This window comes from Colias eurytheme, chromosome 10 (assembly GCF_061535395.1).
Source record: "Colias eurytheme isolate Ceu_HAF_F1 chromosome 10, ilColEury1 Martin Lab GWU primary, whole genome shotgun sequence".
Classification (NCBI taxonomy): domain Eukaryota; kingdom Metazoa; phylum Arthropoda; class Insecta; order Lepidoptera; family Pieridae; genus Colias; species Colias eurytheme.
This window is the reverse complement of record NC_142989.1, coordinates 2353467-2497645: the sequence shown is the minus strand read 5'-3', so window position 1 is coordinate 2497645 and position 144179 is coordinate 2353467. Positions and strand designations below refer to the sequence as shown.

Below are 144179 nucleotides of genomic sequence, written 5' to 3'. Positions count from 1 at the left end.
AATTATCGACATTGTTACAAAATTCGCGAATCGAAAATGTGCCGCGTTTGATCTAGTGCATGTACAGATAATATACATTCATACAAAATGATACTAAGATTTTTCGATTGGTAAGTCATTTGCTTTCATTAATCAATATGGGTGCTCCTGCCTCCTCTTATTCTTAATTTAGAACATAAACTTTAAAAGGTTAAAATTTTGCAAAAAATAAAAATGCTAATTTATCTCATACTCATGTACCTATGTTTGAGATTTTTTCGTACATGTAATCTTTCATTTCCAACAAAACCAATTTAACTGATATCAATTTTTACACATTATAATTTTAATCATATTAAGTATGTAGGTAACTTATTAATTATAGCAATATATAGGATCACTGTCGGCAATGTAGATATTTTAAGAAATAAAATTAAAAGTAGGTCATTTTGATTTTTATTTATAACAAACAATTAAATATTGTAAAGCAAAATTTATTGGCTGTTTCTACAAGGAGTCCTTTAATTGAAGATTATCACGAAATGTAAAGAACAATAGTTTGATGTGAAACAATGAATAACTTTGTTACTAATAAACTGGTGTTATAGGAAGTATATTAATTTAATCGAAAATTTCAAAAGTTTAAAAATGTTATTGTAGTTTAAAAATGTTAATTCCCAGTGCCCACTTGAGGTGTTCTGAAGGTTTGCACCAGGAGAGTCAAGAGACTCCAACTTCAGACTTTGGCACCCCCCAGAATTTGTCGCCCTGGGCCATCGCCCCCTCTCGCCCCCCTAACGCCGGCACTGGGTATTCCCGTGAATAGTTTCCAAGATTTTCGAATTCAAAATTCTTCACTAGAAGATATACCTACCACATACACAATCAGTTAAAAAACTAAATTAATTAGACAAAAAATGTCACTAAATTAACGTCACAAATCGGCCTTCCATACTATTTTCCAGTGAATTTTCAATGGGAGCCGCGACAAATTTGATTTATTGACGCGACATCCTCGTTCTGAAAATTAAATGCCCTTTCTATTGAATGTTGTGTTTATCGTCCTTTATTGGATGTACTATATTATTACCAGTTACCAAAGATAGCATAATACTATACTAATTAATACGTAGGTGCTCATACGAGAAAGAGTTCTTCCACATTCAGTTTAGAAATTGGTACACGTAAATGATATTATCTACATAAACTGCTCAATTAGTCTTAATGTCATATCCTGAATATGTAAGTATTATGTGCATTGTTTCTGTTTTATTGTCGCACCTCGAATATTTTTTTATGAATAAGGTTGCTACTGGCTGCAATAAAAATAGCACTTTATGTTAATTACAATCAAGCATATAAGACTAATAACATGAATATATATTCTATGCTAATAACTAATAAGTAACTTTAGTCTTTATCTTTACCTAAATTTCTAATTTTCTAGTTAACTAACAATCATTTTCGTGTGATTTTTTTAATAAAACACCAACTTGACACGAAAGATTTTAAAGGTTTTACAGTTACATACTCAACATCTAATATTCTAAACTCTACATTGAGTCTGTATTCATATATTCTATGTTTTTTTTTAAATCATATGTTTAGGTATTAGAAATAAGTTCTTATTATTTTATTGTTATCATCCCATTTTACATATTAACTTGTAATTCAAACTTATGTGAAATACTTAACGATCCTTAAATTTTATTAAAATACTAGCGGTCCGCCCCGGCTTCACCCGTGGTACATAATATTTACGTTTTCTCTACATAAGAACCATCCTCGTACTTCAAGGAATATAATAAAAAAAGAATTATCGAAATCGGTTCAGCCGTTTTCGAGTTATGCGCTTACCAACACATTTTGCGATTCATTTTTATATATAAGAAGAATAGAGTCTAAACTTATATTATGCTTCGCCGCGGCCGTTGGGAATCATTTCAAATTCTGTATGCTAAATAAAGTGCACTGAGTGGTAACTCCGATGTACATCGCATTTTGAATGTTATGATACTACTCTACAATTTTCGTTCAATCATAGTTCAATCGTGAAATATATTGATCAATTGATCTATTGTTTATATTTTTGATTCTGTTAATGCTGATATTTTTTTTTATAATTTTAGGCAAAAATGGTGGTTACTCCTGGGATTTTTTTCTGTATCAGCCAGCGATTACAATCAACCATTCGAACAACCCAACATACTTTTTGTAATGGTTGATGATATGGTGAGTTTATATAACATTTTGTTTTTTACTTGTTCGATAGGTAATAAAAACATAATGCTCTGATATTACCTACTATAGATTACTATCTATATATGATATGAATTAAAATATAATCGTAGGCAGGAATTCAATATAATACCTAACCAAAATACCTTACAATAAATATATTTAATTTATGTAAACCAACACACTCTACAATTTACTCTTTCATGATGTGAAAATAACGTATCCATTAATCGATTTTACAAAAAGTTGTTGAACAATCACTTGCTTCAATCGCCAGCACCAGTGTTTTAAATTTTTACAAAAAAACCCTACTTATGTTCTAAGATCTGTCTCTATCAGTTTCATGTTGGTTTCAAGTAATTACACCCAAGGCAGAAGGAGAAATAAACTAGTGATTTACCTTTAAAATTGAATACTTTTTTATCAATTTTATCCATCAGGTTGTTATTAAACCGTTTTTTTAGAATGAATTGTAATAAGTTATGATTGAAATCGGTAGAATAATTGAAGCGAATTTTGAATTATAAAAATACATTATAATATTCAAATTATATAAAGTGTTATAAAGTAGATCCGTCGAATTTAATTCCGTTACTAATTAAATATGCGTGTAACGGTTTTTTATTTATAATCTATGTAAGTATAGTAGTAGATAATAGAATTTCGCAATTAAATTTACACTCTAGTGCGAATTAAATAAGAGTAATTAATATTATAATCATTGTACTTACCTATTTTATTATGTATTTTTATTGTTTTGGAAGGTAACTGAACTTATTACAGTAAGGTGTTTCATCGTTGTTAGTCATAGTAATATTATTATAGCATATTATAACTTTTTGTTTATGCCAGACCATTTTCTTTACATATTGTGTTCTAAGCTTCTAAGCTCTTTCTGACCCCAAAAATGTTCACTAAAACGCTTGTCTAGCAATTATGCAAAGAGGTGTGTTAAAAGTTTATTCACTGAAAACAATCATTATTATAATCTTCAAATTAAATATTTTTCATGATCATGAAAATAAGAGATAGGTTTTTTTTTATATAAGATTGTATGAATAATCGTATCTTCTATTGTAAATTGTACCTAACTGTTCCGCTACGTTACACAGAGGCTAGCAGATTATTTTACAACGAAAAATTTCCATATACAGGGTGTCCCACTATTGGTATACTAAGCGCTAAGGAACTTGTAGTCTTGTATACACTGAAAACGTAAAAACTACTTAAACAACAAAATTACGCCAAAAAATTTTTGCTTAATTTTTCCGTAAAATCCATGTTTTCGTCTCTAGCTTCGCGCTGCCGGCCTATACCGCTTTGCTAATGTGAGCATTTTGTCTATGAAAACATAATTTTAAGCGATAGTTCACGTGTGGGTGGCAAAGTTGAGCGGGTTGCTTGTTAGGGGTGTACACATAGAGTTTTAAGAATTCATCTATTTGTCAAAAAAATTCGTCTGGAATTTTATAAGTATTTTTTACGTACTCAGCGTATGCAAAACTATAACCTCCTTGGGGCTTAGTATACCGTTGCTGGGACATATATTACGATATACGCAAAAAATTACCAAGTCTCTATAATTAATGTACCCAGGATAATATTGTAATAGCAATGTCATTATCTTTGTCAAGAGTACCGTTGATTACGCGTTGATTACCTGCTAGCACGTACACGCATTGCTCTGTAGGTCATTAGGTAATCTAGTTACCTACTCACTAAATCCTAAACAAATCAAAGTAATTCCATTACCTAGACTATGTACACAATACATCTTAAATGACTGAAAAAATAATTGATGCAGAAACACGCCTGGGGCCGAATAGGTTCCATAAATATTTTTAAAGTTCTACACTTGTAAGTAATTGACTGTAAGGACATTTTTTTCGTAGGTACCTATTTGTTCATGAATTTAAATAGAGCAATTAACAAATAAGAATCCTACCTATACTTACAAATAAAAAAATTAAATGAAATACGTAACTAACTAGATTGATTGTGATCAATTTAATTATTACATTTAAGTTTAGATTTAGTGAATGATTGTGTCGTTTCAAGCATTTTGAATGTGATAAATGATAATATACTCGGCATTTAAAAGCGATTAATATAAAAAAAAAATAGTATAGCCAAGCCACAGAATAAATTAATTTCGATATTATTCTTTGATAGTTTCTCAATATATATTACCTGCAAGTTTATCTTGATTACGTATTACAATATTGCATTGTTTTATTAGATATTTGCTCTGAGTTATACTTATTTTAATGCAAAATATCGCTAATAGAGCATTTAGCGAAACAAATTAGCTTTCAAAGGGCAAATTGAATGCAGAATAATTATTGCTTTTCAACAAAAAAATACAACTGAATAAAATTTCACTTTAGATAATATCATCATAAAAATGCATAAATTTTATTTAAAATGAAAATTGCTCGCTAACATTGTTGTTTAACTCCCTGAATTCCAATTTTCTTTAAAAATAATTGGTTTCGTATAGAGATAGTATGTTTTCAGACAATAATTGTGTCAAAAGAATGTTCATGAGATAATATGTAGCGGAAGCAATTTATTTTAAAATTCGTATAAAGTCGATTTCACATACTTAATTTTCAATAAGATAATAACAAAGCTGCTATTGTTAAAACCTTTTGTAAATATATATTTAGTTCATTAGATACTACTTATCTATTCAAATGAGTCACAGAGGAAATTACTATGGTCATAATATATTATGTATCTTGAATCCTCCTCATATCCTATCCTAGTACCTACCTTAACCACTCTATGAGGCAGGACCTTACCTATGAAATATTTAGTAACATAATTCTCATGCAATTAAAGCCAGGAGATAACTCTGTTCAGAAGTGTAGATATGTAATCGAGACCATTGTCATTAAAAATCCACGACCTACACAATAGATTTACATATTCTATCAACTACATGCATAATATTTACTTACTTCATATGAGAGTAATTAGTAATTACATTTATGATCGGTATAATAAATACATTTCTGATAGTAATCTGACTATATCATCTTCGTTATAGCTGTCAGTGTAATCCAAGTCCTTCTAATAAAAAAATTAACTAAATGTGTATATATTATATTTTATGTTCTACTTTTGTCGTATTTTTTCTGTGAAACCATAGTTTCAATGTTGGTCGGTAGTGTACTTGTATGTAAAAAACGGTAGGTGAAAGACCGTGAACAATGTTTGTAATATTACATTCACAGATTACAATATTGGTGCAACTATCTCGAAGCAATTTTATGTTCCCGCGTTTATAACAATGCTTTGTTGCAAGACTTAATAAAATTGTTATTTGATTAATTTCAATGTGATAAAATATTACCTTCTATTACCAATTGTACCTAGTAAAGTAGTTTTACGAAAATGTTGTGTTTATATTTTAATTATTTATTTAATTGCTAAATTAAGAAAGTTTTCCATCAAAATAATCGTTAAATTATATAAAATATATTAATTTATTATTGCAAAAATGGCAGAGCATATGATAAAGATACAGTTACATGTACATTTAAATTCAAAACACATGTGGAAGCTAATTTAAAATAAAACTGGTTTGCCATTTTCCTTATTTACAATTAAATTTTAATTATTCTTTTGTATGGATGTGTAGTTTACATACGAGTAGCATAAAAATCGTTTTCTCTGTCTCTAATCTCTATGTCGATATGATGTTTAAATCTTTAAAACCACGCAACGGAATTTGATGTATTTTTTATAGATAGAGTGATTCAAGAGGATGGTTTTGGATATAATTTATTGGGTTTTAGACGAAGCGAGCGAAGCCGCGGGCGGAAAGCTAGTAACTAATAAACGCTAAATGAAATGCTTCAGAAAGGTATCGTTCATAATAAATGTGTACATTTTAATACAGAGGATAACTTTCTAGATAACCTGATAGCATGACCGCTATAGCCTCATTGTAGTTTATAGTTTCACACAATTCGCAACCAGACACCATGGTGAAGACCACGTGTAGGTAACTCTTAGTCTTTAAAAATAATTCTTATTTCGTAGCGGGTCTGTGGAACTTTATTCTCAGACTTTATATTACTTCTAATGTTGATAATGTCTTACTAAATCACTTATGAACTCATTTACTTCTTTCTCATTGACCTACTCTATGCACATCTTTATATAAGAAAAAACTTCAGCTTTGTCAAGGTTGACACGGTATAAAAAATAGCCTATGTAACTCCAGAATAGTGTAGCTTTCTGTTGGAAAAATAATTTTCATTACCATGATGTCATTGAATAAAATATGAGAGTGCTATAGATCGTCGAGCGCCATCACATTCCTGGAAGACATCATGGTAACCCCGAGAACTTCCAAAGTTACTCCGTGCAAACATACAAAGATAGATACTATAGCCACCTATAGCTCTTTGTAGTATTAATAATTAGTAGGTATAGACTATAAAACGCAAAACCACAGATTTTTACGTAAATGTAGAGTTGGGCGTCATCTAGTTTCCAAATATTCATTAGTATACAAGATACAAGTTAAAATGCGAGACGCAAAACAAGACGAATAACTTAAATAAACAACGGTCCTTTACTTTATTGCTTTAATAACGTATAAGGTACTTCTGGTGAAAAGTAGTCTATTTACTAAGCTTTGTCTCTCGAAAAAAATACTAAGCGAATGAAAAACACTGTCCTATTTAGGATGTCATCAATTTTAGGCTAAAACCTACAGTTAAGGCATTTTCTATTTTTCATTTACAAAAGTTAAATTAGGTATATGCAAATCGTTGGTACTTAACCACTAATGATGATAAGTTTGTTTGACAGTCTAGTAAAACAAACAAGGTATGTTGATGACGATTGACGAAAGGTATTTAATTGAATATTGAATTAGAATTCATTCGAATATTATAATAAATTTATTGTTATCACCCGAAATAATATTAAAGAAGATCGGTTTTACAGAGCAATTCGGATATTGCCATCTCTCTAATTTATTTTTAGTATTTCCATATTATAATCTCTATGTAGAGATAACATAATATTATGTGCCTATATTAAATTTATAGGACATTCATTATAAGGACAATGTACAATCTTATTTTTGTACATGTAAGAAAATTTGAGAAAAATGATAATATGATTTTTCAACCTAATTTCAAGTTCAATTTCAGCCATAATACATAAGCTTGCCAAGTAAAGTGCGCGTTTGTATCTATATAGTAAGTGTGTAATCGTGTATCAAATCATTTTATTTGTCACATGTCGTCGAACTTTCTAGGAACTGCTTGATTTAGGGTGCACTCACACACATCAGTCACCGTCACGGCACGTCACCGGACAGGATTAAAAAAAAATATGTATCAATAGTTCTAGTATGACTCTGTTCCCACACGACAGTCGCCGGCACGAAATCTATCAGTGACGTCACCGGTCAGGCACGTCAAATAATCTTTCCATACATGTATCATACTTTTATCCCCACTCACCCGGTGCCGTCACGTCTCAGTTCAGTCAGCGTCGTGCTACCGTCAATAATTGCTACATGTTCTCTATGGTGACATACGTCTAATCACTGACTAACCTGATGTATGTGTTCAATGATTCAGTCAAACCGGCGACGTGACTGACGGACAACATGACGGTGACTGGTGTTTGTGGATACGTACACAAACCGTCACCGATCAGTCATCGGTGACTTGACGGTGACTGATGTGTGTGAGTGCACCCTTAGAACGATATTTTTATTTCAGTATGATAACTTGCAGATAAATTGACAAATTACAACTGTTTACGCAACCCAGGCCTTGACCGATACGTCATAATTTCTGTAATCAATATATTTATATGATTGTTATATCAAAATCTGTCTGTATTATACCAATAAAAATGTAAAAGGTCAAATTCTGCACTCATATAATTAGAAGAATTTTCTAGATTTTTCTTTTTAATAGATAGAAGACAAATCTACGACAAATTTGTGTTTCTGATAGTCTTGCTGTCTATACGTATCATGCAAATGTTGTAGTCAAACATGCTTTGGAACGAATGGCCAGCTCATACCGCGGAAGGTACCGCTACTATGCTCCCCTTCCAGTACTATCCTTTATTTCCATCATCAATCCTTTCCGTATCCCATATCTTTAAAAGTCGGTAATCCATTTGTAGTGGCGTAAGGACTTAGCAAGTAGTCTTACGCCAGAAAATTTTCATGGTATCGGGCGCCCCACCTTTTTGCCGACTGTGGCATAAAAAACATCATGACCGTATAGTACTTTTATTAAGACAACACTACCGAACGGATTTTTTGAAGTTTGGTATGCTTAGAGTCCGTTAGATAAGGGATTCCCTTGGAGAGAGATATGAGTAAAAATTTGTACATTTTTGTAACATGTATGTGTTTTATATTTTCAGGGTTGGAATGACGTATCATACCATGGCTCTGACCAGATTTCAACGCCTAATTTAGATGCTCTAGCGACTAGTGGTGTTATTTTCAAACAGTATTATAGTGAAGCCATTTGTACTCCCGCCAGAACAGCACTTCTCACTGGGAAATATCCAATGCGACTTGGTATGAGCTTTTTTACTCTTAGCACAGAATATATAATAATACTACCTTATCTTCGTTTTATTGGAAAATGCATGATTTTATGAATATTCTAGAAAGTAATGGGGTATGCCTACTTTTTTATTATAATATTATTTTAAACTGTATTTTAAGTTTAATATCCGAAATGTGTACCTACTTACGATCAGACTCAGTAAGGTTTACTATTTACCAATCGAAATTGCTAATTAGTTTTTAGTAGATATGTATATCCAAAATATGTAACAATTTTTAAGTGAAGAAACGGCTACAGTAAACTTAAATAATAACAGAATAAAAAGGTATTGTGCGGCTGAATAAGAATTTTGCTATAAAATTTTTGTGAGGCGCTATATTTTCATACCTTCTATGACATGTAGTATATAATTTATATTTTTGGTTTTATGGTATTCAAATGCTTTATAAATATAAATTTATAAAGAATAGAAAAAATTCGATCACGAGGCGGGACTCGAACCCGCATCCTTCGCGCCATTCCGGGGCGGATGCCTCACCAACTCAGCCACTCGTGACCCGCCCGAGTGATCGAATTTATTCTATTCTTTCAGTTTTATGTGTCTGAAGGGACACACCGCGCGCCATCTATTGAGATGATTAACAACCATTTCAACCAATATGAAGCACTTTTCAGTGAATACAATATTGTAACGATGGAACACGACCTTTTTTGTTGAATTTATATTTTTGGTTTTATGGCATTCAAATGCTTTATAAATATAAATTTATAAAGAATAGAAAAAATTCGATCACGAGGCGGGACTCGAACCCGCATCCTTCGCGCCATTCCGGGGCGGATGCCTCACCAACTCAGCCACTCGTGACCCGCCCGAGTGATCGAATTTATTCTATTCTTTCAGTTTTATGTGTCTGAAGGGACACACCGCGCGCCATCTATTGAGATGATTAACAACCATTTCAACCAATATGAAGCACTTTTCAGTGAATACAATATTGTAACGATGGAACACGACCTTTTTTGTTGAATTTATATTTTTGGTTTTATGGCATTCAAATGCTTTATAAATATAAATTTATAAAGAATAGAAAAAATTGAATAGAAAAGAAATAGAAAAAATGGAATGGCGCGAAGGATGCGGGTTCGAGTCCCGCCTCGTGATCGAATTTTTTCTATTCTTTATAAATTTATATTTATAAAGCATTTGAATGCCATAAAACCAAAAATATAAATTCAACAAAAAAGGTCGTGTTCCATCGTTACAATATTGTATTCACTGAAAAGTGCTTCATATTGGTTGAAATGGTTGTTAATCATCTCAATAGATGGCGCGCGGTGTGTCCCTTCAGACACATAAAACTGAAAGAATAGAATAAATTCGATCACTCGGGCGGGTCACGAGTGGCTGAGTTGGTGAGGCATCCGCCCCGGAATGGCGCGAAGGATGCGGGTTCGAGTCCCGCCTCGTGATCGAATTTTTTCTATTCTTTATAAATTTATATTTATAAAGCATTTGAATGCCATAAAACCAAAAATATAAATTCAACAAAAAAGGTCGTGTTCCATCGTTACAATATTGTATTCACTGAAAAGTGCTTCATATTGGTTGAAATGGTTGTTAATCATCTCAATAGATGGCGCGCGGTGTGTCCCTTCAGACACATAAAACTGAAAGAATAGAATAAATTCGATCACTCGGGCGGGTCACGAGTGGCTGAGTTGGTGAGGCATCCGCCCCGGAATGGCGCGAAGGATGCGGGTTCGAGTCCCGCCTCGTGATCGAATTTTTTCTATTCTTTATAAATTTATATTTATAAAGCATTTGAATGCCATAAAACCAAAAATATAAATTCAACAAAAAAGGTCGTGTTCCATCGTTACAATATTGTATTCACTGAAAAGTGCTTCATATTGGTTGAAATGGTTGTTAATCATCTCAATAGATGGCGCGCGGTGTGTCCCTTCAGACACATAAAACTGAAAGAATAGAATAAATTCGATCACTCGGGCGGGTCACGAGTGGCTGAGTTGGTGAGGCATCCGCCCCGGAATGGCGCGAAGGATGCGGGTTCGAGTCCCGCCTCGTGATCGAATTTTTTCTATTCTTTATAAATTTATATTTATAAAGCATTTGAATGCCATAAAACCAAAAATATAAATTCAACAAAAAAGGTCGTGTTCCATCGTTACAATATTGTATTCACTGAAAAGTGCTTCATATTGGTTGAAATGGTTGTTAATCATCTCAATAGATGGCGCGCGGTGTGTCCCTTCAGACACATAAAACTGAAAGAATAGAATAAATTCGATCACTCGGGCGGGTCACGAGTGGCTGAGTTGGTGAGGCATCCGCCCCGGAATGGCGCGAAGGATGCGGGTTCGAGTCCCGCCTCGTGATCGAATTTTTTCTATTCTTTATAAATTTATAAATTTATATGTAGTATATATATTAAAACTTTAATTGGGACTATTTTTTAATATTCCTTTCATAATAAAGTATATTTGTAGATTGTGGAAGTTAAAATTGTGCAAATATAATTTAAATAATTGTGCAAACGATACTAAATTAATTCCGTTTTCCTATAGAATATGTGCATAATAAAATTTAATAAAGAAATATTCACAAGCCTTTTGACCAGGGTATTAATAAAAAAACATTTGCATATGAAAATTATATTTCTCTGGAGCTCTGAACACGCATTGATATTTATAGTGCAACATATTTTCCCACATGATAAATCAGATTGTGTTTAAAATTTTCAGTTCTGTCCGTAAGCTACATATTTGATTTTAATAATTAGTCTCTGAGGAATATCAGACGAGAAATAACTTTGTAAGCATATATTTCAGGTATGCAAGGTATGCCTTTGTATAACTCCGAAGATCGCGGTATTCCGTTAACTGAAAGATTGTTGCCGGCTCGTTTGAAAGAGCGAGGTTATAAGACGCATTTAGTGGGAAAATGGCATGTTGGAATGTCTAAGAAAGAGTATTTGCCAACAAGTCGGGGTTATCACACCCACTACGGTATACGAGGTGGTTTTGTTGACTATTATACGTATAATAAAGTAGAGACGGTATGTATTTGAATTTGGTTTGAAGGTAATATTTTTGCTATAACCGTCTGTGATTTTAAAAGGATTTTTAAAGTAGTTTTATTTATTTTGTAGTGGCCTGATGGAAGATTGTTGTACGGATTGGATTTCTTTGACAACGATATACCCCAAACCACAGAGGAGCGCTATGTGGTAGATGCTCTGACAGATAGAGCAATAGAAAGTATATATAAACATTGAAGACCCTAACTCTAACATATTTTCAGTTTGATACATTAACATGCCATTCTTATTTTATATCCGTGACAAAAAGATTTGCATGTGTGTTTCAATAATGCTGTGGATGGCATGGCATTTTTTCATGATTAGGTATTTCTTTACAAATTATTTTGTTGGTGTAAAATGTTACTTTCCATTACAGTTATTCACAATCATAATACTTCATGCCCACTCTTTTTGCATTATACTTCGTGTGCTCCACACGCCGGCAACGCAGGGGGGGCGCTACAACCCCCTCTTAACTCGTATTTGGGAAACCGTCACATCGCTAATTCAGATAGACGACTTTATGCAGGTGCGTATAACATACAGAATCCTACATTGCCAGCTGCTTTTATTTAATACAAACATTTCAAGTGTACACAATTACACTTTGAAAGCTTTTAGCTTGGAACGTAGAATGTAAATATAATATATGGAACAAAATTTTCAGAAGTTGTCACGCATTTAGACTACAGTGTTGGAAGATTGGTGCGAGCATTGTCTGACAAAGGAATTCTTCATAATACTATTATTGTGTTTATATCTGATAATGGTGCTCCGACTGTGGGCCAGTTCAGTAATTGGGGAATAAATCTACCCTTCAGAGGACGAAAGCAAACTCCGTGGGAGGGAGGTGTTCGAGTACCTGCTTTTATTTGGCATGCATCTTTGAAACCCAAAGTTTATGATGGCTTAATGCATATCACTGATTGGATGCCCACATTGTTAGCCGCTTCTGGTGGAGAAATAGATGAAAAAATTGATGGTGTAAATCAATGGCCAGCAATACTGCAAGGACAGAAATCTCCAAGGAAGGAAGTTTTTATTGCTGTTGAAGATAGAAATACCGTTTACGCGGCATTCAGGGCTGGTGACTATAAAATTATTATTGGAAATGTGACTGGATTGGGGAACGGATATTATGGAGCCGAGTATTTAGCTAATAAAGCAGCACCACCTGATTACTTTTCTTCTCTCGTTACATCAGATGTAGCGAAGGTTTTAGAAACATTGGGAATTAATTACGACTATGGAGAGGTAATGTCTACAAGACGGGCGGCAATGGTTAAACAAATAGATCAAGTCAGGGACCAAGAACCTTGTTTACCGTCACCAAGTAAGTTTCGCCCTTATTTATATCATTCTTTATAATTTATGGCGCATAAATTAGTCATGAAAATAGCGTAAGAATTTCTCACAGGTCATAAAAAAATACTATTTTTTATGTTCTGTAATAACACAATGTTAAGAAAATTCAAAATTAGTGGTGAAAAATGATAAAAGAGTTGATTTGACCAAATCTTTTATTATTTTTTATTGTATTTAGATATTGTGAGATTAAAAATATTATCTGCAGAATGTTTTGTGATCCAGATTTCCTGAATCTACTATTGTCTGCCACTGTCCCAGAAGTGTTACAATTTTTGTTTTGATAAAAGAAGTGATAATAAAATGACCCATTTAGGGTGCACTCACACACATCAGTCACCGTCACGGCACGTCACCGGACAGGATTAAAAAAAAATATGTATCAATAGTTCTAGTATGACTCTGTTCCCACACGACAGTCGCCGGCACGAAATCTATCAGTGACGTCCCCGGTCAGGCACGTCAAATAATCTTTCCATACATGTATCATACTTTTATCCCCACTCACCCGGTGCCGTCACGTCTCAGTTCAGTCAGCGTCGTGCTACCGTCAATTGCTACATGTTCTCTAGCGTGACACACGTCTAATCACTCACTAACCTGATGTATGTGTTCAATGATTCAGTCAAACCGGCGACGTGACTGACGGACAACATGACGGTGACTGGTGTTTGTGGATACGTACACAAACCGTCACCGATCAGTCATCGGTGACTTGACGGTGACTGATGTGTGTGAGTGCACCCTTAACACACTTTACATTTTATAAAATAATAAAATACCAATTTTAGTTCACTTGACAGTTGACACCTTTACATTTTATAAATAAAATACCAATTTTAGTTCACTTGACAGTTGACACCTACTATCTACTTGAAATTTTCATCCAAACAATGCTCATAAACTTGTATAAAGTTATTTGATGCTAATTAAATAAAACGCCTTATGTGCATCATTACACATTTTTTTAAATAGGACCTAATTACTCACTATAGGAAAATAAAGTAAAAAGATGTAAACCAACTTTAATCCTTTCCATTTCAGCTCGCGGTTGTTTATACAACGTCCAGAAAGATCCTTCCGAGAGTCACAATCTCTGGTCTCGAGGGCAAAAAATTACAGCCTTGTTAACTATAAGGTTACGAGCTCTCTGGTCAGATTTGCTCAGGCGTGGTGCTCCTAAATTGGATGACGAAGCCGACCCTGCTAATTACAATTATATATGGTTACCATGGATAGACAGTAATACAAGTACAAATGAACTTAGTAATTATAGCGGGAGTGTAAGAAACGCAAATTTACTTACGTACAGCAGTAACGTTTACAATTATACTTTATCAAGTAATATTACTGGTTGCGAGAGTACTCATGGTTTTCGCAACTTCATATGCCTCTTAAGGAGCGTGTTCAAATGAAAGTACAATTATTATAAGACTATAAATGTTCACTAAGTTAAATTGTGAACGTTTGGCATTTAAGTATTTTTTATTTTATACTAGTACCTTAAAAATGACAACAGTTTGTGATTTTTTTTTGTGTGTGTTTTTTTAATAAAGTTGACATTTTTATATGGACTTTTATTTCAATTTCCCTTTATTCTTTTTATGGAATACATATGTAAGGACTCAACTAAAAAAATATAATCTCCCGAATACCACACGAGCTTCAAAATTATCTGGCATTTCCCTCAAGGTTCCCTGCAAACAAATAAAGTCGTCAAGTTTTTCAGGAAAAATCACTCGCGCTTCGCGCTCGTGATTTTTTAACCTTGACTAAAAACTTGACTCCTTCATTTGTTTGCAACGAACCTATCGGAAAATACCCGATAATTTTGAAGCTCTTGTGGTATTATAAGTGAAAATTCACAATAATCGAATAAAATTGATGGCTAGCTTATTTGAATCTGAGGGCCTATATAAATGGCGATCAATAATTGATAAACGAAAATGCTCAAGGAAAAATATGTATATAAATCAATCGTACCTAAATAATATATCACGTGACGAAGTCGTATCTTTTATTTAACTTTAAGAAATAGTTCTAGCGTAGGTAAATAAAAAAATCCTACTGTTACTGATGATACCAGTTGTCTGCCCGACCAATTACATTATAACATAGCTATTAGCTATGAACTTGTTTACAATTTGTATCCCAGTATGATGTATCCCAACCTAATACATGAATGTTATCAAATCATATTGAGTGATAAACGTTAACTATTATCTAATCCGAGAGGGTTGGTTACACGTTGAAATAGCAGACGAGCTCGCATAAGTAGTTTTAGTTCCTTGTTGAGTTCCATATTGTATGAACTTTGGCGGTTGATCCTGGTTGTGTTGATAAGAGGATCCAAATTTCTGTAAAATCTGTCTATCTACGAATATTTGGCCACTGTTTATTTATTATCTATACATATTTACATATATGTATATAAAAATGAAACCCGTTTTCCTTGGTCACGGCATCACGCGTGAATGGGTGGACCGATTTCGATAATTATTTTTTTATTATATTTCTTGAAGTACGAGGATGGTTCTCATGTAGAGAAAACGTAAATATGTACCACGGGCGAAGCCGGGGCGGACCGCTAGTGCTTATTAAACTGAATAATGTTTTGCCATACTAAGAGTTTAGTGAGTACAGAAGTTTAGTTTTTCTTCCTTGCATATTATAATAAAAACTAATTTTTCGAGTACGGAAACAGAGATAAGTAATCAGAAAAAAAAGATAATCAGAAATAAACATATCTCGTACCAACTTGACCGATATCAAATATATTATCTACAAGGGGATAAATAAGAAATAAATAAGATGGATACCAAAAAAATACATGTGGCCACTCTAAAAATTTCATAAGATTTCATTATTTCACTAAGAAATCTTAGTTATGTATCTCACTAAGAAATCTTAGTTCTTACTTTCTGTAGTCAATATTTTTATATCAATCAGGATATAAATATTGATTTGATAACTTGTTGACTTTCACTAATTGCTTCTGCAGTAAAATCTGCGTATTATACTTAATAATTGATAATAAATATATATAATTACGTAATTAAATTTAACTTTACGGTAGTAAAGTTGTAAAGCTGAAGGAACTTCTGGTAAAAAGCAAACAACTAAAAATCAAAGCATACCTAGGAGTAATGCAGGCAACTTCAACAAATTAAAAATTATTTATGCAACGTTAACTACAAATATAAATTAAAAATAAGTATTCATAAATCTAATTAAGTGCTCGTTCCTTGCCGATACTTAAATGGGACGACTGCCAACATCCATAAAAGAAAAATGGATAGTAAACTATACTTCGACTATCAGTATAATGTCCTAGGTATCTAGGTAATTAGAAGATACATAACTACATATTACCTTACTAAAAAAAATACAGGAAATTGAGTCGTACGTATTTTATCTTCAACTGTTTTTTTTTCTCTGAATTTCTTCAGAACAGCGTGCTATTTGACAGAAGTCCTTGCAATTGTCGACATACATTGCTGATCTATTAACTATTTATGTATATAGGTCATAACTCATACATAGTTCTTGCAGAATGTAGGTCAGTTGTACACTATGAATCAAATTAGAAGTAGGTATATCTGTTAGTTTGAACGATGCTGCAGTGAGTGTATAGACTATATTATAGATTTATTTACCTAAATACATAGTTATATAAAAAGATTATTATAAATAATAATTGGTACCTATTTGACATGAAACTTTTTCTAAAAAGATATTTACTTAGCCCATCAGATAAATGAGTAATGTTTTATTTATGAGTTATAGTACGAATAAATAAATTAAAAACTCCAATTTATTTAACTCTATATTGGTCTAACATTGATAATCTACATATAAGGTATATAAGGAAAAGGTTTGAAATAAATAAAAAATGTAGAATCAGAATTAAAGCAACACTCAAATTTATCCCAAAATATCTCAAATTTATGCAAATTATAAGGAAAACTGATCAACATACTTAAACCTATTTAATCTTAATAAGTACATTTTACGTAAATTAACACTGGGTATTTGAAGTTCATCACTCAATATTTTTCTTGTAAGTAGTAGTGATAAAACCGGGCAAGTGCGAGTCGGACTCGCGCTACGAGAACAAACATTTTTTTTTATAATGTTATTTCAAATTTATGCTTTTAGCAATTTTTCTTTTATCTGTGCTATAAGACATTGCTTTTTACCAAATTGCAAAACTCTTTGTTCACGGAAAGCATCCTGTAGATTTTGTTTCAATTGATAATATCGAAATTTGCGAAAATTTGTAGCATGAACAGCCGTTCACTATACAGCCGTATCTTTTGATTTCGTTGGTACCTATATAAGTTTGATTTTCCACAGTTTCAATTGACCCTAGATTATTCAATACCTATAAATTTCTGCTTGGTAGGTACCTCTACGAGTTCCTGAGAAAAAGTGTCTTGACAGACAGTCAGATAGACAGACGGACAACAAAGTGATCCTATAAAGGTTCCGTTTTCTTCTTTGAGGTTCGGAACCCTAAAATCTACACTTACGTAACTTCTATTTTTAATACCAAAGCGTTAATGATCTATTCTAGTTATGAGTTATATATTTAACTACCTGTGCGCCGCGGTTTTACCCGCATTTCTCCGCTCCTATAGGTCTTTAGTGTGATGATATTATATAGCCTCCCTTCATAAATTGACAGGGAAATAATTTTACAAATCGCACCTGTGGTTCCAGAATAGTTCGTTCAATCAAGCAAACAATGAAACAAACTCTTCAGCTTATAAAATTAGAATAAATTGTTATTATATACGTCGTACGCAAATATAATTTCAAAAACTGTGTACTTGAAACACTTATTGTGTCCACAATTGGCCATTTTTCGTAATGTTACATAATTCTAAGGTTCTTGCGATGGTTTTTAATCTCTTGAAGGATCATGTCGTTATAACTTCTGCAGATGTATCTTTTACGAAATAATGGGTAATAAATATATTAAGTACTAACAGAAAATTATTAAAACTGTATTTATTTATTTAATTAGGTATGTTGAATGGCTTACAAACCCTGAATATAAATCTTTTTAATCGAGGGTATGTGAGACTGTTTTTGATATATTTTGCATTTTTTACACTGTAAATGTGTTGTCACTATATTTTTACACGTAATATACGTGTTATATATTTAATAATAAGTAGAAATATAAATTAAGATAGGTAGTAGAAAAGTTTATTTTTGCTTTCTATAATTTAAGGTCAAGAATATTATTGGGACCGGAAAATATAAAGATTAAAGTTAATAATTTGGGATCCACCTCCATTTTAGTTTTGTTAGTGTGTATAAGTTATTGTATTCTAAATACTCACTTTCAATCATCGTAACAACTGATAAATTAATTATATAAAAATAATTTATCGTCATACTAATATTATAATTATTTTCTGATAATTAATAATAGTTTATAATGCACTTAATTATGTCATAAAACCCTTGATTCGATTGCACAATCAATTCGTGCAAGCAAAGATTGTCTCTTATGTTGTCGGTCAGTATGTTTTTTATCAGTGCGAAAGACGCACGTAAGATATTATGTATAAGAAAATTTGTACATAGTTTATTTTAAAATTAAACTTATTTTTTAAAATTTATTGTATAGCTTTTTCATGATTTGGTTTCGTGGTTTGGTTAATGCTACGTATCTCTATTTATAATTATTTGGAAGAGTAAATACCTGCGTATTTATTTTGATACTCAATATAAAGATCTCAATATTAAAGGAAAATGCATTTATTTACATTTTGGTTGTGTTTAATTGTGTCTCAATTGAGTTTGAGTGGAGGCAGTCGGCCAAATATCGTACTAATTGTAGCTGATGATCTGGTAAGTAGAGTTTAGTATTAGATTTTTATTCAATTAATTTTAACAATAATTAATCTATGTATTTATATTTCAATTTCAATACCTCAATGCAATTATTAATTTTTCTGTCCTTGTATTGAAAATGCACTGTTTAAAACGATGTAGGTACGCCGCGTATGTTATATTTCGAATAGAATATCGAAAGGCCACATATAATATGATTTAATAAATTTTATCAGTATCATATTATCATATCATTAGAATCTTCAATAACAAACAATATACATAGGTAAAAATAAATCTCTTTTTCCTGATTTAGTTCTGAGTTGGACCAATTTCAGACCCTCATATTTTTTTGTTGTGTTTGTTAGTGTCAAGAGATGGCTTTTATGAAAGGATAAGTAATTATAATAAAATTTGTCAAAAAAATAAGAAATCTCAACGGCTATTTTTAAAAATACATGCGCGAATAAAATATGACTAACTATTTTTTAATTGAGCGACTAAGCAGAAAATATGAAGTTAGAACCATAAACTTAAACTTTTTATGATTTTTAACTGGGTAGTTTCTTAGTTGCCCGTGGCCCACATTTTAAGTTATTTTAACCAATAATAAAATGTCACATATTATGTAATAAGAAAACAAATAACGTCGAGAGCGTTTAGAAAGTGAAGTACTACTGGAAGTACTTATGTGATCACAATTGATTGTATATTGCGCAAAAAAAGGTACGCAACGTGCCGGGATTTTTTTATTTTATTTTACGCCAATTTATTTGTGTTTTATAACGATCGACTCTACAGTGTTGCTCAAATTAACAATTTGTCTACCGACACACAGTACGTAATAACATGATATAATTTATATAATAACTCTCTACTAATATTATAAAGTCTGCCTGTGTGTCTGTTACGAACGTTTTCATTCAAAACTAACAAATATAAAGCAGAGCACAGCTTAGAATACACACAAAAAGTTGAAACCCAAATATTGTAGATAAATACTAAACCCCTAACTTCATATAGGGGATGAAAGTACCTATGTATTTGCATTTGTGCATAGTTGGGGATTTCTTTCACGGCTAAAACCGCGAGTTACAGCTAATTTGTTATATACCTTAAGTTAAGTACCTATTTATACATTTCGCTGAATTTATTATTATTATGTCTCTCTCCATAATACACGGGTACCACCAGAAGGAAGATACCCGGTCCTTTGGAAGGCTTACGTGGGGACACAGGTCCAACACGCAGAGGCCCTTTAGAGAATTTAATGTGTTGTGGGACACCAGCCGCAGCCTGCCCATGACTGCACTATAGAGATACAGCCCTGGGCAGTCCGCGGCCAATGTAGGACTATTGCAGAAAAATGGAAATGAACAAAACTGGGTTATGGAAGGGGGTGTTAGATGGACTGGTATATTGGTTCTATGGGGACTATGGACGTCTGCCTTTTCAATATTAAAAATTGAAAATAATGGCAGACGGTGACTCGCCAGTTCGGTCGATGGGCTCCCAAAAAGGTTACCGAGAATGGCAACAAGGGGGCAACATCAGCTGAACGGCTAGGGGTGTAGAGAGGTGCGGCACCGGTTTCACCATCACGGGCCTTAGGGCCCGGAGCGGGTTTCCCCGCTATTACGCCATTAGACACTTCCACCCCCGAGCATATAGCTCTGGCGGCTCCACTCTGGACGGCCAACAAAGGCAAGCCAGAGGTGGGGGATCCTGAACCTCGTCATTGTTCACTCCGAACTGCCACTGGGACAGTCCAGAGGTGAGGACAGGGGCCTCCCCCGGGAGCGCTCGGTTCCCGCGGGGTCGCTACTCCCCGACACCTCGCCACAAGGTGCCATGCGGGGTGACTGACTGCACGGTTGGGATATCTATTGTAGATATGCCAACCGGGGGCGATGGGGTCGTCACATCCCTACGCCTTTTTATTATTATTATTATTAGCTAACATTAGCGCATTCTGTTTTGCATTGAAAAATATCCTTTATTTGACCTGCAGCATTATAATAGGTATAGGTAGGTACAAATACAATATCAAGACAAAATATAAAATTAAAAATGTATTAAGATTATGTCTCAACATTTCTTCGATTTTTATTTAAATGTCGGAATGTAAAGATTTTATTTTAGTATTTCAGTGGCAATATTATATGTGGAAAATTTTCAGTAAGCTCTCGTTATTGTTTGAATTGTTTTATTTTTATTGGAGAATCTTGAAGAAGATAAAACTTAGTAAATAAATATTCTTAGCTTTGGAATCATAGTTTAATTTGTTGTTTCAGTTTTGAGTGTTATTTTGTTTTAAAAAGAAATACTCCTGAAAATGTTCAAGAGCAATTTTCCGGTTTGTAAAGTTACACATTACTGTTTCAGGGTTGGGACGACGTGAGTTTTCACGGTTCAGACCAAGTGTTGACGCCCAATATAGACCTTCTGGCGTACACAGGCGTGGCCCTGGAGCGGTATTACAGCCATTGCATATGCACACCATCACGCTCAGCGCTGCTTTCAAGCAAGTTTGCCCATGTCACAGGTAATGCACCAATACATTTAGCTTTACACTGTGATTTCACTATAAAATCGAGCGCAAAACTTTACGCGAAGTTGCAGTCTGTTGCATGTAATTTAAAAGCGTTTAGTGCTAAAAAAATAACTTTACGTACTTATACTAAGAAAAATTGCACGAAAACAACATATAAAAACTGTATCGAATGGGATTTTTCTTTTACTCAAAACTAAAAATTACAAATGTGAAGAACAGAACAAATTATACCTATTAATAATTCTGGTGGAGACAAAAGTGAAGGTCTGGAAGATAGATCACCTACTGATCAGTAAAGAAAATCAATTAGTTAAACATAATACCTATGTAATTAGGCGTTATCTTATGTAACAAGAGAATAAGATTGTAAGCACTACAGTTGCATGTACTCTTAACATCACTAAATGTGATGATCATCTCTGCTTGCGTAACAAATATCTTCTTTAAGAACCTTTTTACTTACGAAATACTATATACATAGTTGTAAATTGAGTTTAGGTATTTAGTTGCAATTGCCTACAAGTAATAGGATGGTGCAAATAATAATTATCGAGTGACCACATTGCAGATACCTGTCACTAAAGCCTGCTCTCCTACGTGAATCTAGATTAATCTCTCTGTATTGATAGGGATTTGAATACTAAACTAGCCAAAGCTACGGTTTGTCTCTAAAATGATGAGAATTTGATATTTCCATCTATTTTCATATAGACCATCGATATGTGCTGTACTTTGATACTTATTTTCATTCATTCAGCTTCTTATAAATCATGTACCTAAGCATATATCGCAAAAACTAATTTATCGAAATACGCCCCAAAACTTGAGGGATTTCCGACTGTTGAGTTATAGTTTGTACATGAGTTGTCAAAAACTTATACACCTTTTTGGTGGATGAAATTCGCAATTTGCTTTGAGAATCGTAAAGTACAATCTACCAAGATTAGATCTCGTCTCGATTAGCGTGGATTACACAAGATGAAATTTATGCAGGCGCTTTTGAAATACGTGTTAGGAAAATGTTCAAGTTTCGTTTTGTATTTTAGGCATGCAAGGTTATCCTTTGACAAATGGAGAGGATCGAGGCTTACCCTTGACATTGAAAATAATGCCACAGTATTTTAAAGATTTGGGTTACACAACTCGTCTAGTTGGAAAATGGCATGTGGGTCATTCGCGGACAGAATATTTGCCAATGTCTCGAGGATTTGATAGCCATTTCGGACACAGAGGAGGCTACATTGATTACTATGAATATCTTTTGATGGAAAATGTATGTATATTTCTTTATTAAAGATGAAGTCATGGAAATTGTATTGATGTGAACAGTTGCATTTTGTATCAATATTTTGATAAATGTTAAGTAAAAGTTAAATGAATATAAATCTTTACCTTCCCACACCGATAAAAAGATTTATGTACGTTTCTGAGAACTTTAAAGTACTTGTGAGTGATTAAAAAAAAATTATTCGGATTTATAGACAGTCGACTGTACTATAGTAAATCTAAATACATAGATAACAATAAGGTAGTTTCAAAGTTATATTCTTTAGTCTTTTTTATTTATAGTGGAGTATTGGAGAAGTATCCGGATTGGATTTATACAGAAACATGACGCCGGCTTGGGACGAAAAGGGTTACGTAACAGACCTTTATAATGAAGAAGCCAAGTCAAGTGAGTTGTTATTTTACCATTTAAAGTTCACAAGGTCAATATTTAACAATAAATTTACATTTGAATTAGTTCTTAATATATAATACGGTGGTGGTCAGTGACTCTACTTTTGACCTGTCGAGATATAGAATAGGTATTTGCTTGACATATTAATCAAATTTTATACTCAATACATTAATTGCTGTTCAACTAAACGTGCCTCCATATGTACCTAAATGAAGGCTCTTTAACCAATGACTAAAATAAAATATTAATACTTACTTAATAATCAAACATAAAAATCGGTAGTAGTAAAGCTGTTTTTCAATAATAAGTTTTTTAAACGTTTTCAGTAATAAAATCGCACGATAAAGCACAGCCTCTATTCCTGATGGTGGCTCACAACGCGCCGCACTGCGCTAACGAAGGGGCACCCTTGCAAGCGCCTCCAGAAGATGTGCGTGCTATGCGACACGTGGAGTCCCCGAAAAGGAGGATATACTCGGGTAATATAAATATATCGATTATTTAATTAAAAAAAAAATATCACGTTAAAACAAAAGCCGCCCGAGACGCACGAGGTCTCAATCTGAACCGACATCTTTCGTCTTTCGTTTTATCGTGAAATAGATTTCAGGTTAAATTTTCTCGAGTTTCCAAAATGTTATAATTTCATTTAATAAAAGACTATCAAAAGTAAAATAAATTTACGTAAATAGATTCTAGGCAAATATGATTTACAAAGTTCCTCTTTTGTTTGTAGAGTTTTGATATTTCAGTTTCGAGAATCGAATTTCGAGAAAGATACCTAAGCGAATACCAGTCGAAAATAGTTTATTACACGTGTTTGGTTCAAGTAATATTATTTATAGAGGATGGCAATTTTCATGGAAACGAATTCATTCATAACTAAATAAGGAAGTAACTGCTTAATTAAGGATTTGTAAATAATAAATAGGCCTACATCACTTAGCTTCGGTTCAGGGACATTAGTAGATTAGTTCAAATCCTCAGCCTTAATACTTGACCCGTATAGATTATGTATGATAATATTAAAAGGTTTATATGACGGAGACTTAAATAATTTAGTAGGTCATTTATTGATAAAAATATATCTATGTACCTACTAATGTTTTTAGGGTTTTATATGTTGTTGTATTATATGTAGGTACCCAAAGTTTGTACAAACGTGTGCTTATATAAATAAAAAACTACGCTTAATTCTTGCAAATTTTATAAGAAAAATTTCTTGAATTTCTGTCCTGTTTGTTCCATCCAAAATTTTTTTGAGAAAGTTTTAGTTCAAAGTTTTTATTGAGGGCACTCATTGAGCTCTACAGTTAACGTTCAAAATACAGTTTTATATCAAAAAAATAATAACGTAGTTGAATTCCATTTTCTAAATTCTTCTTTTTATTTTTTCAGCTATGGTTAAAAAGTTAGATGACAGCGTAGGTGATATTGTTAAAACGCTACATGACAAAGGTATTTTGGACAACACAATTATTGCGTTTATATCAGATAATGGTGGAATAACATCTGGATCATCTGTTAATTACGCATCCAATTATCCTTTAAGAGGCCTCAAGTTAACTCCGTTTGAAGGAGGCATTAGGGTAAATGGATTGGTATGGAGCAGGAATTTAACAGGAGCGAATCACCTATGGAAAGGATATATGCACATAGTTGATTGGATGCCTACTTTGATACGGGCCGTTGGCTCGGATCCACCAACAAACATTGACGGTATTGACCTCTGGGACAATATCATATCGAACAAACCTTCCAAGCGAAATGATATATTCGAAATCGACGACTATACCGGTTTCGCTTCTATTATACATGGTGATTTTAAATTGATAGCCGGCAATGTGTTGACAAATTATAGCAATCACCAAGGGAAAGATTTCAGAGGGATTATAGGACATCCTCCGTCATATGTAGACGCAATTAAAAGAAGTAAAATATATTCTGTGATACGAGACTTGGAGATACCGTTCACGTTAAACGATACGAATTTACGCAACGACATTAAAATAGATTGTCGAACTAAAGAAACTTATAAAGATGACGAGATTTGCTATCCAAAAAATGGTAAGTCGATTTTATCAGATTTATTTTGACTTATATGATCTTAATTTATCCTGCATACACAGAACAATAAAGTCTGTGACCTGTAGACATCAATTTAAAGTTAGACGTTTTATTATGACGACCATTAAAATCTTTATCCTGTCTACAAATTCTTCAATGTCGTTATTTTAATTGACCTATTTCTGTGTTGCAGGAAAACATTGCGTATTCAACATAAAGGAGGATCCCTGCGAAACGAAAGACATATCGGGCACTCAGCCAGATGTCGCCAAAGAATTGTACTCTCGTTTACAAGTTGAAATTATAAGAACGATTCGGAGGCGAGTGCCCCTTCATAGAGATTTGAGAGCTGCGCCGAGCTTACATAATTATACCTGGACCACGTGGGCTAACGGAATCTCATCTTGAGTAATTAAGCATAAAACGTAATACGTTGATGTACATTTGTAAATAATTATCGGTAATTTTATGTTAGACATAGTTAAGAATAATAAATGATTTTTATATAATTATTGTATTTATTGTAGTCTTATTAAACCGTTATGAAATGTTCAGTTTGTTCTATTTTTGGATCGCTTTGACACAGGTTATTAAAATGTAATCGTAATTTAAAAAATAATCGACTATTTCCAGTCTATTAGATTAATTATATTCATTTCTATTTAAAAATATTGTAGCATTGAAAATCGATAAGCAAAACATTATGCTCATTCCCACAAGGGGGCACAGGACCTACTATATTAAGTGTACATCATGTCATCACATCAACCATGAACAATTTAATACCTACAAAGTCGAGCTTCTTAATTTTGCCACTCCTTGTTAAAGCTAAGAAGTTTGCCTGGTTCGCGGCAGGCACTTAACTGTTTGAATTGCTAATGAACGATAAATTATTAGTGCACATCAAATGCAAATGCGATTCGGTATGTACCTAGCAATAGACGTTAAGGGCAATCTTGCCAATTTTCGACTACCTGATGACCGCAACTTTGCAGACCTAATTATACAGGTTACTAAATACTAAATAGTTGTAGGTATATTTCTTATAATCAAAATAAGAATCATTTTGTGTTAAGCCGACTTTAATGATGATGTGTGAAATTAACAAAAGAAAACCCATCTTCCCTTTTTATTACTAAAAATAAGTAATAAAACAATTTTATTATTATCTATTGATAATATTACAGACAAACTTTGAAGCGTAATTCACATATTTTATTTTAAATCCAAATTACATTCATGATAGTAGGTACGGAGTTAATAAAAATACTATGTGTTTTCGAGCTGGTTTTAAAAAAGATGAATTACTTAATAATAATATTTGATCGAAACAAAAGCATTTTTCACCGCCATTTCATGTAAACAAACTCTATGATAGAGATTACCATGCATTATTTATTCCAAACAATATTTATACGAAAGAACTGAAAACTGATTGCATTCATCGTTTGTAATAATAATAGCATTCACATAGATTTTTTATTTTGTAAATAAATAAAATGAAATAATACGTTACCTCAGCAAACGTGGGGAGACAAATGGGAAAAAACCGTATGGATAACGAGCAGCATTGTTGTCCTGGTGAGCATGAATAATTTCGTCTTTATATTTTTTATATTTGTATTATTCATCCACGTGAGTAGGTATATTGCTTGTTGCGTCATTTCGCTTTTAAGATTGTGTATTTTAATTAGAATGGCTATGTATTAATATTAATACATATTCATCTCCTTATATTTTAGTGTTCCCTTTACATACTTACGACTTACGAGTCCATAATATAATTCGTGTTTTAAAGTTAGGTACATGCAGATTGGTCAAGTACACTTTTTGATAAAATGGATGGAAAATTTTATTGGGTCTTGGAGGAAAAGTACTTGAAATACTATCTACAGATATAAAATTTTATTTTAAAAAGAAACAAAATATTAAAGATTTTCGAAAATTCACTTAACATGACCAGGAATAAAAAAAAAACACTATTATTATTCACATACCCTCACACTGCCGTCACACAGTCGCTACATATGAACACAATCTTGTATTGCCTTGGTCTTATCGTTAATTGACATGGTTCCCGCTGAGCCTGGCTAACAGTGTGGTCGGAAACGTCGGTTATGCGAACCTAGGCAATATAGTGGTGTACAAACATTATATAAATGTAATTAAACAAATTGTATTACTTTTAATCTTCTCGTATGGAAATGACGAGATGAATATATTCTTGGATAAAATCTCCTGCACGTAGCTTTAATTAATTGTTACTGCTTATTTGAGGATACTCATTGGAGCTTCACGTTCCGCAATATCACCTATTCACTTATTACCAATTGGTATTTAAAGGTGACATAGGAAAAAAAGGTTCACATTTAAAATTCAGGAAGCGTGTATACTGTGTAAATTTGTAATTCAATTGTAGAAAATTTCGCGCTCAGAAACAAGGGTGGAGAGAGACGAAAGGTTTGTCGTATTTCTGCCCTTTTTCCTGGAACTTCTGATTTTTCTTATAGAATATTAGATATTTGAAGTGCGTGATACAGTACTGCAAAAGGGAAATTGATTATTATTAGTTTTTTTTACTCTAGTAAAGTGTTAGTAGAAGTAGAGTACGCTCTTATCCCGCGTTACGAAAAAAGTGTTACATAGAAAATAAAGTTATCCCAACAATATTGTAGGATTATATTCGAGCCTAAGTGTATTATGTGGTAAGCGAAAATTTCCATGAAGGGTGCGCATCAGCGGCTGCTTCTGACATCTGACAGCTACACGGCTAGTGAAATTACGCAGTAATCCAATTTCTTCCACTAACCAACCATCAATGGGATAGACGCCATTTTGCGATTTTCGCATGTTTTATGATGCTTGCTTGTCAAATTTAAACAATGATTATTAACATGACTCAGTTAACTGCAAGTAAGTGGATTAGGAACTGATAAGGATTTTTTGGTTATCCACTACACAGCCGAATAGGAAAACATAAATCAGTGATTCTTGTAGTTACCTGATAATAAATTTAGTTGTGAGTGCATATCACTCACACACTAGTAAATTTATTAGGTACTTAATAGAAAAATGCTATGGTTTATATTTATAATATAAACTTATCCAGTGGACCTTTGATTTAATTAAACCTAGACTATTACTATACGTAAGTATTCAAATATTTAAAGGAAATCTTACATACATGGTAATGATTAATTACTAGTAGAATCTTATGCCTACAATATACCGTGAGTTTATGATACAAAATAATGTGTTGATAGATACAACAATTTCTCTTTCTTGTCTCTTATTCTTTTTGGTTTATTATAACGCACCGTTTATACTTCCACATGCATTTATCCAATATTACAAACAGACACTCCTACTACCTATAGATTGGAGTTTTTTATTTACTCAATTATTAACTTTATCCATAACATTTACAACAGAAATCCCAACTACCATAACTTTGTGAGAATTCAATTAAAAGAAAAACCTTTTGTATGCCCACTTTATATTCAATTGTAAAGACCAACGAGAAAGTTTTACAAATTATGTGAATAACGTCTTATAAATGGAATTTCCAACCGATTAAGTATTTAGAAACATAATTACTAGAATTATTTTATGAACCAACATTTAAATGACTGAATTTTTCTTCTGGCTTTTTCATAAAAAAGTAGCTTTTTATTGAATTCTCAAAATGATCCTCACACAATATTAAAATCTAGATATCCAGATAATGATATTTTTCAATAATCATTACTTTTCTCTGTCTCAACTAACAAATCCTAGTAGGTTTAATATTACTCATTCGGACATTATAAGCACCAATCATAATAAATTTTAACATAAAAATTCATGATACCACTATCATACCCGGGAAATGGGAATGCACTAAAATAACCAGTATAATTACTACATTAATTACATAAAAAACATAATGAGGGTTAACTTCTAAGCAAATATCACCACTGTGACGCAGACCTAAATCCAATTTAAACATAACATGCAAGTAGCTAAACGAATTAGCAGGTAAGTTAATTTGACTGAAACAAGGACGATGTATTTTGTTATATTATTATTTTTAATTATGTCGTTGGTGAGTTGCTATTACAGTTTTTACAGGATTTGTTAAAATAGTCCATTTAATTCAAATAACAAACTGGAGTCATGAAAAAGCATTGATAATGCACCTTACGGTGTATTTAGACCAAATTAACATAAAGCTAGAGCTAGGGCAAGAGCATTCTTACGTAATCTTTTAGTGTAAACGAAAACTCGTATTCAGTATTGTTCAGTGGTAGAACATTGCATAGAATTTTTTCGATGGCAGTAAGAACAACGAAATGCTCACATAGACCAACACATAGAACAACGAAATCATTATGCTCACATAGACCTCACACACCATAGTAGCTCACAGACCATAGTATCTGAATAGAGATAAAATTAAGGCCCAAAAAAAGATTAAATGTGATTAAAAGCAATAGCACTAGGCTAGCAGATAGGTACCTAAGTGATTTTTTGTCAGTCCGGATACTTATCCTTGTCTAATTTGATAGTTTTGAGGTTTGTTTCTTTAAAAATAGACCTAATTCGAGCTGTCGAAGAAGATCAATTACCCTTTCTTTAAAAATAGACCTAATTCGAGCTGATAACTTGAATTGCTACGTGGCGCAAACAACGCAAAAACACCTTAAAAATTATTTTCAATATTCCTCTTCTTTATTGGATCATATTTACTAGAGCTCTTCGGTCCTTGATCCTGAAAGGGTTAAATTTCAAAACAGAATACGAAAATAGGTAGTCAGTCAATTGGAAGTCATATTTCAATGCTACTTTTCTGTTTGAGAAACTTTAAATCTCCCTCAATGGGTGAAGCTATTTCATACATTCTACTTATATAGCTAAACACTTTATTTAGAAGATTAACTTCGTATTAATCATTTTAAAATGGATGAATCAAAGGTTTTATTTTATAAAACACCGCGGTAGAGGTGATGTCGTTTAAAGATTGATATATTGATATAATACAATATCAATAGAAACATTAATTTCAATACATAGTTTTGTTATTTAGCCAATTATTTACCGTTACATCGATCATGTTTCTTTTAGGTACCTTTTACTAATGATTCTTCATTTATTAAAAAACACATACTTAATCACATAAGAAAGCAGTCATTTACAATTGATATACTCTACGTGATAATAATACAAGGAAATAGGGAAGGTTGTGAAGTATATTTCCTAAACCAGTAGACTTTTTATTATAATACCAATGTTATTAAATATGTATTAAGAATAATTTAATAATAGTTACAAATCTAACAAACACTAGTGATAGTTCTTTGCGATTACAAATTGATGTTGAAAGATTTCGTACAAATCGAGTCGAGTCGAGTGATAACAAGAGTCGAGTAACATATACTTACCTAAAAAAAAGGTTATACAATCTACACATCATTCAAAATATTATTACAGTAAAGGCAAAAGAGTTGCTTTGTATATTGCAGAATAAAAAATATTTTCATTATCAGTTGCACGCGGCGCTGTAAATTATGTTACGTAATTTACGAAATAATTATTTCACAACATGTTTACGACAATGGAAAGCCATTATAAAGAAGTTCCTTTTAATTTTCTGCATACATAATTCAGGGACAGAAAATAAGTATGTTAACGGAACAAAATAATTCATTGCAAGCAAAATGGACGATCTTGGTGGACATATGGAAATCAGTTTTGATAAAATGTTTAAAATCATGGTATTTTCGATGTGGCTCAACAAATCACATCCAAAAGTACCTCGTAATCTTAAATGGATCGGTCAATTCGCATTAATGCATGGCATATTTTTCTTCACATATTGTTTGCTAATTTATAGCACAATATTTCACGATTTAAAAAATAAAGATATTTCGCAAGCGTGTGCAAATGGCATTCTCAGTGTGATATTCAATGTTGTGTCACTTCAATATGCAGTCATGGTGTGGCATCAAACCAAATTTCATGATATGATTGAGAAAATGAAGTTAGATTACAAACAGGCAGAAAAATTGCCCAAAGAGGAGTACGATATTGTGCTCCGTTACGCGAAGAAGGGTCGAACAATCGTTTATCTTTGGTTGAAAATAGTTATATGCGTGGCTAGCTTGTTTCCTATCAAATCGTTTACACTTATGTTGTATTATCATGTTATTGGAGAATTCAGATACGTACCCTTATATGATATTACGTACCCAGAGCCGGTGGAACTCAATAAAAATAATTTAGCCGTTTTTCTGGCGCTCTACGTGTTGTTTTTATTTTACGATTTTTATGCTTTGTTTATGTATTTAGCATTTTCGCCTTTGGGTCCTATTTTAATTCTGCATGTGTGTGGACAGTTGGAATTGTTAGAGAATAGGATTTTGAAAACATTTTCTAAGTGCAACAACACAGCAGAATCGATAAAAAATCTAAAAAGAGTTGCGATACATTTTGTTGAAATATACGGGTAGATATTTAAAATAAATATGATCATAAGTTGATGTTATGTAGATAGATGAAAATGAATGTATATTTTTAGCTTTGCGGCACGAATAAATAGTAGTCTACGAGTTTTTCATGAGCTTTTGTTTAAAGCTGGAGCTATCATTCTACCAATTACTTTTTATCAAATTATTGAGGTAAGCTTTTCTACGTAGGACATATTTTAAAATTATCACACAACATTTTGATTGTTATGTTTAATGAAGCGCTCTCCTTTCAATATTAGAATAGTCTGAGGACATTATAGGCGACGATAACTTAGCTGAGAACCGCCTTCAGAGTCTTACTCATCCGAAGAGTTGCCAGCCTTTCGGTATCCTATCGCTTACACTTCGGCGAATGCGCCACTGAACTGCACAGCATCATCCCTGCTTCCCCTTTTTTTCAACGGACATCCAGGCGCACTGCAGGCTACCATCCTTACTTGGTGGAAATGCCGACTGCTCGCACTTCTCGCTTTGCGTCGTCATTCTTAATGCGAACCGCCAAGGAGTGGAACTCCCTGCCAGCGTCTGTCTTTCCAGAAAAGTACAATATGGGTTCCTTCAAGAGGCGAATAAATAGGCATTTTCTAGGTAGACATGATTTACCACCATAGACCGCGTCACCGCTTTCCATCAGGTGGGACTGTGGTCAAATGTCTACCTATCCTAATGTAAAAAAAAAAAAAAAAAAACATATTTGAAATCCATACTAATATTATAAATGCGAAAGTAACTCTGTCTGTCTGTCTGTTACTCAATCACGCCTAAACTACTGAACCAATTTGCATGAAATTAGGTATGGAGATATTTTGATGCCCGAGAAAGGACATATGCTACTTTTTATTGCGAAATATGTACCACGGGCGAAGCCGGGGCGGACCGCTAGTATAAGAATATGTTGGTAGGTAAAATAAAACATTATATCAAGAGTGTATATGTATTAATAATAATCTTTCAGGCAATGGTAATGGTAATATGGAAACATTTAGAGAACGCTATGTTCAGAAATGCATCCATTGGGAACTCCGCAACTGTTACATATTAAAAGTTGATTTCTATTTGCATTTCAGACGGCTAAAAGGGGTCAAGTGAGCGTTGAATTCATATCAATTATATTTGGAGCAGTGGCTATCTGCAGTGTTCCTTGCTACTATAGTGATGTGCTTATGGAGAAGGTTTTATTCATTATTTTATTTATAAGACTGTTTAAAATAGTCCGCTCTAATCATGTTTTTCTTCCTTATAAGGTTCAAAGTGATTAAGGTAAAATAACGTAGAGCGGCATTTTAATTTCTTTCACGATTCTATACTTTGTTGATATTTAACCTCACCGCAACTATAACGTATAAGAAAATAGATGAAATCAGATTATATAGTTTCAAGGAGAGGCTAACCGTGCAGAATCGACATTTACAAGAACACGAACTTAATATAATACGATCTTGTGTACGATAACAGGACGCTGAAAGCCCAAATCCCAAGTCTTTATAATCTCGAATTTTCCAAAGTGTTTCTAATAACAGATAAACGCCAATCAGCCGCAATACAGCTTATCTGCACTTGGCGGCTTTGGTTCAGTAGGAAGTGTTATCAGCGCCAACAACTGAGGGCTTGTGGGTCAAATTGGGATTATGGGATTGTCTCTATATTAATTTAATTACTTTTGATGCTTACCTGAAAATGTAGAGAAAGAAACTTATATTAAAATAATAATTAATAAACATTTAGATAGTTTCTTATATTAGGTGCTTATGTATTTTTCCGATTAGCTAATAATTGCATTAAAATCTTGCTTTCTACCCGCCGTTTAACTAATGATGATGTGCCAAAAAATTTCACATCAAAATTCACATCGTTATGACATCCTCTAAAAATATTTTGTCTTTCTGAGAGCTCCAATCTGTCTATGGCAATCAATTCGATTAAATACCTCAAAACCTTCATTTTTGTGAAAATGTGTATATTGTATAATGTTTATATACCTTACCCTGTAGAGAGAGGTTATTTGAATCTGAGATTTGAATGATATTTTTAAGCCTGAAAAATTAAAAAATATTTTAGAGTGAAGACGTAAGAAGAGCCCTTTACTCATGTGGTTGGGAATCAAACTGGGATCCCGTGACGAGGTCGCTTCTCTTTCTCTTGCTGACCCGAGCGTCACGACCCGTGGCGATGCGGACTTTGTACCGAAATATCTGTCTCAACGTTTTGACTGATGTGAGCTTTATTAGACTTATATATTAAGCTCATTTTAGATTACTTTTTGGTTTTTGAAAATTACATTTGGCTGCCATGTTGCGTGCCTGTTTTCACTGTATGCTATTCATCCTAAAATTGATAAACGCTTATTGTATTCTAATTTATTAATTGCATTTATTTATATTTCAGATCTACCACCAGGCATACGCAATATTTAATCTTTTAAATGCTGTATGGCATTAAACTTTAAAAAGTATAAAGAAAATATTTCGCAATGTAGTCTGATGCTTATAAATTTTTGTCGGCATAGCAAATATCTTGACGGTGTTGTTTCTTGATATTAAATTAGTTACTAGCTTAAGTACACTTTTGAATAAATTGTTTGTAATAAAAATACCTACGTGTTTGTTTTTAATGACAAATAGAAAGAATATTTGTGATGAAAGGACCAAGGGCGTCGCCAGCCGATGGCGCAGGGGGGGGCAAGTTGACTTTACCTACTACAATTCATACTTTTCTCATTCTCTAATGAATGAGAAAAGTAGGTATGAATTGTAGGTTTTTTATTTAAAAAATTTTTTTTTCCTACGAAATTTGATGAAAACACCTTATTATGTCCCAAATACATATACTGTAATTTATTTGATTTAAAATATTTATTTTTTCGCCTTATACCAAAAAACAACCTAATTTTCAAACGAAAATTCTGACGTCAAAATATGAGTTTTTTGCAAAAAATTGGGGAGCCTTTTGTTCATTGAAATCTCTTCTTTCTGATGCTGATGAATATAATATACATTACCATAGAAGATTTACTCAGAAAATGCATACAAACAGTGTAATAATGAGCTTTTACTAAATCAGGCACACTTCTCGAACTTTATATTTTCTCTTGTATCGGCCTTTCGGTAACATTTCCAAAGAAAAAATTTCATCTGATCAAAGTGTAACGATACCATAGCTAACATTTTAGGTCGTTTGAGAAATTTGCCTGATTTATAAAAGCTCATTATCACACTGTTTGTATGCATTTTCTGAGTAAATTTCCTATGAAAATTAGGTTGTTTTTTTGGTATTAAGTTGAAATAAGGCGAAAAAATTTATATTTTAAATCGACCAGACTCAACCAAACCAACCAGAATCAATGCAACAAGACTTTGGTTGCATTATATTTGGCAACTTTTTTAGAATCTCTAGGGGGGGGCAGCTGCCCCTCCCTGCCCCCCCTTGGCGACGCCCTTGGAAAGGACAAAGAAGACTTCCTCTCATAACGAGTAAGTACACACTTTCTAAAGTCCAATCTTATAACATATAACATTATCTGTATTGAAAACCTAGGGACTAATCCAATATAGAACATCAGCACACCAATATCAGTTAAATAAAGCCCGCCATGACATCATTTTGTGAAATAGAGCATATAATGGAGGAAAATCGTATAGACTGGCACGTACATGAATAACATGGACGATATCATGTTAACGCACGACACAGCGAAATATCCTATCGGCTTTATATGAACAGAAAATCGTTAAAACAAGAACACACTTCGTATTCTCTAAGGTGCAGGTTTAAATCTAGTACGCTCCTATTTCAAAGCGAGCAAAACTAGCCATAGTCTATAAGAAACGTCAGGTTTTTCTGGGAAACTTCGCTTGGAAAACAATGCGTCCTAGGAATTAGAATTATCAGCCCCAGTATTACGTAGGTACTACTTATAGACGATATACACTTTTGTAATCTACACTAATATTATAAAGAGGAAAACTTTGTTTGTTTGTTTGTTTGATTGATTGTAATGAATAGGCTCATAAACTACTGGACCGATTTTAAAAATTCTTTCACCATTCGAAAGCTACATTATCCACGAGTAACATAGGCTAGGTTTTATCCCGGAAATCCCACGGGAACGGGACTATGCGGGTTTTTCTTTGAAAACGCGGGCGAAGCCGCAGGCGGAAAGCTAGTATATTATGTACCTATGATTAATAGATTGGTTTTAGAGCTATAGGTATATGTAATATCAATATCAAACTTGTATTAAAGCGAAATTGAAAACGGTTCACGTATAGTTAACGCCCGAAAAAAATGTTTTTCAGTTTTTCATTTCAAATTAATCTGTTCTCATTATAATCTTTTAGGAATTAGAAGCTTAGGTTACGTAACCTTTGACTTTTTTATTAAATAATAGTCTCGTCTAAAGGATTTGTCATTATTTACTTATCCCGATGTTTCAAACATTTTACAGCGACTGCGGTTACGGGCAGGCAATCTTCCCTTGACCCGTATATGAATAATTTATAATATGTTAAATGTTTAAATTTATCGTCAAGTTTCACAATTTCTGTTTTTGTTCTTATTACTAAAAGAAAGAAAATTGATTATTAAAAAAAGAAAATTGCATTAACTTTATCTTAAAACTACACGGTGTAGTTTAGCTACACCTACAGATTTTTTAATTCTCGGAGCTGTTACATAATTGCTAAAGCTAGCGGACTGGAGATTCGCATATACCTACATTAATACAAAATATAAATATCTTATCCTTTTTACTCATTTGTGGGTGAATGCATTTTACATATAATGACAAAGTTTTTCCGTCAAACAGGATCCGCCTGAACAGCCTTCTTGCCCTGTTAAGCTGAGCTCTATTCTGTGGCTCTATGCGCTTTTTGAGATGCAATTTTTATTTGAGCTAGTACTTATTCTTCTCTTCTTACCCTTCAAAGGGACACGTTTCTTAAAAAGTTTATTACTGGTTTCAGAAAAATACTGACAATGCAATTTTAAACGCTTTTTAGTACTACAGGCACACCCTACTGTGTTATATTTTCACCATGACTCATGCCTGACATAACATTAGGCGTAGACGACTTGACCCATTTGGCTTGGATTTGGGCCTTTATATGCTATTTTATGAACTGGCGTAGACGTAAATAAAATTTAGTGTTTTAGGATCATTTGGTAGCTATTGCCTTACATACTTTTATAATAAGAGCATTTTTGTTATAGGTTTATTCACTCGTATTTGGAATAGTATTATCAAGCGTCTATCCAGGGTAAAATTTTCAGATATATTGCTTACAATCTTTTCTAACAGTTTTTATTATTGTTTTCCTATATTAGATAAGTTATAGAGTGATAGTTTGGTCTTTATTGTCTAGGCTCGAAGAAACAGAAGTCTGATATTGGTTACTATTAGTACCTATCATATTTTTCCAAGAAAGTTGATTCTGATCAAAGCAAAAATAAATGTACCATAGTAATATCAATTTGGAAAATGTACTGTAATCGAAGTAATTGGCGAATGGCGACGAGAAAAACATTTTACACTCGTGTCGTTCCTCAAGGGAATGTTTCATTAAAAATTCGATAGACAGTAATTAAGTGGAATACAATATTGATGCCATGATTTCGCAACAATTTAAATTTCGTAAATTGGTCCGATTTTCGTTAAAGTATCCGATCCTTTATTTCACAATTAAACATGGCGTGAAAGTATTAAAATTCCTCTGTATAATTAATTCTTATATTTGTCAATTTTTCTTATTGTTATACAACACTGTACATAATGCTACATTACAAGCTACCCTTCCCGGCTCTGCTCAGTGCTCACGTTGAATCTATATAAAATAAATTAAAATAAAGCCTTTGTTACTGAGGAAAAATTAGTCCAGTAGTTTGGAATTTGGAGTTAAATTATAATAAATTATCATCTTTCCTATTTATAATATTAGTATCGATATGATGACTGGTTCTTCGTAATGATGGAGAATTTTATTAATTTATATTTAAATCGTTATTTATTCTTAATATAACACCTATATATTTGATAGGATCAAGGAATCAGTAGGTCTATATCGTTATATCAGATAAGGTTACTGAAAATGGGTGATGTTATGAGGATTTATCGCCTACGACGCGAGCACCTTTTTCCATATATTTGTCTCTACATTGATTTTATTTCACACTAGCAGTCCTCCCCGGCTTCGCCCGTGGTACATATGTACGTTTTCTCTACGTAAGAACCATCCTTTTACTTCAAGGAATATAATAAAAAAAGAATTAACGAAATCGGTTCAGCCGTTCTCAAGTTATGCGCTTACCAACACATTTTGGGATTCATTTTTATATTATAGAAGATTTTGGGACGCCTTTATACTATAATGCGTATTATATGAGTGTCATGCTTTATTTCAGTGTCAGCCACCACGGCCACCACACTTTACTATTAAAATTCAATAATGTTCTCAAAAATATGTTATTATAAAAAGAAAAATCTACCTCCACCAATTACTATGTTATTCATGCGAGCAAGTCATATTAGACGTCTACATTTTTATATATGGTTTTCTTAGTATAGAATATTAAATTAGTTTCTGCACCGTTTTCATTTTCCTTATTCTCAGTGCATAACACGGATTACCAATTAATAATGAAACCTTTTGATAAATTCTTTGCGAAAAATAATAAGCTTTTATTTATATTTCTCTTTAAGGAGGAATAAATTCAGGAATGTTATTGTTCAACAATATTGCACGGAATGAAAAGAAAACGGAATTTGTTTGATTTAATTGTTATAACAAGATTTGAAATGCTTAAGATTTTTTGAAATATATAGAAAATAAATGAAATATATAACTTTATATGAAAATTCTATCTATATAGTTAAAACGAATCGCTAAATGTGTTACTAAGCGTAAAACTCTACTAATTGAGCTAGAGTTAACGTTTTTGTTAAGGAATGCATAAGGAAGGTTCTTAAGCAGAGAAAAACAAGAAAAAGGGCTAATACTGCAGAAGAACGTGTGCTAAGGCAGTTAGTTATATAATAAATTGAATCAATAAACTTGGGCGGTGTTGTGGTCAGACGCTGATGATCTAATTTCAGTCTCTATATCGTGATAGACAGTAAACTGATTAAATTCGATTCACAATTAATTCCATTTTCATTTCGATATCCATCAAAGTAAATCGAGGATGAACGTAAGTGGTTAATTATCCTCTCGGCTCGACGGCCCTCTGCTCTCGGCAGTGTGAGTTATATTGAGAATTACCGGTTTTCAGTAAACGCTGCTGTTAAACATTGAAAATAAATACCCTAAAAACTTTGGGCCAAATTTGTTACAACGTAGCTACCCTCTTTTGCCCCCGTTTGGGTCTGATAGTCATGCCTTTGTTATATACCATTTGGCATTAAGAATGGGGTTTTTAGTGAGAGTATGGTGAGCCAAATTCTATAATTAGGTAATATATTCATCATAGGATTCATCTACAAAGTACAATGCCGCCATGATTCTAAAATAAACTACTAGAGGTCGCTTCATTATATGCCATTAATTGGATGTCTATAGGCGCTATAATCGTCGCCTGTCCTCATGAGATGCCAAACTCTTAATTGCCTGAAATGAATCGGCGAAGAAAATGTAGAGACATAAAACAAGGAAAATATTTTGTAATAACTGTAGCCATCTACTGGTATGCTAAATTTTTGGTTTGGCAGATTCATCCAGATTCTATCAAGTAGACTCACAAAAGAAAACCTTTCCATACATTACATTAATTTATGCACTTATACCTATATTACGATATCTCGAAAGAGGGAATCAAAGCTCATTCATGTAATTGGTCATATCTATTGAAAACAAAGAATATTATAGTCTATAATTACGCTATCAGTCTCTACAAGTCGATTACCAAATTTAGATCAATGGCACTTCATAAAATAATAATTGGAGTATCATCAAGTTATCATTAATTAATTCCATACAAGTTCGGTCAAGCACCCAAGGTAACTTGAAATGTTTCAATATTAATAAGCAACTCGTCCAGCTCCTGAGGACCTGTAATAACACAAGGACATGGCAGAAGCGTTTGCTAAGCATTTCAAATCAGTGTTTTTAACTAATTCACCAAAACTGGACTTTGACTCTGCTAATTCTCAGGCTAGATCCAGTTCACGTTTCTTCGATATAAAGGTTTTAAATAAAGATATAATCAGTCGATGTATAAAAAAATTAAAATCTAACGCTTCTCCTGGACCTGACATAATACCTGCTTACTCTCTGTCTTGTGGAATACCTAATTGAACCTATAATGCACATATTCAATCTTATTCTGATGAAAGGTGTTTACCCTACACTATGGAAGAAGTCGCGAGTTATACCGATTCCTAAATCTGGCAGTAGAACCAAAGTTGAAAATTATAGACCAGTGGCGATTTTATGTTCACTAGCCAAGGTATTTGAGATGTGTTTGCATTCTCAAATGCTACATGAATGCAAGCCATACATCTCTCCTCTTCAGCATGCCTTTTTACCACGCAGGTCGGTCGCTACAAATCTCATTTCACTTGTTGAGACATTATCACGTGAAATGGATAAGCAGAATCAAGTCGATGTTATTTATCTCGATTTCCGCAAAGCTTTTGACCGTGTTGATAATGATGTACTGTTGTTGAAGTTAGCAGATCATGGATGTGGCCCGACTTTGCTCAAGCTGTTTTCTAATTATCTTAGGGATCGGAAACAATTTGTAAAATATGGCCCGTATATTTCAGATTCTTATTCTACTCGATCTGGTATAAGTCAAGGATCAAATCTTGGTCCTTTGCTGTTTTTATTACTGATAAACGATTTACCGGATGTAATTGAAAAGTCGGATATCTTACTCTTTGCCGATGATGTTAAAATATTTAAGGTCATTAAATCGGATGAAGATTACTGCTGCTTGCAAACAGACGTAGATGCAGTTTATATGTGGAGTGTGGAGAACAAACTACACTTTAATATTGACAAGTGTGAATTTATGACATTTAGTCGTTCAGCCTATATACGGAACTATGTTTATAGTTTGGGACAGGATCGAATATCACGTGTGAATAAAGTACGCGACTTAGGTATCACATTCGTGCCTCATCTTTCGTTTCATGAGCATATTCACAATGTTTCTAACGCTGCATACAAACGTTTAGGATTCTTACTGCGCAACTCTGTCGGACTTTCAGATAGCGCTATTAGAGTTCTCTACTCGGCACTTGTTAGGAGTATTCTAGAGACTAATTCCATTGTCTGGAGTCCCTACGAGAAAAAATATGTCCTTATGTTGGAGCAGGTCCAAAAGAAGTTCTTAAGGTACTTGTATGCGAGAAATTTTAATTATTACCCATATCTGTATCCCAAAAAATTCTTGCTGGGTAGTTTGGGTTATAACTCGCTGGAACTTCGTAGAAGTCTATCAACTGTTAAATTTGCTCTTAACGTTTTATACAATAAAATAGATTCTAATGATTTAGTAGAAATGCTCTTACGGCTTAATGTGCCTGACAATTATACACGGGCTCGTAGCCACCGACTGTTAGCTGCTTGGCGCACACGCACGGTTCAACGCCAGCAGTCTCCGGTGCCTCGCATGCTTTCACTGCTGAACTCAATCCTCAATTCTGCACCAGTATATGATTTGTTTGTGTCAGGGATGGGAATGATAGGTGAAGAATGTAAGAGGTACCTAGAACTAAGAACATAGTGATAAGTTTAGAATTAAGTTTAATATATGTATGGTTTGGCGTATGCCGTAAATAAATAAATAAATAAATAAATAAATAAATAAATAAATAAATAAATAAATAAATAAATAAATAACATTGTTAAGTGCAAATTTCATAATACTTATCAGAGTAACATATTATCTACTAATTACATAGGTACAACTAAAAGTACCTCTCTTTCTATGAAATCATTATACAGTAAGTATTTATTTTTTGGAATTATTTCGATTAAATGAAATATATCTTTTTTTTTAATCTACATTTTTTTTTTCTTGCTTGTTTTTTTTTACTGTTTTTTTATATGTGTTTTTATTTGTCATAATTTTGTTGTTGTCTTTTATTTTATTATGTGATGTCCTTTTTTTATTTCTATTGTGTACATAATCTACCTTAATTTTCTTTTTTTTTCCAATACATTGGCTGCTCGGGTTGCTTGGAAGAAATTGCTTGAAGCAATAAAGCCGCCCTTTGCATCTAATGTCCTGTCTGTGTGTGTGAAATTTGTATTTGTGTTGTATGCAATAAAGATTATAAATAAATAAATAAATAAATATATCCAAAACTGTATTTTATATGATTAGTCGCATATGATCGATATTATTATGTATTCGGAATATATACTTATATCGAAACTACATACTTAATTTCTGAATATATGTGATCATCATCGATCAATTAATTTTAATTATACTTAGTAATTTAGGGTACGTTTTAAATTCTTATTATAACCCGTAACATCAATATCAATCCATATTTAATGAGCATATAAGATAGAATACAAGTAATTGTATATAAAAACTACTCAAAATAATGATTAAACTGAATGCAAAATTAGCGCAACGCAACTAAGGCCGGATATTAAACTCAAGTTATAACAACTTTGTGTAATGGTTTTTGAAACTTTGTTATTATATTTTATGAAACGTGACGTGTGTTTAATTTCTTATTTAATACATGTATTAAGTCAATAACAATTGTATCATAGATATAAGTAGATTAAATCAATAAAACTAAGCTGTGAAGTTTTCAAATAAATAAATAAACAATAAAAAAATAAGAATATTTTCAATTACAAAGAATAATATTTACATTTTATTTTTCTATTACAATATTTTCTATTACTAGCTGTGCCATGTGGATTTACCCGCGATGAACCCAATATTTATTATGATAGTTTATATGATCTCTTACCTACATCAAAGTCCATTCCGTCAAACGTCCCTAAATAAAAACAAATTTTTCGCGTTTATCTTATTAGAAGGAATAGTGGTGCAAAGCTATTGCCCATATGCTCATACTGTCTATGCTTTTATCTAAAAAACGATCAGTGTAGGTAAATGTTTCAATTATGAAAGCTGAAACTAATTAGCGAGCACAGAGCAGGCCGCGGCCCTCGCTGCACGCCGAAAGTGCCAACAAGAGGTGTTGAACTTTTAATTAGTTCACCAACTCCCAAAGAACCATTAAGATTTCCTGTTTTGGCATAGCACACGTTACTTGTTTTTTAATTTAACACATTAGTACCGAAGTTACAGAATACACGCTCAAAACAAACTTTCTTAACGTCTTTTTAAACTGCTGGTGTTGTTGAAATAATTCGTATTTTTAAAAAGATTCCTTAAAAATATTCAGTTAGCAGCTGTTGCATGTTGGCTCGTTGAATTTAAATTCGGTAGAAGGTGTGAGCCGCAGATCTGAAAATAAAATGTTAACATAAAATTACAACGCTTTCAGTTTATAAATATTTTGAATTAAAAGCAGATACAAAATTCGTTATTTTATTATTATTTTATATGTTATAAAATTTAACGTTAAAATTATTTGTCAACGAAATTAAATGGGCAGCTTTTGTTTAATTTATTATTTCGCGACGTAGTTTCTGTACTTTATTTTCACGTCCCCGGAGGAACAACGGGGTAACTTTTAAATTTTCGGGATAAAAAAAGGATTCGCATAATCTAGGGCACGGCCTGTGTGCCAAATGTCTTTACATCTCTCCAACGTTTCGGTCGCTGGACACAACTGAGTCAAAAACCTTTCTACTCATGTGTCAAAAACACCGAAACTTTTAATATATACCTACCTAAGTAATATAAGTAGTATAAGGTATATAGTATAAAATATAATGGTATTTGGTGAGAAACATAGTATCTACAAATGCAACTCACATAGTTTTTGATGAAAGGCATACAATGTTTGTGGTTTAATTTGAGTTTGCAAAAGGTATGTCAAATGCAAATTGAGTGCTAACCACCGTTGAATAACAAATGATTAGGCGTTCATCCCGCTCCAATGTAATATTAAACGCAATAACATATGTGAATCAAAATGTACTATGTACATATTAAATTGAAACTTCATTGACAATTATCATATGATAATAAGGCAAAGGGTTTTCCGACCAATTGGATTACATATAAAATTAGTTTTTAAACATTACCTATATAAAACTCAAGATTCATTATAACAACGCTTTTTATAACAATACCTACCGAATACGATGTTAATATCCATACTTTACTGTACTTTTAATTTTTAAAGAAGAAGTTCGATGCTAAAGTATTAATGTCTTTTCATTACTATTCTTGATAAAAAAAAATTCCCTCTAGCTTAATAAAAACGTAATTCTCTCTACAAATACTCAGTTTATTAAAATTATTCTGTAACGATAAGCAATGTCTGATTAATTGTGTGGTCCAACTTTCTCAGTCCGGGGAATGAAACCAGATGTTCTTCATACTTTATGCAAATTGTTATTTTATAGCAAAACCTCTGTACAATAATACTTTTTGTTTTCAATTTTCTACTTCTTCAAGCGCACGCTTTTTACTGCAACTTTTATTCAAAGTAACATGAAGATAACTTTGGATATAATTTTAAACACATTGTTGTACTTTTTAATGCTGCTTTTCATAATTTTACTTGTTATTTTAAAAAACGTATTAACTTTAAACTGTTTAATGTAACTTAACGTTTAGGAATTCTAGTTTGGTCAGCTTTTTGGAGGTATGGTGGATATTAAAACCATAAAAATATATTTTTAAAAAGAGCTGTATAACTATATATTAACTATTTTTGGACGAGATTTGCATTACCATCACATTTTTGCATATGGCTAAGTAGGCACGAAATAATATTGAATTGACTTAAAAAAATGACAAACAAAATGATTTTAACTGACATTTTAATTTCATGTTATTAAAAAAACTTGAGTACCTGTCTTAACGTTCAATTTATTCAGATTTCAGGCACTCCATTATATTAAGTTAGAAGTTCCTAACGCCGCGGCCGTTCAACAAAATTTCACTTCTCTCCGACAAGACGGACATTACAATCTTTTTGTAATTTGGTAGACAGCTTGTAGTCCAGACGTTATTGGATAACGATGGAATATTTCTCCTGTTCATTTCACTTAAATAGTTGTATAAAAAGTAGATAGTATGTACCTACTAACCACGTAGAAAGTTACGCCTATATTGCCTACATGTGCTAAAGCTATTTTATTCACGCAATATATGTGTTTATTCTAAGTAAATTACCCTTTATGCAACTCTGTAAGTCTATTGACTCTAGAATCCCGAGCGCCTGTCGCAATTATCTAGCAATATGCATGTTCACAAATATTGCTTAGTCAAACTGTTAGGATGTTACTATTAAGGCCACGTTACAAATTAATATGTGTGAATCCTGACTAAACATCTGATTAAGGCTTATTATAAAGTAAAATATGTATGTAATTTTTATCATGCTAGTTATAAAATATACGCTCCTAAAGAAATTCCAAATTTATTATAAGACTAAAGTCTTATAGTTAATATTTCTTATCATATTCAACAAACTACAGGAGTATTAAATTTCAGCGTATCTGAACCTCGTTAGCAAATAATACACGTTTTAAATCAAATGTATAGAACTACATATTATTTATTCTGTTCTGAAACATATTATGATATTACGTTGTACAAACTACAAAGATATACATCAGATGATTTAACAATAAACCTTAATTATCCCGGGCTAAGATTTAATTAACCTAAATTCGACGGGTGGAGATAATAAGCGTTATTATAATTTAAATATTCGGTACGTGTTTCGTATGAATACAAGTTGTATTTGCTCAAGTATCAGATAATTATAATATTTTCCTAACGTGAAAAATAGAACAGTCACCTACTTAATACATCGTATTTTTTTATTTGTTGTATTTTTTCATATTTATTGTTATTTTTGTATAGAATCTATCTAGTTAAATATTATAGGGAGTTCTATCTTATATAATGTTATTTATTTGATGGAATTTTTGTTGCTGCGAGCCTACGAAATGGCATAAAAGTATAAGATTATATTTAACACGCAAATGGGTAAACTACTTTATTTATTTAAACGATTAGTGTGAAACTGTGAAAGGTGTAAAATAAAGTATTCCGAAGGTAAAATAAGAGTAGAAAAACATAGAAAAAAGTAAAATGTTATACTAATCTATATATTATGAAGTTTTAACGTGGTTTCTTTAATAGATTCGTTATTTTTTTTGAAAATTAAATATGATAACATTTTTAAAGATTCATGTCATTGTATGAAAGTTAAGGAAAATGTTTTTAACAGGCGTAGCACAATAAAGCTTATGAACCAGCGATGAATTATTCGCCTCAACAGCCTGCCTTTGATCATAGTGTGCGTTAAAAAGGAAAATTTGTTAGAATTTCGGGGTCAACACTACATAAAATATGATATAGTACCTATATTTAAAGCGTTTGACACAAAGTCAGGCTTCGTTATTTTATATAAGTAAACAACGGTTGGACCAATTTTCATATGTAAAACCCCATAAAGCTGACGCTTTTATCTTCGTAGTTTGACTCTGTCATTATTACCTATAGTTTACTCTGTCATTATATACTATATTATTTACGTAAAAGATAAATAAAAATATCACATTGTTGTTGCAAGGCACTAAAGCAAGTATGAACGAATTGGGCCAAACTCACTTCAAAGAACGTATCCGAAGCCTTTGCAAAAGCCAAAAACAGTGTGTCATCATGAGGGAGGGTGCGAACGTGAACTATACTTAACTTTGTTTTTGTGACCTACAATACAATTTAAAATATCAGAAGTTTGTAGTTCATATAGATACGCATTGCTTATTATATAATTAGGTAGTGATTGTGTTTCCTTTTATTATGTATGTACTTACGTTTCGCTTATAATAAAATGTAACCATAATTCGGTGTGTTAACTATTGATTAATTTTGATTATTTGGAAGGTATTAGAAATTAAATTTTAGCACATTTTTAATAGTGCTTTAATATTTTTTTCGTTCTTTTCCTCGATCTCGACTAAAATTTTTTAAATAAAATAAAATATACTTACCCATCTTAAAAAAAAGAAATATAAAAATGTCGTGTGGTTTTATGAAACCACGGTAAAAGTGAAACTGTTCGAACGGTTCCGAACACTGCTTTGTGTAGCGCATGTCGCGTGACGGTCGGCTGCCGAGTAGGTATACCTACTCGGCAGCCGCGATACACGCGACATGCGCTACACAGACCAAAAAGTTTGAGACGATGTAATAAAAGTTTCACTTTAATAGTTAAATAACAATATAGTGTAATGTTAAAGTCGGAAATCGAAGTGACAATTAATGGTCTAATCACTAATGGTGAGTGATCACCACCGTCCATGAACATTTGCAGAGGTAGAGCAGAGGTAGAGCCTCTAATATATCTCTCTATAGTCCGTTTGCTTTACAATAATATGAGCTGTTCCATGCAGCATAAACAAGAGATCCCCAATTTTCCTACCGTAATCGTAAAACCACAAAACAATTAGTATGCCGCAGTATTCAATTCCACTTTGTCGTAGTAAAATTTTGGTCAATATTCCCAAAGAATAAAATCCTGATTATGCGGTCGGGCGTGAAAATACAATTTGGACATCTTTCATGCAATACACTGAGTGAAAGAATTGGAATATTCAATATTTTTACAGAAAATCATATAAATATGTTCAAAATACCTCGAATTCCATTATTAAAAGAAATTCTTAATTTACTTCTTGTATGGGCCCATACCGTATGGGGCTTCATAAATCTATAAGGTACGATCTTTCAATAGCTCAACAATAAGTAATAAGTAGTTAAGTAATATACATTGTAAAAAATATTTTGTTTATAACAATATATTACACATAATAGGATTAAATAATTGTGATTTCATTAAATTATGTTATTAAGTTGAATCAGTTTACACATTTAATCAGCTGCATTGTTATAATTTGGTATTCGTTGAATATTCATATGATTCCTGTCAAAACTTCATAATTACATAATTATTATGCTACCATAATAAGATTAATTGGGTATTGATAATTATTGATAGATATCGCCAAATAGCACTAAATTTATAAAACACAGCATGATATCTATAATTTCGCGTACATATTCTATCCTTGTAAAATAAATGTTTAACGTTGTATTAGGCCCTTTATATATTACATCAAATAATTTAAAGGGAAAGTGACAGGTCATTTGATAAAGTGAATCATTGTTGAATAAATTTTATTTAACAAAACTGAACCGAAGCTTAAATTGCCCACAGTTAAATCTGGAACATTGTCGCCATATAACTTGTATGTACTCAAATAAATTCTTGTAAACAATACGTAATAGTATTCTATCGGTGCGCCCACTTATTCCGTATGGAGTTAGTATTGCCTTCATAAATCTTTTGAGCCATAGAGCCGTCTAATCTAACGCTTGAGCTGAACACAATACGAGCCTTTAGGAGACTTGTCGTGCATTCTTATGAATCCAGATTTGGGGATTTGTAACTAAAACGTTTATGTGATAATGCATCTTTGGTTGAAATGATGACACGTTTATTTTTTTTATAAATTCCCGCAGCTATTAACACAGCTACTTACTTTAAAAACTGTTAGCTAATAGATATTCGAATAAAATACTCGGTAAATTACGTGATAAATGTTATAGAAATATAATAGATAATAGAGTTAAATTGATAAGGAACCAGAATTGATTAGATGACGGAAAATTAAGTTAAAAGTCAGATATAATTGAAAAGAAAGGTGAAATTTTGCTGACTTCCCCTGCAAGGAGGAAAATTCTCAATTAATAACTTTTTTATTCTTATATTTTCAAATAAAGAAAGAGTGACTTATTTCTTTAAAATCTTGAAATATAAAATTATTGGTATAAGTTCAACTTGTGCTATAATTTTGTTTTGTCTGCAATAAAAGCATATAATTTTACTTACAAGGAAGGCGTGCTCGTAATATTCTTACAAGATATTTCCAGCATAAGATACAGCTACAGCGTACGATATTATGTAATGTGTTTTTGTTCTTGTTTCAAACAACAAACCTCGTATCTGACGGTAATATTGTATTGTAGTGAAGAACGAATTCTTATAATTTGACTGACCGGTTGGCTTGATTGGTAGTGGCCCTACCTTCCAGAGGTCGTGGGTTCGATTCCCACCCGGGCAAATATTTGTGTGATGAATATAGATGTTTGCTCTGTGTCTGGGTGTTAATTATCTATATAAGTATTTATTTAAAATTATATATATATGTATGTTTATCAGCCGTCTGGTTTCCATAACACAAGCGAAAGCTTAGTATGGGATTAGATCGTGCCGTGTGTGAAAAATTGTCCTTTGTATTTTTAAAATTATTGTATGATTTTATTTTCCAGCTATTCTTAGATCTTAAGCATGAAAATGTATTTTTATTATTCGAAGAATTTGATACCTTTTAATAATTTTTATCTGAAGATGGATAAGGATGAATGGAAAAGAGCATTGGATTTTACTTACAATAAAAACTGTAATTAAAAGTAGGAAATAATAATACTTGGGTACATAAACTTTCATCTGGGTACATGAATGTCCTCAGTTTCCACGAACAGCTGTCCCTGAATTCTTTAAACGCGGTCTCTGCCAATCATAAATTCTGAACACGCGTAAAATTACGCATTTTAATATTTAAGTCTCGAACACAGTTAAAACTTCTAGGAGCTGTTAATTGGCTGCGCGTGACGACGGAGCCATCATCTAATGAAAATGTAAAGCCGAAACTTGGCAAGTGAACTGTTGCTTATTTAGGATAACACGACGCCCGGTAATGCATAATAAAATTGTTAGTGAGGAGTAGCCGCTGTTCCTGGCTCCACTCCAAAATGCGTACATCCAAGATAACAGTTTAGCGATAAACTTCTCTCGAACAAAATAAAATCGCGTCTCGACTAAATAAAAGCGCATCTCGACGCCTCTCCAACTTAGCGCGTTGAAAAATGTTTATCGACTTATGATATTCGCAACACTGATTTTTACAAGTTTTCTTTTATAGAAACTATTGGAAAAGCTAAATCGAAAATTGTAGCTACGCGATTTAAGGGGATGTTCACAATGTAAAATTTCAGAAAATCAATGACATTTTTCGCATCATTGCACATTAGCTAAAAGGAAGTAATTTAAAACATTCAGTCCTATTTTACATACCTTACCGAGTCACTAATCACTATATATTCTTGATATTCACATTATATCTAGTAATATGTAACTGTATTACAATCTGATACATACGTTTCATTCAACATAAAGATGACCGTACTTAAGGTTTACATTTGCTTAATCAAGAGAACTAATAAACTAAGGAAGACAAAACATAATACCGTTGCACAGTATTTTTTTTACCCTTCTTTTGCGACAGCCTAATTTTATTGAATGATCGTATGGATATATACATGACAAACTCAAAAGTAAAACTCCCATGAAGCTCACTATCATAGTTTTCGAAAAAATGCAATCTGAATAAAAAGTACCGGTTTTTTATATAATTCAATTTTTATTTTTTATTAATTTTTCTATCATTATAACACATTTTTTTGCATTGCGAGCGTCAAGGCTAGCCATAGGGCCAATTTTCGAACCATTCGGGGAAGAGCTGTGACTTCGCAATTTCGAGATAATCGCATAAATAACAAAATTTCATTTCTTTTTTTGTGACTGAACTCTTAAGAGTAAGCGGATTATTTTTACTTTATACAAAAAAATCGTTAAGGAATCGGTATTTCTTCAGAAATTAATATCTCCGGAGTCCCGCTCTTTTCGCGATCGGTATATTTTGTGGAAGTAGTCCATACATATAACTATGTTTTAAAGTAAAAATAATCCGCTTACTCTTAAGAGTTCAGTCACAAAAAAAGAAATGAAATTTTGTTATTTATGCGATTATCTCGAAATTGCGAAGTTACAGCTCTTCCCCGAATGGTTCGAAAATTGGCCCTATGGCTAGCCTTGACGCTCGCAATGCAAAAAAATGTGTTATAATGATAGAAAAATTAATAAAAAATAAAAATTGAATTATATAAAAAACCGGTACTTTTTATTCAGATTGCATTTTTTCGAAAACTATGATAGTGAGCTTCATGGGAGTTTTACTCTTGAGTTTGTCATGTATATATCCATACGATCATTCAATAAAATTAGGCTGTCGCAAAAGAAGGGTAAAAAAAATACTGTGCGTTGTAGAGTACTTTTTACTAACATTAGCTATAAATTGGCTGTAAGACAAATCATCGCATGTTATCCGTACGAACACACAAGGGAAATTAATCTTTAAGTGGCGACATCGCAAAATGATCGATGGTTTGTTAAATTTAAATTGTGACTAACAAATGCCCGTATGTAACAATTGAGTGATAAATAATATTATGCAAGTATGACACCCACACACATAAGGAGAATAAAATTTATCCATTCTTAGATGGTATTTATAATAGTAAAATTGTCTCTAGGAGAAAAAATAGTAGGTACTCATATTTATGTAATGTAGCAACTAGAAATGTAAAAAAATATCATAATTTTTCGACAATTTTCAAGAGCATTATTTTTATGTTGATTGTTCATTGTTCAATCATGAAAAAATAGTGAATGTAATAAAATGATAGGTTATAACCAAAAAAATTTTTTCAAATAGGGACTGTCAATCGTATATCGAGGTTGGGTCTGTATTTCCCAAAAAATTGAATTCAATTCTGACTGTTAATAAATAAAAATAACAATATAAATAAAAACTACAAATTAAAAATAATATAAACAGAAAATGTATTTTATCTTGTATATAGTTAACCTATATAACAATTTTTAATATGTAAACCACATTTTATTTTTTATTTATAAAAATAGCCTGAAAATCAACGTCTCTACATTATGTTCACTCACTAATTAATCATTGAACCGAGAAAAATAAAATTTGGCAAGTAATTTTAGTTAATTAAATTGTCCCATCTATTTATTATCTCTATTAACACGAACGATCAAAAGCTCAATCTATATACATATTATAAAGAGGAAAGGTTTGATTTTTTGTTTGTTTGTTTGTATGAATTGAATAGGCTCCGAAACTACTTGGCGGATTTGAAAAATTCTTTCACTGTTGGAAAGCTACATCATTTCTGAGTGACATAGGCTAGGTTTTATCCCGGAAATCCCACGGGAACGGGAACTATGCGGGTTTTTTTTTGAAAACGCGGGCGAAGCCGCAGGCGGAATGCTAGTATATAATATTTATAGCATCTTAATTTTGAATTGGAACGTTATTCGGCATAAAGCATTATTAATTTGTAAATAATGTAGCCACACTGAAACAAACTAAAAATGATCTGAACTGTACTTTCTTATATGTAGTTGATATTTCATTCAATGTAGAGCTAGAAAATAAAAATTCTGAAACTGAAACATAATACAATGAATAAGTAGATTTAGGTCCTTGAGGGATTTAAATACTAGTATAAGTTCTACCATGTTCTATCATTCGTATCAGATTTCAATACATAACTGGTTTTCTTAACACGTTCACTGCGGCATGTCCAGTATCGGGCCATCAGCGACTACACCACAGTGCGGCGCCCAAAATCGCAGTTTTCACCGTGGTGCGGCGAGGTTTTTTATATGTTAATCAATGACTAGAAAAGAGACAAATATATTTTTGTGATCACAGTTTGAAGTAGGACTCAATTTCGTTTAAAAATCGTATGGCAAAATATTGGACACACGCATAGAAAAGAAACCGTTTCTTTTGTGTGCGGCATGTCAAATATTTTGCCATGGACAAGCACCTCATGCCGCACTGTACTGCGAGCGCGCCGCGTGTCAATCTCGCATAGTGATGTACCAGGACCGCACGCGTCGTTATCAAATTTTTAAATGACAATGATACCTTAGAGGCTTTAGTTTTTTTACTTTCTTTTATTTCGTAGCATAAATGCAAAAATGTGATGACAGTTGTGAAAATAATATAAAACATTAAATCAAAAGTTACTGAACAAATTAAAACAAAAGTTACTGAACAATTTCCTGATAGTACTCTATCAAGTACCTTGTTTTATATGTGTTTTTTTTTGTTTCGACGATCTCGTTATCTGTTAACAAACAGACTGAAATATACAAAATTGATTTATATCGATATCGATGTTTTATTTTACAGTGTTTCCCATCGCTATTACTGTAAACATGCCGTATCAACGCAGTGCGGGATGGCAAATAATTTTTCACAAAATCAGGGGTTTACATTTTCCCTCATATCTTTTAAACTATTGAGTCAAACTAAAAGCTATTTATGCGGTATATACAAGACTATATATACTATTATCCGAAAAAAAAATTTTGAAATATCTTGAAATTTCATGAAATTATTAACCTTCAAAGTCAGTAGGTGCGATGTGATAAAAATGGCTCATGACGCACAGTGGTGAACTTGCCGATGTGAAGTATTGAAGACATGCCGCAACAACGGTAAGTTTGGCATTTTAGGTGCCGCAGTGAACGTGTTAAACGTATTGTCACAATCCTCCTAAATTTTAAAACCTCACGAAGAGTTACATTGTACATAGAATGTACAATTATAAACCAACGTTAATGTCACAGTAATGATTTTGTAGAGCTAGTGTCGATTTCACAAATATGTAACTCAACTCAACATATTCTGTTACGAATTGTTACAAGCACAATAGCTGTTCCGTAAAATAAATTTCAATAAAGCTCAGGCGAAATGAAATCGAAATAGCTTTGAGACAAAAGTTACGAGTGATAGCCTATTATCTGATGAATTTTAACAAGTTACGAAACTATTTTGTTGGAAGAAGGTTCGTAGAAAGTTTAAAGTAAAATTGCTGTTACATTTAACAAGTAATGCGCTCGGTTGGGATGATGAGCTGTCCGGACCGGTGTAAGATAAAACGTACCCGAACTTAATTACCTCCGCTAAGTAAACAACCGTCAGGTACGCGGGCATTCATTTTAATATTAAAATGTTAATCATTTAATTAGGTTTTAACCGGAATACCTCTTTATTTAAGTACTTATTAATTAATTATATACAATGCTACTATACTCTCAGCTGATCAAATAAAACTAATTTATTAAAAGTTATCTTACTCGAAAAGTGTTCTTATATAAAAACACTATACAACCGTTGATAGTAAACTTAATAATATATTTAAGTTTTGATTAATACTCTTGTAGGACTTGAAAAGAAGTGTTTACAATCGAAAGGTGTAGAGTGAATACAATAGGGAAGATTTTAAGATAACGAACAATACAATAATAGGCCATAGGTGTTCCCGTCATGTACTCGACCCGCTTTGAAAAGGGCAGGTATAAACTATGAAGTTATTTATTCCCTAACAGTATGTAAAAAATATCGACAGTCAGTGATAAATATAGAGCTTAACTGTACAAATAAAATTAAATCAAAAAGTATGTCTGTTATGTTTTCATAACAGCTTTTTTTAATTAAATCTGTTTTATAAAAGTATTCAGCAAAAAGTAGACAGGTATGAATAAGAATATGGCGAATACTTTGGCCATTTTCGGGGACGATCCCAAAAGATTTTATCGAATTAAGTTGTCCACAAAAAATCTCATATAATGCAAACAAAGTCGTCAGCTAGTGCATAATATATTTCACTTTAGTGGATAAAAGAGGTCATAGGTTACGAACATAAAGTATGGTGTCCTAGCCTAGATAAAAGTCGTATCAGTTAAGTGGTTTGCTTGTAAACCATAAACAAAATTGATTGGATTGCTCCCATTCTGTGTATTATTAATCTGAAATGCATTGATGCACTTGTTATGTGTAGTTTGTGATTGATAGAGCGAATTATCAATGAAAGAGAAAAGTATGATAGAGTTAATACAATAATAAGGAATTATTGTAATTATAATTGAAGAATTATGTTACAGAAATAAAAGGAATAGGTAACTAGGTATAATATTTAAACATATTATCCTTGATAATGTATCTATTTGTTAACAAACAAATAAGTAAAATCTCAAATAATTTAGATTAAGAAAAAAAGCTCCAAAAAGGCAGCTTATGTTAAATGTTGTTTCTCTAACCACATACAGTATACGGTACTTTTGCTTTAATGTTGTCGATGTTCCATATTATTAAAAAAATCAAAAAATAATACGTTAGAGACGTTACATTTTGAATGGAGCATGGTCATGATTCGGTAGTGACCAGTGTGACCACAATGCGTGTGTGAGTGGGAAGGAGCATAATCTACGTCAGTCGTCATCGCGCCGCTGCCTCCGAACAAGCCGGCATTAACTGTCGTGCGCTCTCACAACGCGCGCCTTTCATACCTCCCGCAGATGAAACTCGCGAGTGTTCAGTGAATTTGTGAATCAGGATGCTATAAAAATGGGTGGACGACACGTGTTATTGTTTGTTATGCTCGCATGCTCTGTGACTGCCGAAAGGAAGCCGACCATCTCTGAGAAACTTAGCGAAGACGCAGATCTGTCGCAGGTACGAGTGAACTTTCGATAAATTAAATAGAACACTACGAACGTTTCTTTGTAAAGTTGCACGAACTTTTAAAGTTTGGTGTAACTCGCTAAAATGCCTGTCGGCTGATGCAGTGATATTGGGAAAAGTTTGTTAGACGTCATTCTAAGCGTCTGCATACTTTTAAAACTAGTTTTGGTTAGCGTTTATGTTATTATAAGCCTGCTTTTATCGCGCAATAAAAGTAGTAAACGTGTATACTGTATTTATATAAATTTATCAATTAAACTTTAAAAGGATTTTAGTAAAAGCTTACGATAGTTTAGATAGATAGAGTCCTTACAATAATTCGGAGAAAAAAATTACTAAATGAACAGATAGGCTAAAAATTTATTAAAAGTATCGTTAATAAGCTTTATATTACATTATTATACAAGAAGTGTATTTTTATACAAAATAAAATAAATAATAGAGCCACTTATAGATGCCTTGCACAGGCTCTCCTAACTTTTGCAATGTTACACCTACGATCGGGTATAATTTAAAAAATATACCAAAACCTTCACGTATCAGTTTCAATTATACTTAACCAAAAGCCTTGATAGACATTGATTACATGTTCTGTAATCCCCTGCAGTGCATTTGCGGTAAAAATACAGCCTGCCCTTGCGGCTCTAATAAGATTACGTTAATACTTATCCTGTTAGGAGGCGCTAGTGGCCGATGTTACGTATGACTCACATAGGAACAGCCGTCTATGCTAATGGGTACATTCCTACGCGCTTTGACCTGTTATCAACCTTTCTTTCAACTAATACTTTAGAACAGTGACGGATGTTCTAATTCAAATAGTTTAGGATCAACAATTATCGCGTACTTGCATGTAGAGTCTGAAGTATTTTTGAGACCGTCGCACCATTTCTCTGCACTAATGATTATTCTTGAGTTTTATATATCGATTTCCTTTTTTCAATAGTTTCACAGGAGAAAAATACGTCATTAAACGAACACCAAATTGCTGGAGCATTGCATTGTATGCCAGCGAAATTTTGGGTCAGAATTATTCGGTTGGTTTGGTTTAGGTTATCCCTGTTCTGCTCTACGGTTTTGTACGAAATAATAGCTGCATGTACTCGCCAAGAACTATTAAACACAATGACAGACATTACACGAGGAGGTAATCGTCAGAAAAGACAATTGGATGAATATTACTTCCATTGATGAGATATGATACGAACGAAGGTGTCAGATATCTTGCATCTGGTCATTCATAAATTTCTGTTATTCATTGCAATACGCGTGATGAATACGGAAGAAAATTAATAACTAATGCGATAATAGTCTAGGTATAGGAAATGTATCGTCACAATATTGGATATTTACAGTCTGTGCAAGGTAATATGATAAAGTTACCTTTGTGTTTCGAATTCATTGACTTTAAACTGAAATGGTTTTATTACAAAATTAACATAATTTTCAGGACGCGCTTTGACGATCTCCGTGAATATAATAATAGAGTGGATGTCTGAATAAGGGTCATTTATTTCCTTGACCGATTTTCCTTACAATAACATAATTATGATAACCTAATCATTCCCTGAATCGGATTCAATTCGAAACAATTTCATGAAAAGCAAGGAACACCTGAGACATAAATTAGTAGTGTCCTCGAGTGCTGGTCTTTGTTTATACAATTTTAATTCAACCTCAGATTAACTTACTGCGGTCTACTAGATCAGGTCCTTTAAAGACCACATTGGTGGTCGACCTAGACCTTTTTATAGAGGTAATATCTGAAACATAAGAGGTTAATGCAAATGATCAACCATTCATTACGTATGTTGTCGTAAAATACTCTAAGAATTATGAAGTATTTGCAAAATCTACGCTCTATTGTGGCTCTATGCAGATCTTTGGTAGTAATGAGTTGGCATGGCATCAGAAAAGTGTCACATAAAGATCAGGGCTTCATTCGTGGGTGCAGTGCACCAGAATTTTAAAAGTGAACGATTGAGCTTTTTATTTCTATCATCATAAAATTTGATATATGCAATTCAGTAGTAAATTATTACCTTTTACATATGATACAGTAGGTAGGTACATTTTGCAACTGTAGTGCAATACCTTATACCTACACATGTTTTGTAACTATTCGCATCGTTGCACGATGAGTTAAAAGTGTATCATACTTGAGTATCTCCCCTTCGCGAACACTTCAAATTAAACCCTACCTTGCACTCACAAAAACAACGCTCGTTACAAAATGGAAACCGTCAAAATATTGTATCAGCGAGCGTCTTTCGGGTTAAAAAGAAATAATAAAAAGTTAAAAAGGGTTGAAAATGTTTTTATTTTTGGCGTACGCTCTACAAATTCTTAACTCAGATTTCTAGTGTATTGTGGTAGCTCACGATTCTTTGTTATAAAAGGTACTTGGATGTTGAATAGTTACAACAATGTTGATATAAAATACTGAGCAACATAATAAAATATTTTATTAGTAGTGATTCCTAATATTATAATTAAATTTTCCTAGAAAACTTCTTGTTAGTCTATAATATTACAGTACAGAAATATCCAGAAGAAAATAATGAATATTATAGATTACTAAACTGCCGATTAATATTCAATCGTGGAGGAACAGCTGAACTATTTAGGATGACTAGAATTGCCATCTTGAATAAAATCTGATTTCAACTTCTGCAAGTAATGATGCTTTAAAGTAGCGATAAAAATTGCAATCGGATAAGAAAATGTTTGTACTCTACATATAACTCTACCTTACTGGTAAATTATTAAACGATAAGAATACAGATATAAAAAAATTAATTGGAAATTTTTTGGAATAATTAATTTTGATAATCTTCTTTTGAATTACTATATGTAAACATCTTTTTAAAATAATTAAAATATATTATTTTCTGGTGGTAATACGGATTAATTGAGTAACGGTGAGATTGTCTCAGTTATTAAAATGACATGGATGAAATTGCTGGCTCATTTTTTGTTTTTGAAAGCTTGTTAAATATTCGGAAAAGACTGGTACGGTACTCAGACCGTGAAGGCGTATCAAACGGACAAAATTGCGGATTAACTCTCACATTTATCCTATCCCATATTACTTTAAATATAGAAGGTCTCAATGTTGGGATTAATGTTTGCAAATTTTTCACTGAAGTTAGGTTTACTATTTTTTTTCATAAAATTATACGAACTATTATCATGACGACTTCATTTCTTTATCATTCTCATTGCCTTTAATTTGACAAATACTCTATGTGCCTAATTATAATATTCTTCCAGATCGTTTCAACATTTCATGATTAAAATACATATATAGCCAGAGTAACTTCCTATGTATTATGTAATTACGTAAGTACTCAAAAGTTTAAATTTACACATGCGTCCGACACCTCCTTCCGTCTTGTCACCAAGGTCACTTGGTATACTCCTCCCCTATACGTGTGATATGAACATTAAATTATTAATTAAAAAATGTATTCGAGCTTTGTATGATATTTTTTTGGTGTTTATTAGTAACAAGCATTTCTGTGAGTATAAGTTTTCAAAAATTGTGTTTTTTCCGGGGAAGAAGAAGATGTAAGCGTAAAAAAGACGATGATATAATGTATTTTTTTAGGGAAATAGCGTTATAGAACGAACGTTAAAAAAAGAGGCAATGAAGCTGATATTCTTTTCATGTATCTATGTCCTTCTTTCGGTGTTAAGAACAATAATAATATATTTACGCATGTATTATTTGCACACTAAGTTCCTTGCGGCTAATTGAGCTGTCTCAAACGGTCGCATCCGCTTTGCTAAGGACTTTATACCAAGTTAAATTATGAGCGGCTCCTGCCCACGGTATCTGGTGAGATATGGTGTTTCTTACTTATGTTTATTGGAGAAGATTTAAAAAGGTGAAAAATTCTAATATTGGGATATTTTAAATAATTTGTTAATGTGAGTAGATGATGTAGTTATTTGGTGTTGTTTCAAAAACGTAGATAACATTTGTATTTTAATTTTTAAGTAGTAAAAATAAAGTAAAACTAAAAAGTACTTATAGCTTATAGGTACGTACATACCGTAATTCTACTGATTTTTGAAAGCCTTCACGTTGTACTAATTACAACACTTAATATCATTATCGTTCATTTTTATAAGTAGAGTACCTTAATTGTAAAATGAATATTTAATTCTGGAAGGCAATCCTATCACGTTACCGTTTCCACAAATTTATTAGTATGGACAACGGCTCCCTTCATCAATAACGGACGCTTTAATTTAATTTCAACTCAAGTTGTATGACTTATTGTTTCAAACTTGGACGTTTAAACAATCCTCGATTTATTTAAAAATCGCGTTATCTTCACAAATTCGGTCTAATTAAAAGAACATAACGGTTGAAAAATTTTTGTTTAATGAAAATTGTTTCGTGAATTCGTCGTGGTATTCGCAATTAAATTGTGATCCAGCGTGACGTATTGTGTTTTAAATTCCCAAAAATTTAATAACTCTTCTCGAAGAGATTTCGAGCTTGAATTTTCTCAGTAATCTAAATTAAATTACGGTCTTTATACCGTATGACCGTGCAGTTAATGGATAGCTATTATTTTCGCATGAAATAATTTTAAAATCGTATATTCTAAATTAACTCTAAGATTATTAAAAAAAAATATTTGTAACTATTAATGATTGAATTACTTTGTTTCCTTTTTCCGTGATCACTTGAAAGGGACAAAGGATATTTATTATCTAAGTTGATCAGTATTTATATAATGTCGGTTGAGGTTCCAAAATGTTGCCACACGCTTTGTAAAAGCTTAGTATATGCTCTCGTACTTACATTAAAGCAACAATTTAAAGTAACCAATGAACATGTTCGATATCATCATGCAAGAGTCAATAATATCATAAATCTTTTATTTATCAACCCGTTCTCGTTAAACGTCCCTTAGAAGCAATATAAGCTTCATTTCCTTAAGACATTTTACCAGAAAGATCAAACGAACTTTTTTACGAGTGAGTATCGTTTATCTAATAAGCTACATAATATACAGGAATGATACATGTATATATTTTACATCGTCTAGTTATATGTATGAAGTGTCACTTTATTTTGCTTTATCTTCGTTTGCCAAGTTGTTCATCTGAACAGTTAATTAACGCTACCATAAACAACATAAAACAAAATCGGGTTAACTGTCTTAATTGTAATTTGTGACAGCCTGGACAGATTTTTATGGATTGTATGTTTATGGGATTAATCTCTGCCATGCAAAATTATGAAACTATTAAAATAGCTCAAATATTGTGATAATATGCATCTTCAAGTATATGTAGGTATCGTCTTCGTCATTAGGAACCTCCGGTCTTCACCATTTAGTTACCCGAAAAAGCAATTTTTATACTTATACAGACTTTGAATACCAAATCTTCCTAAACGTGCCTAATTTCATTGGAGGTGTGAAAAAACATCCTGTCACCGTTTCCTGCGTTTCTGGGAGACAAATAACAATAGGTGTGGAATTTAATATAGGCATCTGGATGCGGGCGCTGTTCCGTATCAAGTTAGTGGATTTAGTATTCCGTCCGTGAATCATCGCTTCAGACGATCGTAAAATATAGACTAACGTATTTTTAAAGTTTGAAATTGTCATTGCAAAGGCGTGCCGAGGACGCGTCACTCGTATTCAAAAAGGGACGTTGGAATTTATTGGATACTAGAGGTCCGCCCCGGCTTCGCCCGTGGTACATACTTCGCAATAAAAGGTAGCCTATGTCCTTTCTCGGGTATCAAAATATCTCCACACCAAATTTCATGCAAATTGGTTCAGTAGTTTAGGCGTGATTGAGTAACAGACAGACAGAGTTACTTTCGCATTTATACTATTAGTATGGATTTAAAATCGATATATCAAATCAAGTTTTAATGGCTAGTTGTATATCTAAACTAAAGACATTTAATACATTCATCAATTTATCGATACTCTAGCATAATATTTTACGTTCAATTTACTTTATACAAGATATTCTGTAGGACTTGATATTGATACAGGGTTTTGAATTATAAAATTATGTATTTAATTTATACGCACAAATTCAAATGATAATTGTTTATAACGGGTAGGTAAAATGAGAAGTTACTCATTGCCGCTTTGAATACATTAATACAAAAGTTTTGTAAAACATTGTTTCAATTCTTAACAAAAAGTGAAATACGTTTCGTTTTGCGAAAAAGCAGGAAGTACAATGAAGTAATTGTGTTTCAAAGTTATGTGTATTCAATTTGGAAGGATTCTGTTTCGAGGTAGCAGTAGTTTTCACAGGATACTTATGAATACTATTGTATTCATTGACACCTTACAAAGCCTCGTCTGAAACTGAAACTTAGGAAATAATTTAATAAGTTAAATGTAACAAAAATTTGAATGTCATTTTTATTATACTAGCTGTGCCCTACGGTTTTACCCGCATTGCTTTGCTCATGTTGGTCTTAACTGGCTATCTAACCCCGAAAGAATTTTTCAAATCGGACCAGTAGTTCCTGAGATTAGCGCGTTCAGACAAACAAACAAACTCTTCAGCTTTATAATATTAGTAACTATAGATTATATAAACTTTGAGTGTCTCGCACCCTTAACACGTACATAAGTTGAATACTTTCCTGAAATTATATTTATTTTGTATGTAGTATAACTACATACTGTTGGATTAATTTAGTCACAGCTTTTAAGTAAGCTCTTGACACTGTTTCCTCTTGGGCTCAACACGCAGCATTTTACACTTAAAAATAAATACATCATAAATTATTACATTTTACAAGCACGAACGCGATAATTAATTAGAAATTTTATTACTTCATAACAAGCTATGAAAAGATTCTCATTTTAGATTCATTCGTATTGAAATATGATTTGATGTCAACATTTATGATAACGTATGTAGATGAAACATATACTTTATTATTCTGTCTTAGCTAATATTATATTCTATTTGAAGTAGTTGTTATGTACGTACGTTATTTTATGTATTTCCTAATCTATTCTTTCAATTGAAGGAGAAAAAGAAAAACAACAAGGGCAGTATTTAATCTAAGAAAATATTAAAGAAACTGATCATACACAAAACTCCTTTGTTCGCCGAAATCCCTGTTTGATTTGTGTTTTAGTTAATCACGATTTAAGAGAAAATTATTTCGAAACAATGAGACCTTGGCGGAAATGAAATGTCTCCTTAATATTAAGGCTTTGTCAAGTTGAAATGTGATTAAAAATGTATATAGACTCTACATTAATTTAAGTGGGACTCGCTCGAACTAAATCAGTTAAATTATAGTATCACATTAAGTAGATAGTAGATACTATTGTAATAATGTATTGACCACATTTACTGAAGGTACGTAGGTACTACGTACCTAATATTTTATTACCATTCAATCGTATTACGATCACATGAGCTTTCGATTTTATAACTCTATTGATGCTTTTGATGAACTTGAAACGCTGCTGCTTGCATTACCTGTCTATTTTATTAAAGATAATAATAGTTCTGTATTAATTACAAAAATATCTTTTGATATCACTTTTTTCCATCAGGCGCAGAATACCTACCTATCATTAAGAAAACTTACCGGTTCCTATACAAGGAACATTCACAACTACATATATATTTAATTAAAGTTGTGAGTTAATTTATATCCATTGAAATAAGCTGGGTATGCTTGTTGACATTGTATTGAAAATTTTCAACAATTTATATAAATTTATTAATTTATTCAACGTGTATTGATACAAAGATTAATATCCACATATTGTGTTCGAAATAAATATAAAGAATGAAAAGAAAACTCATTTATTCAACAAATACCTACAGCTAGCGAACCTATATTGCTATGATCAATCCCGTTTATTCCTATAATGCCCTTTATTATATACAATATTCTTTATTGGACGGTTATTCAAAAGCGACAAAAGGAATGGTAAGGCCAGTCTGGATAAACTTCAGCCAAATAACTTCTTTGATTTATTGTTGATTGAGCAATATAAATACATTTTCACCGTTACAAATAGTTTTGTTTAAATTGTAGTTTGTTCTTTGCATTCAAATGGAACGAATGTATTGTACGTTGCATGTTGAAATATATAAGTGTGGAATCAGAAAAGTTGGCGTACGTCGAAATAGTGACAGGCTGTATATTGATGAATGACGCGTGTTTTCGTGAACGTGACAGAATGGTGGATTTTCTCTATTGTCTCTGGTAGATGGAGCATCCGTCGCTTAGAGCTACGCACTGTCGACCAGTCGCCGGCGACTCAGTCTCTCGGCGACCAAAACAGAGAAACTAGGGGCAGGAAACCAAGCCGAGCGACAGTATTCTAAGTACATTCGTGCTGAATCCGGTCCATACAAGAGTCGCTACGACAGTTGCTTGCAGTGCGAACGCTCCCATTTGAAGCCGTGCTTCTATTGGTCGCCGGCGACCGTCAGTCGCCTGTGCGTCGCCACAACGCGGCGAGTCGCCGAGTCGCCGGGACGACTGACGACTCAGTGCGCAAGCCCCTATTTAAACTATAGTAAGTCACAGTCGCCGGCGACTGAGTCGCCAGCGACTGGTCGACAGTGCGTAATAGCTCTTATCGTGTTACCCCGGGTTTTATATGGCTGCTCACCTTCGTAGTTCGTACCACAAAACCTCAGCGTCATTCATGTTTTTCCACTGAAGGCAAATTGCTCATGTAATGTTTGTATACTGCTTTTTTATTTATTAAATAATGATGAGAATGAGTGAAGAATTTAAAACTTAAGATTTTTTACAATCTAAAGAAAGTTAGACAGTTTTACTGGAATCTGGAAGTTGCAAACATTTTAAAAATATAGAAAGTAGAAACATACATATATACATATACAGGGTGTCCCACTATTGGTATACTAAGCGCGAAGGGACTTGTAGTTTTGCATACACTGATCACGTAAAAAATACTTAAACAAAAAAATTCACCAAAAATTTTTTGCTTAATTTTTCCTGAAAATCCATGTTTTTATCTCTAGCTTCACACAGCCGGCATATACCGCTTCTCTAATGTGAGCATTTTGTCTATGAAAACATGATCTTAAACGATAGCTCACGTGCTAGTGGCAAAGTTGGGCGGGTTGCTTGTTAGGGGTGTACACATAGAGTTTTAAGAATTCATCTATTTGTCAAAAAAATTCATCTGGATTTTTATAAGTATTTTTTACGTACTCAGCGTATGCAAAACTATAACCTCCTTGGGGCTTAGTATACCGTTGCTGGGACACCCTGTATACATATATACATATATATACATACATACATATATACATGTGGATGTAATCCAGTCCGTCTGTGCGTAACAAAGAATTGTTACGCTTTTGATAATTTATATACGAATGATAAATGATACCATGGAAACAAATGTAGGCTTTTGTCATGAAAATAAAACTTGAAAAGGGTAAATTTGATGGAAATATATGTGAAGTTCAAAAGTTAAAACACTGAGGGGTTTCGTCGTATGTACATTGTTATTAACTACATACATAAGCAGTATTAATATAAATAGACATCATTACAACACAAATTAAATCATGTTCAAAAACAGCACTTAATCATGTTCCTTAGGGAAGCTTTTTGTAAACTTTTAAAGTACATACAAGTACGGACCATTAGACCCGTCATCGTATTTAATTTATTGCCGTGGCCCTCATCCCCATCAAGCATGTTATATGAGCCGTGTTCATATGTATACCCTAATAAGACACTGAATTGGTTTTATTGAATAACAAATTCTTATAGATTGAATCCACTTAAGATTTCTTCGTTGAGAAGGTTCATTTGGGGTAATAGTAATATGCTTTGCTATTGAGTATACTTGAGATTATTACGTCTTCTATGTTTATGAATTAATAGTATAAATGTCATCTCTTCTTGTCTGTTTAATGGATCATTCTTATTACCACGCAACGAGTTTAGCTTTCCATTCATCATAAAGATACATTTCTCAGAAGGATTATAATTATGTAAACTGTCTTATTAAAATGTCGTATGTGTAAAAATACGGAGCCAAGTGTTATAAAAACTGGATTGCTTCTTCTTCTTCAATTGCTTATGGAAGCTTATTGTATCCGGTCCGCGCTCTTCAGTCTCGGTCCGCCCCGGCTTCATCTATGTTTTGCTCTCCATAAGAACCATTCTCGTACTTCAAGGAATATTATAAAAAATGTATTAATGATATCGGTTCAGCCGTTCTGGTGTTTTGCGCTTACCAACACAATTTGGCGATTCATTTTTATATTATATATTGAAGAAAACAAGAGGCAATTGTGAACTGGTGCTTGTATATGAATATTATGGTAATTTGGTGAAGTCCACCGCAGGCTTCCGAGTTCCTTTTCCTTTCGATGTAAATAGCCGGACCGATTAGAGAATTTGCAATGTAAATGAATTGGTAGCAAGCTCCTTTATGCTCTTTAAGTTTATTTAGCCAGTCGTTTGATGGATACATTGACTTTCAATATTGCGTGAAACTGGCATGCTTAGGTTTGCATTAGAACCCTTTGAATTTTGAAATATAATGTCGCTTTGTAAAGTATAGAGCAACTTATGTACATAGTAATATTATATTCTATTGTTCAACTGTTTGTTCATTATAAAGTAAAGAAAGGCTGTAAAGAAAGTTTAGCTTAGTTTAATATTATTCACCAAAGGTTTAGTCAATCCATGCATATTCCACTTTATATCGACTCTACATTTCTATATCTATGTTAAATATGAACTAACACACACCACAACGAGCTATTTAGTCGGTGGTTTGTATCGTTAATACACTAGATAAATATTAGTCGTCAACAAACATTGCATCATCAGCATTATTTTTCAATCCAGTACAATCAGGATGATTGGATTCTGCGTATATTATGAGGGGATTATCACTCGAAACGTGAAATGAACAATCAGGAAATTACAATAAACAACCAAACTTGCTGTGATAAATTGATTACGCTATGGAAATGACGGCTATTCGAGGTTTACTATTAATTATTAGGCACACAATTAGGTAAACATATTATATAAAATAACATAATATATAGTATAGGTTATAGGTCTCTACCGTCTTTGTATTGTTAGGTGGTTGACATGTTCAATTACACATGGTTCAATCGAGGGTTCACGTTCTGACAAAAGCCGCAATATTAGCATAGATATATTTGTAACGAAATAACCTAAGCAGCTTGCAGTCTGATGTTATAATACCCTGTGCGTCGAAGAGCACTTAAAGCTGTCGGTCCTTAATCTTCCGTCCCTTCCCAACCAACAAATCGTTGCTCTATAGAAGGGATAAGAACGTTTCAGAGGTGCTAACTGGTAGTTCTATAAGGGTGATAAGAACGTTGTATAAACCCCAAAGTTATAAAGCCATTTGATGGTATTGTGTTGTTGTAGCAGCAACTCAGATGCCAATTGGACCTATAGAAGAGTACACTTATAGAATCGCGATGCTGTTATAGAGCGAAGTAGTGATATAAAAGGAACCGCGATGCTGTTACAGCGCGAAGTTGTGTTATAAGAGTAACCGCAAATCTTTTGTAGCACGAAGTTGCGATGTACAAGTCACTGCGACGCTATAATTATAATACAAAATGGTAAATCGTGTACCAATTGATAATACGAGTAAATGACTATAGGAACCATCATCGTGGTGTCGAGTATTAATTTTTGTTACACTGTTAATTATGTTAGATACGTAAACTGACTTGTGAATGAAATTTTACTGATAGATTATATGCATAATTACGCTGTTTTTTTCATGCCCCCCTCGAATTATTGAGTTTTAAGTAATTAAAAAACTAATTTTACACCAAATTGCTGTATAGGATGCCAAATAGCAACTCCGTGGCTATTATACGTCCGCAAACGAACATAGTTTTGACAACTGTCATGCCATATACTGGATTAAATTAGTAGGGTTCCCTGATGTAAATAGAAAACCCATAACATGTTTTATTTTGTATTTTCTAGTGTAAATTCCGATTTTTAGATTCCGATCCCGAATTGTCAAGCAAAACACTAGTGTCTGAATGGTCTGCTTCTGAATTATCACAAACCACATGATGGCTGTTAACTTGGTTCTGTTCATAGGATCTAACAGATTGTACGGAATCATTGTCCGTATTCGAAGCCTCACCTTGAATTTGTCTGGTGTCAATCGTTACTGAAGCTGCGATTTTTTTTAATTCATTCAATCCATGATTATTAAATAGAACCCTTCAATTATTTACGAGACGGTGCTGACAATATGGCAGGTTTTTGTTGTTTTAAAGTGAAAGAAACTCTCTTATAGGCCGTATATCTCTCGTAAGTGTCGCATTTTACTACATTAATACGCCGTTTTTGTTACATAACAGAGTTATTAACTCTTTTATACAGTAAATCAGTCCTATAACTCTGACCACTCAGCTATTAAACCACTGCGTTATAATGGGCAGAAAAACACTAATATAATTCAATTAGGTTACAAAGAAGTGATATAAAACTCGGATATATCACCTAATTGCTCTATTATGGAGTTTCAGCAACCATGAAGATTCACAGTGCTATAATAGTAATAAGGAAAACCATTACAACACTAAATTGTCCTATTGTAGATTTTTTTACGCCTCTATAGGCATGGGACTATAAAGGTTACCCTAGAATCGTTTATTGCACTAATTTGCTGTAAAAAAGAGACCACCAGCGCTGTTATGTGATAATATCGTCCTGTTATTGCTGTACCAAAATCTGGATAAGAGCTGCTCTATAAACGCCGTATAAAATAGTGATATAAACGTTTACATCACCTTGTTATGGGACAAATTTGCTGTGTATGATTATAGAGCAAAATCATCTCATTAAACGCTATTATACAACAAGCTTGTCACCGCGACACTGTTATACGTCATTTAAAAAGCTTTTTAGTGATGTAAGTTATTGTTATAGGACATCTTTGCTGGTTGGGTTCGGACTATGGAAGTGATGGAATAGTGCTTATGTATTTACATTTACAAGTGCACTATAATATCTTCTAGCCCTTAGCTCGTCTTCATGGAGTTTGGTGATTGTGGTCAAATTAAGTCAACTTAAAAAAATATAAAATCTATCAAATCTGTTGCTCATATAAGTAACTGTAAACTAAAAAATTATCTTATTATGTATTTATTGAAAAATGTTCAAAACTACCTATATACAGACAGAGAGATTAGATCAGAATAAAAATGAATGAATAATAGAACTCGTCGAACTCGGTAATCCTGCATTTGTTTAAAGCATGGGATTTAGTCCAGTACAATAGATGCATACTATGCAAGTGTTGAAGAAATTATTTTTACTTTTTTATAACGCTTGGCATAGATGTGGTTTATATTCGTCTAACAAGTAGCAGTAGGTATAGGTACTAAATTTCACCGAAACAGGAATAATTTAAACTGATATGAACTGTTAATTTAGATTGATTAAAATCCAATTAATACAAAACTTTGCTTTGTTTACGTCTGTATTAAACATAATAGAGAACTGCTATTGAAAATAATAAACCGACATTGTTAAGGGAAATCCGACAAAGTTGAAGCAAGTAATGAAGTTTGAAGACGTCTCTAAGATTCAAGTTTGTTCGTTCATTATGTTTAAAGATGGAAATTCATGTCTAAGTTGGTCAGTGTCACAAATGGGGACGTGAAGTAATAGAAACATAGTCGAATGCAGACGTTAGTTAGTTGTTTCGGAATTTAGTTAGCGCTTTGGTACGAATGAAGTGACTCTCGGAAATGTCCCAGTGTATATTAATTATCGTTTGGGATTTGATTCAATAATATTAGTAGAGATGGATAGATTTAATTGAACAAAGATTTGATATTGCAAATAAGATATGGCTTTGACTCTATTTAAAGTTCTTTGCTCTCATGTTAAATTACCTATTTAATTAGATACCTGACAATCTTCATTTAATAGGTACACATTCAGAATACCGTCGAAACAGTTACCAAGGGATTAACTTTTAGAATATTTTTCAAGTTATTTCTTTAACAATGAATTTCGTCATAAAAATAAACTTATTTTTATATTGTATAAATCATAACCTTGTTTGTAGTTCGATACGTATTTTAATAAGATAGGTAGAAAAGACCTGTACCTAGTACCTCTAGGTACTGCCAAATCCCACTTAGCAGTTCTAAGTGCCAATTATTATCATAGTTACTTTGCATAAATATTTTGATAGTAGAGCCAGATTTTATTTCACTGATATCTGCCCTTATTATACCACGTTTGATAGTGCAGTTATTAAATATGATCTAAACTGACTATCTAATCTATACTAATATTATAAATGCTAAAGTAACTCTGTCTGTCTGTCTGTTACTCAATCACGCTTAAAGTACTGAACCAATTTGCATGGAATTTGGTATGGAGATATTTTGATACCCGAGAAAGGACATAGGCTACCTTTTATTGCGAAATATGTACCACGGGCGAAGCCGGGGCGGACCACTAGTATTTAATAAATATAAACATGTTTATGGAATGACTGACTAGGTACGATAAAATTACGTTATATGAATTTAATGTAATCGTTTATTACAATAAATGGACATTCGTACTTCTTTTAACTGTTTAAGCTAATGAAGATTCATATGAAATTGAGTTAAAAGTCGATCAATATCTATTTAATAACTGAGACGCTGTTCTGCCATACTGCCCATTTTTTCTGTCCATAAGAATCTCCCTTGTGCCTTAACGTTAAGAAATAGCCGAATTGTTGAAGCCGTTCTCAATATTAGGCGCATTTCAGCTTAGCAACATTTGGCGATTCATTTTTATTTATATTACTAACCAAAATTAAATCTAACCATAAATGAATACATAGGTTATATTGTACTAATGGCCGTGGTTTACTCAACTTCTCAAGTGGTTAATAGGAGACTGATACCTCAGATTAGCCTCGGTGAATCATCAACTCAAATATCATGTAATTATAAAACATTCTGTGGAATATACATTTAGATAATTATTAATATTTCCGAATTACTAAAAATATAAAATAATCTAATCTAATACACGATAAAGGCGAAAGTTTGTAAGGATGTATGGATGTATGGATGTATGGATGTATGGATGTATGGATGTATGGATGTTTGTTACTCTTTCACGTAAAAACTACTGAACCGATTACAATGAAATTTAGCACACATATAGAGGGTAACTTGGATTAACACATAGGATAGTTTTTATCCCGGAAATCCCACGGGAACGGGAACTATGCGGGTTTTCCTTTGCAAACGCGGGCGAAGCCGCGGGCGGAAATCTAGTGCATAAATATAGCGTGATTGGCTAATGGTTATAGTGATTAACCAATGTTAATAAAATTATTTCAATACTAAATTGTTAAATCAGTATTCTGTCTCTTTGAATTCGAAAATATTTTATGCTATGTTCAATGATCCAACTTAAATAATATACAAAATTATAGATTTAAATATTGTGGCTCTATTTTATATCATCCCCTTTTTTCATATCTAGTAACCTACTATTCTCTAATCTGTGCCTATATGAAACATAAGTAGAATACATTTGTAAGCTTGTAGGGTCAGGCAGGGGTTACATGTAGCACATCTTTTCACCATTATATTTAATATCAACGTAAAAGGGGCGAGCCTATTACTGTAATCCGGACACAATTCCAATCTCCGGGCTTAAGAAATATCATATGAAATATATTATAACAGAATGTTCACCTTTGCACCAAATCAGGAAACCAGGCCCTACAATCACTGGTAGTAATATATATGAAAATTATAAGTTTAAGCGTAAGTTTTCCAGATAGCCCAAACATGCCTTTATGGAACTTAAAATTAAAAATTCGAAAGACATAACTCATATAATCATAATATGAATGAGTGTCATAAATATAAATGTTCTTTGGGGTTCGAAACTTCGTCCATTAGAAGCTGGTATAATATACTAGAGCACGACGCGAGGATGTCACAGCCATAATTAATGATCCTACAAGTGAATAAACTCATTTTGAAGGGAGAGCAGAGATATATTTTCAAGTATAGGGAACATCGCGCCTAAACAAACTTTGGAGAGGCATCTTGCATAACCACTAAACGTAAAATCGTATAAATGGAAGATCTAGAAAATATATCTGTCATGAAAAAAATAATATCTGTAAAATGAAGGATTAATTTTAAGGGACTTCAACATGCTCATTTTCAATTATATTAAAATAATAGTCTATAAAGTTAAAGAACAGTTCAAGTTAAAGACTCGAAAGCGTTTCATAATATATTTTGATAAAAAACTCGGTAAATATCAAACAATTTCTCTCCCAACTTTCCAACATTAATTCTGTTATAATGACGCCTTCGTGATTTTATGTTGTTTAAACTCAAAATGTTTTATTTCTAAATATTCCCATTCAGTATATAAATTACTTTTATTCGCGAAACACACACGCAGAGCAAACGTATTATTTGTATATAAAGTACCTAGTTAAACTTTGTTGCTAGTTTGATTCTACTCGTACGAATAGCTGTTTTTGTAACTTTCCATCACAGTAACAACTTTGATAAAGTCATTATAGTTTGATGTAGGTAGCTCTTATGGTCGTTTCGTTTAGCACATGTCTGTGCTATTTATAATAATTTAAGGGGCACGTCCCTAAATTGAGTAAGGTAACGCTCAGCTATCCACCAAGTCACCTCGTGCCTGAATAAACCCGAAGCTCTTAATAACTTCGCATAATTAAGTCTCATCTCGGTCGGCTTTACAGTGGAAGGTCAGATGTTAATAAAAAATGCCTCATTTTACCATAGTGAATAATACTTACTCTCGGCTGCTATTATAACGAAGCCTATATTTTAAAATGTATATGTCTCTTGACATCAACAATAATCATCAACATTAATTTATAAAAGAACTCTGTCGAATTAGGTTAACCTGTAATGATAGTTAGTTCTATGTGTAAATAAATAAATAAATAAATAAATAAATAAAATCAGTATTCCGTGACTGCTATACGTAATGTTCCTGGACATTAGTATCTTCGAATTTATCATATCCAAACATACTATATCCATTTGTAGGAATGGACAATAGCACGATTTTCATGACAGATTCTTGTTGATATAATATAAAATAATTTAGTTGAAATCTATCAAAAAAATAATTATAATAAAACAGAATTCTGGTATTCTTATTGCTCTGGAAAAGACTGGAAAAGACTTTTATATTTTCCCAGAGCTGGCTACCCTAAACCTATACCTTTTTAGTAAAATTTCTTACTTAATGATTCGTGTTTTAAAAAAATCCCGTCCTCATATTTTACCCGTAATTTATATCAAATCCACTCCCCATTCAGAAACTGTGTACAAATGCTGCACCGTAAATCACTCAGCTATCCGTTTTAACTTTCGGCCAACCATGATTTGATGCCATTAAATATAACACAAACATTGTTATCATCGCAATTGAAAGTAAGCAGGGAAGCGTAATTCGGCTTTAGTAGGTGGCCTTATTTGTCGCTGTTAAAATGCCTGCCCTACGGCTATAGCGAATATTTTTTGTCGTGTTTGGGATGTAAATATAACGTATGTTTTGCAACTAGCAATTGTGTAGATGTACCCCAGGCACGAAACTTGTAACAATAGATGAGATCCTTTTGTGTCGGATCATGCGGGTCTGATCAATATTATATGAAAATATTATGTATGACTTACATTGTGCAAGTTTTGACTTTAATTTCTTCAAAAGCTTAGTGTAGAAATGGGATACAGTTAAGTTAGAGAATTAGCTTTACGACAAAATCTTTTAAAGTACACATACTTTATAAGATGTTGTGGTGTTTGTTTTAGTAAGTAGCTATCAACTATCACATAAAAGAAAATGTTTCATTAATTCAACATATTATACAATCCTATATTAATATTTAACCTTTTTTAAACCTACATCAGTATGTATAACGAGTTAAAATCTGACTACGAAATTTATTTAAACCAATTTTGTGTTTAAGGCGTTACCCGGCAATTTCGACTATGTTCAACCTCTATAAAGTCTGGTACAACATAAAGCACAATACCAAAAAAAATATATAAAATAGGATGGTCTTGGATCTTTAATTGCTCGCGAGGAATTTTTTCCAAAGTTAATAGATTTCCAGAAAAAAAATGTGCCGTGGTCATCGATTTTTCCGCAAATACTCTATAAACTTCGTAACCTGCTGACTTAGAGCTCTGAAAATTTTATGTTTAATAAATTATCAGTTACACAACAGTCCCTGACGAGGATATTTTGTTTCACTGATTAGTATCTTTTTAAATACAAAATGCGAAGAAAAAAGAAGGTGCAGCGGGAGAGGTTTGAGATCCGTCAAGTATGGTCAAGGTTATTAGCGCATGTATAAGCCTTAAGTGCGATCTTGGTGCTCAACTCGGTAATTTAGAAGTTAAAGGGATGATGTTAAACTTTTTACGGTTTTAATATGCATATCGTATCCTATTTCATTTGAATATCATAGTAATTTACCAGTAACGCCATCATTAGAGTCGGTAGGTAGGTACTTTAAGGTATAACTATACGTAGATAATATAGAGGAAAATTATCATTACCTACTAGATGATTTAATAAGACAGGGATATAAAAAACAAATATCACAAAAGAAGATAGATATGTATACCTATCTGTGAAGTTATAATATGAATAAATTAACTGCTATTACTACTTATTTTTCCCATTTTTATATTTTCAGGTCGGTAACACATTTCGTGAAAAATTCCATAAAATCCAAAACATAAATACGGAGTCGCGGCTTAGACCCCTGTCCTTGAAATCTTTGAAGATCCGACGTCGGGTGATCATTGATGTCAAATTGTGTGCCACCCTCGCTAACTACGCCACTTTTCTCTCCAATTTCAGATAGAAAATTATACCTAAATTATGCGTCATTTTCTTCTACACATCTGTTTTTATCGACGTTCCCAAAACGACGGGAGGTTACAATTACTAGCGCATGTTTATTTTAAAAGTTTTCATTGAAAGTAAAAACTAAATCGATAATAGGACTACTAGAAACCTGGACAGAACATTCTTGTAAGTATGAGAGTAATTTCATATGGGAAGACTGAAAAATATATCCATCTTGGAAGGTTCTGTGTCTAGCAAAATTATAAACGTGCCACGTGCGTCTCTTAATTGCACTTTGCGAACGCTCTGTATACAAAATTGAATTCATTTATATTTGTTTGTGAGCGCACCAAAATGTACATACTAATTTGTCAGAGATAGCGTTCATTTTACTGGAAAATTTATCATTTTTACCTTATAACCATTACAGTAGATACGAATATAATGTAACATTTAATCGTAAGCCTTTTATATCTCACATGTGTATTAAAAGTACAAATATTTACCATAAAAATACAGAAACAAGTTTATTTTATTTGCTGAATGTAGTTAAATACTAATCGTTCAAAAATAATGTTTGGATTGTATTCATCATATTTGGCAATTTATTTATCTGTTGTGTATTTCGCAGTTGTTATTTTAGGACTTAAAAGTTAGTTTCGTAATTCCCAATATTTTATTTTGCATGTTCCAATTATTAAGGCCTTGAGATCCTGTGTATATTGCATTTCCCTCGCTCATGAAACCAATACGTTTACGTAACATTACTTACATTAATTAGGTACTACTCCGATATCGTTACTTTCTGAATCGGCATTTACAAGTGCAATCGAATAATTCTGAATTGCTCATACTAGAACATTCTGAGTTCTCAATGGGGAATAAAATTACGAATGCGGAGTTTTATATTGGAAGTGGGTAAATGAAGGAAGCCTGTAAAGGGAGTGTTCCGGTTTCGCAGCTCGCGATAATATGGCTTCCGTTACGCTAGTGTTTCCAACTTATGGACACGACCTTACTATGTGGTAATCTGTGTATTCTGGTTTAACTTCAGTCGGTTGTATGTACGTGATACTGAGAACTTTAGCTGCGAAGTAAATCAACAACCCTCTGCTAATTGTTTGCTTGGAAATAGGGTTCAATGGTTTCTATATATCCGTACACTGCAAAATGGACGACTTATGTAAAAGAAAACTTTATACTGTGAGGTGCGTTTGTTATTTTTAAACATTATCTTCATTACATTCGTAAATATATGTAGAGCAATAATTATATGTAGGAAAGTCAACTGACATTGGCTTTACAAAAAACAATAAACGAATACTAACATATTTCTGTACCTAGTACAAATTCAAATTAATTTGTGTAAATGTAATGTCCTGAAATCATGAATCACATGACGCTGATTTAAATTGCAAATGTTATGATATTGCAACTACGTGCATTTGTCGAAATCATAAACTACATTGTACCTTGTTCCAAGTAATGTGAGCTTTCGATGTGATCTCATTGTAATAAGCATTATATTATATGATTTATTTTATCTATCATTTTTTTTCATCTTATGTTAGTTTTAATTCAGTTAGTATTAAAGATCTATGAGAAGGTTTTCCAGCCCAATTGCTTTTATAAAGCAAAACCAATTTCATTTGGCTTCAGTTTTATCGATGAAAAATATTTTAAGATTTTTTATTTATATTTCGATATTATCTTAGCATAATTATTATCGAATATGGGTATTCTACTTTGAACATAAACATTTTCACAGGGAAAAGTTAATTAACATATAATGTAAACTTTGCTCGTTGGAATGTTTGGAGAAGGCATAATAGATAGATAAACTTTAACAATATCATATTATATACTTACCTAGTTATATTTATAGATTTGGATTTGGTATACAAATATTTGATAATATGTTGTTTGCAGTAAAAGTTGTTGGCAACAACTCGAGGAGTTCAATAACAAGTCGAAATACGTAATTAACAATAACTTTTATAGTAGAGCTATTTAATGAACATCTCATTAAAAGACATTCGCCAATTATAATAATCTGTTACTGCCTTTCAAACAGAAGCTAATATAATTTATTGATATTAAAAACTGTTATAAAGAATAAACGACCTAGTTAATTTAATTTAAACATAATGATATTAACAGAAAAACTCTTATTAATAAATACACAATGCTTCCCTTGTGGATCACATATTAAATGCACGCAAGCGCATCTTATGAAACCATCGGCGGATCAAAGGGGTATTAAGACAACGTGGTGGTCTGATATAAATACCAAGGAGTATAAATATTAATTCGATAACGAACAATACCACATTTATTTGTAAAATTTACAAATAACTTATTGTAGTAAATCTATTAATATTTAGCGAAAGCTGGTGTTAATTGGAAACTTTTCCAGACGCTAGATTTTCATATTATAATAATTTATACACAATTTTCATTATTGGCAGGTAGTATAAGCCTTCTGAATAATTTGATACTTATTATTATTTGAACAGTTTGATACTAATAATGATGATTCGTCTCAACTAACGTAAAATTCGTAAAGCTCTCACTGAAGATGGTAATTGTAGAACCATATTTTGCCATGTCTACTATGATGTATTTTAGTAAGTATTTTTAGTAAATTATAACGTATATCTAAATATTATAATATTTATTATATAAGCTACGGAATAAAGAAGAAACAAAAATCTAATAAATCACCAATATCAGAATCAGATAATATGTTAACAGATCAAACATCAAAATAGCATAGCAAAACAAAAAATATTATGAATTGCTATTTTAATTTATTGACATTGGTGAAATGCATACAGTGATAAAAATTTACGGAGAAAAATAATATTTTAAAATCAAAATCGCAGCTGGCAGTCGGCTCTCCACACCGCCACGCCGCGCCGTGCATTATGCTTAGTCACGCTATTTCATTGTAAACCAGAGTTGGTTATAAAATATTAAAGGTTTAATATGAAGTCTGATATGCGATGTATGCAAATCGAGACGTATAACCACTAAGCAATTTGAACTAATCGCTTCTGAACACGGTTATGCGGATATATAGAGATCGTTTATTTGACAAGTACAGTTTCATTTATAATGACACAAAACATGTAACAATTTTTACGATTAAAAATCAGACACAGACACAACAAAAAGTCGAGATAGTTCAATAAAGCAAATTTGATTTCTGCAATAAAACAATCGAATCCGCTCAATAATGAAATGACATATTGGCAATTTGGGGGACAATAAAATGCGTCCCCAACGCTCCAGTCATCCCATATTCATCGAATCTACAAAGGGCATATTAGCGTCGAAAGTCAGACAACTTATGTTTCATTCAGCGCGGAAGCAGGCCAGATCTAACGAACAATAGCCAGGGACGATTGCTCTTGCAAAATTAATCAGTACCTATATCCATGCCGAAGCACACTGATTTATGGTGAGGGAATTAGAAGTCGGGATTTTCCACAACTGCGCATATTTCGGACTCTCGGACATGGTGCCGCATAAATTTACCGCGTATGTTAACCAGTTTACATAATTGAAAGAGTGCTGAAATTCAGCATTGGACATTTGACGAATGCCGCTTCTTTTGGTATTATAATAATTCTTTTTTATGGCGTTCAACTTTTACATAAGATCAATTAAACACAGGTTAATGTTAAACACGGCAGTAGCCGTAAACAAACAAATCGTTTTTCAGACGCAAATGGACATGAAGGTAATTTCCAAAATATCATAAATTTGACAGGGATTTTGATCATGAACTGTTAATAAATATTGTGAATTAATGGATAATGATATAGTTGTAGGTTCGGAAAAGAATGTAAAGGTTTTTATTAAGTGACTGATGATTAGACAAACGGCCAGGTGCATATGTTTGATGTTATAAGCACTGTACAAATGCGATGCATATCCTCGCAAATTATGTAACAGTCATTGTATAAGATAGAAGTATGTTACATTAATACGACTTCCCATTGTATATACAATTGTACAGGCTACGAGTATAAATGTTTTTGTATGTCATCGCAAAACAAAAGTACGGAAATATATTTATAGACCGGGAGATACTGACACAAAATTTCGAGTCATTTGTAACAGGATGGCGGTTCTACAGGGGTCTTAGTACGCAATGACAAAAAGAAAAACGATGGCGTGAACGCTGGTACCGGCGGCTTAGTCGCGTGGGCGTTAGTCGAACTCGTCGGAAAATAGCGAAAGTCAAACGATTTGTAACAGTATGGCACTTATTTTTCCTGTAAGTTTGAGGATCAACAAATATAAATACAAAATTTCAAAGATCTATGTGTTGGAAATCTTCACTTATATAAATTAATAATAAATTAAGTTTTCAAGTATGACAGCACTTTTTCCCCCTACTAGAAGTATGGCAAATATAATAATGGTCACATTTTATCAAATACTCTCCAAAAATCCAAATGCAATACTGGTACAAAAAGTTTGGCGAAATAAAAATTTTTTGCAGATTTTCGGCGGTATGGCGACCATTTGGAATCGTCCGAAAAGTATGGCATGGCGATTTTCGTAAATGGCTGCACGACGATAGTTACCTGTGCAAAAGTTAGCCTGGTACAAATGGTTGAATGATTGTTTTATTTAAATCAACATATTCGCGTCAGTATGGCGGGCTGTAAGTCACACCGGAAAAGTATGGCATGACACTACCGCCTACTACTTTTTTATGGGCTATCGGCAAATTCTAAAATTTTTGTGTTACAAATCGTTTGACTTTCGCTATTTTTCCGACGAGTTCGACAAACGCCCACGTGACTAAGCCACCGGTACCAGCGTTCACACCATCATTTTTCTTTTTGTCATTGCGTACTAAGACCCCTGTAGAACCGCCATCCTTGTTACAAATGACTCGAAATTTTGTGTCAGTATCTCCCGGTCTATTATTGCAAACTCCAAGTAATTACTTTCGTGTTTGAAGAATGGGTTATTTTTAGGTGAAGCTTTTTCTGGCATTGTTTACTTCGTCATCCCATTTTATTGTATTCGATAATGAGGATAATTTTAATTGCTTATATAACAGGTGGTAAAAAGATATTCATTATTATTAGATGTTAAATAAATTGTATGTCCTTTTGATTGTATAAACATTTTTGGTTTATGTTATAACAAAATATATGTATAACGTACATAGTATGAACTAATGACACAAAAGAAAAATATATCAGATAAATTAAATGTACGTATTCTACCACCTTAATCTATATGAATTAATAGTGAATCACGAAAAAACCTCTCTAATTTATTTACTTACGTGAAATACTTAAGCTTAATCCACTTACACCCTCCCTCCTCTATTGTCAAGAGACTAGTGAAAACCTATTTTGTACTCATTATTTAATGCAAGGTACAAAGTAGTGTATTCATTATTCTTACTGTGATAACATAATTGATTGAAACTAATTGTTTAAGCACGCATAGTATTAATGCTGATTGCTTTGATATAAATTTGATCACTCTAAATTAAATTTAGGCATGAATAAATCTATCTATTGTATGCAATCGTAAAAGAGCTCCCATATCAAGCTTTAAATTCGAATCTATTCATCCATATTCATAATTTATTACAAGAATATATTTACTGTGACGAAGCTACGTATATACGTCGAAGGATATAAGTTAAGTCACAATGCGAAAGTTTACTTTGTCAGAAATATCAAAAGCGCTTAGAGTTGGTGAGCCAGCGAAATATGGTATGTCTTTGTGGGAACTGAATGAATAGCGATGAAATGGGTTTAGCTTGAACTGAACGTCGCATAACCATAAGTTATACGAAATAAAATGTTATTTTAGGTTATCTGATCTTGTATAAGAATATGAGTAGGTATTGTAAGGAGGTAGAATTTATGTTTGTTTGTAGGAAGTAATATACTTACTATAATATGTATTTACATTCTAAATGAGCTTTCATTTAGAAGAATTTTTCTCTAATGTATATTTTTGAATAGGATTTGCTTTGTCTCTCAGTCTTAATTCAAGCGACGCGAACGACGACAGGACCGGAAAGTTGATTATTATCTTTCTTAAATCTGTACTGTTTTGTGTGTTCAACTTCCAAGAAAAGCTTTACAATAAGAGCGATGAATTTATAATCAAATAAATAATAATTTTCTCAAAATTCCATTTATCTACTAAGCCAATGTACAACCACTTTTATCAATTTCAAAATCACTCCAACATCTTAACAGAAGGCTAACATACTTGACACTGGCAAATAGTTATATCTTCTTGCCATAACTGAAAAAAAACAGAAGGCTGTAGGTATATAAATATTTATTGATAACCGAAGAGTATAGAAAGTAGGTACTTTATATTATTTTCCATTAAGTTAAACAATATAATATTATTGAAATATCGATACCTCCAAATATTACGAATAAAGCTATCACAAGTACTTGTCCTTTGACAACAAAACCCTTTGAAGATTTCACAGTAGATATCGAGTATCCTTGGTAAAATTAATTATGAAATAGTGGACAAATTCTCAGGTATTACGGAATATAAGATTTGTTTAAAGGTAATTCTCAGATATTGATTAAATCTGTAAGAATCAAACAGAAATAATTTAATCAAGCTTAATTTAAATCTAGAGCTGTATTATTTCAGACATATTAGTATGTACTTATATTATTCAGTTACGTTTTATTATTTATTTTCAAGCAAATTATATTATGCTTGTGCTGTAATGTGTAATGGTGGTAAGTGATAGTGAACACCCTGAATTCAAAAACGTCCGTGTTCAAACAGATTCATCTCATAAAGTATAATTATTTTATCCAAATGTGTCTGGCGCAAAGATTTAATGATGGCACAAATATTTAATGAATATCATATCTATCTGAGTTTTACGATTTATCAATCCAACTATATCTACTGCTAGCGGTCCGCCCCGGCTTCGCCCATATTTACGTTTTCCGGGATAAAATATAGCCTATACGGATTCGGTGAACTAAGTAATGGTAAAATAAATTTTGAAATCGATCCAGTAGTTTTTGAGCCTATTCAGACAAACATACAAAAATACAAAGGTTTCCTCTTTATAATATTAGTAGATATAGATATCCAACATGAAGCTCTTGGTAGGATAACCAGACATCTTCGTGCTATCAAAATAAAAAATCTAATTAGAATTTATCACTACTAACTGTTCACCCTCAATAAAAATACACGTTGCGTAATTTAATTTACTAGTAAAAAACATGTCCCCTTCCGCCAATATTATTAGCAATGAAAGTTCATACACCTCGGATAAATGGTAAATACTTTGAGTTTCGGCGACGAGATGGCTCCCACCACGTCGCGACAGCGCGGCGCCTCCTGCAATTGGATATACGAAACTGGGAAAATTCACCCAAATTGGGGTAACTGAGACGAAAACAATCAATTAATATTGAAAGACAGGTGCTGTGACTGTAAACGTATTTAGTATCATTGTTATTAGATATCTATTTTGGAGCTTTATCTAGGCACTAAATTTTATAATCGATGTGTATTTTGGTTCAGTAAACATATTAAAATTAAATGATGCTATAGTAAGAAACTGTCTTTGCCAAAGCCAATTTGACATTATATTTCTAAAAAAACTCGATTGCCCAGTGCCCTTGCTCATCATTCCTTATATTTTGTTATCGAACCTGAAAGTAAGGAATTCTTTATTCTCCCCGACGCTACTTTGTTCCGAAGCACCTATTGAGAGAGATTCCCAGCTCTAACATCTGTATTGAAAGGCACTTAGTTACAAAACCGAGAGCTTAGCTGTGCTTTTGTGAAATTTGAATACCACCACTTCAATATCAATGGTTTTAAAATATGTTATAATGTTCTTATACCTCTACAAAAATTTTGTAACGTTTACATGGTTGCGTTATTTTTGCTTTCATCGTTTATATGTTTGAAAAATGTCAGGCTTTATTTTAAACTAACGATATTATGCTACATTTATTATCATGAAAAGAGTTATGTGATTGAATAAAGTATATGCTCGCATGCGTACACTCCTGACTTCTCATGGCTAGTGTATCATTACACTAATAGCTAGTTATTTGTATCATTCAATTGGAATAAATCGATGTTTTGTTTTCACAGAATATTACGTACATGATAGTACTCGTATGGCTACTAATAATTCATGCAATAATCTGCATGTTTTCGACATACCAATAATAATATGTCGAAAACATACAGAACGGAATATCAAATTTATCAGTGTGTCACTGTACTTTTAGACTAGAGTAGATAATTTTTGAAACAAAAAAAAATCGCAGTCAGATGAAACCCATTACAAAAGGAGGGGGATATGATGAAAATAAAAGGAAAAATAAATTACGGTCAATCCGAGTTAGGGAAGCGGGAGGGGGGAGCTTTTAAGAGAAAAAAATGGTCTCTCTCGATTTTTGACAAAACTACAAGTCCTACGGAAGAAAGTTCAATGGCAATGTTGTAAGTAATAAAAAGTTCTACAACTTTTGTATTCACAATTTTTTCACAAAACCTCAAAATTTAGGTGAAAAATTCAAAAAACCAAGTTTTTGGTTTTTTATTTTTATCTACTTCAAAATTTATTGTTTTTCTACGAAATTTGGTGAAAACCTACTTTATTATGTCCCAAATACACTGTAATTTATTTGATTGAAAATATTTATTTTTTCGCCTTATTTTGAATGAATACCAAAAAAACAACCTAATTTTCAATTGAAAAGTCACCCGTCAAAATATCAGCTTTTTTCAAAAACTTGGAGTGCCTTTTATTCATTGAAATCTCTACTTTCATATGGTGTAAAAAAAATAAACACCGCCATAGTAAATGTTCTCAGAAAATACATACAAACAGTGTGAAAATTAGCTTTTACTAAATCAGGCACACTTCTCGAACTACCTGAAATGTTTTTTTCGACGTCATTTTGCTTTTGAATATGCTGTAAAATATTAAACTTAGAACAGATAATTATTTTTCTTTTGAAATATTACCGAAAAGCCGATACAAGAGAAGATATAGAGTTCGAGAAGTGTGCCTGATTTAGTAAAAGCTCATTATCACACTGTTTGTATGCATTTCCTGAGAACATTTACTATGGTGGTGTTTATTTTTTTTTACACCATATGAAAGTAGAGATTTCAATGAATAAAAGGCTCCCCAAGTTTTAGACAAAAGCTGACATTTTGACGGGTGACTTTTCGATTGAAAATTAGGTTGTTTTTTTTGGTATTAATTCAAAATAAGGTGAAAAAATAAATATTTTCAATCAAATAAATTACAGTGTATTTGAGACATAATAAACTAAGTTTCCACCAAATTTAGTAGAAAAAAAATAAATGTTGAAGTAGATAAAAATAAAAAACCAAAAACTTGGTTTTTTGAAGTTTTCACCTAAAGTTTGAGGTTATGTGAAAAAATTGTGAATACAAAAGTTGTAGAACTTTTAATTACCTACAACTTTGCCATTGAACACTTTTCCGTAGGACTTGTAGTTTTGTCGGAAATCAAGAGAAACCATTTTTTTCTCTTAAAAGCTCCCCCCTCCCACTTCCCGAACTCGGATTGACCGTAATTTATTTTTCCTTTTATTTTCATCATATTCCCCTCCTTTTCTAATGGTTTTCATCCGACTGCGATTTTTTTTATCTTTATATTATTTTTGAAGGCTTCTACCCCAGTCTATTTGTACATTATTAACATGACAGACGATAATAATACGAGGGGAGATTTAACTGTGCTCAGATAGGAAGCAAACATTAGTTGATCTTGAACCAATTTTTGAGTTTATAATTGAAATTGATTGCGAAATGAAAATATGCTTTCGCAATTGTGTTAGCATAATTTGAATCATGTAATCTGAATTAGGGCAATTTTGTTACTAGCAGTTAGTTCCAAGGAATTGTTTGAGGTAGGTTTTAAGTATAATTTTCTTAACTATAGGAAACACGCAGCTATATTTTACATAATGAACTGCATACTATTTTAATTATACACAACTAGATTATTTATTTAGTGGAATAGCATTAGTCATTACCTGCATTATAGAAGCTAAGTTTTAGTAACAGTTTTGTTATAAATTCACAAATGTTATCCTCCATAAAAAAGAGTTATATCCACATCTACACTATTACTTTTAAAAATATTAGCTACATTTTCACGGCAGGATAACAAAATCCGTAAACATAAAGTTTATTATGGCACGCAATATTTTTTGAAAAATACATTAGCTTTCATAGTAGCATAAAGCGTGGCTACAATATATTTTCACTGATGTAATTTTAACAAACGAGTACAAAAATTTAACACATTTATTGTTATCGCAATCTGAATAAATAAAACGTTTTACAGTTCGTGTACGTTCATTGTAAATTCCTTGTAATAAGATTATGAGCTTATAAAGGAATCCTGTATGTGCAATGCACATAGTATGTCTTTTGATTCCACGCTTATTGAAAAGTTAATCTTATAAAAGGGTGAATCAGTAATACATTTTTTCAAAGCGCATTTCTGTTTGATTTTTATCGACTTTAGCTGGTGTGACATAAATTATTTGGCATTTGTTATGGGGAGTATGGAGATATAATTATTAATCATTTATCGAAAAATACATTACCTAACATTACTGCGAACATTCGACATGTAAATCTCATTCGTTATTGGGAAAAAGTATCTACTTTTCTAAGGTAAAACTTCACTAGGCAAAATATACACATTAGATCATCAAGAAAATAACACAAAATGCAAAATAACACAGTAAATATCATTTATTTTTCACAACGGAAGATGGCATTTAAAAATTCACGCTTCCGTTAACAATTACATTTGCTCAACAGCAAAAACAATTAAGTTGCAAACAAATTCTCTTTTGTTTACACTCGATTACTACACTCTGATATATCAATGCACACCAAAGAGAACTTATTAAAATGAATGTATGTTTCATAAACTTTCAAAAATCAAATGTAATCCATTGAGTGTTTTAATTGCAATTTCCTAAACACGGTAGGATAACAGTATATCAGTTATATCACTGTAGTTAATTATATTATTTATTACATGTGCAACAGAGGTTATTATAGTGATATATTATTATTTCATACATTGGTCAGACTCGAGGGACATCCACGATACGTAGGTCATTAATATAATATACCATTACAGTAAGAGTTGAGAATAGATACAATACTGTTGGTAATGTATCACAATGTTGCTGTTATCTCAATTCTCTACAATTCTACATTCCGATTTAATTTCACACATGTGCCTGGATGTGATTGTAGGGTAGAAATAGTGGAATTTAACATACTACAACAAGACAGCGAGCGCATGTTTGCTTGTAAATATGACCCGTCTTCCGAAGCTTGTTCCTTTCACTTGAATAACTTTGAATTTATTGAATTGTGTACACTTGCACCTGTAAATTTCCTATACATATATTTAAAATAGTTACGCCCACTGCTTCCCTTGTCACGTTGTAACACACTAAATACTTATTAGTTTTAGATTTATATTTATCAATAAACATCCATCTTCGACAGCCGGTAACAGCCTCGCAAAGGTAACTTTGTGAGTGCTCATGGGCGGTGGTGTTACTTCATTAGGTGATCCACCTGCTCAGTGACCTGCTCTTATATTAAAAAAAAAAACAAAACCATTATTATTGTCACCTCGCGGCTTATTACGAGCTTAGATTATATGATTAAATAGTTAGGTTAGTTTGTACTTTGTAATAAACACACGTGTTGTTTATATTACAATTAGATTTAATTATTCAAATAAATGTGAACCATATCCCATGTCAGTCGTAAACAACGTTGTGAGATGAAGCCTCGTTTGTAGAATATGTTGCGATAATAATGAAGTTCGTGAAATTTATTCTGAAATGTGAATGATGAAATGGGGAAGAATTATAACTCTTAATTTATTAAAAAACGGGCAATAATGCAGATAGATTACGTATATGAAGAAACTAATGAATAGTAGGAACTAGTTAAAATCACAATTTATTTTATGCGAATAGCAAAACACCTTCTTTAATGAGGATAAGAAATACACAATTTTATTCAATTAAAAAAGCAAACTTTGTAGCAGAAATAACCTTTCGACGAAGGTGTAATTAATAGCGAACTGCGAAGTTACCGTAGTTAAAATACTTTGCGAATTTATAATTACCTTATGCATGACAAATGTATGACATAAAGTTTCGATGTTAGAGCTTAATCAAAATTTTTAACCATTCCGTTTTTTGTCGGCATTTATATTTAATAAATTTTTCATATTAAAAAGTTATTTTTTAATTTTTATCATTCCATTCGTGGCCAAGAATGTGAGGAGGGAATTACATCAATTTCAATAACAAAATTAAGAAGCGAATTTTTTGATAGCAAAGAATTCCAACCGCTTTATTAAAAATACAAATTTATTTTCTTTAGAAATATATAACTTGAAGGCGAAAATACTTAAAGCATTTACACTCGAAATGTGTTGAAACTTCATGAATATGAAACACATCGATATCTTTATTTTTAGACAGTACAAAACGATGAATGAAACGTTTTGTCAGTATATTTATGATTAACATAAAATTCATATTTATTTTATTGGCAAATTACATAGTTTATGCGCTCTTACATCTGACCATAGATAAATTCTCTAATCCAAATCGACGACAGACCTTCCCAAACCAGATTAACCTTACCATTACTTTTTTACTGGAGAAAGATAGTTAATATTTCTTTATTTTTATTTCATCAGATAAATTCGTATCCATTACAGTTGAAGGAAAATTCGATCAAGCTTTCAGGACTTACTGCTTTCCATTCACAATCTACAAGCACTCTATTGGAAGCAACTGAATGCAATAAAAGACGGCCAGTTTATTGAGATAAAATACTAACGCAAATAATCTAAATTTGGCGTTTAAATAGGCTAAATTTTTTCTTACTCTGGTCAATTGTTATGACAAAACTAAAAATAATAAAATATTTAAAGTTTTAGATAATAACACATGATTACCAAAAAATGGTACATTTCTTTTAATATGTTTAGGTTATAAATTTTTTCAATTCACAATAAAGATTAAATCTCAATAAAGATTAAACCTAACCTAATTGAGCAGCTTTTATTGTATGCGTAATTGTATGATTGTTTCATATTTTGGCATACAATTTTCGTGACTACATAATATTGTGCCGTTCCTTAAAAAAAATTAAAAATGTGAAAGAACTGATCATGGCTTATGAGTGTAGGATTTAGATAAAGATTATGTTAAGTATGGGGCCGTAAAGAACCCAACATGCATACCAAAATTTAAATGATTTAAATTCGAAATATAAAATATATATTGTAAAATATTGCCGCCATCTCCCGCTGGGTGCATTCAAAGGTTTAAATCAGATTAACACTTAGGCATCTTTCGGGCGGTTGATTTGTGAAAGCATTGTTATCAAGATTAGGGTATAACAATGTAGTTTAACGTTAGAATTAAACTGTCAACAAAGCAAGCGAGGAATTGAAAAGTACAACTTTGGGGTGCGGACTGATTTTATCGGCGAATGGGGAAGCATAGCGTTAAAATGCCTGTGTGAAATTACAGTTTTGTTCAACTAACAATACAAGCTAATACATGCTTAGTACTTTGACACATGTTTTATCGTTTTCACACCTCGAAATGTACGAGTGTGTGCGCGCATATTGCACAATTTCTGTGTACGATCCTTATTATTATTACTCATACGAATTAGGTACCTTAATCTATTTTTTGAAAAGTAAAAATTAAATGAGATAATATGGGGATAGGTTCTCAATACTTGCGGTTGTAATAATTGTAATGTAACGTAAAAAATTTAAATGCACTTACTAATTACCTTCCTATTTATTAACTTCCATGATATTAAAAATTCGACAAGCAGAAATAGTTCGGGCACGCGCTTCACTCGTTTCATTTAACCGAGAGCTCCGCTGGTTTATCGAGTAAATTAATTTAACTCCAAGATTAACTAGCAAATAAAACAAGTCAAGAAGAGCGAAGCATCTGCATTCGATTATCCTTTCGTCCCGGCTGTAGTGACATTTACGCTCCTTCGTTTTCTTCAAAGAACTTAATTGACAGGGCTTTAACTAGGAATCTGATGATAGTCTTTGTTCGGATTCTATTATTTTATAATCACAAGTTACCTCTGAGTATGCGTAATTCGAAAGCGAATTAATTGAATAGTTATAAAGAAAAAGCGAAAGAGATATTTTACGGCTATTGTGATAGAACAATAACTTTCACGTCAAACTGCTTGCTTTTTATAGCTTGAGGTTTCGAGCTATAGGTAGCATTAAGTACTTTTTCTTTTCATAATTATGATGATGATGATGCAATGGATCAAAGATAATGTTTTTATTATTTTAAAAGTTGAATTCTTAAAAACAATTAAGGCAATAATTATAATTATAGAGTCCTATTATTACTATGGATCGTTATTGAAAAACACCGGTCGTGAAAATACCGTAGCGTAGCCAGACATACAAACTTGTTAAAGCGCATCACACACACACACACACACACGCGCTTAATACAAAATTATACATTCCAAAGAAAATACCTACCTTCAGTATAAAGACGACAGTTGTGACAAGCGGCACCTCAAAGGTATTGTTCGTGGAGCGCTAGGCCATTTGCGGTTTTCATGGCCCTGCCACATGTTACGCTGTTTATGTTCCCTTATTGAAAGTCCCTACGATTTCCCAGTATAAGGATACAAAATACAGCTATCGATTAACGTGATCAGTCATGCATAGATTATTTTTATGAGTAACCGCGTATAACAAAGGGTTTGTGGACATTGTTCAATCTTGACACCAATGAGTCCCTCCTATCTGATGCTATTTGAATAAAGAACAATAAATACGAACTTCTTTGTAGGAATGTGTTTACTTTATCCATTGTAAGAGTATATTTTGAATTTCCTCCTACAGTACATTTAATATTTATTATTAGTATTTAGTAGGTATGAAATGATAAAGAAACTCGTAGTTTTTATAATATGAAACGAACTGCAATGGAGATTATGCAGTTTTATTTAAATTGAAAAAAATATGTTCTTTCTAAAAAAATAATAATTAATGTAACTACTTGATAATTTTTCTCTGGAATTCGTTAAAAGAAAAATTCAAAAGAATCAACATAGTGAAAAATAATATCTATTTACTATTTAAAACCTTGGTATTTATAATTATCTACTAGAGTTGTTAATGTAAAAACAATACGAGTAAGTAACTTTTAGAAAAAATAGAACTTACATACCTAGGTACTTTTATAAATTTTCAATAACGTCTAAGAACTGTGATATATTTTCAGCTTCAGCTGAGGTTTAATTTTTCATATTCCTTTAAACATGTAAATTCGTATTTAACTTGTTCTTACAACACGTAGGTATAACATTATCTTTGAAATGAAAATACGTGTACAAAACCCAACTTGCTAAGAAATACGTATGAATTTAGTATTTTATTTACGTAGTCTGTGTTTAAATCTGAAATTTATATATGTACAATATACATACCTACATCACAATTTGAATACTGATCATTCATCTATTAAAATATTAAAATAGCATCCGATGATTAGCTAAATGCACTGAAATTGACTATCTCCTTTTGTAGTCGATTGAAAATTTATAGCATACCTATCAGTTTTGACCGGATCGCTGTGGTGATAAAATTATCATTTTCCCGTGGGTGAAGCGTTAATAAACTGTTTAATACTGTTAAAATTTCGGTTACGTTTTAATTATAATTGCAGGAAAATTCTCACTCATTACGATGCATCTGTGAAAAAGTTCGGTTCGATAGCTCTGAAATAACAAAATTAACTACTGATACATAACATGTTATAAGGCCCATAGTGATAAGGCCGCCCTTTACGCTTTTTTTTAATCTTATTTTTGTAATCTTTATGTATATTTTCTGTTTCTTGCACAATAAAGTGTTAAATAAATAAATAAATGTTAAAAACACTGTATTTTTCTTTAACAATTCACATAGAAAGTTCAAAATTTAAATTCCCATGTGCAGAATGATCACCAGAATGCAACTCAATAATTACTTCCAACATTACCAAAATGTAATGAACATTCTCAGTGTGTAGTATATTAGTGAGGGTACACACAAATAATGTCACCGATCGTATGTCAGTTTGTTGTGTCAAATAAAAGTGATTGCATCATCCTTGTGTTTTAATATAAATTGAGCCTCAAATACCATAATTGGCGACGAGGAAATAGTAATTCACACGTGAAAAAGTACAAAGAATACAGTGAAATATGTCTTTTGTTGGAAATGCATCATTTGGCAGCAATCTCACGTTCGACCACCGCGCGCAAGAATGGAGTATATTCATTAGTCGTTTTAAGCAGTATTGCACGGCTAACAGCATTGATGAAAATACAGACAAAGCCGGGGTGAAGCGCCGCGCGTTGTTGTTGACAGCGTTGGTAGAAGACACTTATCGCGTCGCTAAAGATTTAGTATTTCCTTCGGATTTAGAAAACATCGAGTACGCCACACTCGTACAGAAGTTAAACGATCATTTTATCTCGAAGAGAAGTACTTTTGCTGAAAGATATTTGTTTTATAAGGCTGAACAAAGACCGGGGGAAGATTTAACTGAATGGGCGGCGCGAGTACGACATTTAGCGCAACATTGTGGCTTCAAGGGCGAATTGGACACAGCACTACGTGATAGATTCGTATTGGGTCTAGTAAATGCCAAAGAAAAAGAAAAGTTATTTGCTGAGAATATCGATAATTTGTCTTTCAACAAGGCGTTGGAGATGGCATTAAGCGTGCAGTGTGCCCGCTTGGCATTGCAAAGTGCTGATTCGGCATCATCGGCGAGTTTGCAGCCGGGAGTTGAACGAGGTCCGGTTGGTGTGTTCGCCGTCCGTCCCGGCGCCCCCGGGAGGGCGGCCCGGGGCCCCAGCTTCAGTGAGAAAGTGTTATGTGTAGTGTGCGGTGGTAAAGGCCATTCAAAAGAGCAGTGTCGTTTTAAAAGTTATAGTTGTAATAAGTGCGGTAAACAAGGGCATTTACAACGAGTTTGTAACGTTAATGTTAAGCGTAATAATTATGTAGAAATGCACGGCGAGGACTCTGAAGTTGGTGAGTTATTTAATATTAAATGTTTAAATGGAGAACCTATGCGTCTTTCGGTGTTGTTGGATTCGTTAAAGTTTATTTGTGAAATCGACAGCGGTAGTGCAGTATCCGTTTTGCCATATCTTATTTATGAAAAATATTTTAAACGTAAACTGTTGTTACAACCGAGTAGTGTGGTGTTTAATTGTTATAACGGGACTAGAATTAACCCATTGGGTTATATTTGTATGAACGTTACCTATGATAATATCGTTAAACCGATTAATTTTTTTATTGTAAACACACACAAAAACCAACCGATACTTTTAGGCCGTGATTTTATTTCTATTTTTAGTTTGGAGTTTAGTTCGTGTAACTACAACAGTTTAGAATCAAACGGACTTGCAGATAAGATTTTAAATAAATATTCTGTACTTTTTAGTGATACCTTAGGTACGTTTAATAAATATAAAGTGACCTTAAAAATCAAACCAGGGAGTCAATTGAAATTTTTTAAACCTAGACCGGTGCCGATTCCATTGAAAACTAAAGTGGAGGCGGAATTAAATCGTTTACTTGATTTAGGTATTTTGGAAAAGGTTGATTACTCTGATTTTGCAACACCTATCGTTCCCGTTTTAAAACCCGACGGTAATATAAGAATTTGTGGGGATTTTTCAGTAACTTTAAACAAAGTGCTGTACATCGATAATTATCCGCTGCCTAGAATCGAAGATATTTTTTCTAAATTACACGGAGGGTTAGAATTTTCTAAGCTAGATCTTTCTAGGGCTTACAATCAATTATTATTAGATAATTCCAAAGAATTGACATGTATCAACACTCATTTGGGTCTCTTTCGATACAATAGACTGGTTTTTGGTTTATCGAACGCTCCGTGCATTTTTCAGCGTACTATGGATCAGTTATTGGTGGGTATTGAGGGAGTTTGCGTCTTTTTGGACGATATTTTGATAACGGGTCCTACAAAAGCATTGCATTTGCAGAGATTAGAGCTGGTTTTGAGTAGATTGCAGGATGCGGGTTTACGTGTAAAACGAGAGAAATGTAAATTATTTCAGACATCTATCGAATATCTCGGTTTCGTCATAGATAAAAACGGTCTACATAAATCAAAACAAAAAGTTGAAGCTATTTTAAACGCAAGTTGCCCAAAGAACGTTAGTGAGTTGAAATCTTTTCTAGGTATGGTAAATTATTATAGATGTTTCATACCAAACACATCGAGTGTTTTGGATCCGTTACATTTGTTACTAAAAAAAGATACAAAATGGTTTTGGGGCCGTGAACAGAATGAGGCGTTTTGTAGAATTAAACAAGAATTATCTTCGGATCGGGTGCTGGCTCACTTCGACCCCGAGCTGTGTACGATAGTGACGGCAGACGCGGGGCCGGCGGGGCTGGGCGCCGTGCTGGCACAGCGGCAGCCGGACGGCGCTGAGCGGGTAGTGGCGTATGCGTCGCGGTCGTTGTCGTCCGCGGAGCGTAATTATGCGCAGATTCAGAAAGAGGCATCTGCTATAGTTTTTGCAATAAAAAAATTCCATCATTATTTGTACGGTCGTACTGTTCCTTTCACCTTACGAACTGATCATAAGCCTTTGTTGTCGATATTTGCATCAAAAAAGGGTATTCCCGAACTCGCTGCGAACCGTTTGCAGCGATATGCGTTATTTTTATCGGCATACAATTTTAATATCGAATATATTAATAGCAATTACAATGTTGCAGATTTTTTGTCTCGATCGGTTCTAGAAATTCCGTCTGAATCTGAATGTGATTTAAATACAACCGACTCATGTTCATACGTTAATTTTATTGCGAATTTATTTTTAAAACCTATATCTTTTAACGAAATTAAGAGCGCCACTGAAAATGATAATATTTTCATTAAAATTATAAATTTCATTAAGCACGGTTGGCCTAAAAAGCTTGCGGATGTAGATTTAAAACCGTATTTTATGTGTAGAAATGAACTTTCATATGAAGATGGTTGCATTATGCGCGGCCATAAGATTGTAATCCCTACCATTTTACGTGAACGTTTATTGAATGAATTGCATAGTTCTCATTTTGGAATCGTTAAAACTAAGAATGAAGCGCGCACTCGTATGTGGTGGCCTAACATCGATAAACATATTGAGCAAAAAATTGGTTCATGTAGTATTTGCAATGTTTTTCGTAGCAGCCCCCCGCGCGCGCCCCTCGCCCATTGGTCCTACCCCGAGCGTCCTTGGGAGCGCATTCATTTAGATATGTTTTCGTTGAACAATAAAAATTTTTTAGTAGCAGTTGATGCATATTCTAAATGGGTAGAATGTTTTATTATGTCAACGACAGATAGTGAAGCGGTGGTATTGAGAGTCAGTGAAATGTTTAGTAGATTTGGTTTAGTTAAAGTTATAGTGACGGATAAGGGAACTAATTTTTGTTCAGCTTATTTTGAAAATTTTTGTCAACGCAATGGAGTAAAACATGTAACCATTGCACCGTACCACCCAGCGTCTAACGGTCAGGCCGAAAATACTGTGAAAACATTTAAACGCAGCATTCAGGTGATTTTAAACGAAGGCAGCTCCAAAATGTTGGTTGATAAATTATACGAATATTTATTTAATTATAGAAATTCGGCTCACTGCACTACCGGTGTCTCTCCCGCAGAGTTGATGTTTGGCCGTAAGTTACGTTGCCGTTTAGATTTACTTTGTGAACGTAGTACGGTGACTGGTGGCACTTCACCAACCTCAGAGTCTTTGTCAAGTGTCATTAAGGATAATGTTCATGCTAAACAGATTTCACAAAGTAACGCCTATGGGGGTCATCGTAAAATTATATTTAAAACCGGAGATGAAGTTTTGTTTAAACACTATTATAAAAATGGAACCAAACATACTTATAAATTTGGTATAATTAAGAAAAACATTGGCTCAAGGATGTATTTGGTTTATGTACCAGAACAAAATGTCTACGTTCGCAAACATATAGACCAAATTTTGATTTATAAGGGTTCTAAAAAATACAATGAACATGTTTCTGATGATGTGAGTTGCTTCGGGGACTACACTTCTAATGAGGTGACTGAATCTTCAGTTCCTGGGGAACATGTTACGGAACAAGATCCACCGCAATTGCAGGGGGTTCATGATTCAAACGTCTTGTCATCGCCAGCTCCTCAACAAGAACAGGTAGAGGAGGAGAGGAGTGAGTCGGTACCAGTTGGCTCAGATTCTGAAGGAAGCTCTGTCACTACTAGCGTGAGTTCTCCTTCCGCCCCTATAGACCCCCGGAGTGACGATCAGTTGACACCTCGTAGATATCCTTTGCGTATACGTAAAAAACGTAAATTTTTGTAATACCTAGTCATTAAGTTGTAACTAAAGGTGGAGGGATTGTAGTATATTAGTGAGGGTACACACAAATAATGTCACCGATCGTATGTCAGTTTGTTGTGTCAAATAAAAGTGATTGCATCATCCTTGTGTTTTAATATAAATTGAGCCTCAAATACCATACAGTGATAATGCCAGATCAACACAGTTTGCGTTGGTTCCAACTCCCTCCGTCTGGCCAGCCGGCGCCGCTCTGTCGCCGTCGATACAAGCCTTACTCCACTTCCCTTGTTCCACAACGCCCCATATTCTGTTGCCAAATCTTCTCGATTTATAGTCTGGTCCCGTTTGTATCACAATTATTCGGTTTACGACTGCTTAACCCATTTTTGGGTCGCTCTATGGTCGCTCTATGGTCGCTCTAATCAATGTTACGTTCACATTGGTGCTTAATTTATTTTATTCCCATTTTTGTAACCAGATATGATCAATTATTTATAACAAAAAGGACACAAAATAGAAATACATTTTGGATTTTGTGATCCGTAATTTGTTGTATATTAGTTTTGTAATACATATAAAATCATATTTTATGAAGTGCACACAAAGCAGTAATAGGTACCTACCACTTTGTAAACTTAAGTTTGATACCAAAGCAAGTGTATTGTCTGTAACCTATATCTACATTATTTTTTAGAAGCGTTAGCAAAAGTAATTTATTCAGCCTTTTGGCCATTTCTGTACTAGCAAACGGTCTTGCTATTCGCAAGGGCTTAAATCGAATTGCCTCGAGCCGGATCTAAGCCCAATATGGGCACACGTTGGAAATACATCAAAATCTAAAAGCGATCTGCTTCGAATACGAATAATGGTTAGCAAATCTTTCAGGCATTTTCTGTATTACTTTTCACACTGGATTGCTGTTTCCGTTTCTTTTAATATTTAGTGCCATACATCATCACGTTTGTCAAATAAATCGTTTGATCCTGAAGGTAAGCTATAATCTGTAACGAGAAACAATAAATTGGACGTTTTTACGAGGTCCGGAAGATAATGGTACTTTTTTGGACAATTTGAGAGTAAAACCGACCTTCGATTCGATTTCGATATGTACATAATAGGTAAAGAGTAAAGAGTACTTATATCGGTTCATTTTTTTAAATTTAGACAAAAATTTATCTTATATAAAACTTTAAATTACCTTCAAAGTGAATGATGTAATAAAGACAGAACTCCTGACATATTTTCATCCAGTAATAGTTAACGGGTTTTATTTTATACAGCTGGGAGTTCATTACTGCCATTACCATACAAAGTAACACACTACGTAAAAGTTTAATTAAGAGCAGACTATACATATATCCTCTAACAATAAAAAAAAATGAATGCGTGTACTAGAGTACACACATAAGAAGTGAAACTTCTTTATGACCTTAAAAATGTCACGAGTATGGCGTAACGCAAAAATGTCACGCGTACGGCGTAACGCAAAAATGTCACGCGTACGGCGTAACGCAAAAATGTTACACTAAATTTTTGTCCAACCCCGATAAAGAAGTTTCACTTCAATAAATTCTTTAATTTAAAAAATGGTGACTGTTTTATTACAAGTACGTTTTTATTTTAACACAATATAGTGTAATGTCATTCCTCAGCCTCTTTTGAATACCTATTAGTGTTTAAATTGACTGCATAATAATGCCAAGATAGCCGTCAACAAAAAGCAGGATGCGCAGACCCGCGCTTCTCCCATTATTAATGAGGTTTTTAATAGACTGACTATAAACTGCGATGAATTTTAAAGTAGCCCTGGGGTATTGAAATATTGCTGGCTAGTGCGGACGCTAACTCGACGTATCATAATATTTTAACTTTAATTGCAAATTTGATACCTACCGCGTTCCGACCAAAATGTTTGGATAAAAGTTTCATTGTTTACAATAGTTGTTTCAATCTAAAATTGAACCTGGTATAAAACTAAAATAACATGTGCCATTAGTGTTTATGAAACGTGCACTGGGTGGTGACTCAGTGAGATTATAAAATTGTGTATAACATAAAGTTTTATTAAACAATGTTTAAAATGCTTATAAACATTTTGCTCAGCGTTGACATTAATTCATTCATTAGCTTGCAAAATATTAAATTATGTAATATGAGGTTGTTTCACACGCGGGCTTTGTTATCGGTGCCTGTCGTGTGTTGGTTTTATGAGCTCTTTTACTGACCATAATATGAGGGCTACTGTTATCGAAAAGTGATTATAAATATAAAGGAATTTAATCGAAGTTATAGTTTTATAAGTTGTCTTAAACATTTTATTTATCACTAGAATTATGTTGAATAGTGATGACAATATAATGACCATATATAATTTAAGTTCGTTTACTTTTATTTAAGCTGAACTTGGAAAATTATTCTTAAAAATCAATAATAGTATAAAGCATTATACAGAGGAGTAATCTCGAAAATATTCATTTATAGAAGCTTGCGCGAAGCTAGTTAGTGTCTGACTTACATTTACTTCGTACAATTTGGCTAATAAAACCAACATCTGCGTCTATGGACTCATTAACTTCTGATCTCTTATTTATAAGACCGACGTCACACTACAGTTTATTAACACGATTCGAATGTATTGTTTGGGGTCGAAGGAAGCTATTTCCTTTGATTCCTGTAATTTCCCTTAAGATTCGCTCCACTATAGATATCAATACTTAAGATTGGTAGTTAGGTATATTGCTTATCAGTTATCTTCGTATTCCAATTGCTTTGCTGACACTTAAAAATTGTTTAATACTAAACCCTTAATACTAGATCATAAAATACATTTTCGCTTGCAATAAATGCCTCCATCCATTTATAGGCTAAATGGGTGTTATTTGTTTACAAAGCTCAATTGAATTAATGTTGTTCGGAGAGAGCACTTTTCGCATGTAATTTTATAACAACATACCTACTGTTATTTTATAGTTTGCAATATCATGGCAAAATTGTGCTTTGTAATAGATATTAGTTAGATGATAAAGTGGTAACATGACGAATTAATTATCGATAAATAATAAATAATCGAAATCAAAAGATCTTATCTATCGTTTTTATGTATCTTAATTCTCTTATTAAGGAAGTTATTTCTAAATGTACTCATATAAGTGTATCTATTTCAGTTCCTGGCACTCCTGGAGCGGAATGTGGTAGCAAACATGAGCCTCCAGTATCGACAGATGACGCTGTTCGCCCCCACCAATGCGGCCTTCCAAAAGTACAACGGGGAAATGGATGACTCCTTAGTACTTTATCACATATGTAAGTAGCTTAGTTGATAAATGTTGAAGAAGTATTAATTATTATTCATAGATATGTTTAGTATAATGACATACTACTTACTAGCGAGTTAATGTTTACAATACTGGTCCCAAGTTTGTTAAAAAAGATGACCTATTTTAATAAAGCGCCACCTCCACACAAGCAAGCATCTTACGCAGAATTACATCGATAACGAACATATAAATAAGCCTAGAAGAGACCTTTTCGTAGTTTCAAAGATTTAAGCGTACAAAGGGACATAGGGACATAGGGATATAGGGACAGGGAAAGCGACTTTGTTTTATACTATGTAGTGAAGTCGCATTCTCTGTCCCTATTTCCCTATGTCCCTATGTCCCTATGTCCCTTTGTACGCTTAGATCTTTGAAACTACGCAACGGATTTTGATGCGGTTTTTTTTAATAGATAGAGTGATTCAAGAGGAAGGTTTATATGTATAATAACATCCATTAAATAGTGGAGAAGTACTGTTATTTTTGAGGTTTCTAATGTGATGTCGTAAATAATTACATTTCTTCCGCTTACATTGCAAACGCAGGTTGAACCCTACGAGTTTTATCAAAATAATGTACTAAGTATTGTACACATTGAAAAGGTCTACAGAAAAGTCCGCGATGGCATATGTCTATCTCTTATGGATAACCCACAATAACTTTTTTTTGTCGTTTACTTTTTACGACAAATAATGGCTAATTTTCGAAGCGATTTTAACCAATACAGCATTAATCCTTAACCAATTAAATACCTTGAATACATTGTTCATTTAATATAGATCTATATGGCCCTTTACACCGTATGATTTAAGTGAATATTTTCGAAGATATTACAGATTTAAAAATTGCGGGACGTACCGTTTGCGGCGGTACCGGCCGGCCGGGCCGCTATGTTTTTATATACAACGTTAAAAGTTTTTCTGTAGTGTATATTTTAGTATCAGCATTGCACCCGTGCGAAGCCGGGGCGGGTCGCTAGTAATTATTATTAATCAAACACAGACGCTACAAAAATGTTTTGCTGAATTCAGAGAGTTTTTGCAGCGAATCGTGCTTCCTACTGCAACTTATCAATAAATTAAAAATATTTATCACCCTGATCACCGTCTAACTGTTGTTATGTTTCCCAGCAAACTTGGCGACAACGCTGACGAATTTGGATTATTCAATATCCTCTGAACTGGATGGCAACCCTCCGTTATTTGTGACGAGACGGCGGGACACACAACATGATGACATTTACGTCAATAACGCAAAAGTCGACGTCTCGAGATCATATCAAGCCACGAATAGGAACGGCAAACGACAGGTAACGGTATATTTAATATCATACGAATCTAATGTTATAGATCCCTTTGAAGCTTCACGTATTACTAGGTGCACTTTTCAAGGGATAGAAAGGAAATCCAATGTGAAAAGTTCCATTTCTTCTATTATTTTTCTTGTTCCACGTTATTATGCAATATTTAACTGCAGTTTTGCAGTTAAATAAAATTTAAAGTTTAATAGAACGTTGAAGTTGATTTGCAGGAGAACGGTATTTAAAATTTAATATTTTCTCATTTTATACCAATAAATTAATTATTTCTTTACAATTTCATACCTATTTACGTGTACCGTAACCGTGGATCGTTAAAGGCGGGAAGTTATTACTTTTTATTGCGTTTTCGCATCGAGATGACAATATATAGCAGGGCTTAAAAGACTAATCTGACTGTCATGGGAATCCCAGCGACCGTAATTTTTGTGAAGCCCGTACATAGTGGATTTAGATGCTTAATCGTACTTTACGATGTTTATTGTTCTACAAAAGAACTCGGTGCTGTCGTTTTTCTCATTTAGCAGATGAAAATGAAATTTTAAAATTGCAGAATGTTGCGAAATTATATTTATTCTTATACATTTTTATCATACTCTGAGCATAAAGGAAGGAAGACTTTTGGCCAGCCTTTGTCTTTGTGCTTGCTAAACTAATAAAGTAAAATTGTTGTAGATGGGCAGAAGCTATGAATATGAGATAAAGAAATAAAATGTTACTCGGTTACAAAATAATAATACAGAACATTTATTTTTGTATAAAAATGTTATACATACGTGATTAAATACCCTTCTCTTAGAATTTGTTTCTATTTAGTTTTGTATTCACGGTAGCTTTCACATTTTCATACATACATAGTTTTCGCTGTTTGGATTTTACGTGACTGACTACCATGACTTTATTTGTTGTTAAAGATTCTTTGAAAGATATCACAAACAAGTATATCGAGTAATTTTTAGTTCATGCTTTTATCGTATAAGAATGTAAATGTTTCTTTGGTACGTGGTTAATTATAGAACTTAAGGGGTTTGTACATAACTTCGTTACTTCATTAGAGCCTGATGAAGATTGCGCTCGTCAGCATATTGCAGTTGAAAACTCCTGTAAAAGTTACCTGTTAGCGGGTGTTTTTTAAGAGATTTTGTTTTTAATAGTTACATACATTTTTTCTCAAATGGTAATAAAATATATTATAAGCAACTTTATAAATATATTTTCATTACATTAGAGCACGCCTGGAAGCAAGCATCTTAACTCTTCTCAGTAATTTCACGAGTGTCCACATCAAACAACGCTCTAATGAATAAAAAATATTTTGTATACAACCAAAACTTCATTGAAGCATACATACACCTATTTTTCATTTACCCTATTCAAAGAAACCAAATATTTGTCAGAAAAAGTAATAAAGGCTGCACTCTAATATTTTCTGCATAGCTGTCTAGTCTTTGTAGTTTGTCACTGTTGCCAAATTTCGTTCCGGCAAACACTATATTTTTATATGCTGTCATTTTCTAGTAGCACCTAATAAATAAATAAATATTTCACGACAATTTTCACACACGGCACGTTCTGATCCCACTAACCTTTCGCCTGTGTTATGGAAACCAGATGACTGATAAACATACATATATAATTTTTAAATAAATACTTATACATATATAGACAATAAACACCCAGACACAGAGCAAGCATCATGTTCATCACACAAATATTTTCCCGGGTGGGAATCGAACCCACGACCTCTGGCTTGGAAGGCAGGGCACTACCAACGAAGCCAATCGGTCAGTCTAATAATTCTATTGTATGTCCCACCTTATGGAGCAATGCTCGACTGTTTCACTTTTCGATTACTTCATCTTGCTTAGAGTGAATCTATTTTTGTACCAGGAAACAAACAACTTGACATGTAACGAAGTGGGAAGTGTCGTCTATTTTGAGATCAATATCCTGTTGTAAGATTGCGAAAATGGTATTGTTAACATAACTATTAAATAAAACATTGGTTGTCTGTAAAGTCGGTTTACTGACGATAGTTGAACGTGACAACGACCGATTGTGCTTCTTTGTCGCTCGTTCCGCGCTCTGGCTTGCACTTGAAGCCTCACAGGGAACGCCTCAGAGCGAGGTAACGTCGCATGAGTCATGTTTTTTCGTGCGTGCAGCCGGCTCTATCGAATTATAAGACGTTGTCACGTCAAAAACTTCTTTCGCTCTATAGCTCTGCATATAAAAAAATATATTAATATTAATAATACATTATTATTAATAAATTATGCTAATTAGCGTTTGGTTAGTTTCAACGAATAGATAATATGAGTGAATACTGCTCGAAAACCGAAATACTAAATTATTGTTTTATTGTTTACCAACATAATAGAATTGCAATTTCAATTATATTTAAACGTAATGCCTAATGTATTCTCATTTGAAATACCTTTATTCTTCCTAAAATGAAAATTATATGAATGTTTATTCTTGTGTGAAACTATGAACACAATATTTGTATATTTTCAATACATTTACGTTTAAATCTTAAAAATTAAAATCTATACGTAGAACAGTGAATTTACTAATTGCAGTTACGAGTACACTAATGAAGATGAACGACGAATCGGAAACCGTTCACAACACATTCTAAAGGAATAATTTGATGCCAAATGCAATAACAAAGTTATGTAATTACAGCAGAAGCACAAATAGCACTAGCTTTGTGCCTTACTTTAGTACCATCAAATTGATTCACACAGGCTCATTATGCTTAATATGCACACTGCGCTTTCATAGTATGAACTCTCAACTAGCAACTTTTCTGCTCACACGAGGAATGTGTAAACATTGTTGGTGTTATTAAAGACTGAAGAACCACCCCTGCAAAACGTGAATAACAACATAGTACCTATAAAACAAAGTCGCTTTCTCTGTCCCTATGTCTCTATGTGTGCTTTATCTTTTAAACTACGCAACGGATTTTGATGCGGTTTCTTTTAATAGATGGAGATGAGGAGGAATTCAAAACGTATTTAGTATTTAATTTATTAGGTTTAAGATAAAGCGGGCGAAGCCACGGGTGAAAAACTAGTATGTATACGTATACGTAAACGTATATTATACCTATCAATTGTTTACAGTTTTTGTAAAAGAATGACGTAGATATTCGTTTTGATTTTTTAATAAATTTTATCTAACATTTTTCTATTTTTACGTACGCTACAGTTCGGTATTTATCAATCAATCTGTTAGTCAGAGTACCAGGTACACTGTACAATGTCAATAATTAAAACAGCCACTTGGGTATGAATTTTATAATGGATTCGGATATAAAATATAAAGGTACAGTTTTATATGTATTAACAGTTTCGTCTACCCAAATTAAAAACTTAGAGCATTATTTTTTTTTTAATTTAACAAACAATATTATTTTACGCAGGTTCTCCATGTGATCGACCAAGTGCTACAACCGCTGCTCCCTCACGGCCCGAGCTCCATCGGCTCTCCTGTTTACAACCCCAATGCATATCAGTTTCTGGAACATTCCGACGTGTTCGATATTGGCCAACATCGACTCAGGTAATGTTCTATTCACTACTTAATTTATCCAAATTAGTCTGCACTCAGAAGGAACATTTTTCCAACATTTTTTCATTGCTGCTCCACTTCTATGGACTAGACTAGACATTATATGAATAATATTTCAATTCCCACCAGTAGTCATTCATGACATTAGCGCTTTCAAACAAACAAACTCTTCAGCACCATTGATATACTATTACTACGTAGTAATAATAGCTCAATGTTCAGCACACACCTTTTACATTTTAGCAATTATGAATCAATTAATTTAACATTGTAGATACTTTCTATACAGGAAAGGTGTGAATTTACTTAAAAGAATTTCGTGATAAGCATAAATTTTCCGTTAATATTCCTTTTAATATAATTCACATGTCAAAGTTACTTTTAGCTTATGATACACAATATTTGCCAACTTCGCAGACAGTTGAAATGTATTTACATCTATAACTTTTTCTATTAGTTGCTGAAGCATTAGTCTAAGAAATAAACATACATTTATAATATTATCAGCAATGGAAACAAGAACAAAATATTTATTCACTCGATAAATTGCTTGATCGATAATAACTCCTCGAGCATAAGAGGAGCGTTCAACTTTTCACTTCTTTGATTAGGTTTGGGTTGCAGTCGAGCGAAATAGAGTTTGTTCAGCCAGCTTTAACCAGCGAACGAAACGTGCAATGATGTTAACATAATTACGTACTGTACGTTTGTTTCAATTAGCCATTAAAAATTCACAGCAAAACTAATTTAAAGTTGTGTTTCAACTAGGTGAACTGAATGATAACACTATTTGCAACTTTGAATAACAAGGCTCTGAATAAATGGCTTTCCAAGTAGTTTTGATTCAGGCTTCGGTCCAAGCAAATTGTGTCTTAGCAATATTCATTTCGCATTGCATTATATTTGTATTAAAACATCCCTGTGTTTGTTTTGTTTATTAGAGTAACTAGCTGCGCTCGCGAATTCTTCAAAGTTAAATTCCTATAGTCATTTCTTTCCGAGCTAATAACACGACTCAGTAATATCCACAGAAAATATATTATATGATAATATCAGTGACTATTTAATAATCTGTGGTAATAAAAAGGTTAATTATTATATTATTGCGAAAAACACACCTTGTCATTTTAATAATATAAAGGATTACCGTAAATAGATAATTAATTCTCTTTATAATCCGATTAAACAATAAACATATTACCAATTTTCCTGCTTAATATATTAATTATCAATTTTCATTAGCACAGTTTATAATAATATTCCACGAAATGTACTGTGGGTGGTAAATCAATACAGGATTTGTTATATAAAATATATTGTACGTTTCCGTCGGCAATATTTTATTCGTAAATAAGATTGGTTATTTATATCTAATTTGGAAAATATTGAACTGAGCGGAAAAGCGGAGTTACGACTGAGGAGATTGAGCAAATCATCGCTATTATTAAGCTAACGGTGCTTATATTAAAATGTAACAATTATTTTCTGGATAATCAACGACAACGACGTTCGATTAAAATGCTTAATTATTTTTATACAGTTATAAAACCTCTATGGTAATTGGAACCTCTTTTTGCATTTACAACAAAACTGGCAACCTACAATAATTTGAAGTTTAAAAATGGAACGCGCGAATGGAATGGAATCATTTCGATTAAAAAGTTTTCGGTTAACCTATAATACGAACTTCATTACAAACATCGTACAAAATAATTTTTAAGCAGTGGAATTGGTGTTGTGATATTTTATGTTTTAAGTGGTAAAGGAATATTATGATAATTCTGTTTTTACATTTTGATAGGTTTGTATTGAAATATTCTGTATATGTTTCGTATTTTTTCTTTAAATCTACAGATTTCGAATCATATAATTATTTAATGTGTTTTGCAAAACAAAATATTTTATTATTAAATACCTACAGTTTTTTTTAATTATGCGTTTATGAAAACAAATAATATAAGTAATGATATGGCAAAAATATAGATAAAAAAACTTTTTTACAGTCTTAAATAAAAAAATGTTTGAAAACTTATTACTTACCTAGGTAGTTAATTTCAAATACGTAAATGATGATAGCATAATTATATTGATTTTAATTTGTAGGTCGTTCCGGCAGAAAGTTAACCAGCTGCAAAAGAAAGATGTCTTCAATGCTGATGGACGCCATACCTTCTTCATTCCTGTAGATGAGGGTTTTAAGGTATGTTCTTTTTTATAAGTCTCTTATGATTTTATTCTTATTTTACCCTTTTACGTACTTTATGTGACCTAATAAGACTGAACTTTACAAAGTAAAAAGTGACGTGAAAGATATGTACAAAATGTACCGACAACTGACAGACTCACTTTAATTAAAATTTATTTTATCACACACAGAGAGTAGACAAAGGAAGCGCTTGCTGTAAAATATATGCTGTAAATAGCCATTATTTCTTTGAAATTCGTAAGCAAAAATATTCTCCTAGCATATTTTAGTGATTGTAAATAGCATTAAAACGTGCAGGCGTATTTTAAATAATAAAACTTATCTGCATAGAAGATAAGCAAATACGAAGGAATGTTTTATATTGTGTTCAATAAGACATTAGTCCTCACAAGTTTTCTATTGACAACTCAAAAATCATAAATTCGTTTTTGTTTTACTTACAAAGTTTTCTAAACACCACAGAGGTAATATGGATTCAAACTGCGTCTTCTTCACGTCTTCTACGTCTTCTTCAGTATTTCCAAGGAACATTTTAAAAAATCACCCAAAATCTAATTACTTATAATATTGAGTCGACGCAACTTTGACAAACTGGGAGGATTATCGTGATATCTTAAAGCAGTTTAATTCCAGTTTGTGAAAATTATGGCGCTAGATAACCTAAACAGCTCTGTCATTTTTTCACACTACAATATTGATACTTCTTTAGGGCTTTTTGTAGCGAGGAATGTGTTTGTAAAGGACCAATCATATCGCTTCATTCAGTTTGAAGTTTGAAGCGTTTAAAGTAGTGGAAACAATACTATTGGTTATTTACAAACACATTCTTCACTACACACATCCTCGCACATTATTGGTGGAAAAGCACACTTAGTCCCCCCTCATCCTACAGTAAGTACTATCAACAATATAGGTCGCGTCATGTAAAAAGAACGCTGACGGTTAAGCTGCGCATTGGCGATTTATTGGTCTATTTGGTGTTATGAGGTGGTATAAGAATAACAAATATGTAGTTGCGAAGCCACGACTCGAGAGTCTACTTCAAAAATAAAATAAGCAGCAAATAACTTTCGTGCTAAACTCGATACATGCCAAAACACACCCCATCACTTTCAACCAGCGTTCTTTTTACATGACGAGTACTGTACCTACAGTTAAAACAAGAATCTTCCACGCTACGTACATACCAGTGAATAGCCAGCTTTACCTACGTACATTTCCAGTGTCAAGCTACGTGAATAGGTTACTAGTTATATTACATTTCCTGCGTTACGTGAATAGCTCTATACATTCCAGCCAACCACCCGCTCGGACCTGATCGACGGTAAAGTGGTGGACGGGCACGTGATCCCGCAACAAGTGCTGTTCACGCACGCGACCCCCGACGGCAAGGAGTTCGAGAGCCTCGCGTTCGGGGACAATGTTAAAGTGATCATATCCTTCACTACGGCCATGAATGGGAAGGAGGAACTGAGTGAGTTACACACGCTATGTATTATGTATGTTTTACGGGAATAAGAATGTGCGTGTAGGTATATAAATATTTTATTCTAGGTAGGTTTGGTTGAGAAGCATCTTAAACTCTCGTTTTAATTTTGGGAAAAAATTCATATGGTAACTTTTTAGTAGTCTATGTCCTAACTAATGTTTAGTCTGTGCTTTTGTTGATTTCCCTAATTTAAATTCGTTGTTTCTTAACCAGTAGAAGGAGCTTTCCACCAAATTTCTGTCTTTAAACGTGTAAATACAATTACAACCACGCATACGTGACATTGTAGACTAAGGTACTCTAGTTTATATGAGAGTCCACGAACGAACACGTTTTCGATTTTCAAATAATGAAAACTACACAAAAGATTTATTTTCTAAAAGCTTCTTCCGACCTGTGCTCCAGATTTAATAAAAAAAACAGCACGAATGGCGCTTGAACTTTTTACTTCAACTTGTTAGAAAAGGAAATAAGATGACATTCAAGTTAAGGACTACTTTTTAATGAACATCAAAGAAATCTTGTATTATTTGATTTCTTTCAATTAATCACAGTGGCCGGTTTTGACCCAGAACCTTAATTACGAAGTGCGTATTATATTTCTCTTGAGATAAAGATAACGCCGCCTCAAAAAACAATAAGCAACTGAAATATAAGTGTCATATTATGTAGGCAGTTTAATTAAAATCATTGTAGGTACATTGTTATCTCAACGTTAAGCGGGGTTGGCCTATTTCTACATTTTACTTAAATGTGAATGAACTTTACTTTTTTCAAAATAATACGTAGAGTATTGTATAAAACAACGTAATTTCTTTTAGTATTTTTTAAGAATTCGTTTATAAACTAAATAGTTTTTTGTTGCGATAACTTAATTTTCCTTACGAAAAAACCATTCAATACTAGGATAATTAATGTATATAAATAACAATAGGTAATTTAAATATTATTTTCTACCTTGTAACGCAAAATAGGTACTTTCCGATGAATATAGCTTACTAAAGAACATTTCCTTTAAACCTTCCCTTACACTTGAGTCGACAAATCCGATAGGCGTCTGTCTTTCAGACTGATTCGCAACGTTTTATAAATTTTGCTTACTCTGTTTTATTGCCTGCTTTAACATTTTGACCCATGAAAATAAAAGAGGAAAACTCTCTTAACTATGAAAAAATTCTTATTAGGTATACCGAGAATTTTTATCAAATCAATCACTAAGTATCTTTTCCGAAGCCATAACAAATTAGTAGTTTAATTATTAATTTATTTATATCTGAGTTCTGCACATTGAATACAGCTAAAGCCTTGAACATTTTAGCAGTTGAAGTTAACTTAACGTTAATTTATTAAGTAAACGTGTTTATTCAATTAAAAGGAATCTCTTAGAAATTGTAGCGGGAGATCAAACAGCCACAGAATCATCTCCCAAGTGAATATTTGATGTCCTCTCAAATAATATACATGCAAGGGCTTGCGTGCAGAATGTTTAATTTTCCCTCCGACTTATTTCAGTTTTTGTAATTTTTATAGCGCGCTGAAATGCAAACAGCTCAGGATTTGAATAAATAACGTTACTCAGAAAATTAAACTTTACATTTCATATTTCTAAATAAGAGAAATATTATACCTCTTGTATTATCATCGCAAGCTCTTTCAGATTACAGTGTTTATTTTATGTACAAAGCAGCGTAATGTTTGATCGTAACAAAGTATGTATCTGTTATTTTATGCATGATACTGTAAATTTGTTTGGGAAATAGAACATTTTATATTACATGGAGAATTATTTCTCCAATTATAACGATTGCATTTTCAGTAACAAAACATTGCTATTTGTTTATCTAAGAAAACTAACTCGATTCCGTTAAGAAGACTACACACGTTTGAACATGTGACAAAAGCAGAAATTCAATTCGTGAAAGCACCTCGTCCCATTTTATCCATGTCTAGACTCAGCTTCTAGAATAAAGTCGACTGTTATCACAGAATTTTAATTTAAATGTCATAACAGCGTTCCGAAAAACTGGTACATGATTAAAAAAAAATATTTATCGAAAAGCTTCCGAGTTGATATTAATTTTTCATATGTTTTGTATGTAAACCACTTCGACTCGATTTTGACCCAGTTAAAACGCAGAGATTTAATTCGAACTTGTCAATGATAAGTTTTTTAAAACGATTTAATTATTATTTAGGTTGTATTTGACACTTATCCTCATGCGTATCAATTATCTATACTTACCTCGTATTGAAACACATCATGAAGAAATAATATATTGACACACCTAATACAGGAAATTTCAATATAAATACTTTTTTGAACAAATTCATAATTTACGAGTACATTATAGCATACGTGAAATCCAATACCGTGGCCGGTGACACGAAGCACAGCCGCGGAGTGGTGATGGCGGACATAGTGCGCGCCAACATTCCCGTCAAGAACGGAGTGGTACATCTCATACAGCGCCCTCTCATGGTGGTCGATACAACCGTCGTTGATTTTTTGAAGGTCAGTAATTATAGTTATTAATATATTATTAGTTTAATTATATATTAGTTGAATATAATATACACAGACGAGAAATTTGTTTAGTAATTTGTGGTATTGTAAAAATAGTTTTGGGTATTGATAAACTTTAGCAGAAAATCAATGGATTTTCAAAAGTAAGTCCTCGTTTTCGACGTCCTTATTTTCTATTAACTTTCTTTCTATCTTCGATATCTATTATAATAAATTTAATAATAATTAATATCCTACCGACATCATAATTCATAATTATTTAAAACACTTCAAATTATGATATAATTGTCTATAAATGTAGAAACTCTGGTTTTGTTCCATTGTATTGAATTATAAAGTTGTTCGTACAATTTAGAGAATCTTGTTATCGTTGTACTTTATTTAATTCTCGCTTAAAACCAGCGGTCTTGGAAAGTAATTGAATAACAAAGTTTTTGAAACCTGTCGTTACCTTTTGGCTTCATTATATGGAAACCAGGCTATGAAGGTAAAATGAACGATTCTTTACTTATTTTTCAATGTTTATTCTTGTAATGTCCTGTTAATTTTTTTAATATTTCTTTAAAAGAGCACGTTTTAAAGATGGTTCGTGACTGACATAATTAAATTAGTTGGCTATTTTTAAAGCCAAGCCTCTCGGTAACTTTAGATCTGGCTTATGAAAAAGTGATAAGTCGTTTTGTTTGAAAAGTTGTCGTTTTTAGTCTGCATGTGACTCTGAGGAGCAAAATGAAACTTTGGTAAGCGGTTGAATGCTCAAACTGCTAAAGTTGCCCAGTAGGCGCACGTAGTTCAATAGATTTCGTACTCCCCCATGCGAAATAAGTATAATTAATTACGTGTTCGTCTTGCGATCCCAATAGTATATTTGATTATTTATTTTTCTACTTGTTACACTATTACACTTTATCTTGTTTCAATCGTTTGTGGCTAAAAGGTAAGAGATAATCAAATGATGACACGATTTTTTATTTATTTGTTGTAGAGCCATTTTAATAGGCAACATTTGACAGTTCAACAAAATCCAACAATGCAACCTAGTAACGACGACCTAAAATAACATGATATTTCGTTTTGTTAGAACTGCACATTTGCTTAACTTTTTTCAATTAGGTACGATTACATATTTATAATAATAATGACCAATACAAGTAATTTTAAGATTTCATATAACTGATAATCCATTCTAAACATAATAAACAATTTCTGATTTAAAGAACTGACGTCGCTACAATTTTGTGTCAATAAACCTTTTTTCTTTTTAAATACCAGAGACGTTACGCTAAAAATCGAAATCTGACATCTAGAATCGAATGCATTGATTACTTGTGAATAAAAAATCATCATAAATTAATAAATGTGTTTCAAGTTCGATTGACAAATGTTTCAAGTCCGTATCGATTAATTCACTTTAATCGATGTTTTTAAGAAGGTTACCTCTCTTCGAAGATAAAATTGATAGACGTCAAATGTTGCCTATTAAATTGGCTCGACTATAATCATATATAACAATGTCCTATAATATATGATATTCTTTTACAAGGTTTAATCAGAAATTATTATACTTATATTCATTTTTTCTTTAGAATTTAATAAACATTTAAAGCTGCATACTGGTAAATTTGTATCACGGTAAACGGTAAATGTGTAACCACGATATATTTCTGTATGTAAAACATCACATTATCTCCTTCCATACAAACCACTTTAAAGTCCCACCCCTTTCATCATTCATTACTGCCAGTATACAAGTACGTGACATGATTATAATGTAAAATTGTAAAACAAACACTTAACTCACTGCGAAATGTTTTCTACATGTATCATGTAACGCTACAATAATATACAATTATGTTTTAAATTTTAAAATATAATAATTTAATTTGAATATAAAGAATGAGATACATTTATACAAGTACATGCTGTATAGCGTGTAAAATCTCAAATGGTGTTTCAATTTCACTTGTACTTCCCGAGCTAGACAGACGTGAGACTGATAAATCCTGATAGAGCACGCCCTTGCTACTTTAAAGGTAGGGTTGCCATCCTTTAACAGTAAGCTCTCGAAAGCTTCCTCGAGAGCTTGAACTCGGACTTGTTGAGAGGACTTAAGCACTTTCAGAGTATTTAAATGCACGCGGGAAAATAATTTCATAGATAATTTTTGAGTCGATTAAGTTTGAGTAAATGAGGATGTTTTTGTAATGCCATTCAATTCCGTTTGAATTTAATTAAATTAAGACTATAATATATACCTAAATGGCAGGACAAAATTATTGAAAATAATAAATAAGACATTACGACTAAAGAATTTATACCATTAAGTTTTTAAAATGGCAACCCTATTCCCGCCCTTTAAGTGCTTGGAAGAATTTACATATCGTTTGCCCCGCAGTATATATGCTAAAATTGAACATATTGTTTTAGTATTATTGGTACTTAAGAGCAGTAATAATATGAGTTAAATTTTCACATGTTTACGCACATCCGTGGATCCCGCATGAATTATCAACTTTAGGGCATTGTAAGTATATTTTGCATGTTTAGCATATTTTATTCACACGTAGTATATTATTTTAACACAAATATAAATCATACATGTAAGAAGATAAATGTATGCATCTTTTATGATCCAAGCTCTATTCAAAGTTGAAAAGGAATATCCTAGTGAGTGCATAATATTTTTAACACAGTTTTCCCTATGTAATTTACGAATGAGCGTAATGCTAATTCTGGCTAATTCAATTATGTAGTAGGTTTGGTATACATTTCGTTTATGTTAGTTTAAAATGAATTTGGGATTGAAGGTATGTACAAAATTTAATGATGCTTGTTCCATGTGCGTGTTATATAATATTATGGTTGTTTTAATTTTATTATTTATACGTGAAATTATATTTATAGGTATATCACTTGTTAAATGTTTGAATGGATTTATATAGAAGGACAAACCATTATTAAATAGTTAAGACTTTGTCCCTGCTTTATTTTTATAGGATTAAAATAAAATACAGTCCAGTCTTACTTTTTTAGTCCCCGCCTAATACTAATTGTTTTTTACAGTTCTTACAGCGAAGGGTTCTTAACCAAATTAATACTCAGTTTAATTACTATGAAATGAATAATAGAAAACCCTTTACTAAATTTAATGAAATTGTTGTGTAATTACATTCTCTACATAGCAAGTTTTTATTAATAAACAATAAAATCTTTCGTTTTAACTAATATATTTTCTGTCTAGTTATCTAGCTTCATTTATGTTTAGAATAAAACGACTGAGACGACTTTTAAAGAGTAATTACATTAAATAAATAGTTGCCAACGCTTTACTTGTTTAGGAAAAAGAAGACGGGCCGCTGTGCAAATTTTACGAAGTCATAATGGACTTGGGGCCAAACAACCAGTTTCTGAACGAGTTGAACTTGGCCAAGGATATCACGCTGTTCGCGCCTTCCAATGAAGCCTGGAATGAGAACAGCGTACAGAATATACTCAGGTATTTTAATATTATAATATAAGTATTTATTTGTCATGTCACATGCCCTTTTTTTCTATACTTTAATATATACACTGAGTAAATTTATACTAATGAGAATGTAATGAGAAATGTAAAAGAAACACTAAAATTTAGTCGTAAATATGCAATACGAAATTAGGTATAAGTAAATTACAATTAATTCAAAATTAAGTAACAACTATTTATTCAACATGTTCTATTGCCAAAGATGATACATTGATAACATACAACAATGTACAAATTCCTATCCGACTTCACACAATTTTCAGCTACAAATTACTACGTTGCCAATCTAGTGACAAAGTAAGTGAATCATGCACTGATTCCCGAATCCAATCACCATTCACGCTGCAAATCCATTTAAAGGTTCTTTTCTAATCATGTGCGCTTCATCTCCGCTGATATGAAGTCTAATTCTCAACCATCCTCTAACGTTACATGAAAATTTGATCAGGATACGTGATTTCATGTGATACTTATCGATCCTTTCCAATATCGATTTAGTTTTACAGATACAGACTGTTTATACTTTCTTTAAAATGATTTTGGTTAGAAGTATGAACAAACATTCAACAGTGAAATTAATAGATGTTCGAAAACATTGCTCTTGTGTAATTTTGAATTAAAAAGATTGTTTTTCTATAAATTAATGTGTCAAATGTTTTATCTATATTCTATCAGTAAAATACAGGACGAAGTATGCAGGAAAATTACATATTATGTTAGAAACATGTTGGATGTGATCAATTTAGAAAAGTAGAGTCGAAAAGTAGAGCATAGTCTTTATATTCACCGCAACATGTAAGTCCTTAAAAAAGAACAGTTATTAAAACTAAGTTTTTTCTCTAACAGAAACCACCAGAAGCTTCGAGAAATTTTAAGCCTGCATTTGGTTCGCGAGCGATTACCGATGGACGTCATAATCCACAATAACATGAATCAGGTCAGTGAATTTAATTGAATTTTAATACATTATATGAGTTGCCAGGTTTACATGTTTTATGATCTAATTTTTAATATGTAACATGCTTTTAATTCTACATTATATATTTTATTGTTCATCAAAATATACAAACATACACTCTATCCTGAAAACATAACTGAAGGCTGTGGCGATTCTTTTTTTCACATTTTATATAATTAATTCATAGTAAGGTTAAAAACCTAGGTTATAATTTTGTTATTTATTCATCTAGTTTCTAGATAATATTTCTGCTTAACAAATTAACAATAAACAACTTGTTTTCGAATTGCTGCTGAACGGAATAGCTTCCTGAAAATGTATGTTAAGGACCGTGATGTTGTTGTTGATATGTTAATAATGTTGTAAATGTTGTTGTTTAAGTGTTGTTTAAGGAATAGTTAATTACACAATTCTATTAAGTTATTATAAAGAAAAAGTGTGTAGCGAGACGGTTTATTATTTTTTTATAATTTTATTTTGTTTTTTTACAAATAAATATAAACTTATTCAGTAAGACTACTTTTAAGAATAAATTTGCGACCAAACAGCATTTAACGAACGCAGAATGGTCAATTATATCCTCAATTATTTACAACCCATTAAAGACTTTTCACAGAACACTTTTACTTTTAATTTTCAATTAAATGTAATCATCTATTAAATAATAAACCGTTGAATTGTTATGGTAATAGAGTAAGGTAATACAGTATGCAGTGAGCAATGAGCATGTCTATCATCGTTGTCAATTTAGGTGTATTGTCCGTCTGTGTTGCACGTTTCATGTCCCACAGATCTGAATACCTCAAGTTCTAGTTTACATATTGATTCAATCGGAGCATGAAATAGTCGTTTGTGACGAACCTTGATGTTGAAGCGGAAACCCAATAGTTAGAGCTTGCTTTTAAAACTAGGCTTGAGGGAAAAATACAAAAGGAGTATTTAAAATGTGAATAGATGTCCATAGCAGAGCTGGATTTGAATCCTTTAATATCAACAATTCTTGAATGTTGTCTGTGATATCCCATCAAATAGAATCAACAAAATAAATAGTTTAAATTCCATTAGTAAGACGCTTACTACGGCTGCTGACTGACCTTCATTTGCAAGTCGTGATTAATTGCCTGGCTTCTAATCCCGCCTATGATTCCAATTTCTCTATAAAATAATAAAAATCCACATAGGCTCTCTTTGCTTTCATTTTTAATTTATTTTATATACATTAAAATCCATTAAAAAGAAAGAATAATACATACACATTCTAGCCTCGGAGTACTTTGGTTGTAGTGCACACGTGTCGTCGTTATTAAAAAGTAAACATTTTAAGAAAATAACGTAACTATCGATCGGCACGTGTGCGCTAAAGCCTCTAGCATACAAGGTGTCAAGGTTTCAACCCTAGTTGTTCCAACCTGGGGGTTACCATGATGGCTTAAAGCTCATTGCTAGTGTGGGAAACTTATGACGATCTATATAGCTCTGTCATTTTTCCACACAAGTATTAATACAGCTTTAAGACATCATAGTACTCTGGTCTTAATCCCCAATATAATCCAACTGAAAACAAATACATATTATACAATCATAAAACCTCCTTTCTGAAAGCCAATAAAAAAAAATATAACCAACCTCCTTCTGCCGATTAAAAAAAAAAACCTTCCCGCCAGATCTACCAAGCGCCAACCGCTCTGCCCCGTAAGTATCTCTACTTCAACGTGCTGGAGTCTCGCACGAACCAGACGCTCACGGTGGAGGGGGGCGGGGTGAACGCGACGGTCACACAACCGAACATCGCCGCTACCAATGGGTTCGTGCACATCATCGATAGAGTGCTCGGTGTGCCCTATACTACAGTGTTCGATAAGATGAAGACGGATCCCATGCTCAAGTGAGTAGCTTTAGTGTATGGTGAAGGATAGACATTGCAATTTGTATTAATTCCAGGCTTTCAAATTATTAGGCGGGTCTACACATACTGAGCTGTTTTGCAAAACACTGTAGTCGTGGCTTTGCCGCTTGGGTGTAAACAGCCCCGTGCAGAAAATGCCTCGCGCGGCTGCTTCTTCTGTGTGTACCAGCCTATTGTCAATTTTTAAATAAGTTCTTTAAATCACAACAGCGTTTTAGAATATCCGATCCGATATCAGCATTGGATGCCGATAAAAAATCGGGAAAAGTAAAATCTATGAAATATTTAAACTGACACTGATATATCATCTATAAGGCGCGGGTCAAACACAAGCGGCGCGGGCGCGGGCGTGCCATAAGCGCACCTCTTGAATCTGTTTTGCACCACGTCCTTCTTATACATTTTGTATGAAAGAATTTTGGAAAGGCGACGAGGCGGCACGCCACGGTTGCGCCGCGGGCGTACCGCTGGCGCGCTTCCCCCATCGCATCCAAATAGAGGTCAATTCACGGTCATACACAATCAAAAACAAATCGGGTGGTAGGAGACGGTAGCCTGTCAGTCAAAAATGTGTTCTCTCTGTGTGGAATTATATAGAGCTGCTATTACATACCCTTCTTCGTTTTGTTTTTAAAGGTGAATTGAATTAATCGATGAAATGATTTACACAGGTGATGGCAGTAGGGAAAGTGAAAATGAAGAAGAGCATAATGAAAGTTCCCATGTATTTACAATGTCAGAAATAAAGATAATCCTGATTTTGATTGTGTTTTTTATTTATTTGTAATTGTAATAATATTGTGGAATGATTAGTACTGTAAATACTTTTGAACTGAGATTTTAATGATAAGATTTATATGGTTTAAATGTAAACCTGTGTTTGAAAACCATATTTTATCTATACTATAATATTATAAAGAGGAAAGGTTTGTATGTATGTATGTATGTATGTATGTATGGTTTTCACGCATAAACTAGGTACTGGACCGATTTTGATGAAATTTGGCACAGATAATCTTTAGACCCTGAGAAAGAACATAGGCTACCTTTTATTGCGAAATATGTACCACGGGCGAAGCCGGGGCGGACCGCTAGTACAATATAAATTTTGTGTTATTTTAACCTTCTTTTCTTCCATCATTACACCAGTACTACTTTAAAATTACTTTAAAAGTACTATAAAATTTTCCAAGTAAATTCCAACATTTCCAACAAAGATATATTTGCAATCGTGGGGTTATCCTCGCTATTTACTTACAAGGAATTATCAAAACAAAATCGTTACTTTCAAATTAACGTTACTTTCAAATCTCTTTTAGCACAAAAAACATAATTTTACTAAATTATGCATGAAGAAAATGCATTTAACCTCTCTATATAAATATCATTTTCGGACGCCAACAGCGCGCCCGATGCGCGCCGGCAGCGCGCCCGAGGGCGCGCCGCGCCGCTTGTATATGTCCCGCGCCTAAATAAACTCAAGAACGGCTGAACATATTTTAATTAATTTTAGTATGATTGATTTATTGGTCTTCGGAGAACAACTGAATAAAAAGCTAGCTAAAAATTGGGTAAGTATAATGTTTATGTTTGAATAATCCTGAAATAATGATTTTAGGTAGGTATATTCTTGACTTAGGACATTTACTATATACCCGATATTATAGGCTTAACTTTCAAAGGCAAACAAAACAGACCTTTTTAAATGAGAAAGTAGTCTTGTTTTTACGAAAACTTAGGTTTGGCTTTTTATATAGACTAAATATTAAATGTTAACGATGTCTCGGAAAACGTCTTCGTATTTAAGCAAATTTATAAAAGATATTGTGAAGGTCGTAGATGAAATAAAAGACCCTGCTGTGCCGGTATTAGAAATAAGAATCAGTTTGATTTTTACCTACTTAAGTATGTTGTTTTTTGTCTGGGTACAAATAACTATTCAAAATTTACAAAGTATTCTGTAAATGGATAAAAGCAATCCGCGCGTCGTTGAAATTGAAAGAGGAAATCCTACGTCTACATTTTAAAGTAGTCCTGATAAAACCAAATGGTTTTAGTCATTCAACTGCATTGTTTCGATTCTATTCTATTGCATATTGTTTGAAATGTTTATTGATTCCATCGCGATCGGTATAAGCATGCAAGCGTCATAATACTTGAACTATTTTCTATCCAGACACGAATAATATCAATATTAATGATTGTCACAGCGTCGGTTTGCGAATTTTATACGGTTTTCATACATTTGTATTGGTAGGTATCTATTACCTACCTGTACTGAAATTTTGTTAGCAATTTTATTTTTATTTTGAATACGTTTAGTTGGCAGACTTTTATTATTATATCATATTTTCCAACCTACTTTTCTTTACCAAGTTTACAAGTTACTTTTTGATTGCAATTAATTTTTAATCTAATATGACACCACTTTAATTGACGAAATATTTATTTTGTCGTAATGTAAATAAATACAAAAAAAAATAACATGATGCAGTACAATATGATATAAATTTGCACACAAAATAATTAAAGTTTGATTAAACGTAGGGTCCGGCTGAATGAAATGTATCCGATGAAAAGAAAAACCATCGCTTTATCGAAATTCGTTTTCGTTGAATAATAAACATTCATAATAATCACAATCATTAACAATTCTGTTAATTCATTTATACAATTTAATATTCCCGAAGTTTCGAATATATTTTGCGATGTGGTGAACCAAAATTGTATTCTTGTACAACTATAATATTATAGAGTAGGTAGTGTTTCATACAATAAAAAATAGTTTTATTTCAAGTTTTATGGAAAAGTTATTATAATTTATGATAATTTTACAGCAGTCCGTAGTGTATTTTATAACTTAGACTACCAAGTACCGTGAAGAATATAAAAATTCATTTTTGTTGAATTATTTTTCATAGCAGAGCGTTGGTTCACCAAGAAAGGAATGCTTACTGTTTGGTTTCATAATTCCTGCAGTATTTTTCTTAATTGAATAATTATTGTCATTTATTATAGTCCTATGCTGAATACGCAAATCAAATATTGACCATAGTATTTTCTTGGGTTTAATTTTAGTTTTTCGCGGTTTGGTATGGTCTTGCTCACAGCCAAGTAAAGCGTTCAAAACGTGATAAATTCTAAAATCGCTGTAAAATTCCATAAAAAGGTTAAATTCCGTCATTTATGTATATTGTTGTATCTTTGGCATACATTTTAACGTACTGCTCCGTATAATTAAATTGTGTTGGATTCAAGATGAAATATTTATTGCACTCGTCCGGGATCTTAATTTAAAATGTGGCGTATTATTTGCTACAATTCATCAATCCTTGAATTTTACATACTTAGCCCTTTTTCTATATAATAACCTATTATTTTAATAATTCCTCAAAAAAAAATACGTAATTGCAATTGCGTGAACGCGTACATTTGGCTGCAGTTAAATTACTTCATACGAAAGTCTCATAACTTATTTCATATGATTCTAGTATAACTTACAACCTTGGCAAGCGGCAGATGTTCAACCATCAGCTCAACGACTTGGAGCATCGCTACACATACTTCGTGCCGCGGGATCACGCTTGGCTCAAGTTCCAAATTAAACACCCTTCAGCTTATAATGCTCTGTTTAAAGAAGATTTCGGTTACTATGTAAGTATAATATTCTTAAAAATATTTTTTATAGGTCAAATCGCTATTTAATTATTAAATATAAAAGCTAATAATTCGATAATAAAAGTAATAATAATATCTCTTAAACAAACTGGAACCTAAATCAACAATTAAATTGCCTTGAAATACAAAGATCCAATTTTCATGAAAATTACAGGATGGTAATTTCTATCGTTTATATTGAGATGTAGGTTCGTAAGCAAATTAGTGGAATTAATGTTTCCGCGTTTTATCGATATCGAAATTGTATTACATTTTCCATTTTGTATTATATTTTCTTACTGTTTTAAATGTAAATGTAAGTAAACTGAAGAAACGAGGGAATATTTTGAAGCAAGCGGCGACACTGTTTATTAATTTAATTTTAAGTGGAAGAAGCCGCTATTGTACGACGCTAATAGCTTGGTATAGGAAAATTTGCTAGTAAGATGAAAACAGTATGTTTAAATTACTATCAGTTTTAAATTTTAATAGCAAGTTAACGTATAATTAAGAAAACCTATGTTTATGTTTTGATAGCATTTTAACATTTAGGTACTGAATTACTTTGTATATTAAAAAGTATGTGTTCTGGAATCTGGATCACAGTGTATATAAATTCTCATACATTATAAAATTGCGTTTAATAATGCGGGTATATCGAGGAGCGAGATCGAAAGTTCGGCGTTATGAACAGTTTCGGAGTTTTGGGATTTTAATAATTTTCCAAATTCTGATACGCACCCGAACCGACACGTTCCATTTATTTAATCGACTTGAAGTTGTGTCGCTTTCTACCCATTTTCAAATATATAAATTCTCTAAAGTTGTTCATAATTTTCTGTCGCAGATATGTATTGCTAAATCATGACATATTTTGTAATGTGAAATGTGTAATGCTTTGCTACGTAGCTGTTTGCCGGCAGCTATTTATCCCGTTAACATATTAGATATTGTGTATTAAAATTCAATTTCAATTCATCATCATCATCATTTACGCCTACATTTGTCCACTGCTGGACATAAGCTTTAGTCACGTCAATTTCAATTCATTGTTTGAAAATTCAACCTTTCGTTTCTTTTTAATTTAACTAAATAAGGTGAGGATTGGCGAATATAGGATTAAATGAACGGATTGGGAAGGGTGTGGAAGAAAAATACGGACCTCCGACCTATTTACGTGTCATAGTTGGTTCTGTATGTCTGTTCTATTTCAATAAGCCATTTCATCAATAGCGTTTTTTAGTTAGTAGGAAGAATATCTGCAAAATATACTTCATATTTTTAGGGAAAAGTAGAGTATGTGGGAGATTATTACCCATTAAAACCTCCTTGGTGGCCAATGCCAAAGTACAGTAGCAGAGACTTAACTAAATCCATACTAATTTTATAATTAATGCGAAAGTAACTCTGTCTGTCTGTCTGTTACTCAATCACGCCTAAACTACTGAACCAATTTTCATGAAATTTGGTATGGAGATATTTTGATACCCGAGAAAGGACATAGGTTGCTTTTTATCCCGGGAAAACGAAGCAATCCCGGAAATCCCACGGGAACGGGAACTATGCGGGTTTTTCTTTGACTGCGCGGGCGGGCGTAGTTTGTTATATAATTAAATGATACGGCTGATAGATAAGGCACCGGTTCAATCAGGCGGGATCAGGCGGTAAACAGCCTAGGCTATTAATGAAACAGCTGATATAACCGCACTATATGAACACTCGTCTCGCGGTACAGACGCAGCAGATCCTCGAGCGGCACCTGATCCGCGCGGGGCGCGCGTACACGGTGTCGGACATGAAGCTGCTCGCCAACGAGACGCACCCGCTCGTGCTGCCCACCGCGCGCGACCCGCTGCGCCTGCGCGTCAAGGAGTCCGACAAGAGTGAGTGCACACACTTTATACAAGTGACATAGACAAACATATTTTATTCACAAAAAATAACATATTACAAGTGACAATCATAATAAGTACAAATAAAAACACGAAACACAGATGACAATTTAACACATTAGATAAATAAATTGCTATCATGTGTAATATATTCTTTGTTTTTTATAGTAAAGTCCATCCCGTGCAATATTAATTGAATAAATGTTTACAAACAAAATTGGACCATTCATAAATTACATCACATGTTTCGAGGTGAAGGAATTTCACGAAATGTGACAATGTTTAACAAGGGGCAGGGAATTTCGTGACATGTCTAAATTTAAATCATTGCCTGTTTTTATCTTACTTCCGTTACCGTTATCGTTGGACCAATGAACCCCATCCCAAGTCTTACTTATTTGGCTGAACATGGCAATAAAATTTAAAAAAATGCAATGAGTAAATAATAAGTGAACCTATACAATACAAATTACACAAATGCAAACCCTTATGCCAAAAAAGAGAACGTCCTGGGAAAATCCTCATAACACTCAAAAATGCATCTTTTATTAAAAGTAATGAATGGTAAGTAGTCATCATTAACAATTGAAAAAGTTATAACATTAGAAGCCTAAAAATATTTACCTGAACATAAGTAATATCTAAGACTACATGGAGATAACATAAATTCATCTAGGACTTAGTTCTGGGCACGAACCCATAACTCCTACTTTAGCTTCAATAGTCACTTGTTAACTAGAATAAATGTGTTATTTAGTATTACAAATTGAATGAAAATTTTGGAGCAGTGCCTTTTTTTTGTATTAATGTGAAAAATTCAACATGCATCTGTCAGAAACAAAAGCGCATAAATCATTGTATAGTGTAGTAAATTGACCATTCTTGCAGTTTTAATGTTCCCAAAGTGTTTCCACGTTCGCTGGCCAGGCTTTAACAAACCTATACAAAAAATAAGTTTAGCTATAAATACTTTCCTACATAGATGTACCTATTCTGAATCTATTTATATAAAACATAACCCTGACCATAGACATTTTAATTTTAAGCATAATACGCAAAGGGATTATATTTTAGGTCATGATTTATAGATCACTGATGAATAGGAGAAGTACCAGTTTCAATTTGAATTGAAATAATCCATTTACTGCCAAATTGGATTTAGAACCCGTCGAACTAGCTAATTAAGTGATTAGTGAAGTTAATCCTCGATCTATAAACTATCCGCAATGAGGCATTTGCCACGTCTCAATATAGAGTTCATTACACCAAATATCTCCTTTTTAACTTTACTGCTAACATTTAAAAGAGTGAATTCTGAAACTAAAACAGTTATAAGAAAATAACTAAAATATACATAGTAGCAAGACACACAACACGCCAATCTTTTAAGATTGCAGGTATCGATTGTGGCTGATCCAAAGTGTTCCTTACCTTTTTAGATTGTCCAGATATAAACAGTTTTTACGTCGTTAAAGCCTCAAATATCCCCTTCTGTTGAGATGTTAGCGATCAGTTTTCAAGTGACTTTGCGTGACTTTCTCGCGTAACTAGCAAGCTCCGGTCCCGGTCACTCATTAGTGTTAGATAAGTCAGATAACTCTAATGAGAGTAATTTTCACGCTTAAGTAATTTTCATGAGGGTTACTTTCATGAAGGATGCATTTTTGTTTATTGTTATAGTGAGTTTAGAGAGAATGAGTTTATTTAATAGTTTTGAGTTCATCTTTGCGAAAGCATTCAGTCATCTTGCATCATTTTGTTCATGTTCATCATTTAGCACTAAATTATGCATGTTTTGAAATTAAAATTTTTTTAGTAGTTTGAAACGTGCTTAATTACTTAATTATTTTTATACTTTACACCTTGATCAACAGAGTGGAAATTTAAATTAAGCGTTTTAAACGAACTGTAAAGTTTTCATTTTCGAAACATCACCTATTGCATGACATATAAATCTAAGAGTTGCTGGATCCGTTGTCTAACTAACAAAGACGATTCCTTTTAGCATGAATTTTTAACTAAAGTTTCACATTGTGTCTGAAGCCTCGTATTCATGGTAAATATTTCTTAAGCGATAGTTGATGAAAATGATGGGCTAGAATGTTGGTGGAATCTTAAATCTTCTCGTTCAAACCAGAATTTTTCAATAAGCCGTTATCAAATTTTTACCATACAGTGTTGCCACTTTTAAAATTGTCTATATCAACTCTGCTATACGTAGTGTTGCCAGCAACATGTTGATTCAACAATTGCTAGACAAATGTTTACACTGAGTACAAGGCTCACACACTATCTTGTCACCCGATCTGCAAATGACCAGTATAATTGGGTGTCAATCGCAGATTACTATGTGGAATGGAACGGTCGTTGGATCCACGTGTTCCGCCCGGACGTGGAGTGCACGAACGGCATCATACACGTCATCGACGAGCCGTTCGTGCTCGAGAGCGACATCCGCGCGACCGGCGCCGTGTCCCCACTCGCTCACTCCGCTACCGTACTAGCGCTTTCCTTCCTATTCGTTAGGATTCTAGAGAATTAGGATGTTTTACGCTATGATATTTAGGATTTTTTGTTCCTTGTTATGGGTGCGATTCGTTTGCGCTGGTTTATGACTAGGTTCGCGCAAACGAATCGTACCTTTATACCAAACGTATGAGCCACTTTTTATTTATTTATGGTTACGAGCGACGTTCAACGCGCTTGCAACGCTCGCTCTCATTAAAAATTCAATTTTAGTTGTGGCTATATTGATGTCAATTTTGTAACGGCAAGGATATTAAAATTATGTTCGAATTTCAGAAATACGTGTATGATTATAATAAAGTTAAAAATACGGCAGGTCTATCAACCGACGGGAAAACGCAATAATCTTTATATTTCGAATTAATAATATTATGTACATTTTTATAAATTTAATGCGTTATTTTCGGTTTTGGATTGATAAATCTGCTGTTTTTTGAAAGTACTGATCATGTATTACCGATGAACTTAAACATTACCAATGTTATCTTCCCGTAATAAAAGATTGTGGAATTTATACTTTTATGGATTACTTTTGGATTATTGTAAAATAAAATACATTTGTGTTTTCACTAATTGCCGACTGCCTCTTACGACACTAAAGTTTTTGAAATTATGGGACAACACATTTTTTTTAGGTTCATCCAAAATTAATTTTCTATTTGCTATAAATGTGTACCATTTTTGAGACTCCTTATATCCCTACAATATTGACAGTTAACTATAGATATCGAATTTATCAAGTATCATATATTTGTGTGCAAAATAACATTTAATAATAGGAATAATATGACTGGTAAATAATTCTTTGCCTAGATTAAATATTATACCTATCATGAACTCATTATAACCAAACAATCGAAGTAAGTCACTAAATCTATTATGAGAAAAAAATACTCAATCAAAAACATACGTAAGATGAGCCACCACTGCCAAGTTTTAATTGATTGGTACATTTATCTAACGTTATTCTTGGAACAAAGGTTGAAAAAACTTTGTTCATTCTCAGTGGATATTTAGGTACAAGTCATGGCGCCTATTTTCGAGCCAAGGGCCACGAAAGCAATTTCTCTAGTTTGGACATAGGTCGCTGAAAATGTCAAGTCATGACCTCACTAATTTCACCTTTCCATCCATCCGCCGTCACTTCATTTTTATAAAATACTATTTAGTTATGCTTGTTCTTATCAGAGTTGGTCCAATGATAAAAATGTAATATTTAATAATTAAAAAATGTATCTAATGTATAAGTTTAGTCAAATTTAAAAGTATTTATTTACGTAAATATATATTTCTCTTGTTATACGTTTTGCGGTGTGCCTTTGGAACGAGGAAATCATTTTATTTAACAAAATTAAATATTTCAAATATTTATTCAGATTTTATTATAAATCTGTTTTGTCTTAGACATATTACATTCCATATTATTTATCTTCGATTATCTTACACATTATATTTATTGTCTGCAAAAATATTCCATCTTAGGTAACTACTATAGTACTATTTAGTTTAAGCGTTTATAACATTATGATAAGTCATACAATATTTCTCGACCTTAAATTATTTTAATGTATATACGTATGGATGTGCTTATAAATTGTGGTGCATTTGAAACTGACATACAATTAATTATTATCATTAAGTGTACATAATTTGTGTAAGTTATATTTATAGTTTAAATTAATAATTTAGAACCTACCGAAAGTACATCACGTTCGACTCCTATCGTTTTTAAACTTTTTTAAGAAATGTACTATTTATCTGCGTTTTATCCTATATCAACAGTTTTACGAGCCATTTTTGCAATATATGATATGTTTCTATAAAATACAAGGATGTCTATGAAGCGAATTTGTAGATAATAATTATATTAAATGGCATTGATACATTAAATAATTATCTGATATGTATCATATTTAATTAACCGTGATTGAATTTTATGTCGTTTTATTGTATGAGATTGGATGGATATGAATCGATAAAATTTGATTAAAAGACGAAATTAATAGCTTATAAGGTGTTTTCATAGTAACGAACAATGTGTTAGTAGCTATGCTTATTCTTTAATATTTATACAACTTGTTATATGACAAGGAATAAAATATGTGACAATTTAATTTAACCAAATATGTGTACCAAATATTTGGAATGATGAACATCAAAATATAATTGTAATATCTCAGTATTAAATGTTGAAATTATAACTGAATGTGTTTAACAAATAAAGAATTTACCAATGAATTTGTACTTTTATTTTTTCCTTTAATTTCCTTCAAAATTATCGCCTGTGACCTATTATTTTAGCTCTCTTGACAAATGAGAAAAAATCGTCCCCATAAGCTCGGCTCTTTTATAAACGGATACTTTCTCTATTCTTTTTCCGGATTAGCTGATAGAAGCCGCGGAATGAAGCTAGTTGTAAAGTAACATGCAACATAACAAAATAAGAAATCTAAAGAATATGAGATATGTATTTTTTCATATAAATATAACGTTTATTTATAATGAATGATTTTATCAAAACTTAGGTTTAATTTTATTGAGCATCCCGCTGGTTTCAAAACATGTTATATATTATTCTCAACACATAGGCAAAATAAGTAGACTATTACAGAACCTACTTATGCTTAATCCGTTCAACAGATATGTAGAGATAAATCACTACAACTTAGTTAATGAACACTAACATCACTTAATTATATAATCAACAATTAATTCATTACGAACATTTCTGCTGGATGAAAATTTTGCGTAATTATGTAAAATTTTACAAATTCCTAACGTTTATTCCATTTCGATAAAATCTTAACTATGAACATTAAAATGGAGTAACATTATTAATATCTTTTCAGTAGCAATTACGTTGCTTTTGTTAAATAATTAAATCAAATATTCTATCGCTACATATTTCATTGAATTTATGTTTGAGCATTCGAATGATTTATTGTTAAAATTTTATATTACCGTCAAATATACCTAGCAAATATTGTAATTGTGTACTTCAATCACGTTTATCCGAAACTGATATACTAGTTGCATAATATTATGTAGGTACTTAGGCCTCCCCCACATTGGGCGTAGGCCGAGCGTACGCGTTTCCTGAGCGTGCTGCCGGCGCCGGCGCGGCGCGGACGTCGCGTCAGCGCGCCGTCTGTGGGGCGCGGGCTACGCGTTGTCCAGCGCCGCGCGGGCGCTGCGTGAACGCCGCGCAGACGTCGCGCTTACGTCGCGTTCCATGGGCGTTCGGGCGACGACGAGGGCAATGAGTGCGAGGGGCACGGCGCGGGCGGCCGAGTGCTTTAGACGCGACGTCGCGTCGGCGCGGCGCTTGCGCAGCGCTTGCATAGCGTTCGATGGCGCGACGCCCGCGCCCCACAGACGGCGCGCTGACGCGACGTCCGCGCCGCGCCGACGCCGGCAGCACGCTCAGGAAACGCGTACGCTCGGCCTACGCCCAATGTGGGGGAGGCCTAAATGAATCTTTAGCGGTTAGAACGGGCTTATAGCATGAGTCCTTCCATCCTGTCTTCAATCCCCAACGCAAGAAATACAAAATATATGTTTGACAAGGTAAGGCAAAAAATACATTCAGTGAAACGTAGGTATGTTGAGCTTCTGATGATCAAGGATTACACATTACTATTCATTTTATTTGGATACACACATTGAGGCAGGAACAATTAATTTACATTCATAAACAATAGTTACGCATTACATAAACTTATTAACAATTAGGTACTCCTAATTCATAATCCTTGTTACAGTCCTATGTTCTATTGTTTAAAACTAAGAAACTACGCTATAAGTGATAGAAACATACAGCAATAAAGCATCTATTTACTATTTTAACTTCCTGTTAACTTTACAACGCTGTCAATAAAAGGTATCAGTAAGAAAGGATATAACAAAAAGCCACTTTAGCGTGTAACGATGACGTATTGCAGCGTTTTTCCGCTTCCCCTACGAGTTTGACTGCATCACTGCATGTTTTATCAAAAGCTACTCTCAGACCTTTGAAATATACATGCACTCCAGTAGTTAGCTAGTGGTGATTGTTTCTGTTCATCCTTCACACTTTCGTTACACGGGACTCATCTATTCAGCACGGCCGACAGCTTCCCTGCATTTTCATTCCATTTTCACCTTGCCAGTAATTAAATGAACGCATTGTTAGGGACTACTGGCTTTTTAAGAGAGATTTTTACGCAAATTTACACAAATAATAGTTTTAAATTTTATGTTCAATACAACATTGAAATGCTTCATACGTACGGCAAAGGACGCGGGTTCAAATCCCGCCTCATGATCGTACCTATATCTCTATATTTATTAATTTGAAAATATTTATAAGTATTTAAAATTTTCAGATTTCAAACAGACGAGAAAAAATAAGATATAACAACGATTAAGGTATATTAAACCCGACTCTACAATCTACAGACTACAGCCTACACCATTCTAAGGAGGTACCTATAGGTCAAATCAAAGAAGGGTAAATCTGCAACAATCATCGAAACACATTTAAATACAAATATACGAGTTTAATCACTAAAGATCCTTATTTTAAGGTACGTGGTAGTAGCAAAGCAAGACGTACAAATAGAAACAGTGATAACGAGCCGACTCTCAAGAGAATTTGGCATGTACGGCCGCCTTTGTTCCCCACTTTAGTGACCGTTCCTTTGTTAAAATAACACAGTTCATTAAAGCCTTTGGTAATTAATCTTGCAGAATTTAGTGGGTACACAATGGTTGGAAAATATGTTAGATGTTATGTACTTGGTATATTAAGAGTTAAATATGAAAATAATAATTAGAAAGTTTGTTAGCAGTTATTTTTTACCATATTTCAGCACACTGAACAAACTTCTGTAACAAAACACCCTTCCGGAGTGTGACGCAGTTTTCAGGAGTAAATAAAACCACCCTGCAAATGTATTGCAATACTTCAATTACAACACATTACAATTTCAGCAGACTAGCAGCTAATAAAATAACTTAGAGTACCGAACCCCGTTCAAAAACGGCACCAATTTCTGAACAATTTTCCACTACCACCCAAATCACATTTTTATAATCTATAAGCGTATAAATTGAAGTTCAGTATTCATAAAACCAGGGCCGAGCCGCCCCTGTGTGCGAAGTGTGCGGCGCACACAGGCGCCAAGACAATAGGGGCGCCGCGCCGCCACTGCCACCTAAATTATTTTTGTTACCTATATGATTGTTTTTTGTAGTGGAGTATCGACAAGTAAGTGGGTACAATAGGCGCAACATAGGCCTTGTAAACAACAAAACATCTGTATCGCTTATTGAACAAGTCTCTCAATATAAATTTATAAAGAATAGAAAAAATTCGATCACGAGGCGGGACTCGAACCCGCATCCTTCGCGCCATTCCGGGGCGGATGCCTGACCAACTCAGCCACTCGTGACCCGCCAGAGCAATCGAATTTATTCTATTCTTTCAGTTTTATGTGTCTGAAGGGACACACCGCGCGCCATCTATTGAGATGATTAACAACCATTTCAACCAATATGAAGCACTTTTCAGTGAATACAATATTGTAACGATGGAACACGACCTTTTTTGTTGAATTTATATTTTTGGTTTTATGGCATTCAAATGCTTTATAAATATAAATTTATAAAGAATAGAAAAAATTCGATCACGAGGCGGGACTCGAACCCGCATCCTTCGCGCCATTCCGGGGCGGATGCCTACTGATACTGTATCGTGCATAGTTATCGAGATATCGATCGATAAAGTAAAAAATTATTGTAAAACCTGGCATCCGTTTTGACGAGTGTGTTTGCATTTTTTCAATTACAAAATTTTCTTGAAACCATTTTTCATTCATTTTACCGTGTGTTGTACTTTTTTTCGCTCAAATGTACAGTTCAACTTTTTTTTTACTGCACAAACAAATTAAGTATTTGTTTAATAAATATACTTTAGTGTGATCTTTAATTTGTTCTAAAGTCTGGTCTATGTACTTATTTTTTATCCCATCAATTTCCTAAACAATTTCCCTTTCGATTCGCCATGCGAACACAACCGAGCGAGCAGCTCGCTCGACGGTGAGCGTGAATTCACCGACTCTGCGGCGCGCTGGAGATCGTAATTTTTGTCCAACTAAAAAACTCCAAAAAGAAAATTGTAGGTCTGAATATTCTCTACAAGTTTGAATTCTACGATTTTTTAAATACATGTATATGTATTAGATACATATACATAATGTATATGTATTATGTCCTAAACAAAAAAAGCAAAAAACTAAAAATGTGTCCTGAATTTTTGAAGTGAAACTTCTTTATCGAGGTTGGAAAAAAATTGAGTGTAACATTTTTTCGTTACGCGTGACTTTTTCCGTTACGCGCCATCTTTTTCTTATCCCTACCACGCGTGATTCGACGTATTTCTGTAAAGTTGCATATAGTAAATTATTTTTTGAAAAATAAGGTCATAAAGAAGTTTCACTTCGTACGTGTGTACACTAGTACACGCACACATTTTTTTTACTTTATCGATCTCGATAACGATGCATGATACGGAAAAAATGGTCGAGACTTAATTGTAGAGCATAAAAAAAGGAACAAAAAGTGTCTTATAAGTGATTTCCAAATTTCATCGGATAGCCGAGTTATTGCCGAAAAACAAATTTTACACCTTTTTTTTAAGATGGCGGCGAAAGCTCATAGGAAATCTTGGTCGAAAAACTCAAGTTAAGCTTTTCTGGGTATCCCTACAATATATCAAAAAATTAGATGCGCAAATTCACTTTCTTTTTTAAATGTATATAATGAGTGGACTAAATATGAATGAGTGAGTTTCTGAACGCAACCCGATGCGATGCGTGCGACGCAAGCGGGGCCCGGGGGTGGGGTCATGGGTATTCCCCGATTTTAACGAACGAGATAGCTAAGGCAAAACAAAACAAATGATTATTTGATTGAAAGTGTGTGTGTGTAAGGTGCGCATTGAATTTTTATAAAAAAGAGGCGCTTCATAGGTTTCGCACACAGGCGCTGCCGGGGGTCGGCGCGGCCCTGCATAACACATTGATTTTGATAGAATCGTAGGTAAACGTTTAGACAGAGGTCGTACAAGGGAAGCGTTCCCCGGATGTACACACCGCAACTTCCGGGACTGCCGATCAAGATCTATATACCTCAATAGCTAAGACAAATTTTATCAACCTTCATTATAGATAAATTCATCGGTTTATATAGTACAATACTGTTTGTTGAAGGCAAAGTTTTACTTTGATGAACATTTATTTCTTCAATATTTAATTTCACCGATATTCTATAAGCGCCACGACGCGACGTACGCTTTGTAGGTATATATTTTACGAACTTTTATCGGCTGAAAATTACCTACAAAATATTCATGGTAAAAGAGCGTAGAAACTGTATAAAGAATATGAGTAGAAAAATAAACAATTAAAATTATAAAATAATTTGGAAAATCCAAAAGTGCACGCCTCATAATTTTTTTTTAATAAATATTTATTAATTATTATTTTTGTTTATTTAATAACAATTAAACCACATCGAATCAGACCCTGAAAAATGAAAGGGTTCTATTCCTGACCATACTCAAGCGTAAGAGAACAAAAAAGACTCGATTAGTTAAGTATTTCGGTCGCTATCGTGTTAACAAGAAAAAGGATCCGCACATACAGACACACGGACGTCCAAGACAGAACTTTTTTAAACTGTTTTTTAACTAGTTTAAATAACAAAAATGACATTAAAAATATCATGAACGTTAAAAATAGTGTTTTTTCTTAATATGTGTGTGTACCTATGTATTATCTTACAAGTGCAATGTATGATACATAAAGACATTTTAAGTTTGAAAAATCAGATGTTTTGCGCGAAGTGACAGTAGTACCCACCTCAACGCTTCGCTTATGAGGCGTGCAATAATAATATTTTTGAATCTCTATTAAATGAAAATTCTAGAAAAAAGTAATATTAGGTACATAAATTAACACATTCAATCCTACCTCATAATTATAATAAAATAACTTTATCACAGGTAAAACATATGACGTCGTTGGGTAAAACAGAAAACGTGCAGTTTTCACGCGCATTTCTTCGCAAATATTTTCACTGTATTCATAAAATCAAAATGGTTTTCAGAGAGCAAGGCCCAAGCTTAAAAACGATTCGGTCATATATTTTGCAATCGGTGCGAGGATTCGTTTTAAAACGAATACTTGAGGTTTGTTTAATATTTATGCACGTTTGGTGGGTTTAGGTTCTGGTTCAAATTGATTTTTTTTTGTTTCGGATATGTAAACGAACTTACTGAAAATGTTCCAGTGTTTTTTTTAAGAACTGTTATTCTTTCCTTTTTCTTTTCAGAGCTACGTGACGGCGCGGCGTGACGCAATGGAATATTTTAATCGATGCAGTTGTTATATATAATTTTAATTTCTTTTCCTTTTTATTAAATATCAGTTATTTAAATATTAAAGAAATAAATGCGAATTAGAAATAAGTAACCTATGGAAATAAAATAAATTGCATTGAAATACAGGCATAAAAATGTTGTGTGGTTTTATGAAACCACGGTAAAAGTGGAACTGTTCGAACGGTTCCGAACACTGCTTTGTGTAGCGCATGTCGCGTGACGGTCGGCTGCCGAGTAGGTATACCTACTCGGCAGCCGCGATACACGCGACATGCGCTACACAGACCAAAAAGTTTGAGACGATGTAATAAAAGTTTCACTTTAAATATAGAAACGTCAATATTCCAATATCCAAAGATTCATGGTAGGGATATAAGAAACAGATTTTGAGATTTCTACAATACAATTAAACAGTAAACTATAAAAAAAATATTATACAATTGGACACTACAAAAATAAATTCCACTTATTCACAAATATTTTTCCTGAACTACATACAAAATTGGTTCTGGTTCATCACAATCGAACAAACCAACAGTTTACAGTAACTGCTAATTTAATTCTCTTCTCAGTTATTACGTGCACACTGCTGCACACGGCAGAAGTTTGGCCAACAGCCCCTGCGGTGGATTCACATACCTATGACAGTATATTATTTGTATCTACGATGATAATATAACAGTATTATATCAGTGCTGTGCAGTTGTAGGCACAGTAAAAAAATACTGAAATGGTCCCCTTCGTCCCCTTTTGTCTTTTTGTCTGTTTTTGTATTTGGCCTTTGGCAAATAAATGTTTGACTTTGAGTATATTATCTGAATCTACGATTTGAACCACGTTAACTCTCACTGAGATGGAAATTGCTTGTCCTTCCATATTCATATGAAATACGTACGCCAAGCTTGAGATAACAAAGATTGTTATTTTAGCGAAGCGAAGTGAATATTTATAAATATCCTAACCCGATTAACAAAATAAATTTAATATTATTTGCAGTAACATAAAGAAGTAGATTATGTTTATAAAATGGATTCACTTTATACTTGTCCCCATATTCATAAATCAATATGGTTTAAAAAACACAGCGATATTAAGAAATGGATAGAAAAAAAAACAAAAATCGGTTCATAAAACGAATGCAAGCAGCTAGTTATTAACTAGCCTACGCTCCCGTAGTTCCCCTCAGAAAAAATGGGGTTCTATTTTCAATAAAAATACTGGCACGAAAGGAACATTTTCTAGGATAAAGAATTACCACCATTCTTTAGCTCATAAATTATCTACAAGTATGGAAAAAGAAAAATCACGTCATTGATTCGTATTTTGGTGAAAAAGATTTGAGAGGGAACATTTTTATCATGATGAATAAGAGATTTGGGGAAATGAAATTGATTTGAATTCAGCAGTAGATAATAATAGATAGGTATCCGTAATAAGTACCTACTTATTACAATCAATATGTTTACATCATATACCATCCTACACTAAATAAATATTTTTTAAACATTAGCAAATCACATGGCGGGGAGGTGTAAGGAATAAACGCTCAATGAGTCTTGAAGTTTTTAATAAAACAAAACAGTAAAAAATAAGATTTTTGCAGTTGGTAAATAAAATTAACCCGCCTATGCAGTGTTAAATAGTTTTATTTCAAAAAACAATTTTAAAAGCCTGGCTCGTATAAATATGCAAATCGTTTCGAACCGACGCGCTATGTACAGGCGATAAATTAAATTCACTCTAAATATTACCTGGAAAAGGGAGATTAAACCAGTTTGCTATTATTGTTTACCGGAATAAGCGTTTAGTGAAACGAGTTGGACAAAAGACATAAATTTATTAAAACGGACAAGAAACAATGCCGCGAAATGGCTGACAATCTGCTTTATTGTAAACGATGACAAGTATGAAATTATTAACGAATAGTCAAATGCAACGTATTTTTCTCAGCAGAATTGAAATACAAATGAACGTATCAGCTTGAGCATTCCGTTGTAAAAGAGCAAAACGCAAAACTCAATTTCGCTTACTTCACAGGCGTAAGGCATTTTTTCATCAACAATTCGATAAAGTCGGAGCGAATGCTTCCGCAACATAAAGAGAAAATATAAATACATTCGGACTTTATTCTTCTTCTTTATACATATCTCTATCCATTATTTTTTTCAAAGAAACAATGTTGCTTAACAATCTGTCATAACAGACAAGTAAAAAATATTGAGATATATCTTATACCTAAGCTACGATCGTTTTAAAACGTTATCTTTGTTTGAAACTTTGAGCGGACATTTAGAAAAAAATTGTAATTAATACGAAAACCATAACCATTTTTTTTATATCGATCTAAATAAAAACGAGCTCTCATGTCGCCGTGGGTAGGCAGATTTTATGATTTGAATCTGTATCACTCAATTTTTAATTTATTTTATTTACAGCTGCCTGTGTCATTCTAAGCTATTTATTTCATTTTCTTTCCAAAATAACCACAAAACGAGATTTGTTAAGAAACAAAAAGATTGCAAAAATATACAAATCATAAACAGTAGGTGTACTAATTAAAATGACACAATCCATAGCCATAATGTATAATCCGATTTGGAATAGAACAATAAATTAACGTTTGCTCAAAACACATTTGCATATTTAATATATTTGAAAGATAAAATAAATACGTTTCTAATGAGTTTGAGAAAGACGGCTCTAGAATATCGTAAAATCATTAGAATATCAGCAAAACAAAATTAACTTATATAATAATCCGTTAACGCAATTTGTCGCAGGAACGCCGCGGCCGTCTCGCTGTTTTGTTTCAATTTACGAGTTTTGCAGGTTTCCCGGAGCTATTTTAGACCTAAGTCCTTTGAATTGTTTGTGTTTCCTGCTTCGTGTTTAATATCTAAATATTTTTACTTTTTACGTCCTACTTTATTTCGCTCCTGACTCGATAGCTTTTTATCATAGGGATGAAACGGATATAGCAAATTTTAAGATAACATAACATAAGAACGATTGGCACGGTTCACAGTTAAAATATAATTATACATATAAATAATACCGTTCCTATAGCGATGTTTTTTTACTAACCCACTGTCTCTATGTTTGCAACAGTATTAAAATAATCCGCATGGATTACGAATTAAATATATTTAATAAAGCCAAGAATTAAGATTAATCTTACCAATAGTAAAAATATACAAATAGAAAAGTAACAACCAACTTATTCTAACATTATTTTCTGAGATATTTTTCTTCGATAAGACTAAAGAATTGATAAGCACAGCATCCATATAGTAAATCTACCCTATCAAGGGGAACGACAGCCGTTTTTCTCAAATACTGGCAATTCGTACGAAAAGGCACGGTTGGGATCTTGTTAAGAGTTTTACATTGTTTGCAACTTATACAAAGCGCGCCTATCGATTTCTGAACGGATAAACGTCTCAAATTCGGCACCAGAATTTATTCAGTACCACAATAAATAAGAGTTGTTCTTCACATAAATAGATACAATATAGAACATTCAATGATTGTTGCAGAGATTCGAATAATATAATTCATTTCTTTGTAGAACATAGCTAGGTCCACTTGTCGGAAACAATTTCTTATTACTTATATTAGTTAGTTTATTATGGATAGTATGTGTGTTGCATGTTTCAATATATTGGAAAAAGGCGTAGGTATATTCATCATATATTCATATACGCTTTATAAATTCCATTTGTTAAACTAACTAGTTTGAAATGAGATGACGTTCCTCACAATATCCGAACATAAATATAAACAAATTAACACAAATATTCAACTACATATTTAATTGCATCATCTCTAATATAGGCTGTGATGGAAAATTCCATTAAAGATGATCCGAGATTAACCTTAAAACAAACAACAAATAAATTGAACATAATAGTTACCTACTTGTTATAATATAATAAATCTACTTTACTTTTGGATTGTTCACATAATGTTTTACTTCCAAGCCAAAATTAAATATATGTATAATGACTATAATATATTGTTAAGAAAAGATAAATCGTGATCTGTGAACGGTCCCATTCAGCAGCAGGTGATTTCAAAGCGAAGTCATTAAGCGCTGTTGTTATCTTCCACATTCTATGAACAGCTCAGTAATTAAAAATGTCTGTATTCAACAATTTTCTCAAGGCGGAATAATAAACGAATTTTCGTAAAATATCTAACTATGATTAATTAGATTTTTAGGTTTGGATATTTTTAGATTTGAATTTTTAAGAGACATTTTATCCAAAGTCTATTTTGTCTAGGTATGTGTAAATTCAAAGTAATTTTTGAAACATAGTTATTTTTAAATACGTAGATGTTGTCAGAATGTAACGAAGCATCTAGATACATAGATATATTGTTTTGTTGTTTTTCCGTCTGCACATAAAATTCCAAAAATCAAATGATATGGCAAATATGTGAACGATGCTTTTACTTTCTTTGTTTGCTAGTTATTGTTACCCTTTGCCATGAAATATGACATTCTTTTTAATTTATCCCTTACACCCAATTCCCTTTCCCCCACAATACTTACCACAAACTAATCAAACTAAGCAAAGGTACAAACGATGGTATTGAATCCGAGAGATAAGCCGCTCCATTTAGCGAGGCAGTGCATGCTGCGTCTACAGAAGCGAACCACACGGTTAATGGACGCTTATCCGTTGATCCCGAACGCTTTGCTATATCGCTATTTGAAACCATAAAGATCTTGTATGGAGCAACTTTTTAATTTTTTAAGTAATGTGAGTAGGTACTTAGAAGAAAAGTAAGTAGGTAGAGCAAAGCAGCACCTGCAATGGACTGAACTTTCAAGTGAAGTTCCCTTTCTTCTTGTGTATTGGACAAATGCGTTTATAAATAAATTCAGTGATTATCTTTACATTTGCTTTCTATATCTTTACATTGACAAAAATGGTGTTAATAATAATATTTTGTACAATAATGCGATTTTCTCTACTATATTGCAAACCCAATCCACCCAATCTTTCCATAACATGATGTTTAAAGCAGTAACTAAGGAGTCATTAATAGTCAAAATTAGAGGCGTCATAGCGTCTACCAGGGAGTCATTAAAATATGTGTTCGTCGATTAACATATATTTTTCACACATGTTAACAATTATTAAATAACAGTCTCTTAACCATGTAGGTACATAAATAATGCGGTTGTGTGCGAACCTCAAATGAGCAGAGATTTAATAGTACATACTTTATTATACAATTTATACGTTTCAAAAAACCGCGTATTTGGTTTAATTATGTTAGCAACGAGAATGGAATGGAATTGTCTCAGACAATAGACATATTATGTAATATTAATTACAAATGGTATTTTTCCATATTGTTGTCATAGGAATCTTTTGCTTAACGATGTTCAAAGTTGTACCCAATATTTTTTACGAAATCCAATCCTGAAAATATAATAGGACAAAGGGAAGGAAATCATGTTATAACTTTATGAAAATGCTAAATAAGTAGTATCTTTGTAAAACAAAAAGCCGATCTACGCAATCTGGAGGCCGTCAATTGGCAAGAAACTGCGCGCGATCGAGGAAAGTGGCGTGAACTCGTGTCGGAAGCCAAGACTCTGTTTGGGTCGCAGAGCTAGTTAAGTAAGTAGTAAGTAAGTTTGTAAAACAAAACCCAACAATAATTGATTCCTCGTGTTTTTCAGTTGCTATTTTAAACTTTCATAATTATTACGTATAGGAAAAAATCTAATCAAATTGTTTTTTTTTTTTTCGATTATATGCGAGAGTAGCCAACGCAAGATAATTTATGTTATACCTCTTTATATAGTAGAACAACTGATTAATTAGAATATTTAGACACGTTTTAAACTTTCATAATTACGTATAGGAAAACATCTATAATCAAATTGTTTTTTTTTTCATTATATGCGAGAGTAGCCAACGCACGATAATTTATGTTATACCTCTTTATATAGTAGAACAACTGATTAATTAGAATATTTAGTCACGTTATGATAACACAACACACGCATTTATTGTTTTTTTTTGTGTCATTACCAAGTAAAATAGGGTAAAAAATAAATATTTACTATTCATGTTACAGAATTAAGTAAACAAAGAATGCAAAAATTAATTGAAGAACTAAAATTTGTGACCATATCGGTAAGTATAATTATAAATTAGTATGTAATAGGAAATGGATAACATCTACCTTTTAAAATTAACAATAAATCTTCTTTACTCATCATCACTACATAGCCTATAAAACAAAGTCGCTTTCTCTGTACCTATGTCCCTATGTGTGCTTAAATCTTTAAAACTACCCCACGGATTTTGATGCGGTTTTTTGTAATAGATAGAGTGATTCAAGAGGAAGGTTTTAGTATATAAATTATTATGTTTTAGACAAAGCGGGCGAAGCCGCGGACGGTAAGCTAGTTTTCCTTATAAAACGATATCCACAGTTCCTACAAATTAAAATTGCAATCCCAAAATTCTAATAAACGACTCAGTCATCAATATCTTAAGCGAATATACAAAGTGTAAACTCGAAACGCAATATATAAAGTTACTGACGAGGATGAGATCGTTATAAATCTGACAAGGGTCGGATCTGCGATATCAATCCGCTGGATTCCGTTTGACAATCCCGCCAAGGGTTTAAGGGTGACAAATCAACATCGAGCTATGCTGCGCTGTACTGCGCTGTGCTGTGTTTGGTCAACTCGCTCGTCTAATATTTTAATGAGGATACAAACAAACCATGCTGTGCTGCGCTGTGTGAGGCTACGCTCAGCTTGTAGATGATAATCGCTCATTTACACAGCACAGCGCAGTACAGCGCAGCATAGCTCGATGTTGATTTGTCACCCTTACACGGAACACGGAAAATGGCCTGCTATCGTTGTCGCAAATAAAAATATACCATCAATGTAAGATAAGGATTAAATAGAAAAAGTTATATATTTACATGGCAAATATTATTGTAGGTGTGAACACAGAATACATTTTCTGTCTGCTTCATCAAATTATTTAATGACATTACCTCTTTTACTCCACAAAACATTACTCAATTTGAATGTTATATTTATATGTAGGAATACAAAAGTGACGAATGATTTTTTTATGTGCATGCTTATAACAAATTTTCTCGTGATAACAATGCAAAATATTTAGTAATTTACTGTGATAGAAGGTTAACATAGTAAAAACATAATGTATGGGCGAAGCGGAAGCAACTAGATTTAAAAATACGTATTAACTAGTTAATTGAACGCCATTCACAGACGAGAACACACAGCAAGTAAAAAATAGGAACAATTTTGTAGCTTATTATTCACCAAAACAACTTAAGAGCTATAGAAATATTGGCGTTATTCGGTGAACCCAAGAGAAAACAAAACGAGTGGCTGCAGTATTTAATAAAACAGTAACCGAATGTCCAAAAAAAAACATGATGCAGAAAGGAAAACAGTAATTTAATAATTATATATCTAGCTACAAATAATTTAATGAGACTGATCCGAGGCGAAACCCATATTATATAGTCTGATAATACGTTTTATTTCTTCCGAATGGGGGTTAGACAAAATAATGTTGATGTCAGCATTATATACCTGTGTACGTATGTGTATGTGTGTACCTGAGCGACATAATCATTTTGTGATTAAGCTCATTAAATAAAGATTTGAAAAAAAAAAAGAAAAAAGGAAAACAGAAATACTTATTTATCCTTCTCCTTTTTAAGAAGGCCGCATTCTTTATATATTATATTTTACCTACTTGTATCTATATTGATTAAAAAAATATAGGTACAAGTAGGTAAAAAATATTAGACAGTTTTAATAAAAAATAGATAGCGAAAATAGATATGTATATCAATAGTTATTCCACCTAACGTTGTTCAAACATTTAACCGGAATATGGTTTATAGACGACTAAAACCCCGTTCGTGCCTACGCTTGTAACATGCTGTGAAATATTTTACTTAACAATTATACATTATTCATAGCTGATAGCACCACTTTTTAATCAATTATATATTTTCAAACGTTCAACGTTATAGTGGTTTAGCGAAGAAGCAGTTTCAATACGAATTTTCATAATAACCTATCTGTGTTAACCTGATTCAGACTGTAAATAACAATTGATATTTAGTTTTTGTAGCATTCAAATGCTTTCCTTTGCATTTTTTTAATTTATGTAATATGTAAATTATATTAAAAAAACTATCCAAATGTGTCCACCCGTTCACAAGTAAATACAATATAGGAAATAGACTCTTATTGGGATCACTGTTTTTATCTGTCAATCTGCGCGTGTCACAGCTTACATCCTCTTGAACACAAATAAATATCTTATCTTCAAACACGATCAAATTTTAACACAGATACCCTTTGAAAGCTATAAATCAAAGCTGATAAAATTCAATCAACATGCTACTTGAAAATAGAATGAAATGAAAATTATTATTTTGCGAATTTAATATAAGTAAATATTCTCCATACTGAATTTAAGTAGATATAGTTTATCGTATATTTGGATAACAATTGACTAGGGCGTAGTTTTCATATTGACAATCTACATAATAGAGGCTTGCGATAAACAACAAAGTGCTCCGAAATATCTTTTGTATTAAACACCATGATAAATGACTCTCGGCTTAACATTATCGGTATAATAAACGTACGTGAACAAGATTAATATTAATTCATAATTTAACGATAAATTTGTCTTCGAAATTTCCTTAATCTGTTTGTAACCGAATTATATAACAACCAACAACATCATTAACGATTTGAATATATACAACAATTATACATCTATTAATTATTAATTTAATATAAACTAGGCATAACAGGAAAAATATTTTTTAAACAACCTGAAGACCTCGAATGCACATGGCATCTGTTTTAAAAGTACATGAGGCCAAAAATGTTACCATATTTTTTTGAAAAGCTACTTATAGAAGCAGTTATTATAATATGTATAGATAAATTTACACTTCACCACACATTTTTTTTAAATTCGTCCAACACCCTTTAGCGCAATGGCTAACAACCGAATGAGCAGCCTATAGAGTCATCACTTTTCTCGTCTCTCGTCTTCTGATACAAACTCAAATTTAATACAAAAAATGAATAAAATAAAATTCACAATTATATCACAGACATCACACATCACATTTTACATCTAGCCTTAAAAGGCATTCAGAGAAGAAAACTCATATGAAAACGTACATATTTTGAAAGTCAATTCATGAAAATAGATTTTGTTTCAAATGATATAAGAAAATGTTTTCTTTACTTTTTCGTTGGCAAACTAACACAATTGTTAGTTTAAGGTACCTCACTATCAATATCATAGAGCTGACTATGTAGGTTTAAAATAAACCTAGTATAAAACAAAGTCGCTTTCTCTGTCCCTATGTATGCTTAAATCTGTAAAACTACGCAACGGATTTTGATGCGGTTTTTTTAATAGAACGAGTGATTCAATAGGAAGGTTTTAGTATATAATTTATTAGGTTTTAGACAAAGCGGGCGAAGCCGCGGGCGGTAAGCTAGTTGTTTATAAAAATAAACTAATCAAATGAATATTATTTAATATTAAATTTGCATTAATATTTTTAGAGCACTTCTTTCCAAGAGACAAATCATATTATCTCGCTATCGCCTGTTGATGAGTCAAACAAAATGAATACAAAGTAACTCTTTGATCTTTTTAATATAGTTATACGAACAAAAGCGACGCGCAAAAATTCAAACTTAGTTCCAATTAATTTTTGAGAGCAAAAATTAAAAACTTTATTTCATGAAACATTGTTAAAATTTAGATGCTAAATGTAAGCTAAAATTATAAAATAATGTTTACAGGAAAATAATAGATACAAATAAATAGGCGACATATATTGCTGCCAAGCCTTCAAAATACCATTTATTTTTAGTTGAGTAAGCAATGGAAAATAAGAAAATTGATCTGTTTTTTATCCATTTTATACTTCCTTAGACGACTTACTTGACTTTGCCGGACCTAAAACTTTATAGTTCGTAATGTTTTAAGGTTGGCTCGTTTCAAAGGAGGAGTGGCTGAACTTATCGGCTGAAGCCATTATCGCGAAGATCATTGAATCGATAGTACACACATTTTATTTATATCCTATCCATTCATCAAATGTTTGAAGTTTGAATATGTAAATTTTTGTTGTTACTACATAATAATATATGAATTTTTACCTGTATGCAAACCACGTATAACCAGCCAATACATACGAAAGAGATTTTTAAAGTAAAAAATACTAAGCAACCACTATAATGCTATTTAATCTTTTCATACCTCTCTCAGCTATCTCCGTACAGCAAAGCGCTTTTACGTTATGTGTAAATATTTTTACTTTGAACTGGCTTATGCTGTACGTATAGTAGGGGTAAGTAGCAATATATTTCAATTACGTGCACGCCACATCTGCTTTCAACAATTAACCTTTACACGAGCTAATCTATACTAATATTATAAAGCGCGAGTTTATTTGTTTTAACGCGCTAATCTCGGGAACTACTGGTCCGGTTTGAAAAATTCTTTGGTGTTAGATAGCTCATTTATAGGATATAGACCACCAAGCTACTACCAACAGAAGTGAAGCCACGGGGGTGAAACCGCACGGAGCAGCTAGTGCTACATAAAGTTTAAGATTTATTATCACAAATGTATATACTCTCTAGGTTTCCTAGTATTAAAAACAAATATCGTATGCTTAGCCATTAGAGAAAAGTAATTTTCTCATACAACTACACACTGGAGAGCAATGTAATTGGAATCTACGTTTATGTTTCGGGTAAACATTGCGAAGTGTCACAGATCCACTTAAAATCTTGTTATTTTCGAGTATAGATACGATAAGATATATATAAAAATACGAGTATCGAAAAAACCCATATTATGATACAATTGAAAACAAACTGCAACCACCGGTTTGACTAGATAACAAGTTTCAGAAATCACGAGAGACTTTTAGTAGACTTTCTTATATTATAATATGCCTGGTCATTAGCAGATATTTGTAGTTATCACTTTTAATTGATTAAAATTTTCTCTGCGTATTATTGAAGACACAAATATGATAAAAATACAGTACCTAGTTCAAAAAAATACATAATTATCATTTCTATGTACATATTTTGATGTGTGATACATCTATTATTTAATCATGAATGCAATATGTACTACATCGGTAAAATGTATATAATATAATTGAGATATTACGTTATAATATTTACGGTAGTATTTGGATTTCACTTCTTCAAATAAAACTGATTGTAGAGTAACAATGCGTATAATATAATAAACACTCTGTATAAACTACTAATTAATGCATAGAATTAATACAGTGTTGATGTAGGTAACCTTAATTACAAGATAATTATTAGATAATCACAAACCACACGTCATCGATACCTTATTTTGTAATTTTCTACAAACGAATTTCAGTTGAATGCTCTACATCCAATATTTCTTCACAGTTTCTCTTTTTATGTTATGTTACTTAAATAAAAGATTTTATCATCTGGGTAAGTACAGCAACTAAACAAAATATGTTTATTTTAAGTTTTCTAAGAAACATTTTATGTAATCAGTATAAAATACAATGCATAATAAATATTTAATTAATGTTATTCCCATTACATCTTGTATTCTTGTCACAAACGCTTATTTTTATTGTTACTGCAATCGAGCTTCCTACATCTTTCAAAATGCAATTTTTATTAGAAAATATATTATACCTAACAATAATTCGCGGAAACACAATAATAATGCGATGTTAGAATTGGATTGATTATCTATTAGGTCAGGCGATCGCAAGGACGTGCTTACTCCATCGATGTCCTAAGAATTTTGTAATCACCTGCATCATATTTATTGACCTTTCAGCCTAGTACTT

At 32.7% G+C, this 144179-nt stretch overlaps 5 protein-coding genes across 5 annotated transcripts in view; all 5 read left to right on the top strand.

Moving 5' to 3' along the window:
• Positions 1-14817, top strand: part of LOC149905043 (arylsulfatase B-like) — a 14867-nt gene extending 50 nt beyond the window's left edge. The window contains exons 1-8 of the mRNA XM_090106603.1: positions 1-110; positions 2109-2211; positions 8632-8791; positions 11634-11860; positions 11954-12062; positions 12261-12413; positions 12552-13217; positions 14294-14817. The exon at positions 1-110 is cut by the window's left edge and continues 50 nt beyond it. Of these exons, the coding sequence (XP_089962729.1) occupies positions 88-110; positions 2109-2211; positions 8632-8791; positions 11634-11860; positions 11954-12062; positions 12261-12413; positions 12552-13217; positions 14294-14664 (1812 nt within the window). The 5' untranslated portion in view covers positions 1-87 and the 3' untranslated portion in view covers positions 14665-14817. The remainder of the gene's footprint in view (positions 111-2108; positions 2212-8631; positions 8792-11633; positions 11861-11953; positions 12063-12260; positions 12414-12551; positions 13218-14293) is intronic.
• Positions 14818-18992: 4175 nt separating this feature from the next.
• On the top strand, positions 18993-25883 carry LOC149905042 (arylsulfatase I-like). Its single transcript, XM_090106465.1, has 7 exons — positions 18993-19114; positions 21482-21641; positions 22697-22923; positions 23220-23325; positions 23658-23810; positions 24730-25398; positions 25592-25883. The coding sequence occupies exons 1-7, from the start codon at positions 19016-19018 to the stop codon at positions 25804-25806; spliced, it is 1629 nt and encodes a 542-aa protein (XP_089962591.1). The 5' UTR covers positions 18993-19015; the 3' UTR covers positions 25807-25883.
• Positions 25884-31094: 5211 nt separating this feature from the next.
• Positions 31095-34343, top strand: LOC149905041 (uncharacterized). The gene is made up of 5 exons (XM_090106137.1): positions 31095-31882; positions 31955-32054; positions 32972-33076; positions 33963-34118; positions 34290-34343. Exons 1-5 carry the CDS (start codon positions 31095-31097, stop codon positions 34341-34343), a joined length of 1203 nt encoding a protein of 400 aa, XP_089962263.1.
• A 20910-nt stretch (positions 34344-55253) lies between these two features.
• On the top strand, positions 55254-124322 carry Fas1 (fasciclin 1 Fas1 domain-containing). The gene is made up of 13 exons (XM_090106168.1): positions 55254-55480; positions 98093-98231; positions 99376-99554; positions 102994-103133; positions 105246-105342; positions 106645-106822; positions 109189-109349; positions 112700-112857; positions 113731-113821; positions 115507-115727; positions 119240-119402; positions 121141-121288; positions 123640-124322. Exons 1-13 carry the CDS (start codon positions 55373-55375, stop codon positions 123837-123839), a joined length of 1983 nt encoding a protein of 660 aa, XP_089962294.1. The 5' UTR covers positions 55254-55372; the 3' UTR covers positions 123840-124322.
• On the top strand, positions 90762-91988 carry LOC149905040 (uncharacterized). Its single transcript, XM_090106498.1, has 2 exons — positions 90762-91821; positions 91931-91988. Exons 1-2 carry the CDS (start codon positions 90762-90764, stop codon positions 91963-91965), a joined length of 1095 nt encoding a protein of 364 aa, XP_089962624.1. The 3' UTR covers positions 91966-91988.
• Positions 124323-144179: the final 19857 nt, after the last annotated feature.

Coding starts and splice junctions, on each gene's coding strand:
- LOC149905040 (XM_090106498.1), top strand. CDS start 90,762: ATGTCTTTTGTTGGAAATGCATCATTTGGCAGCAATCTCACGTTCGAC. Junction 91,822..91,930: donor TAACCCATTGGGTTATATTT/GTATGAACGTTA, acceptor TTCTATTTTTAG/TTTGGAGTTTAGTTCGTGTA.
- Fas1 (XM_090106168.1), top strand. CDS start 55,373: ATGGGTGGACGACACGTGTTATTGTTTGTTATGCTCGCATGCTCTGTG. Junction 103,134..105,245: donor ATTGGCCAACATCGACTCAG/GTAATGTTCTAT, acceptor TTTAATTTGTAG/GTCGTTCCGGCAGAAAGTTA. Junction 115,728..119,239: donor AAGACGGATCCCATGCTCAA/GTGAGTAGCTTT, acceptor ATATGATTCTAG/TATAACTTACAACCTTGGCA.
- LOC149905042 (XM_090106465.1), top strand. CDS start 19,016: ATGCATTTATTTACATTTTGGTTGTGTTTAATTGTGTCTCAATTGAGT. Junction 22,924..23,219: donor AATATCTTTTGATGGAAAAT/GTATGTATATTT, acceptor TTTTATTTATAG/TGGAGTATTGGAGAAGTATC. Junction 23,811..24,729: donor GAAAAGGAGGATATACTCGG/GTAATATAAATA, acceptor TTATTTTTTCAG/CTATGGTTAAAAAGTTAGAT.
- LOC149905041 (XM_090106137.1), top strand. CDS start 31,095: ATGGACGATCTTGGTGGACATATGGAAATCAGTTTTGATAAAATGTTT. Junction 31,883..31,954: donor CATTTTGTTGAAATATACGG/GTAGATATTTAA, acceptor GTATATTTTTAG/CTTTGCGGCACGAATAAATA. Junction 34,119..34,289: donor GTCTCAACGTTTTGACTGAT/GTGAGCTTTATT, acceptor TTTATATTTCAG/ATCTACCACCAGGCATACGC.